This window comes from Podarcis erhardii (genome assembly GCF_964252035.2).
Source record: "Podarcis erhardii genome assembly, chromosome: 9".
NCBI lineage: Eukaryota > Metazoa > Chordata > Lepidosauria > Squamata > Lacertidae > Podarcis > Podarcis erhardii.
In genome coordinates this window covers 76,606,879-76,731,711 of record NC_138512.1, presented here as the reverse complement: position 1 = coordinate 76,731,711, position 124,833 = coordinate 76,606,879, and the positions used below count along the sequence as shown (strand labels likewise).

The 124,833-nt window shown below is 47.6% G+C and overlaps 1 protein-coding gene and 1 pseudogene across 3 annotated transcripts; one reads left to right on the top strand and one right to left on the bottom strand.

Moving 5' to 3' along the window:
• Positions 1 to 18,403: 18,403 nt before the first annotated feature.
• On the top strand, positions 18,404 to 115,748 carry ADAM33 (ADAM metallopeptidase domain 33). Of its 2 annotated transcripts, none has more exons than XM_081876728.1 (24): positions 18,404 to 18,781; positions 29,825 to 29,907; positions 45,629 to 45,705; positions 65,628 to 65,703; positions 68,762 to 68,838; positions 77,109 to 77,298; positions 78,507 to 78,572; positions 80,306 to 80,377; positions 83,139 to 83,305; positions 84,240 to 84,324; positions 86,402 to 86,544; positions 88,751 to 88,928; positions 89,499 to 89,588; positions 90,151 to 90,346; positions 93,272 to 93,380; positions 96,263 to 96,467; positions 96,920 to 96,997; positions 97,558 to 97,666; positions 101,487 to 101,634; positions 102,601 to 102,718; positions 104,061 to 104,312; positions 107,107 to 107,270; positions 108,281 to 108,298; positions 111,864 to 115,748. In XM_081876728.1, the coding sequence occupies exons 1-24, from the start codon at positions 18,649 to 18,651 to the stop codon at positions 111,913 to 111,915; spliced, it is 2,886 nt and encodes a 961-aa protein (XP_081732854.1). In that variant the 5' UTR covers positions 18,404 to 18,648; the 3' UTR covers positions 111,916 to 115,748. The 2 variants fall into 2 exon arrangements, with proteins under 2 accessions (XP_081732854.1, XP_081732853.1); XM_081876727.1 differs by having other exon boundaries at positions 18,405 to 18,781; positions 65,625 to 65,703.
• On the bottom strand, positions 33,618 to 34,105 carry LOC309350565 (small nuclear ribonucleoprotein E pseudogene; annotated as a pseudogene). Its single transcript has one exon. The product of its transcript is annotated as a small nuclear ribonucleoprotein E pseudogene (transcript).
• Positions 115,749 to 124,833: the final 9,085 nt, after the last annotated feature.

Below are 124,833 nucleotides of genomic sequence, written 5' to 3'. Positions count from 1 at the left end.
TATGTGTTTGTGTGTTTATTTATTTGATACTTGAATTTTGGGGTGTTTTGTACTTTTTATAGTTGAGTTGCTCCCCTGTATCTTTGTTTTTCTACTACTGAAAAAATTAAATATCTGAAGACTCTGACTTCCAGTACTTCTACTTCTCGTTTTCTTTTGGCGTTGCTCCATGTGAGGGTATACAGGGTGTTAGGAGAGGGGTAGTACTTCTGGCGGGGCACATGTCATGCTCCTTCTGGGGTAGTCTGTTGACCTTTGGTCCCCACTCCGCACTCAGCTGTTACCTGTGGCTCCTAGAAACTGCCAGCATGCTACAGCAGCCACACCTAGGGAACGGCTTCGACTGGCCGTCAAAAGCAGGTGATGGGAGCTGATGGCTCTCAAACTCTCTGTGAGTTAGGGGCTTCCCCTGTATGAAGACAGGCTTCTATAGTTTGAGCAGATGAGACCAATAGTGGGTCCCATGGCTAAGAAGGGAGTTTCTGCCCATGTTGTAGAGGGAAGCATGGGGCAGATGAGCCTTGTCAGCCTGGGAAGAGAGCCCATCTAGGAGAAGGAAAACTCTGAACCTAAACCTCCGCTGCCTTGCAGGATATCTTTGGAAGGAGAAAAGATTAAGCATTAAGCCCTACATGATGAGAGGCAGGACTGAAATTTGGATATGCTTCGAGGTTCAGACTGTGGGAAGCCGTAAAATCAAAATTACAATTCGGAAGACAATTTGATCTTTTTTTTATTTTCGTTTTTTTTATTGGATTATGATTTGATATGTTAATTGGATGTTTTTTATTGGAAAATTAATAAACGCTCTAACAACAACAAAAAAGAGCTAAGCCCTACATGAGTGGGGTCCCTGAGATGGTTGGATGGCGCCTGGTACACCTCCTTCTGGCAACTCCTACCGCCAGGCTGGTGCCAGGTGTCTTGCTCTGCTTTCCTGTGGACCCCATCAGCGAGGCCGAGAGAGAGGTCTTGTCAGCTGCGCAGCCCAGGATATCCAGGCTTGCCCCTCAGGGAGGTCACTTCGGTGCTGCTAACACAGCAGTTTGACTTCACCCCCGAAGGCGCACTCCATTGTCTCTTGATACAGGTGGATGCCAGCCAACCAGCTCCATGTGGGAGGCAGGGGAAAGAGATTTCTGGTTTCCAGGGTTTCTGCAGCTAGGCTTAGTGCTTCCTTAAAGTCATGCTCATTCATCTTTACCCTGTTTTTTGGTACTTGAGATGTTTATTTTCAGGAACCACCTTATTTCTATGATTGTGTTTTAAACTGTGATAAGGATAATAATGTTGAACATACCCACGCAAAAACCTTTCTGTTTCACTGCTCCTTACTAAGGATATGTTTGTGGTTCCTCACAGTCGCTTTCCTTTTCTTCTTGATTGCGTCTTACGCTTCCTTCCCTCTGAACTGCGTGGGCTCTCCTTTGGGCAAAGTATCCTTTTTTTATATAGGGTTGAATCCTGGCCAAAGGCAGCTGTGCATTGTTCCGTGAGTTGCCTGTGCGCACACCGAGGACATTGCGAAAAGTAGGGTGGGGTTCAGCTTGATGGGGATTGGAAGTAGCTGGAGCTCTGCAGGGCCAACAGAGAAATGGGCCCTTTTGGGATTGTTTTGAACATGGGAAAACAAATTTCCATGACAGATTGAAGAGAGGGCAACGACGGCAGGTCTGTGCTAGTACACATCAGATTCATCGTGCAAAACTAAGTACATAGAATCATAGAGTTGGAAGAGACCACAAGGGCCATCGAGTCCAACCCCCTGCCAAGCAGGAAACACCATCAGAGCACTCCTGACACATGGTTGTCAAGCCTCTGCTTAAAGACCTCCAAAGAAGGAGACTCCACCACACTCCTTGGCAGCAAATTCCACTGTCGAACAGCTTTTACTGTCAGGAAGTTCTTCCTAATGTTTAGGTGGAATCTTTTTTCTTGTAGTTTGGAACCATTGCTCCGTGTCCGCTTCTCTGGAGCAGCAGAAAACAACCTTTCTCCCTCCTCTATGTGACATTCTTTTATATATTTGAACATGGCTATCATATCACCCCTTAACCTCCTCTTCTCCAGGCTAAACATGCCCAGCTCCCTTAGCCGTTCCTCATAAGGCATCGTTTCCAGGCCTTTGACCATTTTGGTTGCCCTCCTCTGGACACGTTCCAGTTTGTCAATGTCCTTCTTGAACTGTGGTGCCCAGAACTGGACACAGTACTCCAGGTGAGGTCTGACCAGAGCAGAATACAGTGGCACTATTACTTCCCTTGATCTAGATGCTATACTCCTATTGATGCAGCCCAGAATTGCATTGGCTTTTTTAGCTGCCGCGTCACACTGTTGGCTCATGTCAAGTTTGTGGTCAACCAAGACTCCTAGATCCTGTTTAATCCACATAGGAACTTTCTATATTCCTGCAAACAATAGGCATAACAACATATAAATCTTAATTTAATTGCTGTTTAATTGTAAATGCTGACCTCTTATTAGGTTGGCTAAACCAGGTGAGGGTAGCCGATGGGTCTTAAATCCTCAGCGAGTTACGGACTTGTCTGTCCCCTGCATACAAAGACAGGCTCTGGCAGGTTGAGCGGACGAGACGAATCATGAGTCCAATGGTCAAGAAGGTGGTTTCTGCAACTGCTGTAGAGAGAAATGGAGGGGATAAACCCTGAGGAACAATCCATACCCCCCTAAGGCTAAGGAGTTAACCCTGTACAAATCTGGAGTCCCTAAGACGGTTGGATGACGTCTTCTGTTCCTCCTTCCGGCACCTTCTGCAGCCAAACTGGTTCCAAATATATTATTTTGCTTTCATTGGGACAACAACAGCAAGGCCCCAAAACGGGGGGGGGGGGGTCTTGCCGTCCGGACAGCCCAGGACCTCCAGACACACTGCCCAGGTTTGCGCCCTGCAGAAGTCACTTCGGTGCTGCATCCCAAGTCTGCATTTCCAGCATGGTCACACTCCCCTCTCAGCAATGTCTACACTGGCTTGGCCATGTCCACAGCATGGAAGATGGCAGGATCCCCAAGGTGCTCTCTTTGTGGGGAGCTGGCTTCAGGCACCAGGCCCGTTGGCAGACCAACTCTGCGTTACAAAGATGTCTGCAAATGTTACATGAAGGCCGGTAGCACCAACTCTGCCGTGCGAGAATCCCTTGCCGGCGACCGCCGTGCCTGGAGACAGACAGCAATGACCAGAGGAGCTTGGAGAGAAGAAAGGCCAAGGTGCATCTGCCGCAGCCCAACCAGGCACCTTAATCTGCCCCAGCTGCAACAAAATATGTCTCTCCTGTATCAGTCTCTACTCTTCAACAGTTTAGCTTCACCCCCAGAGGCACACTGCATTGTCTCTTGAGAGATGGGTGCCAACAGAACCATAAATCATCCAGACTGTGATATTTTCAGTTCATCCCCTTGTACAGCACAAGTGATCTAGTCTCCTTTTTAAAAAAATGCATTCTATGACTTTTCTTTAACATAAATCAAACAAACAAAACAAATACAGTAAAGTTCCATAGTCTTAAACCCACATTATTTCATCGCTCTGCCGAGCGCGGACTTCCCTCCCTCCCTCCAACAGGTTTTCATTTTCCACTTTTCTTTCTGCAGTTTCTTAACAACATCCTATCCACATCATAAGATTTATTTTAATCCTGCTACATACAGTCTTTAGACTTCTACAATTATTATATACTCCACAAATTTACTCCACTCTCTTCTGAACTTTGTTTCCTCTTGGTTACGAATCCTATAAGTCAATTTTGCTAATTCCACATATTCTACCATTTTTGTCTGCCATTCCTCTGATGTTGGTAATTCCTGTGTCTTCCATTTTTGAGCTACCAAGATTCTAGCGGCAGTCGTGGCATACATGAATAATCTCTGGCCTACTTTTCCTATTTCTTCACCTATCAAGCCTAGCAAAAAAGCTTCCAGTTTTTTTTTGGAATGTATATTTAAATAACTTTTTCAGCTCATTATAAATCATATCCCAAAATTGTTTCATTTTCTCACATGTCCACCACATGTGATCTAGTCTTCTAACTGCTTTGCTCTTTCACAGCAGGGGACTACTGACCTGATTAAACATGACAAAAGTGGAAAGCAAGATACTTGTAGAAAGGCAGGCATTTGCCTTTAACTGAGAAGTCTTTCTGTTTTCTGAACTCAGATATCTGACTCTTATCTAAAGACATCTTGAAAGAGAGAGGAGGAGGGAGAAACAGCAATAGGGCTCTCTTTACACCCATATGAAGTTGGAATGCTCGCTTACCCGCAGAGAACGCAGCCTGAATCTGTAAACAGGAAAAACATCTGAAGGCATGTCAGCTGAATTAGCACATGCAACCCGTGAGCTCTCCAGCCTGCCAGATACTTCTGGCCTAAACTCCCTTGAGTTTGCAAGTTGTACTTGCGAGTAATCTTTTATAGGGGATTTCATCTGTCACACTGAAACCCCTGTTCTCTTGCACCGGCGATAGGATTTTATGCTGCAGAAGCGGAATTGCATAAAAAGAGCGTTGGGAGTTCACCAGCGGTTCAGTAGCACAACCCATGAAGTTTGCTGAACCTCCTTTGGGGAAGGTTCTCAGGCAGGCTGGAAGGAGAAATAACTTGCTCATGTGAAGACCACCTGGTGGAAACCCTCACACAGATAGTTCTCAATTGTAAACTATATGCTGGTCTCCGTCAGCAATTTCTAGATCAGCTCTGTATCCCCAAATGGAAACCAGAGTCGGAGGTCATGCATTTTCTGTTACTGGGGAATGATCAGGAGTTCACCAAGCTAGTGGCTAAATATCTCTATTTGGTCTTTTGTCGTTGAATTACACTGCAGATGTCTGATCTCCCTGGAGACCAAGAGTTGTGACGATAGACTGCTCTGCCTCCTTTCTTTTAGCAAATGTTTTGTGCCACTGGGGAAGTGGTAATTCTGTATTGATTTTTTTTTGGATGTTTGTATGTAATGCCAATAAAAGGTTTGATGATGATGATGATGATGATGATGATGAAGTTTGCTACCTGCAAAGTCTTCGAAGACGGCAATGCGGTAGTACTAGTTTGAGACACCAGCTTTGAACAACGAAGGCCTTCCTCATCTGGTGCAACTGATGTGAGATCTTTCTGCGCTGTCGTTTGGTGGTTTAATTCTAAACCAGAAGTGATGTGAACTGTAAACTCTTAAGAGCCTTCCAGAGAGGAGGAAGGGGGAGAGTATGGAATTAGGATCATGGTGGTTTGAGACAGGACACACCCCAGAAGAAGAAAGAAACTGGGAAATAACAGAATCATGAAGAACCAGGAGCAAGATAGCAGTGAACAGAGACATGAGTCGGATATGTTAGAAACAGCAGCCAAGTGTCCTGGTGTCTCTGGAGAGCCCCCTCCTTCCTCTCACACCAGACGTGCCCCTCAAAGCCAAATAGAGACGAAAGATTCTCTTAGCAGCCACCGTAGGCCGCAGGAGGCATTTGAGCCCTAGGAAGTACCGTATTTTTCGCTCTATAAGACGCACCAGACCACAGGACGCACCTAGTTTTTGGAGGAGGAAAACAAGAAAAAAAATATTCTGAATCTCAGAAGCCAGAACAGCAAGAGGGATCGCTGCGCAGTGAAAGCAGCAATCCCTCTTGCTGTTCTGGCTTCTGGGATAGCTGCGCAGCCTGCATTCGCGCCATAAGACGCACACACATTTCCTCTTACTTTTTAGGAGGGAAAAAGTGAGTCTTATAGAGCAAAAAATACGGTAACTGCCAGGGGGGTGGAACGGCAATCTGAGCAACATCGACTCAAACGTGAGGCTGTAATTCCACATCTTCCTGTGTTTCTGTAATAATAATAATAATAAATAATAATAATAATAATTTATTTATTTATGCCCTGTCCAACTGGCTGGGTTTCTCCAGCCACTCTGGGTGGCTTCCAACAAAAGATTAAAATACAGTGGTCTGTTAAACATTAAATGCTTCCCTAAACAGGGCTGCCTTCAGATGTCTTCTAAAAGTCTGGTAGTTGTTCTTCTCTTTGACATCTGGTGGGAGGGTGTTCCACGGGGCGGGTGCCACCACCGAGAAGGCCCTCTGCCTGGTTCCCTGTAACTTGGCTTCTCACAGTGAGGGAACTGCCAGAAGGCCCTCTGAGCTGGACCTCAGTGTCCAGGCTGAATGATGGGGGTGGAGATGCTCCTTCAGGTCTACTGGGACGAGGCCATGTAGGGCTTTCAAGGTCAGCACCAACACTAGATGAAAAAGCTCTCCCTGAGTCTCCGATGTTCACTAGGCAGATAGCCAGTGAGCTCTTGACGGCACCTCCTGACAGCCTATCAAAGCCCACAATTCTGTTTAAGGGATTCTTCTAATGTAATGATGGGTAACTGGTGGCCCTCCAGGTATTGGATTACAATATTCATCATCCCTGAAACTTCCTGGCTGGGGCAGATGGGAGTTGTAATCCAACAGCGTCTTGAGGGCCACAGAGCCCAACCCTGTGCAAAGCACAGCGTACTCCCAGAATCTCAGGAGAGATTTGCACCTTCCTTCTAAGTGATGCAAGTCTTTCAGCTGGGCATGGAATAGATCAAGGGGACAGCAAGCCTGGACTTAATTTTTAGTGATGCCCAGGACTTGGTGCGAGGTGTTAAGTGTTGTCGAATCAGTTGGCAACTGTGACCATAGTGCTATTAAATTACCTTATTTTTTGCTCTATAAGACTCACTTTTTCCCTCCTAAAAAGTAAGGGGAAATGTGTGTGCGTCTTATGGCGCGAATGCAGGCTGCACAGCTATCCCAGAAGCCAGAACAGCAAGGGGGATTGCTGCTTTCACTGCGCAGCGATCCCTCTTGCTGTTCTGGCTTCTGAGATTCAGAATATTTTTTTCTTGTTTTCCTCCTCCAAAAACTAGGTGCGTCTTGTGGTCTGGTGCGTCTTATAGAGTGAAAAATACGGTAAATTAAATGGCCAACTGCCGAGAAAATCTAGCACGGTCACGTTTGATTTCAAAACAGGAAGCTTCCTCAAAATGGGGATTGGCAGAAAACGGAAGTTGCAAAAGCAAAACCAAGAGAGTCACTCACTCCAAAAATGCTTGAATATTGTTTGAAGATGCAATATGAGGAGCTCAGTTGCGGGTTTGTACCACAGATCATGGCAGGTACCACAAGGGCCAAGACGAGGCTGACATGGTTCAGAAGCGGAATCAAAGGAGCTATTAGATGCAACAAGGTTTCCTGGGGGGGGGGGGGAATGGAAGTCTTGTCCAAATGAGGAACGTAAACATTGGCCAAAGAAATGCAAGCAGACAAAAAGGGATGCTAAAAAAAGAATTTGAGGAGCATGTTGCTAAAAACATAAGCACCAACCAGTTGTTTATATGCGTTAGTAGCAGGAGACTGGCTAGGGAAGTGTTTGGACCCTTGGATGACAAGGGAATCAAAGCAGATATGGTGACTGCAGAGAAACTGAATGAATTATTTGCACCTGTCTCCACAGCAGAAGAAACAGGGCAGACCCCTGTGGCAGAAGTTAACTTTTGCCAGAATACTTGCGCACATTCAGAATGCCAGAATACTATGTACACACATATATACACACATATAATTGTTATTGAATTTTCTGTTTTACAATTTAGAATACTCATTTAAACATCCTTAAAATATCAATGACTTCCCTTCTTCTCTTTCCGTGGTAACATTTTGCATATCATAAATCCCTGCATATTTTACATAAACTAAACCATTCAGAGTTCCATTATTACATCCATCAAGACTCATTTACACTGTTGGAATTTATCTTAATGCTGCCCATGTTTTCAACGGCACACAATTCCCCCCCCCCCATATATTAAATTAAAAATAATTCCAGTCTTCTCTAAATGTACGTTCTTCTTGTTCTCTTATTCTATATGTTAAGCTGATGGAATATGTGCAGCCTGCAGACTTAAGTTCCCATTCTTCTTTAAGTTGGGACCTTGCTTGTTTTCCATTTGGGGGCTAACAAAACACATGGGCCCATGATACGATAATGGCTTTGTTTCTCATGGTTGTGAAGCGAGCCTCACAAACTTGGGGCATGTTCAACGGTGCTCCTGCAGATCATGTCGGTGACTCAGCTGGGCTCAGGTGTTCAGGGCTTTGTAAATAATAATAATAATAATAATAATAATAATAATAATAATAATAATAATTTATTTATTTATACTCCACCCCTCTGGCTGGGCTTCCCCAGCCACTCTGGGTGGCTTCCAACAAAATATCAAAATACCATAATATATCAAACATTAAAAGCTTCCCTAAACAGGGCTGCCTTCAGATATCTTCTAAAAGTCTGCTACAGTGGTACCTCGGGTTAAGAACTTAATTCGTTCCAGAGGTCCGTTCTTAACCTGAAACTGTTCTTAACCTGAAGCACCACTTTAGCTAATGGGGCCTCCTGCTGCCGCCGCGCCGCCGCTGCACGATTTCTGTTCTCATCCAGAAGCAAAGTTCTTAACTCGAGGTACTATTTCTGGGTTAGCGGAGTCTGTAACCTGAAGCGTATGTAACCCAAGGTACCACTGTAGTTGTTGTTCTCTTTGATATCTGGTGGGAGGGCATTCCACAGGGCAGGTGCCACTACCAAGAAGGCCCTCTGCCTGGTTCCCTGTAACTTGGCTTCTCATCGGGGGGGGGGGGGAGGACCGCCAGAAGGCCCCCAGCGCTGGACCTCAGTGTCTGGGCTGAACGATGGGGGTGGAGACGCTCCTTCAGATATACAGGACCGAGGCCATTTAGGGCTATAAAGGTCAGCACCAACACTTTGAATTGTGCTCGGAAACGTACAAGGGCCTTGAACCTGTCTCAGGAGCAAGTGGGCACACATTCTCAGCTAACCGCTGAATTCTGCACCAGCGGGAGCGTCCAAACCAGACTTCTCCTTGCATTAGCTCTGCTTGCAGGCATCTGCTACCAGGGGTCCTTCTGTGAATTGCCTGCACCCTAAATGAGTCAATAAGGGACAAGGGTGGCGCTGTGGGTTAAACCACAGAGCCTAGGACTTGCTGATCAGAAGGTTGGCGGTTCGAATCCCCACGATGGGGTGAGCTCCTGTTGCTCAGTCCCAGCTCCTGCCAACCTAGCAGTTCAAAAGCACCTCAAAGTGCAAGTAGATAAATAGGTACTGCTCCAGCGGGAAGGTAAACAGCATTTCCGTGCGCTGCTCTGGTTCACCAGAAGCGGCTTAGTCATGCTGGCTACATGACCCGGAAGCTGTACGCCGGCTCCCTCGGCCAGTAAAACGAGATGAGCGCCCCAACCCCAGAGTCATTCGCGACTGGACCTAATGGTCAGGGGTCCCCTTACCTTACTAAATGAGTCTATAGTTTGCAGTCCTTAATTTATTATAGCATTGCTGGGCCTGCCCAGCAGCATGGAGGAATCCCACCTGTATCATCAACAGCTTATGCAGCTATTTCAAAACCCGGCCTGCAGATGAAATTGACCTCTTTTCTGGAGGTAACCACTTCCTTTCCTGTGGTGATGAGCCACTGACTCACCAGTTTTCTGTAAATATGTCAGTGTTTCTTCTTTTCATCTGCATCATCCCTCTTTCTGTTCTCTAGCTGCTGCTGTTTTTCATCATACTTGCAGGATGTCCACTTCCGAGGGCGGGGTTGAGAGAAAGCGTGAAAGGGTAACTTCTGCCCTTAGAAGCAACAAAAAATAATTGAATTTTCCACCAGACCTTTCTGTGGCCCTTAAAGTGGTGATATGGGAGACTGCACACACCCATCTCTGCTGCTCTTCCCACCTCCCAAATTTCCCCAAATGGCTTATGTGCTACAAAACACATGCATGGGGTTTGGCTTCAGCAAAATTTAGCACCTTGCAGAATCTTTTTATTATTCCTTTTATTTTATTTTTTAAAATATCTAATTTCTAGCTCTTATGGGCAGGGGCCAATGGATATCTAAGTGCATCTTGAGTTTTCTTAAGTTACCTCCCGCTTGGACTGCTGCAATGTGCTCTATGTGGGGCTACCTTTAAAGGTGATTCGGAAACTGCAACTAATCCAGAATGCAGCAGCTAGACTGGTGACTGGGAGTGGCCGCCGGGACCACATAACACCAGTCCTGAAAGATCTATATTGGCTCCCAGTACGTTTCCAAGCACAATTCAAAGTGTTGGTGCTGACCTTTAAAGCCCTAAACGGCCTCGGTCCTGTATCCCTGAAGGAGCATCTCCACCCCCATCCTTCAACCTGGACCCCAAGTGCCTTCTGGCGGTTCCCTCACTGAGAGAAGTGAAGCTACAGGGAACCAGGCAGAGGGCCTTTTCCATGGGGGTGCCTTTCCTGTGGAATGCCCTCTCACAGATGTCAAGGAAATAAACAGCTACAGTGGAACCTTGGGTTAAGCACTTAATTCATTCCGGAGGTCCGTACTTAACCTGAAACTGTTCTTAACCTGAGCTACCACTTTAGCTAATGGAGCCTCCCGCGCCACCGAAGCATGATTTTTGTTCTCATCCTGAAGCAAAGTTCTTAACTCGAGGTACTATTTCTGGGTTAGTGGAGTCTGTAACCTGAAGTGTCTGTAACCCGAGGTACCACTGTATCTGACTTTTAGAAGACATCTGAAGGCAGCCCTGTCTAGGGAAGTTTTTAATGTTTAATGCTGTATCATGTTTTTATTATTTGGTTGGAAGTTGCCCAGAGTGGCTGGGGAAACCCAGCCAGATGGGTGGGGTGTAAATAATAAAGTATTATTTATTTATTTGTTTATTTATTTATTTATTTATTTATTTATTTTTTTGCAACTTCTTTTCCGTCAGAAAAATTGGGTGGATCACTTAATGATTTTTCTGTCTCTGGTGGCAATTGTAATGCACGACGCTAGATGCTGCGTGCTTTTTAATTGAACAAAGATTAAGCATCTTAATTCTTTAAACCGAAGCCCACAGAGGGGCTTTGGGCCAGTTTCTCACTCTCAACCTATCGTACCTCACAAAGTTGTTGTGGAAATGAAAGGAGGAGGGGGGAAACAATATATGCCATCTTGGAGAAAGATGGTGAGATATAAATGCTATTATTATTATTATTATTATTATTCCACCCATCTGACGGGGTTGCCCCAGCAAATTAAAACACAGTGAGACATCAAAAACTTCCCTGTACAGCGCTGCCTTCAGATGTCTTTTGAAAGTCAGATAGTTATTTCCTTGACATCTGATGGAAGGGCGTTCCACAGGGCAGGCGCCACTACCGAGAAGGCCCTCTGCCTGGTTCCCTGTAGCTTCACTTCTCACAGGGAAGGAACCGCCAGAAGGCCCTCTGTGAAAATCAAAACAAGGGAGCAACACCAAGAAATGTGCAGATCGGTGCAGATGTGAGGCTTGCATATGGGGCTCGTTCCCAGGTAAACGTGCCTAGGAAACCACTTGGGCTTTGAAGGAGAACCTTCCCCCCGGCACTTGGGCTTTGAAGGAGAACCTTCCCCCCGGCGGTGTGAAATATCACAGCGGAAACGCCAAACAGAAGAATGTGAGGTTTTGGCAGCTTTCGGGCCTTTGTGAATATTGGCTGGAACTGCACCTGAGAAAAATGAATTGAGCGGAAAACTGGGAGTGTGCGAATGCGCAAGCCCAGCAAATAAATAGATCTGGGAAGGCACACTGTGCAATTCCGTACATCTTGACATTTCTCGCTCTTGGCAAAGCTGCTGGACTTGCTGCCTGCTAATCTCCTTGCTCTCCTTGGCAAGGCAAACATGGCTGGATTCCCCCACCAGGAATCACAAGTCTCTCCATCGTTCGGTCCATCGGCTCAGTTAACGGGAAACAAAAATTAGTACAGTTGTACCTCGGAAGTCGAACGGAATCCGTTCCTGAAGTCCATTTGACTTCTGAAACGTTCGGAAACCAAAGCACGGCTTCTGATTGGCTGCAGGACGCTCCTGCAGCCAATTGGAAGCCCCGTCAGACATTTGGCTTCCAAAAGAACGTTCGAACGTCCGGTTTTCGATCGTTCAGGAGCTGGAACATTTAACTTCCAAGGTGTTCAGGAGCCAAGGTACAACTGTACATGATTTACCCAGTGCTTTTTTTCTGGGGGTACACATACCCCTAAACATTTTGTGAATCTTTGTTGTTGTTGTTTAGTCATTTAGTCGTGTCCGACTCTTGGTGACCCCCTGGACCAGAGCATGCCAGGCACTTCTGTCTTCCACTGCCTCCCGCAGTTTGGTCAGACTCATGTTTGTAGCTTCGAGAACACTGTCCCAGCATCTCGTCCTCTGTCGTCCCCTTCTCCTTGTGCCCTCCATCTTTCCCAACATTAGGGTCTTTTCCAGGGAGTTTTCTCTTCTCATGAGGTGGCCAAAGTCTTGGAGCCTCAGCTTCAGGATCTGTCCTTCCAGTGAGCACTCAGGGCTGATTTCCTTCAGAATGGAGAGGTTTGCTCTTCTTGCAGTCCATGGGACTCTTAAGAGTCTCCTCCAGCACCAGAATTCAAAAGCATCAATTCTTTGGCGTTCAGCCTTCTTTATGGTCCAGCTCTCACTTCCATATATCACTACTGGGAAAACCATAGCTTTAACAATACGGACCTTTGTTGGCAAGGTGATGTCTCTGCTTTTTAAGATGCTGTCTAGGTTTGTCATTGCTTTTCTCCCAAGAAAAGCAGTGACAAACCTAGACAGCATACTTTTGTCCATTTACTGTATTTATTTTTCCCAATATGAACTATAAAATGGTGATTTTTCTCGAGTCCAAATGAGAGTACCCTCAAACATTTTTTAAAGAAAAATAGCACTGGATTTACCCATGCATGCTGGGGGCAATTTTCCTGCCCTTTCACAATGGGTGGGTGCTTCTTAAGAGCTCTGAGCCAATGGTTGTGGCCTCTTCTCGACCAGTTAACCAGAGCAGTGTAGTGTTCTTGTTCCTTGTGGCTTTTTTTTAATGTGTGTGCAAAGGTCTGGTTCTTTGTGCTGATCCCAGATTTGGTGCCGAGAAAGCCGCACGTGTGATGAGCTTCCCAGAGGGATCTGATCCACTGGGTTGGAAACAGGATACTGGGTGGGCCGGGCAGACCAACTGTTCAGGTCTGATCCTGCTGAGTGCTCCATACTTTTTTTTTTTTTTTGTACAGTGAGATGAGATCATTGTAACAGCCGCTGAATCACTGTTCTGACCATCAGTGTATCAGCTCAGGAAATGGGTGGGGCTGCGTGGTACGAACTGCCTTTCCATTCTCCATCTCTCAGCAAAAAACGATAGATAATAACTCAGGCTGCTTGTTTCTACATTAGCTTTCCCCTTTTTTTGCATTTAAGGTTTTGTGGTGGCGTGTTCGTTTATTTCTGGTCCAGTGACTGCAATAAAGAGATGATGATAATGATGGTTTGCGAGGAAGGAAGAATTGCAACCCCGCCTGAGAGGTCGGCTTGCTTGTGGCAAGAAAGGAGCTGGCAAGGGTTATGTGTGTTTTTTGGACGGCACACTTGGAAAGGAAAATAGGGCACTGGTTTAAATGCTTCCTGAAACCTCTTCTAGACGTACACACCCCCTGGCACCAGCTGGGAGAGGCACGGAGGAGGACTTTGACCCAGGGTGCAGGAATCACATACAGTGGTACCTCGGGTAACAGACACTTCAGGTTACATACGCTTCAGGTTACAGACATTTCCAGAATATAAGATAAAAAACAAATAAAATAAAACCTACATACAGCAACAGTGTTTTGTGTTGTGTAGGCTCCTGTTATGCAAGTAATGGGCCTTGCCTGCTAGCCTGCTCCCTAAAATATCACTGGTTTGCTCATTTCTATATAAAGTGGTACCTCGGGTTACATACACTTCAGGTTACAGACACTTCAGGTTACAGACTCCGCTAACCCAGTAATAGTACCTCGGGTTAAGAACTTTGCTTCTGGATGAGAAGAGAAATTGTGCTCTGGCAGTGCGGCAGCAGCAGGAGGCCCCATTAGCTAAAGTGGTGCTTCAGGTTAAGAACAGTTTCAGGTTAAGAACGGACCTCCAGAATGAATTAAGTTCTTAACCCGGGGTACCACTTTTAGGGGGGGGGGGAGAGATGGGGGGAGTGGCCAGGATGTATTTTAAGCTTCCCTTCCCCTTCTGCAGAAGTACAGCAGCTTTGGCCGCCCCCAGAAATTTTTGCAACTGAAAGAACACGAAGAAGAGAAAATAATCGGCAGAGAAAGAGGCAGGCAGGAAGTGATGAAAAAAATAGAAAGAAGGAAATTCAGGAGATTTTAGGAAAGGAGAAAGACAGCGAAGGAGCAAGAAATAGAGGTGGCTTGAAAAGAATGGGAGAGTATTTGTGGGAATAAATTATGTTCTTTCTTTAAAAGAGGATTGGAGATATTGATGGAGGAGAGAGTTTTTGATAGCTACTAACACTTGGGAGTGGGGGTTAGTCCCAAGTGTGGGGAATCTTTGACCCCCCAGATGTTGCTGAACATAGCCAGGGATGAAGGGAGTTGGAGTTTAGCAACATCTGGAGGGTCAAATGTTCCCCACAGCTGATTTAGCCAGTCAAACTGCTGTTGCTGGCACCTATGAACATAACCATTTGTCCATAAAGTACTTCAGCTATTAGAAAGAAGTAGAAGGTTTAGACTGCAATCCTTTAAAAAAAGTCTGCTACCCGGCACTGTGGACTTAATTAAAATTACAGGCTTTGATACCAGCCTTTAGAACAAACTATAATACATTGTTGCTTTCCTCATTTACCCCCAATGTATCCCAGGAATTGCTTTTTCTGAGGGTGCTGAAACCTACTGAGGAACCAGAAGTATCATGTTCCCTTCAGAAAGCAAAACTCCTGGAATTTATGTTTTTGCCCCTTCATAAAGCCGTGATGGGGATGCGGGTGGCGTTGCGGTCTAAACCACTGAGCCTAGGGCTTGCCGATCAGAAGGTCAGCGGTTCGAATCCCTACAACGGGGTGAGCTCCCGTTGTTCAGTCCCTGCTCCTGCCAACCTAGCAGTTCGAAAGCAAGTCAAAGTGCAAGTAGATAAATAGGTACCACTCTGGCGGGAAGGTAAACAGTGTTTCCATGCGCTGCTCTGGTTCACCAGAAGCGGCATAGTCTTGCTGGCCACATGACCCAGAAGCTGTATGCCGGCTCCCTCGGCCAATAAAGCAAGATGAGCGCCACAACCCCAGAGTCGGCCACGACTGGACCTAATGGTTAGGGGTCCCTTTACCTTTTTAAACATGGTATTGGCATATGCAGACCCTTTCTAAAGGGAAATGTAATTTTGTGCATCTATGCCCTGGCCTGCTTTGGAGGGGGAAATGGAAGAATACATGTTAATAACTCCCCCCCAACCCCCCAGCCTGTTGCTACTTAAGAGCAGATGAGTCCCTTTTGCTGGTGAAACTGAGCTATTTCGTTACAGAATTAGAAATAAGAGTTTATGGGTAAAGATCATGTTAGTGATTTCTAACTTATTTCTAATTCTGTAACAAATTATTGTGTTATACATATTCTTATGAGTTTGAGTTTGTAATCTCTGTTAAGAGTTTGTAATTTCTATTTGAGTTTGTAATTCTTGTCAGAATACATACTTTTGAATGGATTAGTTTTTGTTACAACTGAGTATTGATTTGCGAGTAGGGGCCACTCCCACTACTGAAACTTACATTGGCCTGAGTTATTGGTGTGCTTTTTTCTTGATATATTTGATAACAAGAACGCAACTTATTTAATGTGTCTGTGTGCAGGCATGTTTGTAGTGCAGCCACATAGCACCATGGGATTTGTAGTCTTAATGACTGGCTGGTACCCATTGAGACTACTAGGGCAGAAGGCTTGGAGGCCAGCAATAAGTAGAGCAGGAGCCAGTGATGGGCAGAGCCCTACGCTGGCTGATTTTAGGGAGGAAGGCGGGCAGGTGGGACTGGCTGTGGGCAGATGGGGGTTGGTAAGGCAGTGCCCCCCTCGCCCCCATGGACCAGTCCCTATTACTGCTTCTTCGTCGGCCTGAACACTTGATGTCTTACGCTTTCCATTCAGGGCTGCAGCAGAGCAAGGGTTAAGATAGCATGAGAAGCAAAAAGGTCTTGCCTCCCGAAGGTTAAATGATCGTGGGAAAAGGAGGCGAATTGGCATGGGAAGGTCCAAACAGCATTGCAAGAATAAGGATATTGCAAGGATCCATGATGCTCGTTCGCGAAAGCTTCAGAGCTGAGGCACATTGTCAGAAAACCCAGTGGAATGAGAATGAGGAAGTGAGGGAACACCGAATTTCGGTTTAAATTCTGCTCTAAATCTTTTCTGGGCGGCCGGGGTTGGAAGGCCAGTGCTGAGTTCAAAGCTCACGCAGTCAAACCTTTCTCCACAACAGAGAAAGAGCAAAAAGTGAGGCATTGCAATGTTGTTATTAGGGTTATTACACTTAATAACAATATTATTGTCTTAGTAATAATAAGGCATCCTTAGTAATCATATTTTTACTTCACAATAATATTTACTTAGTGGTAATAATAATAAAGCATTATCTGTAATAATATTAGTAATATTAACCTTGTAAACCACCGTTTCAAGGTGATTTGTACATGATATAATTAAAAACTGTTAAGTACACACACATAAACAAACAAGCAATACACCAGAAGCAAAACTGAAACGCTAACAAGCGGATATTCGTCATGAAGACCCATTTACCCAGCTGGGAAAGCCTGAGAGAACAAAAATATCTTCAACTGTTTCTGGAAAGTTTAATGATTTTATTAGGCTGTGTTTTTTAATTTAAAAATCCTGTCATTTTACCAGTAACCCATCAGGGCCACACTCACACCAAGCATTTTGTTATGTACTGAGTTGAATAGGATCCAAACTGCAGCAGTCTGATTGGTCCTAGAACAATAGGATCCAAAATGCAGCAGTCTGATTGGTCCTAGAACAATAGGATTCAGAATGCAGCAGTCTGATTGGTCCTAGAACAATGCAGCAGTATGATTGGTCGGCAGGAGCCACCCAATCCAGCTCCAGATAGAAGTGAATCCACAACCTGATTGGCCTACAGGAGAATTCCGGAATTAGCCAATCACGTGCAGCCCATTGTGTAAATAATGTATATAAAGCAGATACTTTGAGGGGACTTTCATTCCCTCCTCACCACTATGAGCTGAATAAAGAGCATGAAATCCACTCTCGACTCTGAGTATATTTCACATTTAAAGTCACAGCTTTTTTAAGAGTCCTGGCTTCCCTCAAAGCATCATGGGAACTGTAGTTTGCTAAGGAGGCAGAGTGTCCTTGGGGGGCCCCTCACACAGCTACACCATAACAAACTACAGTCCCCACGATTCTTTGAGGGAACACACATGGATGTTAAAAGCGGTGTTTAAGACGGCTTGAAATTTATGGTGTGGATGTGGCCTCATGTTTATGAAAAGCAGGACAGAATCATAGAATTGTAGAGTTGGAAGGGAACCCAAGGGTCATCTAGTCCAACCCTCGGTAATGCAGGAATCTCAACTAAATCATACAGTCGAACCTTGGATCTCAAACCCCTCGGCTCCCAAACAATTTGGCTCCCGAACGATCGAAATTGGGAGAGAAAACCATGCAAGACACCTTGAGATTATTGGGGAAAAGGTGGGATATACATGCAACAAATAGAGCTAAGCTTGATTTTACTTCCCTTCGTTGTGGCTTAGGGTGGCAAGAAAACCAAACTCATTCAATTGTACCAAGTTATCTCAAGTGCAAACTTTAAATACAAAAGGCAGAATTAGGCATGCTTAAGCCCATTCAGTCCCAGAGACACTGAATGGAGTTTTGCTTTATATTGAACTGTGTCCAAAATGTAAACTTAGGAGTGTGTTTTTTTTGCAGGGGGAGGATGACAAATGCTGGCTTAGTTTATTCCTGAAGCCTTGTCCTTCTGCTAGCTAGGGACCAGACGAGAGAAAAGAACTCTGTGCAAGTTCAGAGGGTGGGTTTTTATTATGTTTCGGTTGGTGCTGGCGCTGGATCATGGGCTTTGTAGTGGCAGGGCTGCACAAACAGCCACCCTCAAAACGGAGCAGGAGAAACAAACAGCCTATTGATTTGTTAAATATGTCGGGCCTTGGGGCATGTGTGGGTTCGCGCCCTGAGACCCGGCGTTTCGCAGCTGCTTCTGGGGCTGAGCCAGAGCTGTCTACGCTTTGCAACAGCTGCCTGTCTATATCCCAGAGCTTTGGCCACCTTCGCTTTGAACTTTTGTCCTGCCAAGATCGCCGGGGCGCGTCGGGCTTCGCGGGGACCAGGGTGTTGCCTGCGTGCGCCTGGACATGCGCGCGTTCTTGGAAAGCGCACGCCTGCGTCTGCAAGGGAGAGAAAGGATCCCGGAGCTGAGATCTCCTTGCAGGGTGGGGTTGTTGGGGCAGGCGAGGAGGAGGAGGAGGAGGGCTCCTCCAAGCGAGGTGGGCTCTTCCCAGCCCATGTGGTTCTCATTAGAGTCGGCAGCCAAGGAACTCCGAGCTGGAGAGACCAAACCAGAGAGAGCGCGCGCGAGAGAGAGAGGATTCTGCAGGAGGGGAAGAGGGGAGCGAGAGGGCAGCAGAGAGAGGGATGTGATGACTGAGCGGAGGGAAGGAGAGGAAGAGAGTTGAGAGGGCAGGAGAGGCTCGAAGGAGACGGACCGGGGAGCCGTCTGGCATGGAGACGGGAGCGCAGAGACGGAGCTGGGCGCGCGGGGCGCTCCGGGGTCTTTTCAGCGGGGAGCGCTTTCTCTCCACGCTGCCTCTGCTGCTGCTTCTCTCCAGCAACGTTGACATCTCCAAAGTGCAAGGTAAAAAGAACAGCTGGTGGCTGGACTGGGGGGTTAGTATGGGGTTCCCCCTCTTCCTTCCCCACCCCGGTTAAAGAAAGGGGGGATTTCAGCCGGTTGTCTCCGCGGTAGGAGAAGGTTAGCAGGCGCTGGTGGCTTAAAAGGGCAACGTTTAGCCGAGGTTGGAGGAGAAACAAGAGAGCAGAGAGATTTCTGGTTGTGGGGGAGCGGGTGCCCCTCACCCTGGCATCTGGGAGGGGGCGAAAGAACGAGCTTCCACGCTGCCGTTGCGCGTTGGGATTATGGTTCCGTCATATTAAGGGATAATTTTGGGCATGTGGGTTTTTTCCGGGGTGTTGGCTGTGCAGGGTGAGTCTTCCTGGCTGGGCATGGAAACAGGTCTTCGCTCTTGTTTTGTTTCGTTTTGTGGCGGGGGTGGGGTGTGAGATTGAGGGATTTGGGATGAATAGGCACCCCTCACCCCGACATCTGCGTTTGGACGGATAGGAGCTCTTTGGGGTGAATGTGAGCACAGGAGGAAGGCTTAACAGGTCTGTATGTTTTTGGAGAGAGGGGGCAGAGAGACCCCTGGCTTCTGTAGGAAGAGTGTTCCTGGCTAATGGGGTGGGGGCCACTCACGTTGATACCTGGTGGGCGAGAGGAGAGAGAGCTCAAGGTGTGGCTCTTAGGAGATGCTGGGTGCAGATAATAATAATAAATAATAATAATAAATTTTATTTATACCCCACCCTCCCCAGCCAAGACCGGGCTCAGGGCGGCTAACAGCAGATATAAAACAATTGATTGAAATACAACTTTAAAAACAAGATTAAAATACAACGTTAAAATGCAGCCTCATTTCAGCAGAAACTCAAAAACTTTTTGGGGGATGAAAACGTCAAGTCTTCACCAAGGCTAACTATCCAGATGGATCTGGTGAGGGGCTATTTCTGGGTTTGGAGAGAAAACTTCACTTACTGGAGGCCCTCATCTGGAGAGGCCCCAACCTCTGTATCTGGGCACTACGAACAGTTAGCAGGAAGGAATGACACCCCAAATCACCAGTGTGCAGAATCTGTCCCATTCACCACCTGGCTTCAAGTTTGGGTGCCGTGTTTTAAGAGTTTAGACAAAACTTTGGCAATTCTTGCTGGGAGCCTTGAAATGTACCCACACTCCTATGTGCTCATGAATTAGGAGTAGCTCCATGGTTTGGTCTGGTAGGGAGGGTGCAATTTAAGTTTGTCTGAGGAGCCCCTCCACTTGGAGGTGCATTGGAGAATTGGTTGCCTCTCTGTGCCCGTTGGCAGATTGGGTGGCTTGAATGATGGCAGAAGGTGGTGCATAAGAACCAGAGAAAAGCTTGGCTGCTGGATGACTCCAAAGGGGGCCATTCTAGTCCAGCACTGTCTAACAACAACAACAACAACAACAATTTATTACTTATACCCTGTCCATCTGGCTGGGCCTCCCCAGCCACTCTGGGCGGCTCCCAACAGAATATGAAAAACATGATAAAACATTAAAAACTTCCCTGTACATGGCTGCCTTCAGATGTCTTCTAAAAGTCAGGTAGTTGTTTATTTCCTTGACATCTGATGGGAGGGTGTTCCACAGGGCGGGCGCCACCACTGAGAAGGCCCTCTGCCTGGTTCCCTGTAACCTCACTTCTCACAGGTAGGGAACCGCCAGAAGGCCCTTGGAGGGTGGACCTCAGTGTCCGGGCAGAACGATGAGGGTGGAGATACTCCTTCAGATATACTGGGCCGAGGCCATTTAGGGCTTTAAATATCAGCACTAACACTTTGAATTGTGCCTGGAAATGTACTGTGGGCCAATGTGGTGTAGTGGTTAAGAGCAGTAGTCTCGTAATCTGGGGAACCGGGTTAACATCTCCGCTCCTCCACATGCAGCTGCTGGGTGACCTTGGGCCAGTCACACTTCTCTGAAGTCTCTCAGCCCCACTCACCTCACAGAGTGTTTGTTGTGGGGGAGGAAGGGAAAGGAGAATGTTAGCCGCTTTGAGACTCCTTAAAGGGAGTGAAAGGTGGGATATCAAATCCAAACTCTTCTTCTTCTTCTTCTTCTTCTTCTTCAATGTAGGTCTTTTAAGACAGGTGTTATATGGTCTTGGCAGCTACACCCAGTCACCAGTCTAGCTGCCGCATTCTGGATTAGTTGCAGTTTCCGGGTCACCTTCAAAGGTAGTCCCATGTAGAGCGCATTGCAGTAGTCCAAGCGGGAGATAACCAGAGCATGCACCACTCTGGCCAGTCTGCGGGCAGGGAGGGTCTCAGCCTGCATACCAGATGGAGCTGGCAGACAGATGCCCTGGACACAGTGTTCTTACAGTGATCAAGGGGGTGCCACAATGGGAAGCCCACGAACAGAACCTGAGTCCAATTTTGGATAGCGGTTCTCCAGAGTTCCATTTTGTATAAGGATTTGTCAGTGGGAACAGCTCGGATGAAGGATTTGCCCAAAGAGGGAAAACACCAGGGGCACATTCAGCGTTCGAAATTCACCAGGTGCCGGCTGCATTTTGCACCTGGCTATTAACCTCTTGTGACCAAGTGAAGATGACCGGGTGTCAGGATGGCACCCGATGTCTCCACCATCTGGAGGCACATGCCTGGGGATCCTTGGATCTCGACTGTTTCCACACACTAGCAACACTTCCTGAAGAATTCTATCCGTTATATTTTATCTGCACAGTCACAATTCATTTTCGGGAAGCCAAAGGTTGTACTGAAAAATATGACTTTCGAGCCTACTGGCCCCAAACTTGCAACTGGGCATTCCATTTTTGCAGCTGTAATCCTCATTTAAAGAGCCGCTCAGTGCTTAGCTTATATATCTGAGTTTTCAAACACTTGGCACATTCACACGGTTCATCTAAAGTACAACATTATCACTTTAAGCAGAATCTGGAAGATAGCTATTAGCCATGAGGCAGCGATGCTTCTGAACACCAGTTCCTGGAAATCACCGATTTGCAGAGTGCTCTTATGGTCGAATCATGCTTGTGGGTTTCCTGCAGGCAGCAGTGGCGTAGCGTGGGGGGTGCAGGGGGGGGGGCCGGCCGCACCGGGCACAACATCTGGGGGGGGCGCTCGCTGCCTCTGGAGTCGCCGAAGAGCCTCGGGCGCAGGCTGTAGCAGAGCCCCATGTCTCGCAGAACCGACGAGCTGTGCGCGCGTCTGGGCTGAAGGCGTCCGGCAGGCAGCGGCTCTCAGTGCGTCAGGGCCGCGGAGGGCGCGCCAGGCACCCCCTCCTGACAGCCCCTCCGCCGCCACTTCTGCTGCTGCAGCTGCTGGGCCATGTTGCATTTTCCTCGCCTCTCTGCCCTCCTCCTCCTCCGGGCAAGCGGCGTCGTTTGGGCGGCAACGCCAGCGGCAACTTGCCTCAGATCACCTGACATGGACCCGCCGCCGTGGCTACCTCACCGTAAATACCCCAGTCCAGGCAGCAGCAAGAAGAAGCTGGCAGCGGCGGCAGGTTAGGGGTTAGGGGCACAAATTACTTGCCTTGCCCCGGGTGCTGACAACCCACGCTACGCCACTGGCAGGCAGGTAAGGTAAAAAGGTAATGGGACTCATCTGCCTGGCCACTTTGAGAACTGTATGCTGGACTAGATGGGCAAACTGGCCTCTTACGTCCCTTTGGGAGCTGTAGTTTGTTAAGGGTGCTGGTTCCCAGAGTGTTTAACAATCAACCCCCTTTCCCAGGAAGTTCTGGGAACTGTAGTTCTCCGGGGGTCTCTTATCAGCTCTTAGCACCCTTAGGAAACCACAGCTCCCAGTATGCTGAAGAGGGAACCACAACTGTTTAAAGTGGTATCACGCTGCTATAAACACATGGTGCAAGTGTGGTTTGGGCCAGTTCTTATGCGAAGAGCGTTGGGTGTTCTTGGGGGACGACGACAGGCGCCCATGCGCTGGTGTGCCTTGTTGGCTGTGATGCTGTGCAGCTGCTGAGGCTTCAGCTTCTGTAGATGTGTTTCTGGGGGAAATTCCTTTCTTCTGGCTTGGGATTGCCAGAGTTTAGTTACGCTCCATTATGACTCTATATGGTCTAGTCTGGGACAGATTCAGAAGTGTCTGTCCAGCCCAGAGTTTTCCTCTCTGTCTTTGTGATGTTGGACAGGGAAGTTGCTTAGATCCGTGGACATGCAAAACAGGGCAGGGAACTTTGCTAGAGTTTTATTATTGAGATATTTGTAGAATAAATTTGGAAGAAACTCTTCCAACTTCTCTTCTTCTTGTTCACGTTATTTTTTCTTTTTCTTTTTTCTTTTCTTCCTTTCTCCTTTATTGTTCTTTTCTATATATGTGTGCATATCTGAAATATATATGTATGTATGTATTTGCAATATTTTGCTTATATTTTGTAGTAATTATGTTAAATAAAATTAAAAAACAACTTTCCTACCTCTCTCCCAATGAGAGCTCCTGGACACTCAATGAAGCTAAATATTGAAAGATTCAGGACACGTAAAACACATAATAATAATAATAATAATAATAATAATAATAATAAATTATTATTTGTACCCCACCCATCTGGCTAGGTTTCCCCAGCCACTCTGGGTGGCTGCCAACAGATTAAAAACAGAATAAAACATCACAAATTAAAAACTTCCCTAAACAGGGCTGCCTTCAGATGTCTTCTAAAAGTCAGACAGTTGTTTATTTCAGATGTCTTCTAAAAGTCAGATAGTTGGTGGGAGGGTGTTCCACAGGGCAGGTGCCACCACTAAGAAGGCCCTCTGCCTGGTTCCCTGTAACTTTGCTTCTTGCAATGAGGGAACCGCCAGAAGGCCCTTGGAACTGAACCTCCATGTCCAGGCTGAACGATGGGGGTGGAGACGCCCCTTCAGGTATACTGGGCCGATTTATTCTTGCAGCGCACAGTTAAACGGTGGAACTCCCTGCCACAAGAGACAGTGTGGCCACCAACCTGGAAGGTTTTCAAAAGAGGATGAGACAAATTTGTGGAGGAGAGGGCTATGGATTGCCACAGTTAGAGGCAGCAATGTGTCTGAATCCCAGGACTCAGCTAGACTGGTAAAGAAAATGTGATTTACTGTCTATGCGTTGTATGTGCGATATAACATTGTGCCACCAGATGGCGAAATGGAGTCCTGGTTTTCCTCTACCTGTTTTCCCTGTTTAAATTTACAATGCTTTAAACGGAATTCCTACTCTGATGTTTCAGCCCCAGTTGCTGAAGACCACAGGAGGGCGGAGGGCTCTTGTGTTCGAATCCTGCTCCTACAGGTGTCTGGTTGGTCCCTGTGAGTCCAGCAGACTCTCCTTATGTTCTTATAATCTTACTATGAAGGGGTGTCAGCACAATGCAAGGAAATCAAGATGACAGCCAAACAGACGCTCATTGTCATATAAACCTCCCTTGCACAGAAATCGGAACAGATGCTCAGTAAGGGCTGGATATAATGGAACAACTGTATCAGCTTTGTGCCAGCAAAGCAGGATGGATTCTGAATGAACAGGTGTTTCAGAAGAGCCTCCTCTCCCTCTTCCCTTCCTTTTTGAACGAGATCTGCTTGTTGTCTTACCCGAGCCTTCAGTATGTGCTCCCTGAGGCTGATGGGAGTTGTAGTCCGGAACTTCTGGAAGAGACCAGACTGGCAAAGGCTGGACTGATCTCTTTTCTCTCCTCCTCTTCACTGCTTCCCCTTTCCTCTTCCAATCAGCCATTTTTGGGGAGCTGCAGGGTGAGCTTGGTGCCGATTATGAAGTGTGTCGCAATGGCATTTCTTTACCTGCAAATGAATCAGACTAAATGAGCCTGGATAGCTCGGTTGTTGAGAGCTTATCACGCCAAGGTTGCAGGTTCTATCCCCGTCCGGGACAACTGCATTGCAGGGGGTTGAACCAGATGATGATGATGATGATGATGATGATGATAATAATAATAATAATAATAATAATAATAATAATAATAATAATTTATTTGTACCCCACCCATCTGGCTGGGTCTCCCCAGATGATTCTCAGGGTCCCCTCCAACTCTACAATGCTATGATTCTATGATTCTAAATTCTTAATAAATACTAGATACAGTGGACGCTTGGGTTGCGAACGTGATCCATGAGGGACACATGTTCGCAACCCGCAGTGGCATGTCTGCACATGCAAGGGTTGCGATTCGGTGCTTCTGTGCATGAGCGAAGCGTGATTTAGCCCTTTTGCGCATGCGTGACTGCCGAAACCCGGAAGTAACCCATTCTGGTACTTCTGGATTTTAGCGGTCTGTAACCTGAAAAAACACAACCTGAAGCTTCTGTAACCCGAGGTATGACTGTATAGTCACCAGAACCTAAGACAAGCCATGTAACTGGATCAGGCCAATGGCCCCTCTAGTCCAACATCCTGTTCTCCCAGTGGCCAACCAGATACCTGTGTGAAGCCCACAAGCAGGATCCGAGCTCAAGAGCTCTCTCCCCTCTTGTGGTTTCCAGAAGGTAAGGTAAAAGGTCAAGGACCCCTGAACGGTTAAGTCCAGTCAAAGGCGACTATGGGGTGTGGTGCTCATCTCATTTTTCAAGCCGAGGGATCTGGTGTTTGTCCACAGAAAGCTTTCTCGGTCATGTGGCCAGCAGGACTAAACCGCTTCTGGTGCAAAGGAAATCCGTGATGGAAACCAGAGTGCACAGAAACGCCATTTTCCTTCCCATCACAATGGTACCTATTTATCTACTTGCACTGGTGTGCTTTCGAACTGCTAGGTTGCCAGGAGCTGGGACCGAACAACGGGAGCTCACTCCGTTGCGGGGATTCGAACTGCTGACCTTTTGATCAGCAAGCCCAAGAGGCTCAGTGGTTTAGACCACAGCGCCACCCGCATCCCTCAGCATTGCTTCTTTTGACTATAGAGGCAGAGCTTTATGGACAGTAGTCTTTTAGGTGCCAAGAGATGCTCTTATGCCCTGGTAACTTCCTTGGCAAAACACTCCTGAGAGTTACAAGAGGAGGACTTTTTCTTTTTGAAAACACCAATATGCATCAGGCCCAAATGGCCCATCTAGTCCAGGGTCCTATTCTGACTGTGGCCAATCAGATGCCCGTTATGGGAAAGCAGCAAACATGGTCCAAGCCCCAAAGCAACTCTCTGCTCCTGTAATTTCCAGTCCCTGGCATTCAGAAACACTGCTGTCTCTGCTCATGCAGGCAGAGCTTCATGGACAGCAGTCATTGTGGGGCGTGAAACACAAGAGCAGTCAAGTACAACATTCCTAGAGTGAACATGTTTACACATGGGGAGGAATGTTTGTCCAGCCAGCAGGTCAACTTCCTGTTTCCTTCCGGGCTGGGGCAGACTTCCTCTGCATGTGACTAGAGGTGGGTGTGGCCTCACCTGTGCAGGTAACGACAAAAACACAGGGATGGGCAGCCATCTCTCTCTCTTTGACTACATGCGTCGAAGAAGCAACATCTGCTTAGCCAAAGATGCTCTCTTGGCCAAGAGAGGACAAAGGGACTGTCTCCTTATGAGATAGTTTCCAGGTATATGTTACTTTTCTAAACTAAGTCTGCCTTCTGGGATCCTATTGTAAACAGAATGATGTGTGAGTAAACCTTTTTATACTTCTATAGAAGGCTGTGTCGTGTCTTATCTTTTATGAGGGAATAAGGGGAAAATACCAGAACAGTTATTATAGAGCCTTTAGCGAGCCTGAGCAAACGCATCCGCTGCAAGTTTAAAAGGGGGAATGTTACTCTGCCAAATTGTGAACTTGTTAGCACAAGTTGGAAAGGCTATTATCAGACAATATATCCTCTCCTGCATCCCCGAACATTCCCACAGTCATCAGCAGCTTTTTCTCCTCCATCAATATACCGATATAGATACAGATCTAGTCTAACCACTGCAAGAGCTTTGTGCAAGCAAATCAGGACAAATGCTCAGTAAATGAGTTGTCTGAAGGTAGCAAAAATGGGCCACTTTAAACTAACTTTTAGGAAGAGCGTTGTGGCCCTGTGGGCAAAAGCTGCCTTGGTTGTGTGGCAGGCCATTGCGTACAATATTTGTTATTTCACAGAATCATAGAATTGTAGAGGTGGAAGGGACCCTGAGGGTCATCTAGTCCAACCCCCTGCAATTTGCAGCTGTCCCATATGCAGGGATCGAACCTGCAACCTTGGCGTTATCGACACCATGCTCAAACCAACTGAGCTGTTAAGCATAAAATTTACACAAGGCTTGAATCTCAGGGGAAGCTCAGCTGGTAGAGCAGGAGTCTCTTAATCCCAGGGTTGTGGGTTCGAATCCCATATTGGGCAAAAGATCCCTGCATTGCAAGGGGTTGTAGGTGACCTTCCAACTCTACAAGTCTATGAGTGTAAAAACAAGCAAACCCTCAAAGCAGCTTACGAAGGATAGAGAGTAAAATCGAGAAATAACTACAAGCCTACCTTGCAGCATTCAAATGTTAAAATACTAGAACGGATTAAAATTATAAGATGATGCACTGTGGGGTGAGTCCCAGGCTTGTCTCTCCCCCCTAAACTTCCTTTCTCTGGTTAAATTAACCAGTGCATGACCTCTTGCAAATCTTACTCCTTTAAGTAGAGCTTGCAAAGGAAAATGTCTCCCGTGGGATCCTGAACAAGGTACAGCGTAGCTGTTTGAACCGATGTCTGGGCCCATGTGTTTTGGTGCTTAGGATCCTTTGAGATCTACTTATCCTTAATAGGCTTTTCAAGTCACCGAGAGAATGTTTAATTGAGCGGTGGCAGGAAACTGGGGAGGCGGTGGCGGTGGCAAGGGAGATAGATTTCTTAAGCCTATTTTAAAAAAGCCCTTTAGCAAGTTATCCCATTGAATTTCACAGAGTGGCTGTGTATTCACTTTCTGTCCTCCTGACCACAGATGTGAGGTTGATGGCCGGGCTGTTCTATTTCGGGGGACCAATCCCAGACTAATTTCCTTGGCACTTGGCTTCCTTTAGGATGCTGAGCCAGTCAAGGTTAATGGGGTCTCAAGATTTTGTCTGAACTGGGTTTCTTTGGAAACATGGGATGGCAGAGTTGGAAGGGATCCCGAGGATCATCTAGTCCAGTGTTTCCCAACCTTGGGCCTCCAGCTGTTTTTGGACTACAACTCCCATCATCCCTAGCTAGCAAGACCAGTGGTCAGGGATGATGGGAATTGTAGTTCAAAAACAGCTGGAGGCCCAAGGTTGGAATTTGCAGCTCTCCCTTGTGGGGAACAAACCTGTAGCCTTGGCACTATCAGCATACACTCTAATAATAATAATAATAATAATAATAATAATAATAATAATAATTTTATTTATACCCCGCCCTCCGCAGCCAGAGCCGGGCTCAGGGCGGCTAACACCAATAAAATAAAATCACAGTAAAACATAATAGGGGGGAAAGAGAGGGAGGGGAAAAAAAACCCAATTTAAAATACAGGTTAAGATGTAATTTAAAATGCAGCCTAATTTTAAAGTAGCTGATAAATCAAGACCTTAAGGGGAGGGAAACATAAGGGTCAGACCAAGTCCAAACCAAAAGCCAGGTGGAACAGCTCTGTCTTGCAGGCCCTGCAGAAAGATGTCAAGTCCCGCAGGGCCCTAGTCTCTTGTGACAGAGCGCTCCACCACGTCGGGGCCAGTACTGAAAAGGCCCAATCTAAACTCCTTGAAGCTCGGGACCTCCAAAGTGTTGTTATTTGTGGACCTTAAGGTCCTCCGTGGGGCATACCAGGAGAGGTGGTCCCGTAGGTACGTGGGTCCTAGGCCGCATAGGGCTTTAAAGGTTAAAACCAGCACCTTAAACCTGACCCTGTACTCCACCGGGAGCCAGTGCAGCTGGTATAGCACTGGGTGAATGTGATCCCGCGGCGAGGACCCTGTAAGGAGCCTCGCCACGGCATTCTGCACCCGCTGGAATTTCTGGGTCAGCTTCAAGGGCAGCCCCATGTAGAGCGAGTTAAAATAATCAAGCCTGGAGGTGACCGTCGTGATCTATATCTCTATCTATCTATCTATCTATCTATCTATCTATCTATCATCTATCTATCTCTATCTATCTATCTATATCTATCTATCTATCTATCTATCTATCTATCTCTATCATTTATCTATCTATCTCTATCATCTATCTATCTATCTATCTATCTATCTATCTATCTATCTATCTATCTATCATCTATCATCTATCTATCATCTATCTCTATCATCTATCTATCTATCTATCTATCTATCTATCTATCTATCTATATCATCTATCTATATCTATATATACACAGTCGTACCTTGGAAGTTGAACGGAATCCGTTCTGGAAGCTTGTTCAACTTCCAAAACATTTCGAAACCAAGGCGCCGCTTCCAGTTGGCTGCAGGAAACTCCTGCACCCAATCGGAAGCCGTGCTGGACGTCCGGGTTCCAAAGAACATTTGCAAACCGGAACACTCACTTCCGGGTTTGCGGCATTAAGGAGCCAAAACGTTCGATTCGCAAGGTGTTCGGGATCCAAGGTAAAACTAAGAGTTTTCATCATGTCTCGCAGCACCCTGCTCTCCCCTCCCCTCCCCTCCCCTCTGCCATTGAGTAATCCAAGTTGTTTTCCGGTTGTTTTGGAGACGTCTCAAGTCGGTGCTTCATAGCAGCTTTCCGAGTTCCCTTTAACTGTTTCAGCTTCTGCTATCTGAGTGACAGATCTAGATGCTATTGCTCTGCCGCAAGAACGGTTTTCTTTCCTGCTTTGGGTCCCCTTCCCCTGTTTTTCTTGTGGGTTTTTCCCCCCTGCAGGTATTTCGCAGAAAAAACAACCCCAAAGGGGAAGAGAGAGCTGAGTTTTGAGTTTGCCTTTGGTTCACAGATAAATCTCGGTTCCTGCTCTGCTCCCCAAACTACTTTTTTGGAGGGGCTCCTTCCTGCTGGTTTTCCTGTAGCTCAGTTTTGCCGTTCCTAAAATGGACCATTCTCTCTCTGGGCAGGTGCAGAGGTTTAAATGATTCTGGCAAGGGATCGGGGTGGAAGATTTTGTTTCACTTAACTGGGCATTTGAGTTTCTGTTTTCTACCCTTAGGACTGTCACCGCAGGGAGAGTTTGTCCGGCCGCGATGGATCTCAGGAGGACGGAATCGGCGGGATGTTGGCGAGGCGGAAAAGGTTGGATCTTGCCCTCCTCTGTTTTGATTCCTGCTGATTCCCTATTTCTTTTCTTCGTTGCCTTGATGGATGTTTCATTGTTTCATAATTGTTCCTGCTTTTGGTGTTATGGGGTGATTATTATGTTTTATTGCACTTTGTGACTGTTGAGTTTATTGTGTGCTGCCCTCAGATCTGTCCAGATGAAGGGAATTTTAGCATTTTTAATAGATAATAATAAATAGCATCTCGGACTTCGGAGGGAGAGCAAGGACGTGCTGTTCCAATGAAGAAGACTTAAGTTCTCTCGGGGTATTACGGGCAGGTCTTGATACAGTTGCTAGGGTCACTTCTGCAGCGTACATCACAATTTCTTTCTTTCTTTCTTTCTTTCTTTCTTTCTTTCTTTCTTTCTTTCTTTCTTAAATTTGTATACCGTGCTTCATCCGTAGAACTCAGGGCAGTTTGCAACATCAAAATACAGTGGTACCTCTAGTTCTGGAAGCCCATTCACAACATGAAAAGAGCGCAACCCACAGCAGCGCATCTGCGCACGCGCGGGTTGCGATTCGCTGCTTCTGCGCATGCGCGTGATGTTATTTTGCTCTTCTGCACATGCGCAAGCAGTGAAACCCGGAAGCGAAACTTCCGGGTCACGGTGGGACGTAACCTGAAAGAATGTAACACAAAGCAAACGTAACATGAAGTATGACTGTACAAGATGAAAACACAAAATTCATAATAAAGGCAAGTGGGGGAAAGCACAAACCAATATCCCCCTCCCACAAACACATTTAAAAGGCATTCTGTTTATTTATTAAATTAAGCACCCTTGCATCGCTTTAAGAATGGTGCCTTACCTCAAAGGATCATGGGAACTGTAGTTTGTTCAGGGCGCATGACCTTAGCAAACCACGGTTTCTAGGATTCTGCATGACTGTTAAAACGATGTAAGTCAGACTATGGAACTCCCTGCTACAGGAGGCAGCGATGACCAGCAACCTGGAGGGCTTTAAAAGAGGATGGGACAAATTCATGGAGCCATTTCCAGTGGCTTCTTGCAACTGGTAGAATCATTTCTCTCTCTCCACTCTCTGTATGCAAAGTTTAATTTTATAAACCTCTCTCTAGCTATCTCTTGCTCAAAACAAGAATCGATGTGCATTTGCGAGTGCAGATATATAGTCGAAGGGTGCAGTGCCTCTGAAACCAGCTGCTTTGTTCCTGCCAGACAGCAGTGATTTTCTCTAAAATGATGATATCTATGACAACTATGATGATTCGTCTGGCGCCGGAAAACATCAGGCACTTGCGTAAAACTCATAACAAGGCAAACACTGCCCAGTGGGGCTCGCAATCTTATTTAGAAGAGGAACCAGAATAAACGGAACCAATTTCTGTGTGTGTTTGGCAAAGGCCAAAAGCAATTAGGCATAAAAGAGCCTTTCCCCTTTTCTTTTTTTAAGAGCGAGGAAAGCAGGGATGAGTATTAATGAGTTCCATTAATAAGTCTAAAAGTGCCGTGCAAGAAAGAGGGGCAAGGTGGGAAATCAGAGGGCTTGAGAAAAGACACAGAGAAGCAGGCGAATGTGAAAACCGATTTGGAGAAATGTATTTACTTGTTGCACGATGACAGGCTTTTGGTATCTCGTTGGTGCAATGTGAACAACGGGTTAAATTGCACAGCGCTTGGGCTCAGGTCTCGAAGACCACATCCCCGCGCCTGGATGCTGAGAGATAAGGATGCCAGGTGCAGGGGGTTACCATAGCAACAGCAGCAACATCGTGCATCGCTTGCTGTGTCATTCACCCTGCCATGGGCTCAGGAAATGAATAAAGCCGTTTCTACACTTAGGCATATTGCTTTCATTATTGCCCTGATTCACGTCCTGTTTGCTGTCAGGGTCTGACTCTGAATCGGTAGTTTGCCATGTAGTGCCTGGAATTCTGAGGTAGAATTCCCCTGAACAAGGAAGCTCTACTTAGGGGTAATCGTCGGGGACGGATGCATGTTTCTTTTTAAAAGTTTTTTATTGACTGTTTTTACATAACAAATTATTCCAACAATTGTATTTTCCCCCATTTCCCCCCTCCCATTTCCCCCTCCCCCCCATGACTTCCCTCAGTTCCTCTTTCTGATTTATTAACACATATTATTCTCCGCATGTTATAAAAATGTAAAAATCTCTAAGTTATCCATCTATTATATTAACAAATAAATTTGTGTATGTTTATTCAAAACCTGCCAAGGAGTCCAATTCATCTTGTTGTTTCTTTAAATACTTTGTAAAAGGTTCCTAGTCTTCTTTCAAGTCACAGTTGTCCTTATCGCGCAGTTTGTGTGTCAGTTTTGCCAGTTCCGCATAGTCCATCAATTTTCCTTGCCACTGTTCTTTTGTCGGGGTTTCTTCATTCTTCCATCCTTGTGCTATTATGACTCTTGCTGCCGTTGTCGCATACATAAATATGTTCTTCATTTTCCTTGGCAGGTCTTTTCCTACAATCCCTAACAAAAATGCTTCTGGCTTTTTTACAAATGTTAATTTGAACATATTCTTCAACTCATTATATATCATTTCCCAGATTTTTATTTTTATTTTTCTACAATCCCACCACATACGATAAAATGTCCCTTCTTTTTCCTTACATTTCCAACAAATATTTGAGCCGGTTTAGCGGATGCATGTTTCTAACCCTCTTTTAATACTGCCCAGGTTGCTGACAGCCCTGGTGAAACCGTTTTGACCTGGGCAGTCTCTTAAAATGTGTGTCACAAGAACAGAAAGAGAGATTGCTGCCATTTCCAGCAACTGATAAACATCGCTGCTTCCAACTGTGGCCTAGTAGCCATCGATAGCCCTCCTCTCAAAATTTCCCTGGTCCTCTTTTGAAATATTTTTTATTTGATTTTACAAATATAAGTTTATATATTTATACAGTTCCAGTGACATATCTGTACAAAGAGATTTCTCTGAATCTCGCCACTTCCCCTTCCATCCCTTCAATGGGTTCTATTGTGAACATTTTCAACAACACATCATTACATAATCTATATTTTGTATTCATCCGTATTATCCACAATACCTGTTGCATTACAAGTGATATTAAAATCCTGCTGATTTTTTCATCTGCTTTCAGTGGCCTCCCAAGTAAATTATAAATTTCCCCCCATTTTTTTTTTTACTAACAAAAAGTTTTATTTATAAAGAACTACAATTCAACTCAGCATCTTAAAAAGCAGAAACATCACCTTGCCAACAAAGGTCCGTATAGTTAAAGCCATGGTTTTCCCAGTAGTGATGTATGGAAGTGAGAGCTGGACCATCAAGAAGGCTGATTGATGGCCGAAGAATTGATGCTTTTGAATTCTGGTGCTGGAGGAGACTCTTGAGAGTCCCATGGACTGCAAGAAGATCAAACCTCTCCATTCTGAAGGAAATCAGCCCTGAGTGCTCACTGGAAGGACAGATCATGAAGCTGAGGCTCCAAGACTTTGGCCACCTCATGAGAAGAGAAGACTCCCTGGAAAAGACCCTGATGTTGGGAAAGATGGAGGGCACAAGGAGAAGGGGACGACAGAGGACAAGATGGTTGGACAGTGTTCTCGAAGCTACCAGCATGAGTTTGACCAAATGGCAGGAGGCAGTGGAAGACAGGAGTGCCTGGCGTGCTCTGGTCCATGGGGTCACGAAGAGTCGGACACGACTAAACGACTAAACAACAACACAATTCAACACCAATGTAGAAAAGTTATTGGAAATTATGCAAGCACAAATTCAGTAACTGGCTTCATTCTTCACTCTTCAGACACCAATGGTAGAATTGGGAGCGATACCATTAAATCACTGCACATTTTCTTCTATAGGTTTAAAGATTAAAATAATAAGTAAAACAGACTCAATAGCTATTTCTAGCTAGAAACACTCTGTAGAAGAGTAATATTGTCTCCTTTTAACATAATTTGACCCAGCTGTTTCCTTGGTTCTGTCTTGGAGTGAATCTCCGCAGCATCATCCAGAACCAAGTTCATATATTCATCCAATCCCTGTTCATACAGCCACACCTGAATTCTGGACCTGTTCTGTAGGTATCTGAAAATGAGGTTGATGGGCTGCCCCATCACTTTCTCCACCTTCTGGCCTTGGCCGGCAGCTGGGCTGGGAATGACCCCCGACAGGACGAGCCGACTTAGGCGAGACGCGGCAGTCCTTTCCCCCATTCTTTTAAAAAGTTTTTGTCTTCTTGGTTCCTGAGCTTTTCGGTCAGCTTTGGTGTTTCGGCGTAGTCCATCAGCTTAGTTTGCCGTTTCTCTCTGGTTCCTCATCTTTCGCCTGGTCGTCTTTTGAAGCTGGCCAAGCTGGCATCCCTCGCTGCCTCACTGTGGCAGGGAGTTCCACAGACCCACAAACTTCTAACATGTCTGATGTGACTGAGACACACACACACAGAGCAGAAAAACCTCAAAACAACCCATTGGTGTGTCTTTTATTGCCCTGCTCTGTCCTCCGTCCATTCCAGTCATGACACAGAGAGAAGCTGTCGGTTTCCGCAGCTATATATAATCCCAAGTGCGGTTGCCAGAGAGGAATGTAGGCCAAGCATCTCCAGGTTTTTTTAAAAAATTATTTTCACCCTCTCCTCCTCCCCCGGGACTTGGCGTTCTTTGGGAAGGCCGCAGCGAGGGTATAATTTTGGGACGAATATTCTTGCGGCAGTGTTGTTCTTACTCGCAGCGCCCAAAGGCTGGTTGCAAATCCCTCGGCCACTCAGAGGAATTAAAACGAAGGAGGGTCAGGCCCCTGGTTCCTTTCTAGGAATCTGATCGGCCTCTAGCTGCGCAGGGCAGCCTTCGTCAACCTGGTGCCCTACAGAGACTTTGAACTACAACTCCCAACCATTGGACTACAATTCACGTCATCCAAAGCCTCTGGAGCTGCCGGGTTGGCAAAGGCTGTCCTAAGCTATTTTGTAACCCTAGTATCCTTGCAGCTGTTAAGTCCCTGTAGGTGAAATTGCATGTGCTGAACATTTAGGGGTGGTTTCAGCAAGCCACTCCAATGAAGGGAGAAGGAGGGCTGAGGCCAGCCCTACACCTGATTTCTTCTTCCAACTGCTAGAAAGAATTTGATTTCTGCAGATATTTGTTGGTGCTGCATTGTTTATTCATTTGCAAAAATAATTGCATGCCACTGTGCCATTAAAAATATATACCAAAGTGGCTTACGGCATAAAATATAAGGCAATAAATACCACAAGAAAGTTAAAAACAGGCCTCAGTTAATCGTTGCAGATGAATGTACAGGTGAAACTCGGTAAATTAGAATATCGTGGGAAAGTTCATTTGTTTCAGTAATTCAACTTAAAAGGTGAAACTACTGTATTTTTCGTCCCATAGGGCACACCGGCCCATAGGACGCACCTAGGTTTTTTGGGGGGAAATAAGGGGGGGGGGAATTATTTTCCCCGACCCCAGCCCCCAGAACAGGCAGCTCTCCACAAACTTCGCACAGCTCCCCCACTGCTTACGGAGAGCTGCGCGAAGTCCGAAGCCTGGAGGGCGCTGAGCTCAGCGCCACCCAGGCTTCTGGGTGCAGGCAGCTCTTTGCAAGCAACTTCGCACAGCTCTCCCACGGCTTGCGGAGAGCTTCCTGAAGTCTGGAGAGCAAGAGGGGTCGGTGCGCACCGACCGCTCTCCAGGCTTCAGCGAAAACCTGCATTCGCCCCATAGGACGCACACACATTTCCCCTTCATTTTTGGAGGGGAAAAAGTGCGTCCTATAGGGCGAAAAATATGGTAATATATGAGATAGACTCATGACATGCAAAGGGAGATATGTCAAGCCTTTATTTGTTATAGTTGTGATGATCATGGCATACAGCTGATGAAAACCCCAAATTAACAATCTCAGAAAATTAGAATATTAAATGAAATCAGCAAAACAAGGATTGCAAATAGAGCAATATTGGACCTCTGAGAAGTAGAAGCATGCATATGTACTCAGTACTTGGTTTGGGCCCCTTTTGCATCAATTACTGCCTTAATGTGGCATGGCATGGATGCTATCAGCACTGCTGAGGTGTTATGGAAGACCAGGATACTTCAATAGCAGCCTTCAGCTCTTCTGCATTGCTCGGTCTCATGTCTCTCATCTTTCTCTTGGCAATGCCCCATAGATTCTCTATGGGGTTCAGGTCAGGTGAGTTTGCTGGCCAATCAAGCACAGTAATCCCATGGGCATTGAACCAGGTTTTGGTACTTTTGGCAGTGTGGGCAGGTGCCAAGGTCCTGCTGGAAAATGAAATCAGCACCCCCATAAAGCTCGTCTGCGGAAGGAAGCATGAGGTGCTCCAAAATCTCCTGGTAGACGGCTGTGTTGACCCTGGACTTAATGAAGCACAGTGGACCAACACCAGCTGGTGACATGGCTCCCCAAATCAACACAGACTGCGGAAACTTCACACTGGACTTCCAGCATCTGGCATTGTGTGCCTCCCCATTCTTCCTCCAGACTCTGGGTCCTTGGTTTCCAAATGAGATGCAAAAGCTGCTCTCATCAGAAAAGAGATTTGGGGAGCCATGTCACTTGTTTTGTATACATTTTTATTTTTGCCTGGAAGATTGCATCACAGAATTCAGAGAAGGGCACATTTTGAGGGTTGGCTGAGTTCCACCCCAAGTGTGTGAATCTTGGAGGGCAAATGAGCTTCGCTTGAAAATGTGAACTGAACACATTTCTCCCTGCATCTCTAAGCGCAGCCGTGCGTTTCCATGGCACAATGGAGCATCCTAGGCAGGCCCAGAGAATGCATTGCCCTGAAGGGGGTGATATGTTTGCTGTACAGTTTAGCAAGGCCTTGGGGTTTCCGAGAATAAAGAGTCTTTCTTTCTTTCTTTCTTTCCTTCCTTCCTTCCTTCCTTCCTTCCTTCCTTCCTTCCTTCCTTCCTTCCTTCCTTCTTCCTCTCTTCTTCCTTCCTTCCTTCCTTCCTTCCTTCCTTCCTTCCTTTCTTTCTTTCTTTCTTTCTCTCTCTCTCTCTCTCTCTCTCTCTCTCTCTCTCTCTCTCTCTCACACACACACATCCTCCTCTTCCTTCCTTCCTTCCTTCCTTCCTTCCTTCCTTCCTTCCTTTCTTTCCCTCCCTCCCTCCCTCCCTCCCTCCCTCCCTCCTCCTCTTCTTCTTTTCTTTCTTTCTTTCTTTCTTTCTTTCTTTCTTTCTTTCTTTCTTTCTTTCTAGAATAGAGTCTTTCTTTCTTTCTCTCTCTCTCTCCTCCTCTTCTTTCTTTCTTTCTTTCTTTCTTTCTTTCTTTCTCTCTCTCTCTCTCTCTCTCTCTCTCTCTTCTCTTTCTCCCTCCCTCCCTCCCTCCCTCCCTCCTTCCCTTCTTTTCTTTCTTTCTCTCTCTCCCTCCTTTTCTTTCTTTCTTTCTTTCTTTCTTTCTTTCTTTCTTTCTTTCTTTCTTTCTTTCTTTCTTTCTCTCTCTCTCTCTCTCTCTCTCTCTCTCTCTCTCTCTCTCTCTCCCTCCCTCCCCCTCTCTCTCTTTTCTCTTTCTCCCTCCCTCCCTCCCTCCTTTCCTCCTCCATCTCCATCTCCATCATCTTCTTCTTTTCTCTCTGTCCCCCCCTTGCCCCCTTCTTCCCTTCTTCTTCTTCTTCTTCTTCTTCTCCTCCTTCTCCTCCTCCTCCTCCTCCTCCTCCTCCCTCTGCTCACAAAACCAGATGAGGAAGTGGTGAGATTGTGGCGGAAGCTGCCACCTCATTTTTCACAGCAGCTGCAGAGGCGGCTCAACCACCACACAGGTGTGACAGGAAGGGAAACTGAGTCAGTCCATGGGCAGGATCTGTTAGGCGGGTGAGTCTTTTAAAGCCCCCATTAGCATTTCCTTGCCATTTTTAGCCTTTTCAACAGAGGAGCCTGCGATTTACACTTGTTCGCATTTGGCACTACAGCTTTCAGTTCGAAAAGACGTACCAAGACATTAAATTATGCCATTTGCATCTCTCCTCAAAGGAGCTCGAGATGCCGTACAAACACTCCTCCACACACCATCCTCACAACAGCCCTGTGAGATAGGCTGGCTCAGACACTGGCCAGACCCAGGTCACTCAGTGAGTTTCATGGCTTAATGGGAAGATTTGAACCCTTGTCTCTCAAGCCCTAGCTAGACATTCTAAGCCAGGGGCCAGCAAACTTTTTCAGCAGGGGGCCAGTCCACTGTCCCCCAGAACTTGTGGGGTGCCGGACTATATTTTTTGGGGGGAAATGAATGAAATCCTATGCCCCACAAATAGCCCAGAGATGCATTTTAAATAAAAGAACACATTCTACTCATGTAAAAACACGCTGGGCCAGATCCGGCCCCCGGGCCTTAGTTTGCCTACCCCTGTTCTAAGCACTGCACCCCACTATCTCTAGATGCGTTAAAAATGAGTTAGTTGTCTTTGAAATGAGTATTTTAGGATAAAGTGCACTTAGAGAGTGGTGGTGCTGTGGGTTAAACCACAGAGCCTAGGGCTTGCCGATCAGAAGGTTGGCGGTTCGAATCCCTGCGACGGGGTGAGCTCCCGTTGCTCGGTCCCTGCTCCTGCCAACCTAGCAGTTCGAAAGCACAAAGTGCAAGTAGATAAATAGATACCGCTCTGGTGGGAAGGTAAACAGCGTTTCCGTGCACTGCTCTGGTTCGCCAGAAGCGGCTTAGTCATGCTGGCTACATGACCTGGAAGCTGTATGCTGGCTCCCTTGGCCAATAAAGCGAGATGAGCGCCACAACCCCAGAGTCGGCCACGACTGGACCTAATGGTCAGGGGTCCCTTTACCTTTACCTTTACAATGAAATACATATTTATCATGTGATAAATAAGACGTTTGGTGCATATTTTCATAGAATCTTAGAACTGTCGAGTGGCAAGGGACCCCGAGGGTCATGTAGTCCAACCCCCTGCAATGCAGGAATCCAGCATCTTGTTCTCACAGTGGCCACCCAGATGCCCCAGTGGGAAACCCGTGATCAGAATTCGAACACAGGAGCCTTCTCCCCTCCCACAACTGGTATTCAGAAACATCACTGTCTGTGGTCCTGTTAGCTAGGGATCATGGGAGTTGTAGGCCAAAACATCTGGAGGGCCGAAGGTTGCCTAGGCCTGGTTTAACTCACAGTTTAAGTCTTCTTTCCTGAATATTTCAACAATCAGCTTTACCAAGGGTGGATCTACATGCAGGAAAAACACACGTTATAAATAAGCCAGAAATTAAAGTTATAACAAAAGAAGAAGAAAACCGATATGGAAAAATTGCAGAACTTTTTTTTGCTCTCCAGCGCCATCTGCTGTTGCATGTTTACAATGCATTTAAAACACCTTTTTGACTAATGTAGCTGAGTCCCGAGGGTCCGCAAGCTGTAACGTTAAGAGAGAAGGAGGAAAATCTTTCTCTCTCTGCTTTTTTCATGCCGTGGAAAACTTTATAAACCTTGACCTTGTCATCTTTTCCTCGCCTTTCCCTCTAAACTAAAAAGTCTTTAACACTGTTTCCCTAGGCTCTCTGCAGTTCACATCTCAGAACGCGAGAGCCCAGAGGATTCTGGGAAATCAGTGTGCGCACACAAGTGAGACTGTGCGAGTGTGTGTGTGCAAATGCTTCCCTCTCCCTTGCAGTCTCAAGGTCAGCTTGGCTTGGCCTTGAGCTCAGGGCTTAGATAAGTGACCGATAATTGCTTCCATTTTTGCTTTTCTTTGGCTTGACCCTGCGGCAAAGGGGCCGCCTTCTGACTGGGACAGATTTAACTCTTGGAGGTGTGAAAAATCCCTAGCGTTGGTGGTGGAGCTCTAGGGCGGTTGCAGGACTCGCACTGCTGTAAGGGACAGGAGTGGAACGTCGCCAGCAGGGCTAAATGCCAAGGGTGACATGGAGGGCTGTGTTATGCCAGGAATGGGGTGGCGAGAGCGAATTCAGTGTCGTTTTCTGCGGCACATCTGATTCCAATGGGCAGGGCTCAGTGGCTTTCTCCCTGTCTCTCTGTGTGTGTTTGTGCAATGTGTGTTTGTGTGCACGCATTTTGAAACCTTGGCAAGCCCATCCTTACCGAGTGGCTGGCATTTTGAGAGGCAGCGCCGTGCAGTGGTTGGAGTTTCCGACTTGGACGTGGGAGCGACCAGGGTCTGGAACATGGGTAGGCAAACTAAGGCCCGGGGGCCGGATCCGGCCCAATTGCCTTCTAAATCTGGCCCGCGGACAGTCCGGGAATCAGTGTGTTTTTACATGAGTAGAATGTGTCCTTTTATTTAAAATGCATCTCTGGGTTATTTGTGGGGCCTGCCTGGTGTTTTTACATGAGTAGAATGTGTGCTTTTATTTAAAATGCATCTGGGTTATTTGTGGGGCATAGGAATTCACTTTTATTTTTATTTTCAAAATATAGTCCGTCCCCCCACAAGGTTTGAGGGACAGTGGACCGGCCTCCTGCTGAAAAAGTTTGCTGACCCCTGGTCTGGAACCTCACTCAGCCATGGGGTTGACCTTGAGCTCAGTCATTGCCTCTTAGCCCCTCCTCCTCCTGCTAAGATTTCCAGCAATTGGTAATCAGAATATTGCTGTCTTTGGCTAGGGAGGCAGAGCCGAGCCGTCATGACTGATAGCCATCAATAACCATTAATTGATTGAATCCCCTTGTAAAACCATCTAACTTGGAGGCTGTCATTGCCTCCGGAGGAAGTGAGTTCCGTAGTTTAACCATGCTGCATGAAGAAGGGCTTTCTTCGCAAGGGATGCACAGTATAATAATAATAATAATAATAATAATAATAATAATAATAATAATAATAATTAATAAATAAATAAATAAATAAATAAATAAATAAATATTTTATTTATACCACGCCCTCCCCAGACAAGACTGGGCTCAGGGCGGCTAACACCTGATATAAAAACAATTGATTAAAAACAAGATTAAAATACAACATTAAAATGCAGCCTCATTTCAGCAGAAACTCCAATCAAAAACTTTTGGGGGATGAAAACGTCAAATCTTCACCAAGGCCAACTATTCAGACTGGTCCTACACGGGCCAGAAAAAAGCCAGGGAAGTCTCCAAATAGGAGTTCCATCACAGAAGGAGAAAGGAAAAAGGAAAAGAGGGGAAGGGGATCAAGTTGATTCCAAGCCAAAGGCAACTCTGTCTTACAAGCCCTGCAGAAAGAAATCAGATCCTGCAGGGCCCTGGTCTCATGAGACAGAGCGTTCCACCAGGCCGGGGCCAGTGCTGAAAAGGCCCTGCCTCTGGTTGAGGCTAATCTGACTTCCTTAGGGCCCGGGACCTCTAGGATGTTGCTATTTATGGACCTTAAGGTCCTCTGCGGGGCATACCAGGAGAGGCGGTCCCGGAGCTTCGAGGGTCCTAGACCGTGATAAAACCACATTGGCTGTTTCTCCGCACTGCAAAAACCTTGGTCCTGAGCCTTCTCCCTCTCTCCCCCCTCTCTTTCCTGTGAAAACTCTTTCACAGGCTAGCCTGGGCTGCCAGACGCTTGGCGTGCCTTGCGAGGCTGACTCAGTCCTTTCTCCTCTCGCGGTTATTTTTTATTTTTAAACACCTGTTTGTCATCTGGTGCCTGGAAGCCGAAGGGCCTGTTTTCAGTCTCGGCTGGGGTGATGCATTTTGCAGTCACCCAAAGGTAGCGCAGGAAGCCGCAAAGGGTTGGGCACCCCTTTCATTAGAGAATTGTGCGAGAGCACAAGAGAGAGAGACTAGCTTGTTTCTTTCCAACACACTGACCTTGCGCGACCTTCGACAAGTAGCTCCTGTTGATCTTCAGTGAAAAACATAGGAATGCGTCATCTCTCCCCAAATTGCAGCATGCTGGATCTGCATGGCGACCTGCTAGGTGCATGGCAGCCCCTCTGTCCCTAATCAGGGTCTTTTGAAGCAACGTGCAATAAACATGCATGCCACTGAGTTGTCGCATACAGTCATAGCTCATGTTATGTTTGCTTCAGGTTGCGCGTTTTCAGGTTGCGTCCCGCGGCGACCTGGAAGTACCGGAAAGGGTTATTTCCGGGTTTTGCCGCATGCGCAGACGCGCAAAATGATGTCACACACATGTGCAGAAGCTGCGAATCGCGACCCCCGCATGCGCAGAAGCGTGCGTTCTTTTCAGTTTGCGAACGGGCCTCTGGAACGGATCCCGTTCGCAACCAGAGGTACCACTCTATTGAGAAAGGGAGAAAAAGGCACTCTGTCTACATGGTGCATAATTTTCTATACCTCACCCACCTGTTACTTGCCTTTTCTCTAAACCAGGGGTCGGCAAGGTTTACTGGCCATGGGCTGCATCACTCCCACGGAGATCGTCTGTGGGCCAGACTGGTGCAGCACAATGCTGTAAATCGCTTCCGCGCATGCCCAGATACCAGAAATTGCTCCTGCGCAGAAGTGATTTTTGGCGCCCGGACATGCACAGATGTGATTTCCGGTATCTGCGCATGTGCAGATGCAATTTCTGGCGCTGCACGGCGAGCCCCCCATGCCACGTTGTGCTGCTTTAGTGCAGCATGCAGGGGACTCGCAAGACGGGCAGCTCAGTTCAGGGGCAGCTCATGGGCCGGTAAAAGCGGTCTTTGTGGGCCACATCTGGCCCGTGGGCCGCACGTTGCTGACCCCTGCTCTAAACTGAAAAAAAGCCCGAGTGTTGTCACTTTGCAGGGGACTTCTTGCAACTGGTGTTTATACATTGTCTGCTTTATATGCAAATCTGTGCCCTTTCTTTTCTCGCAATGCATAGCTGTCTAACTTTTGCAGGTACCGTGGTACCTTGGGTTACGAACTTAATTCGTTCTGGAGGTCCATTCTTAAATTGAAACTGATCTTAACCTGGGGTACCACTTTAGCTAATGGGGCCTCCCGCTGCCGCCGCACAATTTCTGTTCTCATCCTGAAGCAAAGTTCTTAACCCAAGGTACTATTTCTGGGTTAGCGGAGTCTGTAACCTGAGGCGTATGTAACCTGAAGCGTATGTAACCCGAGGTACCACTGTATGAATATTCGCCTCCTTGCCTGCTCTGGGATCTTGGTGGAGCACAAGCTTAACATGAGTCAACAGTTTGTGATGAAGCAGCAAAAACAGCTCACATTATTCTAGGCTGCATCAACAGAAGTATAGTTCCAGATTGAGGGAAGTAATAGTCCCACTCTATTCTGCCATGGTCAGACCACACCCGGAATACTGTGTCCAGTTCTGGGCACCACAATTTAAGAAGGATGTTGACAAGCTGGAAGGTGTGCAGAGGAGGGTGACTGAGATGATCAAAGGTCTGGAAACCAGGCCTTATGATGAACGGTTGAAGGAGCTGGCTATGTTTAGCTTGGGAAAGAGGAGACTGAAAGGAGATATGATAGTGATCTTCTAATACAGTGGTGCCTCGCAAGACGAAAATAATCCGTTCTGCGAGTCTCTTCGTCTTGCGGTTTTTTCGTCTTGCGAAGCACGGATATTAGCGCCTTAGCGGCTATTAAAAGCATAGTGGCTTAGCGGCTATTAGTGGCTTAGCGGCTTAGAAAAAGGGGGGGGAGCGAAAAAACTCGCAAGACTTGCAAGACGTTTTTGTCTTGCGAAGCAAGCCCATAGGGAAATTCGTCTTGCGAAGCGCCTCGAAAAACGGAAAACCCTTTCGTCTAGCGGGTTTTTTGTCTTGCGAGGCATTCGTCTTGCGGGGCACCACTGTATCTCAAGGGCTGTCACATGGAAGATGGAGCAAGCTTGTTTTCTCCTGCTCTGGAGGGGAGGGCCCAGACCAATGGCTTCAAAATACAAGAAAATGGATTCTGACTAAGCATTTGGAAAAAACTTTCTGACAGTAAGAGCCAGTGTGGTGTAGTGGTTAAGAGCAGTGGACTCGTAATCTGGTGAACCGGGTTTGCTTCCCCGCTCCTCCACATGCAGCTGCTGGGTGACCTTAGGCCAGTCACACTTCTCTGAAGTCTCTCAGCCCCACTCACCTCACAGAGTGTTTGTTGTGGGGGAGGAAGGGAAAGGAGATGGTTAGCCACTTTGAGACTCCTTTGGGTAGTGATAAAGCGGGATATCAAATCCAAACTCTTCCTCTTCTTCAGCAGTGGAACAGTCTCTCACAAGAGGTGGTGGACTCTCCTTCCATGGAAGTTTTTCAGCAGAGCTTGGGTGGTCCTCTTTTATGGACGCAGGGCCGTCTTACCCATAGGCGCTAGGGGTGTGGGGCACCCGGGCGCCAGGCTCTCAGGGGCGCCAGGCTGAGTGTCTGGGGCCTGAGCGTTGAGTCCAGGGAATAGCCCACCCATCAGTCGGAGCGCCACACCGGCTTCTTCTGCAGTGGGCCCTGTGCCACCAGTTCGGGGGCGACTGAGCCAGCGAGACGCTGAGGTGGCCGACCAGCTCTGCCCTCCTGCACGCCTGGGACTGGGCAACCTGTGTGTGTGTGTACTGGGCGATCTTTGCACCCTGGCACCACATATGCTTAAGACAGCCCTGCATGGATGCTTTAGCTGAGATTCCTTCATTTATTTTTTAAAATTTATTTAATCGTTTTTTCAATACAGACATCAACCACGAAAAACACATACAACAAAAACCACAATAACACTAATAATACAGTTTAACAATTCAGATTTGAGTACTGATATACCTATGACTACACCTTTTTAACAATATTTTCCCACCTCTCCTCCCCCTACTTCCCACCACTTTCCGCCTTATCACTTAAGAATTCCTTCCAGATTTCTTCATATTTATCCATTCTTATTTTGCGTCGATATGCAATTTGTTCGTATGTGACTAGTCGGTCCATATTGTCAATCAATGTGCTCAATGGGGCCTTTTTGCGGCTCTTCCAATTAATCAAAACAAGTTTTTTGCTTCTAATATGGCACGGTACACCCATTATTATTTTTTACCCCTTGTAATTTTCCACGTTTCCGGTATATAATTTAGATTCAAATCCCCTAAATAACTGTTTCTTTTTATTACTCTTGCTATATGTTAAGTTGTGGGTGAACATATCAGACGACACAGCGATTCTTCAAAGCAGCTCTTTATTTGTAAGCTGGAACAGAACTGAACAGCAAACAGCTCAGCCGGCCTGCTTTTATAGGCAACCGGCTGTCAACATTGTAGCAACAACAACCCAGGGTGGACCTGAGTGAAAACTATATACATGATACTCCTGGTGGCCAGGGTGAGAACTTCAATACATAACACTATATATATCCTTACCTCGCACCAAAATGATCTTATCACCGGGCAGTTAATCATCATATGTACTAAGTTTGCATTTTTACTTCCACATCTCTAGCAGTTGTCTGCATTTGTTATTTTGAGATTCCTTCATTGCACGGGGTTCGACTAGATAACTCTTGGGGTCCCTCCCAACTCTACAGTTCTTTGATTCATTGCACCTGGGTGCCAATGGACTGATATTCGTTGCTGCAGGAATTATCCCTTTGGGTACAATGAAATTCTGCCTTACCTCCTGTGACATTTTCCCTTTTGTGTCATTGCTAGGGAAGGTCATCTAGAGATTTGGGGCACACTCTTTGTTCCGGGCAGCTGACACCCAAATCCCTTCCTTTCTTTCTGTGTCAGGTGTGCTGGCATCAGGGGGGCTACCCAACTGGCAGAGATTTCCCATCCTTTGCCCAGAATTGGGGAACTTGCTGGAATCTGGCATCAGAAAAGGTGTCCGGTGTGAGCTGTTATGTCTCCTCCTCTCTCTCTCCTGCAGACTCCATTTCCTGCCCGTGGAGAGATAGCGGTGACCGTGGAAGGCAAAGATCTTCTTTTGGTGCTGGAAAGAAACCAGTAAGTATTACGTGCCCATCAAAGAGCCCACTTAGTAGGAATTCCCAGAGGGTCCTGCACCCAGAAATGCCGGAGCTCTGAATACATTGTGCCAACGGGAGAGGAGTTGTGTATCTTGAGGAGTTTGTTCTGCTCCTTGCCGGGGATGAAAGGGGCGAAGGGTAGAGTGCTCCTGTGTTCAAATCCTACTTGCAGACACTGTGAGAACAGGATGCTGGACTAGGTGGGCCATTGGCCTGATCCAGCAAAGTTCCTTCTTGCAGTCTTAAAAATGTGCTGTCGAGGGTGTGTTTTTGGGGAATGCAAATATTCTTTAAAAGTTAGTATATTTTTTTTAAAGTGTTCCGTCCCAGGACGTGACACCAGAGCTTCCAGAAATGGCTGGCTCGCCCGACATACCTTGCTGTAACACCCTGCTGCAAAAACACCGGCTCCTTTTGATTTGAGCCATGGCTCAGAGCTCTCAGCAGGAGCGTGCATGTTCCTTGCAGAAAGCTGAGCCCTCAGCTGGAGCTGAGATGAATTCCTGCTGAGTCTGGGCTGGGACATTGGTGGGCTTTGCCAGGGCAGTTTCTCTGGCTTCCTGAAAGGATAAGATCAGACCAAGGGCCCACCTGGTCCTGAATCCTGTCCTCACAGTGGCCAAAAGGAAACCAATACACAGGATTCGAGCACAAGACCCCTTTCTCCTCCTGTGGCTTCCAGAAGCTGTTATTCAGAAGCATTCCTGCCTCCTCTCTTCCATAAATCTGTCAAATGCTTTTTCCAGCCCTCCAGTCTGGTGGCCATCACTGCATCCTGAGGCAGGCAGTTCCACAGTTTAACTCCTGACAAATTCACAGGTGGTAGACATGCCCATTTTCCATCAGCAGTGTCTAGGCAACACGATGACCATGTACATACACAACAGACAATCTTTACAGAATTCCTTCAAACCATAACAAGTACAAAATGAAATCTTTAGTCTCAAAGTCTCTGAAAATCTTTAAATGAAGCGAGGTACCAGACTTTGTACGATGAAAGACAAGCTGTGAAGCTTTGTGTATTCAGCAAATATGATGTCCAACACTGAACGGTGATTCCAGATGTTGACTACTGTTTTGTAGAATTCTTCCTAAGCGTGGTGGGAGGATATAGAATTGCTTCATAAACCCATCTTATTTCGAATGAATGTATGTAAATGAAAATATCAAATGCTGTGGAACAGTGCTCATGTAATAATGTAGTCAATGCCCATTTTTCAAACTGAGGATGGGAGTCCTTTTCACCACAATGGATCCAATTCCTCATGGACTAACTTCTCAGGGGCTTCCGCCATGGTTTTTAATTTTTTTTTAAAAAAATCTTTATTGAAAGTTCAAAAAGTACATGTGCCCTAAACATTTTGCGACGTAAACAAAAAGAGAGAGAAAGAAATAGGAGATACAGAACCCGTGTAGAAGGGAAAATAAAGGGGGGTGGGGAAAAAACCCCCAAACTGTATATTTTACAAGATTGTTATTGTACTTCACCAGATCTTAACCCATTACTGTATTTGTAAGAATGGATTCCAAATATCATTGAATTTGTCCGTGGCAAGTCTGCGTTTCTATGCAAGTTGTTTGTATGTTGTGAGTTTGCATGTCTTCAAAACAACTGCAGAGGGGGGAGGGCGCATTTTTATTTTTCCAGTTCATCAGTATCCGTCTTTTTGCTGTGGTAAGGGTACGGAGAGGCCACTCATATTGTCATATTGTCCTTTGCTCCGCCATGTTGGTTTTGGGCGGGGCTAGAGGGAAACGAGGGCGGAGCCATGGGTTGTGTTGCTGCAGCGGATGTAGCGAATCCCCTTTGAGGAAAGCACTGACGCATTGGGGCCCTTTTAAGTTTAGAGCAGGGGTCGGCAACCTAAGGCCCGTGGGTCACAAGTGGCCCATGGGGGCCGTTTAACCGGCCCACGAACCCATAGCTGTCAACTTACAGATTTGAAAATAAGGGACCAGCAGCCTCAAAAATAAGGGATCAGCAGCCAAAATAAGGGATTTTCTGAACACAGGTATGTTCAACTTCTGAGCCCCTCCGAGCCAAAGGCAGAAAGCCCAGCCAGCAGCCAAACGTAGCCTCAAGCGGTGGTTCCCACAGCGCAGCAACCCGGCAAAGGGGATGCAGCAAGGAAAACCACCGTCAGCTCTCCGCTGGGAAGCGCTGAGCAAAGGCGAGTCCCCAGGCAACGCGGCCAATTTGATTGGCACAAGGCATGCAAGCTCCACCCCCCAGTTGTTCTTAGACTCCTTATTGGGTGAGCAACGCAGCCAAGCAACACAGTTGGAGCCTCCCTCTTCCCTGGCCGGCAGGGAGGGAGGGAGGGAGAGGAGCTGCTTCCTTTGAAACCCGGGAAATTTAAGGGACATCATCAATAAGGGACAGCAGCAGGACACGGCGCTGGGATAAGGGACTTTCCCACCAAATAAGGGACGGTTGACAGCTATGCACGGACCCCCTCCTCCTGCTCGGTTGGCTCCCGCGCACCTAAACTCGCTAAACCGGAGCGGAGCAGAGTGGGGACCGCCTTCCGGGACGCTGGCCGGCTTCCCATTGGCTGCAGGAAGCTTTTGCAGCCAATGGGAAGCCGTGCACGCCTCCTCCGCACCAGAAATAGTGTTTGCGCATGCGTGTGTATGCAGAACTGTGAACCAGCCCAAGCCACAAAAACGTTGCCAACCCCTGGCTTAGAGAAACGGCAAGTTAAGAGGATCATCGTGGTGGAAGAGACCCTGAGGGTGATCTCAACTAAAGCGTGATAGAAGCTTGCAAAATTATGGATAAGGAGAAGTTTTTCTCCCTTCTGTCGTAACACGCTTGAATTTTGGAGCTTCTGGGGCAGACGACACAAACTTTGCCCCCATAATGCAGCGGTTTTTGTTTTTGTTTTTTGTTTAATTATTTTTATTAAAGATTTTCTTGATTTACAAAAGTGTTTGCAATGTCTCTCTCTCCTATTCCCCCCCCCATGTAACATTTTTACAAATCAGTTTCATTTGTTGAGACATTAGGAAGAAAAGGGGGAAAGGGGGGGGGAAGATGGGTGGGGATGGGGTCGGGTGGCGATGTTTCTATTTTGCTTAATATATGTGGGGTTTTGTGTCAGCGTTGCTTGTGCAGGTTCTCTGCTGTTCACTTGTGTTCCTTTGGTGGTGAGAGAGGTTGGGGTTGGCCTAGGGTGTGGTTGTTCACTTGTGGTTGGCTGTGGTGGTTTTTGTTTTCATGTGTGTGTGAGTGGGGTGGGTGGGTGTTTTGGATCAGGTTAGCCATATTGATTTGTATGCTGTTGGTGGATTTTTGTCGTTGTCTTGTTGGGCTGTGTATGTGATAAAGGGGAGCCATACCGGGGTGAAGGCCTCTTCTTGTGTTTGTCCCCGTGTCAGTTTCGGTTTATTGGTTAATTTTTCTAGTAGGGCTGTTTTTTGTACTATTTGGTACCATTGGTCCATGCTTCCTCCTGACAGGTCTCTCCAGTGTCTGGCTATGATGATTCTGGCTGTGGAAAGTACCATATTTTTTGCTCTATAGGACGCACTTTCCCCCTCCAAAAGGGGGAAATGTGTGTGCGTCCTATGGAGCGAATGCAGGCTCCTTGGCTTCAGCGATAGCAACGCAAAGCCTCCGAAGCGCAGAGGGAGAGCTCCCCCCGCGCTCCTGAGGCTTCTAGTTGCTTTCGCTGAAGCTGCCTGAAGGGAACTCCCACTGCGCTCCAGGGGCTTCAGGCAGCTATCTGCATTCCTTTGGAGCGCAGCAGGAGTTCCCGCTGCGCTCCGAAGGCTTGCTGATAGCCGTCTGAAGCCTGGAGAGTGAGAGGGGTCAGTGCACCCCGATCCCTCTTGCTCTCCAGGCTTCGCTTCGCTGCAGAGTCGTTGCACAGTTTTCCCTCTCTGCACAGCGCCCCTTCAGCGAAGCGGGAGGAGAAATGGAAGGGGCTCCGTTTCTCCTGCCGCTTCGCTGAAGGGGCACTGAGCAGAGAGGGGGAGAATTTTTTTGTTCCTGTTCTCCGCCTCCTATGGTCTGGTGCGTCCTATAGAGCAAAAAATACGGTAGGTGGGTTATGAGTTCTTTGTGGTGTAAGTGGGCAATTTGGCAGAGTAACATCCCCCTTTTTAAACTTGCAGCAGATGCATTTGCTCAGGCTCGCTAAAGTCTCTATAATAACTGTTCTGGTATTTTCCCCTTATTCCCTCATAAAAGATAAGACACGACACAGCCTTCTATAGAAGTATAAAAAGGTTTACTCACACATCATTCTGTTTACAATAGGATCCCAGAGGGCAGACTAAGTTTAGAAAAGTAACATATACCTGGAAACTATCTCATAAGGAGACAGTCCCTTTGTCCTCTCTTGGCCAAGAGAGCATCTTTGGCTAAGCAGATGTTGCTTCTTCGACGCATGTAGTCAAAGAGAGAGAGATGGCTGCCCATCCCTGTGTTTTTGTCGTTACCTGCACAGGTAAGGCCACACCCACCTCTAGTCACATGCAGAGGAAGTCTGTCCCAGCCCAGAAGGAAACAAACATTCCTCCCCATGTGTAAACATGTTCACTCTAGGATTGTTGTACTTGACTGCTCTTGTGTTTCACGTCCCACAATGACTGCTGTCCATGAAGCTCTGCCTGCATGAGCAGAGACAGCAGTGTTTCTGAATGCCAGGGACTGGAAATCACAGGAGCAGAGAGTTGCTTTGGGGCTTGGACCATGTTTGCTGCTTTCCCATAACGGGCATCTGATTGGCCACAGTCAGAATAGGACCCTGGACTAGATGGGCCATTTGGGCCTGATGCATATTGGTGTTTTCAAAAAGAAAAAGTCCTCCTCTTGTAACTCTCAGGAGTGTTTTGCCAAGGAAGTTACCAGGACATAAGAGCATCTCTTGGCACCTAAAAGACTACTGTTCTTGAAGCTCTGCCTCCATGGTCAGAAGCAGCAATGCTGAGAGATGCAGGTGGCGCTGTGGTCTAAACCACTGAGCCTCTTGGGCTTGCCGATCGGAAGGTCAGCAGTTCGAATCCCCACAACGGGGTGAGCTCCTGTTGCTCTGTCCTAGCTCCTGCCAACCTAATAATAATTAATAATAATAAATTTTATTTATACCTCACCCTCCCCAGCCAAGACCGGGCTCAGGGCAGCTAACACCAGGTATAAAAACAATTGATTGAAATACAACTTAAAAAACAATATTAAAATACAACATTAAAATACAGCCTCATTTCAGTAGAAACTTAAATCAAATCAAACCTAGCAGTTCGAAAGCACGTCAGTGCAAGTAGATAAATAGGTACCACTGTGGCGGGAAGGTAGACGGCGTTTCCGTGTGCTCTGGTTTCCGTCATGGTGTCCCTTTGCGCCAGAAGTGGTTTTGCCATGCTGGCCACCTGACCCAGAAAGCTGTCTGTGGACAAACACCAGATCCCTCGGCCTGAAAAATGAGATGAGTGCCGCACCCCATAGTTGCCTTTGACTGGACTTAACCGTCCAGGGGTCCTTGACCTTTTACCTTATCTGCTGGAAACTGCAGGAGCAGAGAGTTGCTTTTGTGCGTTAATCCTGCTTGCTGGTTTCCTATAGTGGGCATCTGGGCCGCAGAACAGGACCCTGGACTAGATGGGCCAGTTGGTCCTGATGCATATTGGTGTTTTCAAAAAGAAAAAGTCCTCCTCTTATAACTCTCAGTGTCTTGCCAAGAACATCAGAGCATCGCTCGGCACCCAAAAGACGCAACAGATTAATCACTAGGGTGTGAAATGAAGAGAGACATTATACTGGCCTCCCCCAAAATGCTGCCCTGCAGATCTGGAGGGCGCCGGGTTGGCAAAGCCTTGATTTGCAAGATTAACCGTCTGAACTGGAATCTGCCCGGAACCCTCCTTTCCACCACCGCCCCGGATCACCTTCCCTTTTGGCCGCCAACTGCAGCCCCGTCGAAATGCACGGTTGTGGAAACATACAAGAACGGAGCTGGTTTTGATTTGGGGGGAAGTTGAGCTCACAAGGAGAGAGAGAGTTTGACAGGCTCGCTTGAGTTTCTGCCGTCGGGGCACGGCCAAGTCCTGCAAACTGGGGGGAATTTGCAGCCGGGGAAAAGGGGGTTTTCTTGGATGGGAGGGAGACAACCAGGACCAGGTGGAACTTGAAGAAGTGGCAGTATGTGCCATTGGAAAAGAATGTGGTTTTCTCTTCTGAGGAAAGGAAGCAGCAATGAATCGACTTGTTGCTTTTCTGTGGTCAGTCTGCATCTGTGCTTCGACAATATCCATGCTAGCGGGAGCTGACAGGAGCTGTATTGCAAATCAAGGGGACCCCCAGGTTAGGGCTAGAGGTTTTTTTAAGAATGCTCCCTTTCAACACATTTTTGGATGCCGGCTTCTAAGATGAAGAACGGTGGGGCTTGCTATGGAAATTGTAACCACTGCGTGATCAAGCTCAGTTGGATATCATTCGGTTCAAGCATGAGGGTGATAATGCCAAGGTTGCAGGTTCGAACCCTGTAGGCAGTGCCGGATTTAGGTATAAGCTAAACAAGGGACGCGGGTGGCGCTGTGGGTTAAACCACAGAGCCTAGGGCTTGCCAATCAGAAGGTCGGCGGTTCGAATCCCCACGACGGGGTGAGCTCCCATTGCTCGGTCCCTGCTCCTGCCAACCTAGCAGTTCGAAAGCACGTCAAAGTGCAAGTAGAGAAATAGGTACCGCTCCAGTGAGAAGGTAAACGGCGTTTCTGTGCGCTGCTCTGGTTCGCCAGAAGCGACTTAGTCATGCTGGCCACATGACCCGGAAGCTGTATGCCGGCTCCCTCAGCCAATAAAGCAAGATGAGCGCCCCAAACCCAGAGTCGGTCACAACTGGGCCTAATGGTCAGGGGTGCCTTTACCTTTTTAAACAAGCTATAGCTTAAGGCTCCACTCTCTTGGGGGCCCCCAAAAAATTAAAAGTTAAAAACCTGGATGTACATTTCCAAAATATAAGATAAAAAAACGAACAAAACCTACATACAGCAACAGTGTTTTGTATTGTGTAGGCTCCTATGATGTAAGTCATGGGCTTCGCCTGCTCCCTAAAATATCACTGGTTTGCTCATTTCTATATATAGGGTGCCTATCTTCTACATGGACTGGTTGCATGGCAACGTGTGCAACTTGCTTGAGATACCTCTTAGGTCCATAAATTACCATATAGCATACAGTGGTGCCTCGCAAGACGAAAATAATCTGTTCCGCGAGTCTCTTCGTCTAGCGGTTTTTTAGTCTTGCGAAGCAACCCTATTAGCGGATTAGCGCTATTGGCAGCTTAGCGGCTTAGCGGCTATTAAAGGCTTAGCGGCTTAGCGGCTAAGAGGCTATTAGCGGCTTAGCAGCTTAGAAAAAGGGGGGAAAGCAAAAAAAATCGCAAGACTCGCAAGACGTTTTCATCTTGCGAAGCAAGCCCATAGGGAAATTCGTCTTGCGAAGCGCATCGAAAAACGGAAAACCCTTTCGTCTAGTGGGTTTTTCGTCTTGCGAGGCATTCGTCTTGTGGGGCACCACTGTATATTCAACACAGAAAACAGCGACAATTTGTTGTTGACAAAGGACAGCTGGACATAAAAAGGGCCCCATTACCTTCAGTAGCTGAGGGCCTCGTCAAACCTAAATCTGGCCCTGCTCATAGGCAACAGCTGCATTTTCCTGCATTGCGGAGGGTTGGTCTAGATGATCCTTAGGGTTCCTTCCAACCCCACAAATCTATGATTTTAAGATATGCAAACATCAGCAATCTTTGGAAATGTGCATAATTGATCTTCACAGGTGATAGCAAGTCATCTTCCGAGTCTGTTTGAGTAGCCAGAGGTCAGCAAACTTTTTCAGCAGGGAGCCGGTTCACTGTTCCTCAGACCTTGTGTGGGGCACAGACAATTTTTTTTGGGGTGTGTGTGTGTGAATGAATTCCTGTGCCCCACAAATAACCCAGAGATGCATTTGAAATAAAAGGACACATTCTACTCATGTAAAAACACGCTGATTCCCGGACTGTCCACGGGCCAAATTTAGAAGGCGATTGGGCCGGATCCAGCCTCTGGACCTTAGTTTGCCTACCCATGGAGTAGCCCTTCTGTGAAATGGGGATAATTAAGACACAGGGCTCTGGGTGACAAGAGTTAAATAGATAGAAAGGGAGGAACCAAGTTATAAAAGAGTTTTTTTAAAAGCATAGAGAGACAGAGAGAAGTGACTAATTACATTACAATGAGGTTTTGTTTCCATTCCTTGGCCCTCCCCAGACTTTTCTGCCTCCAGGGATGAAATTACACCCATCCCCAAATACAAATCCAGCTGTTTGGCTTGGGCCAGCCCTATGTAGCTGCCGTCGTAGCTATTCCTATTGGTATTGATTAATTTCTATGCTGCAAACTCAAATATATATCTGTACGGTGTACAGGATCCCGATTAAAACCAAAAACAGCGTAACAAATAAAACCAGACAGAAGACTTTTAATGAAACAGAAATACAAACTCACAAAAGGGGTCATCTGACAAGGTTGTAAAAATGATAAAATCGTAAGATCTAGGTCTCCCCCCCCTAAAAATACCCCTCCCTTCTATTCAGAAAACAACAGCAACAGAGCACTCCATTCGTGTCTTCTAGGAAGTAAGCATTACTGAGTTCAGTGGGACCTACTCCCAGCTCCAGATGTGTCTAGGATTTCAGCCCAAATCTGTTGCTGATGTCCCAGCCTGACCCCCCAACCCCCCATTAAATGCACGGGTTCTCTCTGACTATGTGATCAGTTTTTTGGCTTTGAAATGCACCATAAAATTGCTTTTGTGTTCCAAGAACTGCAATATAAGGGTTGCTGCATAAATGAAAACCCAGGAGACTTGATGGGTGGAATGAAACGAGGAACCTAAGAAAAGCCTTGCTGGATCAGGGCAACGGCCAATGTAGTCCAGGATCCGGTACTCACGGGGGGCCAATCGGATGCTCCAATTGGAAACCAGCAAACAGGATTCGAATATAAGAGCCCTCTCCCCCCTCTTCTGGTTTCCAGCAGCTATGCTGTCGCTCCAACAGTCAGAGGCAGTGATGCTTCTGAAGAGCAGTTTCTGGAAACCACAGGAGGGGTCTCGTGTTCGAATCCTGATTGCGGGTTTCTCATTGGGGCATCCGATTGGCCACTGCAAGAACAGGATCTTGGACCAGATGGGCCATGGGCCTGATCCGAAGTTTCTTCTTACGCCTCCGTGGAAGCAGAGCACAGTTATCCTGGCTACTAGCAATCAATAGCCCTCCCTTGCATGAATTTGTCCCGTCCTCTTTTAAAGGTGTCCAAACTTTGCTTTTGAAATAAAAAAGTTAAGGTTATATATATATATATATATATATGTATGTAATAATTTTTCATAAATGTACCAACCAAGTGCATACATACTTGTGTGGACCACATGTCTGGAGCAGCACAGGAGGACCGCCCTGAAAACATTTTCACTTCCAAACTGACCAAAGGTTTTCTCCGCAAGGAGGGAGGAGGTGGGGGACCCTCCCCATTGTCTTCTCCTTCACAAATCCTGTCTTAAGGGTATGTCTGTGTATGAATAGGGTGAGCTTGTGACCTGGCTCAGGAACTAAGTATTTATCATTACAAAAGACTGGCCAAGCTCCCCAGGGTATCCAATCAAGTAAGCATTAACAGGTAACCTGCCAGACAGGAGGTAAACAACGCACTCAGATTTCTGTTGTAGACCACCCCTTTCTGTGATTTAGGTATGATGTATCTGGGGGTAATCTTGGACTCCAGGGAGGGCAATATAATAATAATAATAATAATAATAATAATAATAATAATAATAATAATAATAATTATTTATTATTTATACCCCGCCCATGTGGCTGGGCATCCCCAGCCACTCTGGGCGGCTTCCGGGCAGAATGATGGGGGTGGAGATGCTCCTTCAGGTATACTGGACCGAGGCCATTTAGGGCTTTAAAGGTCAGCACCAACACTTTGAATTGTGCTCGGAAACGTACTGGGAGCCAATGTAGGTCTTTCAAGACCGGTGTTATATGGTCTCGGCAGCCGCCCCCAGTCACCAGTCTAGCTGCCGCGTTCTGGATTAGTTATAGTTTCCGAGTCACCTTCAAAGGTAGCCCCACGTAGAGCGCATTGCAGTAGTCCAAGCGGGAGATAACTAGAGCATGCACCACTCTGGCGAGACAGTCCGCGGGCAGGTAGGGTCTCAGCCTGCGTACCAGGTGGAGCTGGTAGACAGCCGCCCTGGACACAGATTTGACCTGTGCCTCCATGGACAGCTGTGAGTCCAAAATGACTCCCAGGCTGCGCACCTGGTCCTTCAGGGGCACAGTTACCCCATTCAGGACCAGGGAATCCTCCACACCTGCCCGCCTCCTGTCCCCCCAAAACAGTACTTCTGTCTTGTCAGGATTCAACCTCAATCTGTTAGCCGCCATCCATCCCCCAACCGCCTCCAGACACTCACACAGGACCTTCACTGCCTTCACTGGTTCTGATTTAAAAGAGAGGTAGAGCTGGGTATCATCCGCATAGTGATGAACACCCAGCCCAAACCTCCTGATGATCTCTCCCAGCAGCTGCATGTAAATGTTGAAAAGCATGGGGGAGAGGACAGAACCGTGAGGCATCCCACAAGTGAGAGTCCAGGGGTCTGAACACTCATCCCCAAACACCACTTTCTGAACACGGCCCAGGAGGAAGGAGCGGAACCACTGTATGACAGTGCCCCCAGCTCCCAGCCCCTCAAGACAATTTAAAATGTCTATATAAGGGTGGGCACACCTTTGTTCGGGGTCCTCCTCCTTTCCTGCGTGTGAGGGGGAGCACCCTGTTGCAACAGTGCAATAAAGATCAGGCTTGCTAGCTGCTTTGCTTCTCAATATTCTCTGGTTGGCCTCTGTTATTTTCTCTGACCAATGGAGAACCTGCAAAGGACTCTGTAAGGGCTCTTGTGTCCCCCATAAGGGAATAAGGGCAGATTTTTGTTTATTACACTTGGCATGGGGCATCTCTTATGAGAACTTTTTTCAAAATGGCTGCTGCTGACCGTGGGTGCCAGTTCGCTCCTGGTGTTCCCTCGAATGGCTTCTTTCCTTGCACCCGAGCATTTTGGTTCCTGCTTTCGTTACAGAGGGGCTGGCGGGAATTCTATGCTCAAATTTAAGGGCGGCTTGTGCAACCTCTGCTGTCTGGGTCCTACGGGGCTTAGATGGGACGAAACGTGCCAAGAGTTAAAGTAAACACATTTTCTTGAGCTGGAATCATAATCAGACTAAACACCAGCATTTGAGCTGGAAACACCAGCAACGCAGTTCTCGCTCGCAAACATTGTGGTCAGCCTGTCTGAGCTTTTCTTTGCAAACAGGACAATCACAGCAAACAGCTTTGGCGACACAGCAAATGGCAGGTCTTAAAATCTGCAGCTCGAACGACGCAACCCTGTAATCGCAGCACCATTGCAACAAAGATCAGATGAGCAAGAACAGATTCGTCATCCTTTTGCAGCATTATTATTATTTTATTATTATTATTAATATCCTGCCCATCTGGCTGGATTTTCCCAGCCGCTCTGGGCAGCTTCCAACAAAAGATTAAAAATACAACAAAACATCAAACATTAAAAGCTTCCTTAAACAGGGCTGCCTCCAGATATCATCTAAAAGTCAGATAGTTGTTTATTTCTTTATTTCATCTGATGGGAGGGCGTTCCACAGGGCGGGGGCCACCACCGAGAAGGCCCTCTGCCTGGTTCTCTGTAATTTCGCTTCTCGCAGGGAGGAAACCGCCAGAAGGCCCTCGGAGCTGGACCTCAGTGTCCGGGCAGAACAATGGGGGTGGAGACGATCCTTCAGGTATACTGGGCTATTATGCACAGCTTCGATCTATCTTATGCAAAGTGCTAACAGCCCAGGAATACTGTTCAGCTTCCCAATAGAACAATTGCACATCTCCTTCCTTTCCTTTCTCCCTGTTGGATGACTCTGCCCTGCTCGCTGCCCTTTGCAAGACCTTAGCTCCCAGCTATCTGAGAAGGAGCTGCCAAACTCACAGAGTGGTTCATCTCACTGTGTTTTAGTTTTAGGGCTCATCAACACTGATGTTTGCCCCGCCGTTTTCCCTTGGGGGAACCCGCAGTGGAGTGCTGAATCGGAACAAATGGCAGGGGTTTTCCTTGGATTGCTGTTTGTTCCGATTTAGTGCTAAAGAGCAGGTTTTCTAGGGGAAAGCGGCAGAGCAAAGGCGAAACCGCTTTGACCCCATGCTTTTCTAGGCACAGGGCAAGCAGGAATGTGGATGAAACCCTTGGTTTCTGGGCTCCATTCAAAGTCCTGGCTTTGACCTCTGAAGCCTTTGGCAGATCAGGACCCCAATATCTCAAGGACTGCCTTTCCCCCCAGGAATTGACCCTGCACTTGTCCCCCAAAGCCCTTCTCTTTGTGCCCAGAGGCTGGCAACACGAGAACAGGGCCTTTTCAGTGGTAGCTCCTTGCTTATGGAATGCATTCCCCATGGAGGATATCTTTCTCTCTCTTTTTGGTGCAAGGGAAGAGCTCTCCTTTTTACACAGGATTTTGGCTTTTCACTTGAAGGGTTTCAGGTATTTGTGGCCTCTTTTAGAGATCTGTCTTTTGTTTGTATGGGTGTGGGGTTTTCTCCAGCGGTTTTTATTGGATGGGTTTGTTGCAATGGCTTGTGGTGTTTCAGTGGTGTGTGTTTTTGATTGCTTTTTGAGAGGACTAATAATCATAATAATTTCTAGCTGAGCTTTCTAGGCCAGTTTCCGGTAACCATCAATAAGAATGTTTAGGAAAAACATTACCAGGGAGGTGAAATTAATAGCAACAAAATTCTAAACCGAAACTTCCATTTCCAAACCTAGCACCTTCTGATCCGAGTCAGGTCTTCGCGCGGTTTTCACGTTTGTGATCACTTCTGTCCCTCTGAAACAATTTCTGGAGGTGTTTTGGGTCTTGCCCTGCAGCCAAGAACGCTGCTCTCTCCTGGACCGCAGTGTCCTTTGGTTCCCGACAACCTCCACTCGCTGCACATTCTGGAATGTTATTTCATTTCTTTTATACATAAATGGATTTGTCGAGGGGCTGGGGGGGGCAGTTTGTCACGGAGGGAGAGGCGAGGAGGAAAGCAGAGAAAAACAAACAGAGTCGAGACTCTGCTAATGCTCACGGCGGCTGCCAGCACCCCTGCTGAAAAACCTCGCTTAGCTTGGAGCTCAGCCGCGGCAGGAAGTGTTTGGGAGATAGACTTGAGTTTGAAAAGCCCTGCCAAGGTTGGAGAGATTGTTGCGGCTCTATCTCTCGCTCTCTCCAAAGCAGGAGAAGACGAGAGAGGAAGGAGAACCAAAGAATCGCAGGACCACCAGATGACCCCTGTTTCTGAACTTACCACTCTGCAAGCCGGACGGGGACGGGTGTGGGGTGCAAGCTTGCCGAAGATGCCTCAGAGATTTGGTCCTCCCCAGAGCTCCCTCTTCCCACGCAAACAGCCCAGAATAGGAGGCTGGTCCATGAGGGCAGTGCCGCATTGACCTTGCCTTAAACCTCTCATTGGGAGGCTCTACCTGTCGTTGGCTCTGGCGCCCCCTACTGCTGGTCTCCACGCCTCTTGCCCAACCGGTATCAGTGAGCCCAAGACCCTGCCTATGCGCCAGGATCGCATTGCCCCAGTTCAACTCTAGATGGCGATGTTTAAGCTGCTGGGAAGGTGGGTTCTGGAGAGCCCACAACCCTGCGAAGTTGTCCGTTCCGCAGTCAAGCAGAGGCAACAAGCTAACTCTCTCCCTTCCATCCCACGGACCCAATCTAAATTGCCACAAAGACCCCTCTGGTTTTTGAGAAAGAAAAATAGATGGGGAGTGCTGCACCCGAAGCTCTCCTCCCACCAACACGGCACACCTGATGCCTGCAAATTGAGACCAGGCACCCTTTGGAAACCCCAATCCTACATCACTGTAGATAGACAGACAGACAGACAGACAGACAGACAGACCCCCGTTGGGGTGGGGAAACAGACAAAAATAACCCAGCTTGTGTTTTTGCTAGGAGATAAATCTAAAGCAATGTTGGCCAAACTTGGGTCTCCTGCTGTTTTGGGACTACAATTCCCATCATCCCTGACCACTGGGTCCTGTTAGCTAGGGACGATGGGAGTTGTAGTCCCAAAACAACTGGAGGGCCAAGTTTGGCCAAGACTGATCTAAAGAACCTCAGGCGTTTTCTAAACATTTAGAAACAAGAAGGGGCTTGGGGAAATCAGGGAGCTTTGCAACGATTTGCAATGCAGCTAGAGAACAAGCGCAGGAACTGGTTGCAGGTTCGATCCCGGAATGGGACAGCGGAATATTCCTGCAGGGGTTGGGACTAGTTGATTCTCAGGATCCCTTTCCAGGTCTACAATTCAATGATTTTGTGTAGCTAACCTTCTGAGGGAGCCTGTTCCACTGTCACATAGCTCTCAACGCCAGAAAATTCTTCCTCATGTTTAGTCAACAAAGTTCTTCCTTATGCCTAGTCGTTCTGATGTTCTGGGTTGGCATGGTGATGGCTGGGGGTACCTGTTTTTGATCTCTTTCCCTTATCCTTCATTGGTCTATTACAGACCCTCCAAGTGTCCCTATTTTCCAGGGAAAACCCTGGATTTACAGAAGCCCTCCTAGTTTCTAATCTGAGCCTGGAATGTTCCGCCTTTCCTTAGGATGTCCCTATTTTCACTGGATAAATGTTGGAGGGTACGGAGTTTTGTGACCCCCGAGCCAAGGAGATAAGTAACTATACAACCTTTAGAAGACATCTGATGGCAGCCTTGTATGGGGAAGTTTTTGGTTTTTTTAATGTCTAATGTTTTGTTATGTTTTTATGTATGTTGGCTGTGCAAACCAGACAGATGGGTGGAGTACAAGTAAATAATAATAATAATAATAATAATAATAATAATGGTGATTATGATTATGATGAGAACATGGTGCTGGATGAGATGTGCTTGATCCAGCAGGATCTTCTGACCTTCTTATGGTAAACAGGGCTTTCATTTGATGCCCAGTATCTCCACGTAGGGCCAGGAATGACCCGTACCTGAAACCCTCAGGGTAAGGCAGAAGAAGAAGAAGAGTAGTTTGGATTTGATATCCCGCCTTTCACTCCCCTTCAGGAGTCTCAAAGCGGCTAACATTCTCCTTTCCCTTCCCTCTCCCACAACAAACACTCTGTGAGGTGAGTGGGGCTGAGAGACTTCAGAGAAGTGTGACTGGCCCAAGGTCACCCAGCAGCTGCATGTGGAGGAGCGGGGAAGCGAACCCGGTTCACCAGATTACGAGTCTACCATTCTTAACCACTACACCACACTGGCTTCCTACATTACCGGGATTTCAAAGGCAGAATTGATCATCTTTGGCTGGTGGCCCAGCTACTTCTCTATCTGGACAGAGATAGTCTAACTACTGCTGTCTATGCTCTAGTAACCTCAAGGTTACTGCAATGTGTTATACGTAGAGCTGCCTCTGAAGATGGTTTGGAAACGTCAGCTAGTGCAGAATTCAGTGGCCAGGTTGCTCACCGGAGCAAGACGGTTTGAGCATCTTACACTGATTGTGGTCCGACTGCACTGGCTACCAATTGGTTTCCGGGCCCAATTCAAAGTGCTGGTTTTGACCTGTAAGGCCTCAGGTTTGCAATACCTCAAGGACCGCCTCTTTCCATATGAACCTAACCGGACCCTGAGATCATCTTTTGAGGCCCTTCTTCGTGTACCTCCTTCTCGAGAGATCTGGAGGGTGGCAACATGAGAACAGGGCCTTCTCTGCAGTGGCTCCACGTCTGTGGAATGCTCTCCCTAGGGAAGTTCACCTGGTGCTTTCATTATAGACCTCTAGGCACCAGGCAAACACGTTCCTTTTCAACCAGGCCTTTGGTTGATCTTATTGACACCCAACACTCTTTTAGAATGTGGCTTTCTGGGTGTGGGGGTTATTGGGTTATTGCTTTTGGTTTGATTTTGTATGTTGTGGTCTTCTTGTGAACTGCCCTGAGACCTCCGGGTATAGGGCGATGTATAAGTTGAAAGGTCTGTATAGTTAAAGCTATGGTTTTCCCAGTAGTGATGTATGGAAATGAGACCTGGACCATAAAGAAGGCTGATCACCAAAGAATCGATGCTTTTGAATTATGGTGCTGGAGGAGACTCTTGAGAGTCCCATGGACTGCAAGAAGATCCAACCTCTCCATTCTGAAGGAAATCAGCCCTGAGTGCTCACTGGAAGGACAGATCTTGAAGCTGAGGCTCCAAGACTTTGGCCACCTCATGAAAAGAGAAGGCTCCCTGGAAAAGACCCTGATGTTGGGCAAGATGGAGGGCACAAGGAGAAGGGGACGACAGAGGACGAGATGGTTGGACAGTGTTCTTGAAGCTACCAGCATGAGTTTGACCAAACTGCAGGAGGCAGTGGAAGACAGGAGGGCCTGGTGTGCTCTGGTCCATGAGGTCATGAAGAGTCGGACACGACTAAATGACTAAACAACAAAATAAGCTGAATGAATGAATAATAATAATACAGTGGACGCTTGGTTTGTGAACATGATCTGTGCAGGATGTACGTTCGCAACCTGCAGTGTCCGCAACCCACAGTGGCACATCTGTGCATGCTCAGGTTGCGATTCTGCACTTCTGCGCATGAGCAAAGCGCAATTTAGCGCTTCTGCGCATGCTCAACCGCTGAAACCCGGAAGTAACCCGTTCTGGTACTTCCGGGTTTCGCCGTGCCTGTAACCCGAATAAATGCAACCTAAAGGTATGACTGTAATAATAATAGGTGTCTGGGGGAATCCAGGCACTTTGTCCTTGACCTTAGGGAAGTCAATTGAAAAATCACATTTTTTGGCGTCTTTTGGGGAGTCTTCCTAAAAAAGAGCTCAGCAGCTTTTGGGGTGTCCTGTTTTTTTTTACTTCTTGAAATTTGGCAGCCCTATAAGGTACTGTATGAAGAAAGACTTTGTTTGGTTTGCCCTGCCGTTATCGGCCCTGGAAGAAAAGTAAATTTTCTCTGCTCAGATTTGTAAGTCTCCTTCATGTCTTTTCCCTTAGAAGTCTTTCCTCCAGCTAAGCTGAAAAGCCCCCCGAAAGCTTTACCCTTTCCTTGCGGAAAAGGCAGCGCCAATCCCACCCTGGTTGTCTAGGGAGCCTTCGTCGGAGAGCAAAGCCATCTTGACTTTTGCGTCTCGAAAGAGCCTGGGAAAAAAGAGCAGGCCTTGCTGTTATCTGCTGGGTCTCCCCCACCCACCCACCGCCCGCCCCATGGCAGCCCCCCACCCCCAAAGAAAAAGCTTGCAGTGAATCCCATTGCTGCCTTTTTCCCACAGCTGTCTGCCGTCTCTCAACAGCCGTGCTGGGAGGCTCAGGGAATGACATCTAGCTCGGCTTTGCCGCTGACAAATCACTTCCCGATGTTGGAGAGGATGATAAAAAGCCAGGAATGGAGACAAGAGCATTAATCAAAAGCAGAGGCCAGGATGAATTCTGAGTCTCTCCCTCCCTTGCCTGGCTCCCCACTTTCCCTTCAGATCATCAATGGTGGGAGAAAACAGGCCCTTTGGAGAGGCGCTCGTGGGATCAACTTTGCTACTTGATCTGATAAAGGGAGGTGCCGAGCCGCTGGGAATTGTCAAAGTGGCCGGAGAAAGGCTTTTTTATCCCTCTCTCATCATGCTTGAACTCATGGACATTCAGTGAAGCTGAATGTGGAGAGATTGAGGACAGAATAAAGGAAGTCCTTCACGCAGCATGTAATTAACCTGTGGAACTCCCTGCCACAGGCCAAGAGGCCAAGAGTCAGGGAGGAACCCCCAAGTTCACCCAGCGAGCTTCACGGCAATTCGAACCCTGGTCTCTCCCAGGTCCTGTTTGTTTTTTTTCCCTTTTCTATTTATTTATTACATTTTTATTGTTTATTTAACATAATTGTTGCAAAATATTGCAAATACATACATATATATTTCAAATAAGCACGTATACATGAAAAAAGGAACAAAAGAGAAAGAAAAAAGAAGGGAAAAGAAGAAGAAAAGTTGGAAGAATTTCTCCCAAGTTTATTCTACAAATACTGTATCTCAATATGAAAATAATAATAATAATTCATAGATTGACTTCCACCGCTTACACTGCACTTCCTATATACATTTAAAGCAAGACTGTATCTGTTATTCCGTATTTCACACAAATATTCTAATCAATAAGTTTTCTAAACCTATTTATTTATTACATTTGTAACCCACCATTTAGTTCGCAGCATATTCTGATGCTTTAACCACTAAACCCCACTTCCTGCACCCGATCCTCTGCAGACCGACTCTCGCAGTGAATCAGGCCAATGGTCCCATCCTGCCCGCTCTGAGCAACTCCCTGTCTCCAAGTTCTGGGACTGTGATGTCCGGAATTGCGCCACATCAGCTGACGTTACTCACATCTCCTTAATCTATGAAAACCACTTAAGTCAGCTTTCCTGGGTAAAGGAATCATGCTTTAGTTATTTAAAACAAAATTAGTACCCAGGATCTACATCAGTGACTGGTTTTGCTTCATGAAATCATCCTCCCTCTCCATTCTTGTGCCTACAGATGGATGGCCCTGAGTCAGGAACCCAGGGGGAAGGGCACGAGGAGTTAATCTCAGTGGTATTTTTTTGGGTGGGGGGGAATTGTGATTCATCAGAGAAAGATCCTCTCCCGGCTCCCCGGGTGCCTGGCTTAGCGAAAAAACTGCCACATCGCTCCATTTAAGGCAGTTCTTCAACTGACCCCTTTGGCTGCGTTTTGTGTTCTGAGTTTTGGGGGGTGGGAAGAATTTCTGGTCTCTCAAATCCAAGGAAACGGAGCACCTTCTCTGTTAGTGGTGGCCTCGGTTCAGAAACCTGCAAAAATCCTTTACTTAAGGCAGAGCCAAGTGGGATTTTGGGGGGGAATAAATGGCGTTCCAGTGCAACCGAGTGTTCCTGTGTGGACAGCCTGTTTGTTGAGCGGCACCTGAATTTGTTTTATACGTGTGAAATATACTCGGAGTCGAGAGTGGATTTCATGCTCTTTATTCAGCTCATAATGGTGAGGAGGAATGGAATTCCCCCAGAATGTCTGCTTTATATACATTATTTACACAATGGGCCCCAGGTGATTGGCTAATTCCGGGATTCTCCTGCAGGCCAATCAGGTTGCAGATTCACTTCCACCTGGAGCTGGATTGGGTGGCTCTGGTGGACCAATCAGACTGCTGCATTCTGAATCCTATTGTTCTAGGACCAATCAGACTGCTGCATTCTGAATCCTATTGTTCTAGGGCCAATCAGATTGCTGCAGTCTGGATCCTATTGTTCTAGGGCCAATCAGACTGCTGCGTTCTGGATCCTATTGTTCTAGGACCAATCAGACTGCTGCATTCTGAATCCTATTGTTCTAGGGCCAATCAGATTGCTGAGTCTGGATCCTATTGTTCTAGGGCCAATCAGACTGCTGCATTCTGAATCCTATTGTTCTAGGGCCAATCAGATTGCTGCAGTCTGGATCCTATTGTTCTAGGGCCAATCAGACTGCTGCATTCTGGATCCTATTCAACTCAGTACATAGCAATGTGCCATTGTTTTTGCATTTGCCACGGTTTTCTTTTTATATTTTATATTTCTTTTTATATTTTGTACACGGTTTCTGTTGCCTTCTGTTGAAAATGCTTTGAGATGCTTCCTTATTCCTGCGGGGGGGGGGGCACAGGGTTGGGCTAGATGTCTCTTAGGGTCCCAACTCTACAAATCTGAAACATGAGTAAGAATAAAAGGTTATGGGTAGGAACATCATGCGCATATTTCATCTGAGAACTCACTCTCCCTTTCTTTCCCAGCAGGCTGCTGTCACCAGATTATACGGAGACCCATTATGAAAAGGGGGGCCAGCTCACGACCATTTCACCCAACCTCACAGTAAGTAAGATGCGTCAGGCTGGGGAAATTGGCGATGTTGAGATGTGCAGCGCCAGGGCAGCGCTTAATTCCTTTTTCAAGTGCATCGATGTGCCATCCAATGGCAGCCTTCTCTGGATGGCTTACAAAGAATAACACATGAAACACAGTAACATGAGCTTTGAGGAGGAGGAAACCGCCAAACTGATAGAGAAAACAACAACAACAACAACAAAATTTTATATATATCCCGCCCTCCTCAGCCAAAGCCGGGCTCAGAGCGGCTAACAACAGTAAAAATAGCATAGTTTATGTAAAATCACAGTCACTTAATTGAAATACATTCTAAAATCAATTCAGAATCAAATTAACAGTAACCATTGGCAACCAGATAAAGCTGGGCAGCAAGGATCAGTTTAAAATGTGGGGTTTTTTTTGGGGGGGTGTGTTGGTTATTGGGTGGTTGTTTTTATTTTGATTGTGTATTTTGTGGCTTTGTGTTTTGAATTTATTTCGTGAACGACCCTGAGATCTCCAGGTATAGGGCGGTATGTAAATTTAACAACAACAACAACAACAACAACCACAATGAGTGACAAGTAAACGAATTCAAGCATAAAACAGATAGGCAAAAGAAGCTCATGCAGTGGGCACTGAATCCCAAGAGCAGGCGCCGGCAAAAATCACGATGCGGCGAGAACCGAGAAGCCAGCCATTGCCTGTACATTGCTCCATTCTTATTTCAGTTTAGCTGGTGGTATATCACCGTGTTGGAAACCAGATACCTCACAGTTCTATTTTCAAGCTGTTGATCGTCTCAAGTTTCTAGTCCTTTGGGTTGCAGAGAAAAATTCACAAACATGCTTTCAGCTGGGAAAAGCTCAGAAATTAGGATGGTCCCTCCATCTCAGTGCTTGGTGAAAAGGGTTTATTTGTGAAGATACAGAAACCCCAGGCTGGAGCAAATTAAGAGATTGCTTTGGAATGACTAATCCTGCAAACCAATCATAATTTTTTCACGACCACTTAACATGGCTTAGTTGGCCCTTAATCGGCTCATTGCGAGCATTTATTGATTTTTAAAGCTCCCTAAGAATACACAATGTCCTGAAGCGCGGCCTAATGGCATGATTTCGGGAACTGGGGTTGGTAACGGGCTGGACAAGGGCCAATAGAGCCTGATAAAGACAGCTCTTGATAAGTGGTGGGAAATATGGATGGGAACAAGTGTGTGTCCTGTTTTGCATGCTCTCTAGATGACAAGTTCACAGCCTAGAGGAGACATTTTTAACCTTGGGTCCTCAGATGTTGTTGGATTCCAGCTCCCATTGTTCCTGTCTGGTAGGACCAGTGCTCAGAGATGATGGGAGTTGTAGTCCAACAACATCTGGGGACCGGTTGGGGCTGATGGGAGTTGTAGTCCAAAACATCCGATGGGCACCAGGTTGGCAAAGGCTGCCCTTCAGAAACTAGTATTCATCATCTTCATCAAACCTTTATTGGCATCACTTACAAACATTCAGAATAAATAGGCCAGTGCAATCTCATCGCCATTTCAACGATACGGTGATTTGCCAAAGGGAAGAAAAGGAGGTGAGCACTCTATTTCACCTCTATGGGTCTCCAGCAAGGGCAGGATCCTGCGTATTTCGGCGGCAAAAAATCAAATAGAGGAACTTAGCTACTGTCTTGGTGAGCTCCTGAGCTCTCCCCTGTAATAGGAAGCGTATAACCTCTGTCTCTGGTTTCCATATTGGGATACAGAGCTGGTCTAAAAGTTGTTGGCGGAGATCATCATACATTATACATTTAAGAGCCATATGAGCTGGAGTTTCCACCAGGTGGCCATCACACGGGCAGATCCTATCTCCTTCTGCCATACCCGCAAACCTACCCCAAAGGAGGTTAGAAGGATTAGAACTGAACCTAGCCAGCGAAAAAGCCCTTCTTTCTTGCGGGTTAAACAAAAATTGTAGATAATTTGGGTTAAATCCCTTCACCCAAGAGAGTTGAAAAGAAAGAAGGGAACATATTTTTTCCACTACTGAGATTAGTTTGGAAAAGCCACAGCACCCAGGAGATCCTCTGAAAGCCCGAGTTGCCGTATCTTTGTGCAAAACAGTTGTAGCCCTGGGGAAGGGAAGGAGTCAGATGGAACTTCACGAAGTAAAGTATCTTTGTCAGCTGAAAAGCAAATGTTTAGCCAACATGAAAGAAAACTCGTCCAGGCAACTGTCTCTAGCTTATGTTGGCCTCTCTCTAAACACAGGGCTGCGTAGGATACGCAGTGTGGGACAGCAAAAATCTTAAATAGAAAGTCTGCCTGCACTTTCTTGATTGAAATTCCATAGTGCAGTTGAGCTCTAACTTTAGCATTAAAAACCTTGAGGGCAGGAGGGATGTGTTGGTTACCTTTTGTTGCAAAGAAGCACAAGATGGCCTGCATAGACAGCTTGCTGGCGTTTACCGCCGTTGCGCAGTGAACTAGTATTCAAAGGTATACTTTTCCTGAACCTGGAAGCTCTATACAGCAAAATCCACATAGCACATGCAGAATGGTGCTGCTGATATTCAGCCTGCAATTAAACGCCAGGAAGTGGAAACAATAACAACAATAAATGTCTTTTAACAATCACAATTTGCACTTTCCTAAACGATGCACGGACCAAACCACAGCTTCCCTTCAGCATTCTCTGAATTCTGCAATGTATATTCTAGTTAGGTTTGCACTAGAGTAAAGGGGGTTGGGTTGGGTTAAAATTTAGGCCAGGGGTCAGCAGACTTTTTCAGCAGGGGGCCTGATTCCTGGACCGTCCGTGGGCCGGATTGAGAAGGTGATTGGGCCGGATCCGGCCCCTGGGCCTTAGTTTGCCTCCCCATGATTTAGACTGATAATAATGATTTTTTTAAAAAATCCATGATGGAATTTTGCTGCTTTTCAAAATCCAAAATCTCGACACCCTGGCCGATTTCAGTTCATCTGACCACCTCTCAGATTTGCATATAAAACCCACACAATTTTCCCTGCAGAAAACAACCAGCCTAACCCACAGTTCCCATCTGTTCCCTCTGATTCCAGGAACACTGCTACTACCATGGCCACGTCCGAGGGTACGAGGGCTCCTGGGTGGTCCTTAGTACCTGCTCTGGAATCAGGTAAGAAAAGTGGTGCGAGGAGACTGGGTTTTAATAGCCACTGGCCCTCCCTGCGAGGACGGACGTCCTTTCGCTCCTTCTGATATACCTAAATCCTTCTGGGCGACGTAGACAGAGCTTCCGACCATATCAGTCTTGGAATTGACCAGCGATTGTGTCTAGCGTTTATCCGGAATCTTTGACCTGGTTGAAATTTGTTTGTCTGTTGGCGTGAAAATGGCCCCTGAAGATTGTATTCATTTTTTTTTGCAGGGGGCACGATTTAAAGACTTCTTAGTCGTGGTGGTTTTGCCTTAAAATATCATAGAACTGTGGAGTTGGGACCCTGAGGGTCATCCAGTCCAACCCCCTGCAGGAGGAATATGCAGCTGTTCCATGCGGGAATCGAACCTGCAACCTGGCCACTCTAATCAACAGTATCGCCATGTATTTATTAATTACATTTATAGCTCACTTTTTTCTCTGAGGAGCCCAAGGTGGCATGCATGGTTCTCCCTCTCCTCGCTTTAATCTCCACACAACAACCCTGTGAAGTAGGTTAGGCTGAGAGGCAGTGACCAGCCCTTGGGGTCACGCGCAGTGAGCTTCATGGATTTGCAGGAATTCAAACCCTCGTCTCTTCCAGGTCTTCGGCTGACACATAGAATTCTAGAACTATAAGAGTTGGAAGGGACACCAAGGGTCATCTAGTTCAATCCCTGCAGTGGACTCTAACCACTACACCATGCTGCCCACTTCCTGCTTCGCTGCTATGTATACCTGAAGCAGCATCTCCACCCCCATCGTTCTGCCCGGACACTGAGGTCCATCTCTGAGGGCCTTCTGGCGGTTCCCTCATTGCAAGAAGCCAAGTTATAGGGAACCAGGCAGAGGGCCTTCTTGGTGGTGGCGCCCGCCTTGTGGAACGCCCTCCCATCAGATGTCAAGGAAATAAACAACTATCTGACATTTAGTAGACATCTGAAGGCAGCCCTGTTCAGGGACATTTTTAATGTGTGACATTTTAATGTATTTTTAATCTTTGTTGGAAGCCCCCCAATGGCTGTGGAAACCCAGCCAGATGGGCGGGGTACAAATAATGAATTACTATTACTTACTACTATGTAAAAAATTCACCCCTCACACAGACTTTTTCAAGAGCTAAGTCGCAGCACCAAATAACAAAGGGTGTAAGAATCAGATCTTTTGTTTGGTCATCTGTTTACCTTTGGAATTCCCTTCTGCGACTATTAGGCAGACACCATCTCTTATCTTTCTAATGATTATTTCAGACCTTCCTTCTTTTCCCAGCAAGCAGACATTTTGAATCTAGTTTGTATCAGCACTGGACGAAACCGTGTTTCTGTATGTTTTCATTGTATCGTTAAATCACTTTCGGGTGTTTTATGGGAAGTGATTTGTGAAATAAGGGCGTAAACCATTTCCCTTCCAAACTGGCCCCACAGGGTGGAGGTATGTGTTTGGATCCTGGCTGGTTTGGGGGAAATCCCACTGTGACTTTCCCCCTTGCCCGAACCCCAAACCTTGGGGTGGAGGAATGAAATGACCTCGAGTGGCTTTTGATAAGGGTATTTGGAATGTTATCTCGAGAAGAATAGGATTAGCCCCAATGCCATCAGGCAATTCAACTTTATCTCATGAAAACCAGTTGAACAATCGCAGGTAGTCATTCTGTCCCAGAAATGGAGATGGGGGATTTTTTTTGTCCTCTTGCTATTTCCTCCACCCTCAGAAGCCCAAGGGAGGCCCCATAGGAGAGGGCCTTCTCTGTGGTGGCCCCTGACCTGTGGAACTCCTTTCCACAGGAGAAAGGAGGAACTACCTAGCACCTTCATTCAGCGGCGTAGCGTGGGTTGTCAGCACCCGGGGCAAGGCAAGTAATTTGTGCCCCTAACCCCTAACCTGCCGCCGCTGCCAGCTTCTTCTTGCTGCTACCTGGGCTGGGGTATTTACGGTAAGGTAGCCACGGCGGCGGGTCCGTGTCAGGTGATCTGAGGCGAGTTGCCGCTGGCGCTGCCACCCAAACCACGCCGCTTGCCCGGAGGAGGAGGGCAGAGAGGTGAGGAAAATGCAACATGGCCCAGCAGCTGCAGCAGCGGCGGCGGGGCTGTGAGGAGGGGCTGCCTGGCGCGCCCTCCGCGGCCCTGACGCACGGGGACTGCAGCGAGCACTGAGAGCCGCTGCCTGCCGGACGCCTTCAGCCCAGACGCGCGCACAGTTCGTCGGTTCTGCAAGACATGGGGCTCAGCTACAGCCTGCGCCCGAGGCTCTTCGGCGACTCCAGAGGTGGCGAGCGCGCCCCCCCAGATGTTGCGCCTGGTGTGGACGCCCCCCCTGCACCCCCCACTCTATGCCACTGCCTTCATTGCACAGCTTCCGGAGGATGCTGAAGACTCACCCCTTTGCCCTGGCTCTCCTTGTTTTTAGGACTGCAAGTTGTTTTAAATTGCTTCCAATATTGTGCGATAAATAAACAAGCAACCTTTTTCCACACTCCCCCCCCCCCCCCCGTGGGACACATTCCCATTCCAGGGTGGTGGAAATCTGGTGGTGGGTGTGGCCAGACACAAAAGTGGGCGGAGCAATCAGTGCGTCTCCTATCTCCCTCCATCCGGCAGGCTGTGATTCCATCTATGCAAAAGTACGGGGCCGTATAGAATCGCAGAGCTGGAAGGGACCCCCCTAGGATATCTAGTCTGGCCCCCTGCCTTTATTTATTTATTTATTGAATTCGTAAACTGCCCTTCCTCTGAAGATGCCGGGGCGGTTTGCAGCAGAAAATTACAAAAAGGGGAAAACAAAATGCACACTAAAACACAAAGCCACGAAACCACAAAGACCTCTCCGTCTTCCATCTGGGAAAAAGTAGTTCGCGGTCTCTGTGGCGCAGTGGGTCAGGGTGTCTGGCTGTTAACCAGAAGGTTGGTGGTTCGAGTCCACCCAGGGACGGTTTGGGCAGGACCCCTGCATTGCAGGGGGTGGGGCTAGATGACCTTTGGCGGTCCCCTCCGATGCTCCAGTTATGTGATTCTGCGTTCCAGCTGGGCCAAATTGCCTGGGAAGGATGCCGAGCAAAGCTGGTGAGGGGTGTAGCCCCGAGCACAGTGTTTCTTGGTGGGGAGCACCCTGAGGGCCTGAGAGAGGGGCTGCATTTGGCCCCCAGGTCTGAGGCACCCCAGGCCTGCTAGAGCACATCTTTTTTAATGGCAGCCCAAACCTCCCCACTGGGAGAGTTGCCATGCGCTAGGGCCTCAAGGAGTCATGTCTTCCCTCCCCACCCGGTCGACTTACTCCCCGGATGCTGTCAAAATCTGGCTGTGGAAAATTTGCCAGAGCTGAAGACCAAGGGGGAGGGTCTCCCCACCCCCCGCTGCTTGTCTAGGTGCACACCCTGGGAGTCATTTTGCACTCACAGCTGTCCAAGGAGGCGCAGGTCAATTCTGTGTCCAGGGCAGCTTTCTACCAGCTCCATCTGGTACGCAGGCTGAGACCCTCCCTGTCTGTGCTCTGTCTCGCCCGAGTGGTTCATGCTCTGGTTATCTCCCGCTTGGACTACTGTGATGTGCTCTACGTGGGGCTACCTTTGAAGGTGACCCGGAAACCACAACTAATCCAGAATGCGGCAGCTAGACTGGTGACTGGGAGCGGCCGCCGAGACCACATAACACCGGTCTTGAAAGACCTACATTGGCTCCCAGTGTGTTTCCGAGCACAATTCAAAGTGTTGGTGCTGACCTTTAAAGTCCTAAACGGCCTTGGTCCAGTATACCGGAAGGAGCATCTCCACCCCCATCATCCAGCCTGGACATTGAGGTCCAGCTCTGAGGGCCTTCTGGCGGTTCCCTCATTGCGAGAAGCCAAGTTACAGGGAACCAGGCAGAGGGACTTCTCAGTAGTGGCACCCACTCTGTGGAACACCCTCCCACCAGATGTCAAGGAAATAAACAACTACCTGACATATAGAAGACATCTGAAGGCAGCCCTGTTCAAGGAACAGATAGGTAGCCGTGTTGGTCTGCCATAGTCAAAACAAAAAATTCCTTCCAGTAGCACCTTAAAGACCAACTAAGACTTAGTTGGTCTTTAAGGTGCTACTGGAAGGAATTTTTTGTTCTGTTCAAGGAAGTTTTTAATGTGTGACATTTTAATGTACAGTGGTACCTCGGGTTAAGTACTTAATTCGTTCCAGAGGTCCGTTTTTAACCTGAAACACCACTTTAGCTAATGGGGCCTCCTGCTGCTGCCACGCCGCCGGAGCACGATTTCTGTTCTTATCCTGAAGCAAAGTTCTTAACCTGAGGTAATATTTCTGGGTTAGCGGAGTCTGTAACCTGAAGCGTATGTAACCTGATGTGTATGTAACCTGAGGTAACACTGTAGTTGTTTATTTCCTTGACATCTGATGGGAGAAGCCAAGTTACAGGGAACCAGGCAGAGGGCCTTCTCGGTGTTGACACCCACCCTGTGGAACACCCTCCCACCAGATGTCAAAGAGAAAAACAACTACCCAGCCAGATGGGCAGGGTACAAATTAATAATAATAATAATAATAATAATAATAATAATAATAATCACTCTCAACCCCACAGTTCTTTTCACAAGAAAGGAGATTCCAACTGAATACAGTGGTGCCTCGCAAGATGAAATTAATCCGTTCCGTGAGGCTCTTCGTATAGCGGTTTTTTCGTCTTGCGAAGCAAGCCCACTGACAGCTTAGCGGATTAGTGCTATTAGTGGTTTAGCGGCTTTTAGCGGATCAGCTGATAAGCGGCTTATCAGCGGATCAGCTGATAAGCGGCTTAGGGCTTAGGAAAAGGGGGAAAAGGGGGGGGAAACCCCGCAGGAACTCGCAAGACATTTTCGTCTTGCGAAGCAAGCCCATAGGGAAATTCATTTTGCGAAGCGCCTCCAAAATGGAAAACCCTTTCATCTAGCGGGTTTTCCGTCTTGCAAGGCGTTTGTCTTGCGGGGCACCACTGTATCAGGAAGAAAGGCGAGAGCTGTTTGACAGGGGAACAGTCCCTCTTTGGAGGCTCCTTCCTTAGAGGTTTCGAACCAGAGTTTGGATGGCCATCCATCATGGGTGCTCAAGCCGAGATCCCTGCATTTCAAGGGGGTTGGGCTGGATGATCCCTGGGGGTCCCTCACAACTCCACAACTCCAGGATTCTGTGACTCAAAATAACTCCTGGGCCTGAGCAGCATCTTGAGGAATGCTGGCGGGTGAGGTCATCTCTCAGCTATGCGCACACGCTCTCTCACACATACACAAAACTCGTTCTGGAGTCAGGATGTCAGCGGACACTCAGATGACTTGCACTAGCTGAAGAGTCCCCCTTTGTCCTTCTTGCTGGAGGCTGCGGCTGAACTGGGAGGGGGGTCCAATCTCTTGCAGATCTCATTTCTTGCATCCTGCAAGGGTCCCTCTGTTCCCCCTGGGGAAGGGCTGCAGCTCAGCAGCAGAGACCCTGCTTTTCCTGCAGAAGGCCTCGGATTCGATTCCTGCTGCTAGCAGCTCCAAACATGGCTGGGAGAGGAACAACAAGTCAGTGTAGATGATACTGAGCCAAATGGACCCAATGGTCTGACTCACTATAAGGCACCGTCTTGTGTCCTCTCTGTCTGTCTGTCCTTTCTTCAATCATAGAATTGTAGACCTGGAAAGGGATCCTGAGAATCAACTAGTCCCACCCCCTGCAGGAATATTGCGCTGTCCCATTCCGGGATCAAACCTGCAACCAGTTCCCATGCTGCTTCTCTCTAGCTGCATAGCAAATCGTTGCAAAGCTCCCTGATTTCCCCAAGCCCCTTCTTGTTTCTAAATGTTTAGAAAACGCCTGAGGTTCTTTAGCTCAGTCTTGGCCAAACTTGGCCCTCCAGCTGTTTTTGGACTACAGCTCCCATCGTCCCTAGCTAAAAGAACCAGTGGTCAGGGATGATGGGAATTGTAGTCCCAAAACAGCAGGAGACCCAAGTTTGGCTAACACTGCTTTAGATTTATCTCCTTGCGAAAACAGAAGCTGGGTTATTTTTGTCTGTTTCCCCACCCCAACGGGGGTCTGTCTGACTATCTATCTACAGTGTTGTAGGATTGGGGTTTCCAAAGGGTGCCTGGTCTCAATTTGCAGGCATCAGGTGTGCCGTGTTGGTGGGAGGAGAGCTTCGGGTGCAGCGCTCCCCATCTATTTTTCTTTCTCAAAAACCAGAGGGGTCTTTGTGGCAATTTAGATCGGGTCCGTGGGATGGAAGGGAGAGAGTTAGCTTGTTGCCTCTGTGACCCTGCTTGACTGCGGAACGGACAACTTCGCAGGGTTGTGGGCTCTCCAAAGCCCACCTTCCCAGCAGCTTAAACATCGCCATCAAGAGTTGAACTGGGGCAATGTGATCCTGGCGCATAGGCGGGGCCTTGGGCTCACTGATACCGGTTGGGCAAGGGGTGTGGAGACCAGCAGTAGGGGGCGCCAGAGCCAACAACAGGTAGAGCCTCCCAGTGAGAGGTTTAAGTCAAGGTCGATGTGGCACTGCCCTCATGGACCAGCCTCCTATTCTGGGCTGTTTGCGTGGGAAGAGGGAGCTCTGGGGAGGACCAAATCTCTGAGGCATCTTCGGCAAGCTTGCACCCCACATCCGTCCCGTCCGGCTTGCAGAGTGGTAAGCTCAGGCCAGCCACAACAGAAGCACAGACATTCCTTTCCCCTGGAGTAATTGTGGAAAGCCAGAACAACGTAATTCAGGGAAAAACAAAGTTTTAGGACTGGAATGTGCAGGCTGGGTGAATTTATTCGTTGTTTGCTTTGCCTTGACCGGTCTCCCTGCCCCCTGCCTCGCAGAAACACCAGCCCTGGCTCTGTGTGGCTCACAACAGCCCTGCAAAGCGGGCTGGGCTGAGATGTGGGGATTGGGCAGCATCTTTTAATAATAATAATAATAATAATAATAATAATAATAATAATAATAATAATAATTTATTATTTATACCCCGCCCATCTGGCTGGGCTTCCCCAGCCACTTTGGGCTGCTTCCAAAAGAATATTAAAATACTGTAATACATCAAACATTAAAAAGCTTCCCTAAATAGGGCTGCCTTCAGATGTCTTCTAAAAATCTGGTAGTTGTTGTTCTCTTTGACATCTGGTGGGAGGGCGTTCCACAGGGCGGGTGCCACTACCGAGGAGGCCCTCTGCCTGGTTCCCTGTAACTTGGCTTCTCGCAGAGAGGGAACCGCCAGAAGGCCCTCAGCGCTGGACCTCAGTGTCTGGGCTGAACGATGGGGGTGGAGACACTCCTTCAGGTCTACTGGACCAAGGCTGTTTAGGGCTTTAAAGGTCAGCAGCAACACTTTGAATTGTGCTCGGAAATGTACTGGGAGCCAATGTAGGTCTTTCAAGACTGGTGTTATGTGGTCTCGGTGGCCACTCCCAGTAACCATTCTGGCTGCCGCATTCTGGATTAGTTGTAGTTTCTGGGTCACCTTCAAAGGTAGCCCCATGTAGAGCGCATTGCAGTAGTCCAAGCGGGAGATAACCAGAGCATTCAGCTTCATGGCTGAGTGGAATGTTTGGTCCTGAGTCTCCCCGTGTTTGAGTCCCATTCTTTAGTCTTGTCTCCTGCCACCTCGCCCACCAAAATTTCGAGCCACGCAGGGGTTGCTTTGCAATGGTGAAAGTTCTAGGTTCACAGGCATCACCAGTTTAAAAAAACACAGGTGAGCTGGCAGGTGGCAGGGAAACGATTGCTTGAGAAGGCAGCTACTGGTGAAGTTGTTTTTCCACTATTATGAGCATCATTATCACCCCCCATCCGCTTATTACTGCCTTCCACACAACCATTTCATTCCCCCCCATTTTTTATTCATTTTATAACACTAATAAACAACACAGACAGAAAAACAAACAAATCCTTGAATAACAACAACAACAACAACAACAACAGCCACAGCTGCTGCTGCTGCTGATTTTGAATTGAAATAATTTTTATTTCGTTTTACAAGTCTAGACATCCATCTTTACAGATTCCTCCGAATCTCTGGACTTCCCACCTTCCCCTCCTTGGGTCCTACTGTCAGCCTTTTCAACTGCATATTATTCAGTAGTCCATCTTTCGTATTACTCCACCATCTCCATAGTATTTGCTATGTTACAAGTGTTATTGCAACCCTGCTGATGTTTTCATCTGCTTACAGTGGTCTCCAAGATGAATTATAAATCCCCCTGACTCTTTGTTAAAGATGGTGGCTGTTGTTCCAATCGTGCTCTTTTGTTCTTCCGCCAGTGGCCTGATCACCCTCAACCACAACGACAGCTACTACCTGAAACCTCCAGCCAGCCCGGACTCTGAGCCTCACATCGTCTATAGGGCAGAACACCTGCCAATCAAAGGCGGGACCTGTGGGCATGGTGACCAGATGCAAAGCAGCATAGCCGATATCGCCCGGTCCTTCAAACTGTCTGCACATCAGCGGGTAAGCCTTTGGGCACGATAAGTGGACAGGGTGGAATCCCAGATTTGGAAGCTAATAGGTTTTTGTTCATCTCACCTTTCCGGCAAGGATAGGGGTATTGAATTTAATTGTAAATTATATTCTGGAAACGTGGGAGATTACAAGTGGTCAAAAATAAATAAATGGATGTACCGTGCTATATTAGAAGCAAAAAAACTTGTTTTGGTGAATTGGAAGAGCCATAAAAAGATTCCATTGAGCACATGGATTGATAATACGGACAGATTAGCTACATGCAAATGAATTGCATGTCGACGCAAATTAAGAATGGATAAATATGAAGAAATCTGGAAGGAATATTTAAGCAATAAGAGGCGGATAGTGGTGGGAAGTAGGGGGAGGAGAGGTGGGGAAATATTGTTAAAAAGGCGTAGTCATAGGTATATCAGTGTATTCAAATCTGAATTGTCAAATTGTGTTATTAGTGTTGTTATGGTTTTTGTTGTATGAGTCTTTTGCGGTTGTTGTTTGTATTGAAAAAAATGATTAAATAAATAAATAAATAAACCTTTCCAGAGCTCAAGGTGGCGTTCCCTGGCTCTCACCCACCCCACAACAACGAGATCCAGTGTGGTGTAGTGGTTAAGAGCGGTAGACTAGTAATCTGGGGAACCGGGTTTGCATCTCTGCTCCTCCACATCCAGCTTCTGGGTGACCTTGGGCCAGTCACACTTCTCTGAAGTCTCTCAGCCCCACTCACCTCACAGAGTGTTTGTGTGGGGAGGAAGGGAAAGGAGAATGTTAGCCGCTTTGAGACTCCTAAGGGTAGTGATAAAGCGGAATATCAAATCCAAACTCTCGAGGTAGGTCAGACTGAGAGGCAGTGGCTGGCCAAGGTTGCCCACCGAGTTTTGTGGCTGAGTGGGGATTTGAACCTTGGTGTGGCTCCAGGCTCTGCCAGCAATTCATGGAAACGATTCAACCATATGCCAGAAATTTAGGTTAGCCCCACCAAAATCCACCTGTACCAAAATGAACATTGTAGGTTTTGAGAAATAAAATTTTATTTTATGGTTTCTTGTTTATATTTTGAATGAGACATATCTGAGGACAGCAAAATCTTTTCAGTGCTTAGGGCCTCTAAAGGTCTTAATCCGGCCCTGGCCAGGATCACCATAATAGTTGCTTTTCCTTCCTTCCTGGTGACACTGAGCAAATTTGTCTTTCAGAAAAGGAGAGATCTGTGGAGAACCCTGAAATACATGGAGCTCTTCATTGTTGCAGACTACACCCTGGTGAGAATTTTTGATGTCAGATTGTTGTTTAGTTGTTTAGCTGTGTCCGACTCTTGGTGACCGTTGGACCAGAGCACGCCAGGCACTCCTGTCTTCCGTTGCCTCCCACAGTTTGGTCAAACTCATGCTGGTCCAACCATCTCGTCCTCTGTCGTCCCCTTTTCCTTGTGCCCTCCATCTTTCCCAACATCAGGGTCTTTTCCAGGGAGTCTTCTCTTCTCATGAGATGGCCAAAGTCTTGGAGCCTCAGCTTCAGGATCTGTCCTTCCAGTGAGCTCTCAGGGCTGATTTCCTTCAGAATGGAGAGGTTTGATCTTCTTGCAGTCCATGGGACTCTCAAGAGTCTCCTCCAGCACCAGAATTCAAAAGCATCAATTCTTCGGTGATCAGCCTTCTTTATGGTCCAGCTCTCACTTCCATACATCACATTGCTGTCAGGTAGCATGGGTAGAAAGAGGGTTTTGTACAAATTCCCCTGTGAACTGAGTGGTCCAGCCATGCAGAGACTCCAAAGCCCACCTTCCCAGCAGCCCAGATCTTGCCAACCTGTGTACCCTTAGCCTGGCTTTGTGGCGCACAATGCTTCATGAGAAGAGGCAAGATACGAGAGTCCACAGATGCATTTTCCAGCTTTCTGCTGGGGAGTGTTTTTTTCCCCCGAGAGATGGCCCAGGATCGAGCAGGAGCCCTGCTCTCCTTCTGTGCTTGGAGAAACATCAGGACTTCCGGTGATCCTAGGTAGGAGAGAATGAGGAGAGGTGGTCCTCAACGCTGCACCGAATCTTGGAGATCATTGGAGAGCCAGGGGCTTCATGAAGCTTCCTGAATGCCCAAAGCTCAGGTCAGGTCCCCGACCAGATGTCCCTGGCAAGACCACAAGCAAGACAAGTCTTCTGCTGTTGTTGGTCTCCACCTGTTCCAACCTGGTCCCTGCCAGATGTTTTGGGCTACCAGCTCCCACCAGCGATGGCTGGGGATGATGGGAGTTGTAGTCCAGCACTACACCAGGAAAGCACCAGGCAGATGAAGGACAGTCTGGAACGGTCATTCCCAAAGTGGCCGGTACTTCCCCCCCAATGGGGCAGTGGGATTGGATCGAATTTGTTGAATGAGTTAAAGTGATTGGTGTCAATTAGATTCTGGATAAATGTGAATCAGTTGTGACTGCTTTGAATTTTAAGTGTGTTTTGAATTTTAAAAGTGTATTTTGAATTTTATTGTATCCAGGATTCTTGGGGGAATGCTTTGAATGTGTTGTTGTTGTTACTTTTATTATCTATATACTTCCCTTCATCCAAGGACTGGGGGGGGGGTATTGTATTGTGTTGTTCTTGTTTTCATTATGTATTTTGTGTTTTTACCTTGTATTTTTATGTTGTGAACCATCTTGAGGTCTACAGATGAAAGGTGGTATAGAAATATAATAATATTTCTTACCGGGACATGCAAACTGCTATTCTGAATAATGCTTCTTCTAGGGTAGGGGGAACTGGGGGTAAGTTTAAGGAACCAAAGGCTTGATAAAGTTTGGGACCCGCTGGTTTGAATGAAGACAGATCCTTCTGAATTTAAGCACAGTCGTTCTCACATATTCCGTGCATCATGGGGGAAGTAATTCTTCAAAGAGCATCCAGCAATGTGTGTTAGTTTCGGCTGAAGAAATGTCCCTAAATTTGTTCCTTTGCCTCTCCTTTTCTCCCTTTCCCCCTCCTCTTCCACCGTCTCCTTCCCAGTTTGCATCTCAAAAGCAAAATCTGGGGCACACCAAGCAACGGATCTTGGAGATTGCGAATTACGTAGACAAGGTAATTGCTCAGAGACTGTCAGCAAGACTTGGGTTATGCACAGCTACCTATTCTGAACATCAAGCCCACAAGCCCATAAAAAGAGCCCTGGAGCTGGATAGCTCGGTTGGTTAAAGAATGATGCTGACAACACCAAGGTTGGAGGTTCGATCCCCGGAAGGGACAGCTGCATATTCCCTCATTGCAGCATTCCTATGATTGGAACAGGATCAGGCCATAACCTTGGCGTTGTCAGCACCACACTCTTACCAGCCGAGCAAATTGAGGAAGACTCCGTTCTGAAACCCGAAGAGGTGCTATAAGTCAGCGCAGACCAAGCTGCCCCCAACCTGGTGCCCTCCGGGTGCTTTGCACTACAACTCCCATCAGCCCCCGCAATGATCAGGGAGCGGTGGTCAGGTCTGCTGGGAGTGGTTGTCCACAACAGTGGTGGCTGGTGCAAATCAGACCTGGTAGGGCAGGAGGCAGGGAGTCCGACACTAGGTGGCGCCAGAGGCAACTAGAGCCCAAGCCAAGTAATTCTGGTTTAGTCCTCTTCCTCCGGGATGAGTTCTACAAGGCCAGGGCAGAGACTAAGGAAGGGGAAGTTGGCCGTCTGGGCTGGATATAAATGAAAAGTTAAGCAGGTGGGGCTGGCGCACTGAGATTAGTGGGGCAGGGCCCCACCTGCCCTAATGGACCAGCCGCCAGTCCCAGGGGGGTGTGGAGGAGCATAGGCTTAGGGCCCTCATATTTACGGGACCGCCTCTACTGGTCTGCCCCACAGAGGACCTTCAGGTCCATGAATAACCATAGTTTAGAGCAGTGTTTCCCAACCTTGGGTCTCCAGCTGTTTTTGGACTACAGTTCCCATCATCCCTTACCACTGGTCTTGCTAGCTAGGGATGATGGGAGTTGTAGTCCAAAACCAGCTGGAGACCCAAGGTTGGGAAATGCTAGTTTAGAGGTCCCGGGCCCTAAGGAAGTCAGACTATCCTCCACCAGGGCTAGGGCCTTCTCAGTGGTGGCTCTGACCTGGTGGGATGCTCTGTCCCATGAGACCAGGGCCCTGCAGGATTTAACTTCCTTTCGCCGGGTCTGTAAGACAGAGCTATTCTGCCTGGCCTTTAATTTGAATTGAGCCTGATCTTTTATTTCCCTTCTCTTCCCTCCCCCTCCCCTTTTATGAAGATCACCCGCTCTGAGACCCCACAGCTAATTCTCCCCCGGCCTCCTCGCTGGCCCAAGTAGGACCAATTCAGCCATCTAGCCCTGGTGACTATCTGATGCTTATTAGATGGATTTCCCCCAAATTGATTTCTGAACTTTGAATTTTATTGTTATTCATGTTTTTATACTGTATTTTCTGCTGCTTCTATAATTGTTTAAATTTGTTGTTAGCCGCCCTGAGCCCAGTTTTCTGAACCGGGAGGGGCGGGGTATAAATAAAATTTTATTATTATTAATTATTATTATTATGCCTGACTTAACAGTGTTGGGGGGCTAACAGCACGCTTATTTATTTCGTATAGTAAAGTTATACACAGCTTGATTTCAAAAAGCAAAACCCTCCAAGCAGCTTACAAAGAGAACAAGCCAATAAAACTATCAGTAAAAACAACTGGAAGCCAGGATATCTGTCAGTTAGAGCATGAGGTTCTTAACCTCAAGGTTATGGGTTCGAGTTCCACACTGGACAAAAGACTCCTGCCTTGCAGGGGGTTGGACTAGATGACCCCAGTGGTCCCTTCAAACTCTTATGAACTCTTTAAAACTTGCAAAAGACAAAATCCGCAATAAACTAAGAGCAGATTAAAACATACGCCAACATTCTAAATGTGGGGTTTTTTTTGGGGGGGGGGAGGTTATTGGTTTTAAAATACATATTGCATTTTTATGTGGTGAACCGCCCTGCGATCTTCGGACGAAGGGTGGTATACAAATTTAATACAAAGCAATGCTAATAATGTCCAGGAAGGCTTCCCTGAGAAACAAAGAGGCCTTTAGCAGATGCCAGAAAGTGTACAGTGAAATTGCCTCAATAGGCGGTGAGTTCCAGAGGTGCTGCCACACTGAAAGATTGATTTCTTACAAATGCAGAGCGGGGTATTATCTGGCACCTGTAACAGGGCCAGCTCTACAGATTGAAGTACAGTGGACGCTTGGGTTGCGAACGTGATCTGTGTGGGATGCACGTTCGCAGCCTGCAGCGTTCGCAACCGACACCTGCGCATCTGCACACACGTGGGTTGTGATGCGGTGCTTCTGCGCATGCACAAAGCACGATTTAGCTCTTCTGTGCATGTGCGACCGCTGAAACCCGGAAGTAACCCGTTCCGGTACTTCCGGGTTTGGGTGGGACTGCAACCCCAAAAAACACAACCTGAAGCGTTTGTAATCCGAGGTATGACTGTAGTCAAGTGGGCAAGGTGATCTTGCAGGTGAACTATGGGTCCATTACAGTGGTACCTCTAGATACGAACAGGACCCGTTCCGGAGCCCCGTTCGCATCTAGAAGCAAACATAACTAGTGATGGCACGTCTGCGCACGCACGTGTCGCTTTCCGCCGCTTCTGCGCATGCGTATGACGTCAGTTTGAGCGTCTGCGCATGCGCAAGGGTTGCCGCGGAGCGCAACTCGAACGCGCTCAACCCGAAGCGCATTCAACCTGAGGTATGACTGTATTATTGTTGTTGTTGTTGTTGTTGTTGTTGTTGTTGTTGTTGTTGTTGTTGTTGTTGTTAATAACCCTCCTCCTCTCTTCCTGCTCCTCTTCCCCAGTTTTACAGGTCCCTGAATATCAAAGTGGCCCTGATCGGCCTGGAGGTCTGGACCGAGAGGGACCAGTGCAGCTTGAGCAGCGATGCTCACGCCTCGCTCATGTCCTTCCTGCAGTGGAAAAAGTCTCTGAAGGCCCGGAAGAAGCACGACAATGCCCAGCTGCTGACGTGAGTCATCGTTTCAGAAGCAGCCATCGATAAGCTGGCTCATGCTAGGGGGCGGGTTGTGTGTGTGTGTGTGTGTGTGTGTGTGTGTGTGTGTGTCTGTAGGGCACTTCCCCTGCATTTTAATGAAATGATCCACCCATTATTATTATTTTTTCCAAACCGGTACGTGAACCAAAACGCAGCTATCCTCCAGAATTTGCGCTTCTCTGAATTTTGCAATGCAGTTTTCCAGCCACAGTGTGTGTTGTTATTGATTGCGTTTTCCCATTTATCCTGGGAACTGTAGCTTAACCCTCGTGGATCTACAAATCTCTAGCACCCTTAGCAAACTACAGTTCGCAGTATTCACTGAGGTGGCAAATGGGCTCAGAGGCACACCCACACCACAGATTCAAAACATCTCTTCCCAGGGAATACTGACATTTAAAGTGGAAGAGGTAAAGTTAGGTAAAGGTAAAGGTAAAGGACCCCTGGATGGTTAAGTCCAGTCAAAGGCGACTATGGGCTTGCAGCGCTCATCTTGCTTTCAGGCCGAGGGAGCCAGCGTTTGTCCACAGACAGCTTTCCGGGTGATGTGGCCAGCAGGACTATACCACTTCCGTCACAACGGGACACCATGACGGAAGCCAGAGTGCATGGGAATGCCGTTTACCTTCCCACCGCAGTGGTGGGAGTCAGCAATGACTGGACCTAATGGTCAGGGTTCCCTTTACCTTTACCTTTCTACGCATGAACTATAATGCCAATTCAATATAAAATCAAAAGTGCATACTCCATCTATATGGTGAATGGAATTGTATAACAACAATAGCTATGGAGCAGTGGTCCGAAAGTTATGTAACCACTGCTACTGACTGCATGTTGCAAGAAACCTAAAAAATCGACCTCAGGTCTCTTCCCTCTGTTTCCACCCTTCCCTTTCCTGTCTCCACAGCGGGATGACCTTTGTTGGGACGACCATTGGGATGGCACCGCTGGAGGGAATGTGCAGCGCAGAAAACTCCGGCGGGGTGAGCATGGTAAGGACAAGATCGCTGCTCCTCGATCCTCCTCTTGCTATCTAGAGCCACTTTCCAGAACCTGGTTGCTGTTTTCGACTACAACTCCCATCAGCTGGCTGGGGCTGATGGGAGTTGTTATGTACTGAGTAAAATAGGATCCAAAATGCAGCAGTCTGATTGGCCCTAGAATAATAGGATTAAGAATGCAGCTGTCTGATTGGTCCTAGAACAATAGGATCCAGAATGCAGCAGTCTGATTGGTCCTAGAACAATAGGATCCAAAATGCAGCAGTCTGATTGGCCCTAGAACAATAGGATCCAGAATGCAGCAGTCTGATTGGTCCTAGAACAATAGGATCCAGAATGCAGCAGTCTGATTGGTCCTAGAACAATAGGATTCGGAATGCAGCAGTCTGATTGGTCCTAGAAGAATAGGATCCAAAATGCAGCAGTCTGATTGGTCCACCAGAGCCACCCAATCCAGCTCCAGGTGGAAGTGAATCCGCAATCTGATTGGCCTACAGGAGAATCCCGGAATTAGCCAATCACGTGGGGCCCATTGTGTAAATAATGTATATAAAGCAGACATTCTGGGGGAACTTCCATTCCTCCTCACCACTATGAGTTGAATAATAAAGAGCATGAAATCCACTCTCAACTCTGAGTATATTTCAGGAGTTGTAGTTTCAAGCGACAGGATGGCAATCTGGTTGGTGAAAGCTTCTCAACAGCATCTCCTTTGACTGCGCAAAATTATCCTCTTTGTTCATGGGAGCAAGAGGCACTTCGCCTTGGGGGAAGGAAGCGTCGGGTTCTGCCGGGTGCAACCTCAGTTAGCCGCCGGTCTCAGTGTCTTTGGGGTTCCCATCCCATATCTGCAGGGAAAAGGCCCCAGATATTGGAGAATCTTTGAATTGTAGGGTTGGAAGGGACCAGCAAAGGTCATCTAGTCCAACCCGCTTCGATGCGAGAATCAAAGCTAAAGAATCCATCCAGCATCTGCTTAAAAACCGCCAATGGAGGAGAGTCCACTGAACATATCGACAAGCATCGTTGGGTTTTAGGGGCAGGAACAGGGTAGATTTGGTTTGGTTTGTCTAAAAGGGGTTTTGCGGCCAAACCCGAGCCCCTGAAATGTGGCCCTGGTTTGCTTGCATTTCAAGGGGTTAGACTGGATGACCTTTGGGGGCCCCAATCTATGATTCTATGATGTTCTCCTCTCCTTTAGCCTGAAGAGGTTCCCCCTGCATGTGTGTCCCGCGCCCCGGCTCCTTCGCTGTACAGCTTCCGGCGAATGCTGAAGTCCAGTGCCGGATTTATGTATACGCTAAACAAGCTATAGCTTAGGGCCCTAGTTTCTTGGCCCCCCTAATTTTTTTTAAAGGAAATAAAACCTGGATGTACATCTCCAAAATATAAGATAAAAAACAAATAAACTAAAACCTACATACAGCAACAGTGTTTTGTGTTGTGTAGGCTCCTATTATGCAAGAACAGTGGATGCTTGGGTTGTGAACGCGATCTGTGTGGGAGGCACATTCGCAACCCGCAGCGCCGCGTCTGCGCACACGCGGGTTGCGATTCGGCATTTCTGTGCATGCGCAAAGCACGATTTAGTGCTTCTGCGCATGTGCGGCTGCAGAAACCCGGAGGTAACCCGTTCCGGTACTTCTGGGTTTCGGCACGTCCGTAATGCGAAAAAACGCAACTTGAAGCATCTGTAACCAAAGGTATGACTGTAATGGGCCCCGCCTGCTAGCCTGCTCCCTAAGATATCACTAGTTTGCTCACTTCTATATATAGGGTGCCTACATTCTGCATGGACTGGTTTCATGGCAAAGGACAGCTGGACGTATAAAGGGTCCCATTACCTTCAGTAGCTTAGGGCCTCATCAAACCTAAATCCGGCCCTGCTGAAGACCTACCTCTTTCCCCTCGCTGTGTGTTTTCAGGGACCCCACCAAAAAATTCCTGGGATTGTAACCTGTTTTAGTTTTGATTGAATTGTCACAGCCCTGGGACCTCCTGGCAGAGGGCAGGGGATGAATTAGGCGATGATGATAATGAAAATGATGACCACAATCCTCTCTCCCAGGACCATTCAGAGCTGCCCATTGGAGCGGCCGCCACCATGGCCCATGAAATCGGCCACAACTTCGGCATGAGCCACGACCCTGAGGGATGCTGCGTTGAGGCCACGGCGTCCCAGGGTGGCTGCGTCATGGCTGCTGCTACCGGGTAAGAAGGTTTGGGGCAGGGAAACCAAAGACGAGCTTCTCAAAGCCTCAGTGACACACTGGGCAGTGTTGTTGTTGCTTAGTCGTTTAGTCGTGTCCGACTCTTTGTGACCCAAGGACCAGAGCACACCAGGCACTCCTGTCTTCCACTGCCTCCCGCAGTTTGGTCAAACTCATGCTGGTAGCTTCGAGAACACTATCCAACCATCTCGTCCTCTGTCGTCCCCTTCTCCTTGTGCCCTCCATCTTTCCCAAAATCAGGGTCTTTTCCAGGGAGTCTTCTCTTCTCATGAGGTGGCCAAAGTCTTGGAGCCTCAGCTTCAGGATCCGTCCTTCCAGTGAGCACTGAGGGCTGATTTCCTTCAGAATGGATCAGTTTGTTCTTCTTGCAGTCCATGGGACTCTCAAGAGTCTCCTCCAGCATCAGAATTCAAAAGCATCAATTCTTTGGCGACCAGCCTTCTTTATGGTCCAGCTCTCACTTCCATACATCACTACTGGGAAAACCATAGCTTTAACTATACGGGCCTTTGTTGGCAAGGTGATGTCTCTGCTTTTTAAGATGCTGTCTAGGTTTGTCATTGCTTTTCTGCCAAGAAGCAGGCGTCTTTTAATTAGATGCCCACTTTAAACAGCCATTGCTTCCGCCCAACTGGGAACTATAATTTGTTAAGAGTGCTGAAAGTTGTTAGGAGAACCCCCTATTCCCCTCTCAGAGCTACAATTCCCAGAGTTCCCTGTGGAGAGGGATTGACTGTTAACCCACCCTGGGAATTGTGTTTCCCTTTCTTTATTTTCCCTGCTGCCATCCAGAACCCCAGGAGCCAGGGGCATGGCACTACCAGCCCCAGAAATTAAATCCGGTTTTCTTGCAGCCAGCAAGGATGGAAAAATGGAGACAGATGTACAATGGCGAGAGAAGGGGGGGCAATCGAGTGCAGTTGTCTTTCGGAAGCAAGCCACATGTTGGGAAACAAGGGTCTTGTTCCGTGTCTGTCGGACGTGTTGAGAGGAGCCGGCACAAAACAGTGAAGCCTTTCTCCTCTCCGGAAAGCACTCGGCACGAGACTGTTTATAGACTTAAAGACACGGAGGGTTTGGGGGCCCCAGTGCTTGTGTCTGTGCCGCCGACGTTGGCGGCGGGATCGGCTGCCGCACAAAAGAGCCGTTGTCGAGGGGGAAGGAGAAATGTCAAGGAGACCACGGGGCTCGGATTTCAAGGCAATTCAGGGCACCGAAATAAATCACACGGAGGAAGTCGGTTTTGGAGAGAGGGTTCTGGGCTGGAGGGGTGCAGTGGGACAAGGCTTCTCTAGGGACAAGCCACACATTTGGGCAGAAGCCCTGGCTCCGTGGTAGAGCGCCATCCCAGGAGACTGAGGGCGAGGCAGTGGGGTGTAGTGGTTAGAGCAGTGGGTTCCAAACTTTACGGTTCCAGAGACTCATCCCCTGTGCCCTTCCTACCTTATTTAAAGCATTATTCATTTTTTAAAATAAATTTTATTAAGGTTTTTAGAGACAAAAACTTAACATCGCCACCCTGTTTTTAAGAAAACCAAACCAAGACTTTTCTCTAGATACAATAAAAACACAAAAAGGGGTGAGGGAGATAAATAGAGTAGAAAGAGGTTAAAAGAGAAAGATCGAAAAATAAGATTCGGAAAATGAAGAACTTCCGATTCTTCACCTGTCTGCTTAAAAAAAACCTATTCACTTTGTCCAATCAAATCTAACACCCAACAAAGCCACTTTCTGTAAACAAACATTATCTTCAATCCTCAAATCCAGATATCATTATTTCTTTTTCTTTCTCATGCCAAAAAATCTATGAGGAATTTCCAATCTTTAACCAATTTAAAATAAAATAAACAATATATATAGTTTGCACGTCCCACCACGGAAATTAATAACACAGTAAAACAGTGACAATTTACGGCACAGTTAAAACTGCACAGTTTAACTAATTCAACAAAATGCATGAACTTGATCCAGTGATGCCAGCTTTTTGCAATCTGAAAGTCCGTTACGCCTCAAGCGCCCCTCTGCTTATTATTATTATTATTATTATTATTATTATTATTATTATTATTTGTTTTCATCTTGTGTTTTTAAGTTGTGAACCTTCCTGAGATCTATAGAAGAAAGGCGGTATGGAAATTCAGTTAATCAATATTGACAGTCGCTCCTCTTTGCCTGTGTCTCTGCAGCCACCCCTTTCCGAAAGTCTTCAGTTCCTGCAGTCGGAAGCAACTGGAGAGCTACTTCTACCGAGGGGGTGGCATGTGTCTTTTCAACATGCCCGACACCAAGGACCTTGTGGTGGGCAAGAAATGCGGCAACGGATTCCTGGAGGACGGCGAGGAATGCGATTGCGGGGAGGTGGAGGTATGTCTTCGCGGCATCAGAATTTCTGTACTGAGAGGTGCTGGGGCCAAATAATAATAATAATTTGTTATTTATACCCCACCCATCTGGCTGGGTTTCCCCAGCCACTCTGGGCAGCTTCCAACAGAATATTAAAATACAGTAGTCTATTAAACATAGTCCCTAAACAGGGCTGCCTTCAGATGTCTTCTAAAAGTCTGGTAGTTGTTCTTCTCTTTGACATCTGGTGGGAGGGTGTTCCACAGGGCGGGCGCCACCACCAAGAAGGCCCTCTGCCTGGTTCCCTGTAACTTGGCTTCTCGCAGCAAGGGAACCGCCAGAAGGCCCTCGGCGCTGGACCTCAGTGTCCAGGCAGAACGATGGGGGTGGAGACACTCCTTCAGATATACTGGACCGAGGCTGTTTAGGGCTTTAAATGTTCCTTTGATTGTCCTTGAATTTTCCCTTCAAGCTTGCCAACCTCTGCTGCCACAACTGTGTGGCATGCCACACCCTCGGAGAGCCTCAGCTTTAAGGGGGCTATTCCAGGTGATCATTGCGGTGATCATTCTTTTCTCTCTCTCTTTCCAGGAATGCACAAACCCTTGCTGCAACCCGCAAAACTGCACCCTGAAAGCCGGGAGCGAGTGTGCGCACGGCGACTGCTGTGAAGGCTGCAAGGTATTCCAAACCATCTCGCTGTGATTCCCCCATTTCCAGGACCAGATGGGGTCCCTTCCATCTCCCCAATTCTGTGATTTTTTATCAGGCTAACGAGGGGAGAGAGAGAGAAGAAAGAAAGAAACACACCTGTAGAAAAACCACAACACAACCCATTGCTTTTCAACTGGGTGGTGCTGTGGTCTAAACCACTGAGCCTCTTGTGCTTGCTGATCGGAAGGTTGGCGGTTCGAATCCCCACGACGGGGTGAGCTCCCATTGCTCTGTCCCAGCTCCTGCCAACCTAGCAGTTCAAAAGCACACCAGTGCAAGTAGATAAATAGGTACCGCTCCGCAGGATGGTAAACGGCATTTTTGTGCGCTCTGCTTTCTGTCACGGTGTCCCATTGCGCCAGAAGTGGTTTAGTCCTGCTGGCCACATGACCCGGAAAGCTGTCTGTGGACAAACGCCAGCTCCCTCGGCCTGAACGCAAGATGGACTTGGATGCTAAATACGTCAACTTAAAAGCCATCCAGCTTAACTGCTCAATAACTCTCCCTCTTGTCTTCATCTGTTCTGTAGCTCAAGACAGCTGGGACCATGTGCCGAGAGCCGGCCGGATCCTGCGACCTGCCTGAATACTGCACAGGGGCTTCCCCCTATTGCCCCAGCAACGTCTACCTCCTGGATGGCTCAATGTGCTCCTACGGGGAGGCTTACTGCAACAACGGCATGTGCTTGACCCACGAACAGCAATGCATCCAGCTGTGGGGTCCAGGTGAGTGCCTCCCCTGCCCCACCTTTTCTACACAGGGGTGGAATTTTCTGAGAATCGTGATGCCAAGCTCACCTGCACAGATTCCTTTTCTAACGCCCTCCTTGATCTTGAGAAGCAAGTTTATTATTATTTATAAAATAAGCCCCAGTTCTGCTACAAATACAATGATCTCTTTTTTATATGTATGGGTAATAATAATAATAATAATAATAATAATTTATACCCTGCCCATCTGGCTGGGTTTCCCCAGCCACTCTGGGAGGCTCCCAACAAAATAGAAAAAACACTATAAAACATCAAGCATCATCATCATCATCATCATCATTATTATTGTTATTAAATTTTATTTATACCCTGCTCCTCCAGCCAAGACTGGGCTCAGGGCAGCTAATACCAGGTATAAAAACAATTGATTAAAATACAACTTAAAAACAAGATTAAAATACAACATTGAAATGCAGCCTCAATTCAGTAGAAACTCAAATCATGTTCACTTCCCTAAACTTCCCTAAACAGGGCTGCCTTCAGATGTCTTCCAAAAGTCAGATAGCTGTTTATTTCCTTGACATCTGGTGGGAGGGCATTCCACAGTGCGGGAGCCACTACTGAGAAGGCCCTCTGCCTGGTTCTCTGAAACTTTCTTCTCACAGGGAGGGAACTGCTACAAGGCTCTCGGAGCTGGACCTTAGGGTCCTGGCTGAACGATGGGGGTAGAGACGCTCCTTCAGGGATGTTAAGGGAGGGGTAGTACCTCTGGTCGGGGGCATGTCACGCTACCTCTGGGGTAGTTTGTCCACCTTTGGTCCCCACTCTGAACTCAGCTCTCACCTGTGGCTTTTAGAAGCTGTCAGCATGCAATAGGGGCCACACCCTGGGAATGGCTTCGACTGGCCGGTTAAACCAGGTGAGGGGAGCCAGTGGGTTGCAAACCCTTTTGAGTTAGGAACCCTGCATGCAAAGACAGGCTCTGGCCTGTTGAGTGGATGAGACCAAGAGTGGGGCCAATGGTCAAGAAGGCGGTGTCTGCACGTGATGTAGGGGGAAGTGATTCCCAGGTGGGGCTCGTATACCTGGGAAGGAAGCCTATCTAGGAGAAGGAAAGCTCTGGCCCTAAATTTGCGGGATATCTTCAGAAGAAGAAAAAGTAAGGAGCAAACTCTAAACAAATCCACTCTGTCCCTAAGACAGTTGGATGGCGCCTTGTATATCTCTTTCTGGCAGCTCCTGCGCCAATTGCCTTCTCTGCTTTCCTTTGGGCCATACTTCCCAGGCTTGCTCTTGGGACGCAGGTGGCACTGTGGTCTAACCACTGAGCCTCTTGGGCTTGCCGATCAGAAGGTCGGCGGTTCGAAGCCCCATGACGGGGTGAGCTCCCGTTGCTCGGTCCCAGCTCCTGCCAACCTAGCAGTTCGAAAGCACATCAAAGTGCAAGTAGATAAATAGGTACCATTGCGGCGGGAAGGTAAACGGCGTTTCTGTGCGCTCTGGTTTCCATCACGGTGTTCCGTTGCACCAGAAGTGGTTTAGTCCTGCTGTCCACATGACCCAGAAAGCTGTCTGTGGACAAATGCCGGCTCCCTTGCCCTGAAAGCGAGATGAGTGCCGCAACCCCATAGTTGCCTTTGACTGGACTTAATTGTCCAGGGGTCCTTTACCTTTACCTTTTTACTACCCAGGCTTGTTCCCCAGAGAGGTCACTTTGGCACTGCTAACACAGCAGTTTGACGTCACCCTCAGAGGCGCACTCCATTGCTTCTTGAGACATATGGGTGCCAACAACATATATTATTATGTGTACAGTCATACCTCATGTTACATTTGCTTCATGTTACGTTTTTTCAGGTTGCATCCTGGGAGTACTGTAAAGGGTTACTTCTGGGTTTTGCCACTCGCAAATGCGCAGAAGTGCTAAATCTTGCTTCGCGCATGCGCACAAGCACCAAATCGTGCCGCGCACCTGCACAGATACGGCACTTCAGGTTGCGTGCTTTTCATGTTGCGAACAGGCCTCCGGAACAGATCCCGTTCACAACCAGAGGTACCACTGTATAACATATGCACGTTATACAGATAGACACCTATTCCACAGCTTGAGGTACAAGGAGCAGAATCTCCCCCGATAGTAATCTTAAGTGATTTTGCAGATTATACTGCAGTGGTTAGTCTTTCAGCTAAGCACCTTCCGAGTAGTTCAACACTTCAACAACACCTTGAACACGCCACAGTATTTATGGGCACCAGATTGTTGGAACTGACTGTCCACATATTTTATTTTAGCTAAGGAACAAGCACCATCCTCTGGAGAGTTTGGGAGTTGCAGTTTGGGTGTTGTCATGCTGGCTTTGTGAGAAAAAATAATGTATGTGATTACAGGGTTTGATAATTTGTTATGTGGAAATTGAGCAATAAAAATATTTTTTAAAAAACAAAACAAGTAAGTTAAGCGAATCTGGATATGCAGAAGATATTCAATAAATTTAAGAAACTGCAGAAAGGGGGAAGGAAGTCAAGATTTGAAATGTCAAAATGATTGCAGAATCGGTGAAATGCATATATTTGAAAAGTATAATAAATAAATAAATTAGAAAGCATTCCAGGCACACACACCCTCTCCCAGAACCCGGCGGGCTTTGAAAGTAGGAGAGCAAAGAGCTGAAAGGCATGTAGTGTCACTCGTAGATGAGATGATGTTGATGATGAATGGGGAAATGGGAGAGACCGGAGAGTTGAGAGTCACTTGAGACAACGCCATTATTCAAGAGGCTGGGTTCCAAAGTTTCTCTCTAAATACCGGATGGTCAGAAATTTTCCTTGTCTTTGTACGTTCCTGGGCAACTGGCTGTGGGAGTTGCTTGCGAATGGAGAGATGTGCCTTTTGGTGGCCCCATCTCCTTGAGCTCACTTCAACTCTGCTTCCACCTACAGGTGCCTGGCCGGCTCCTGACGCTTGCTTCCGGGATGTCAACCGGGCGGGCGACATGTACGGCAACTGCGGCAAGGACCGCCACGGCAACTACGTCAAGTGTGCGTGGAGGTGGGTGCTGGTCTGGAGGCACCACGATATGCAGACTCTGGGCTTGTCTAGTTGACCAAAGGTGAACTCTGGCGACCTCCAGATCTTGTTGGTCTCCCTTAAAAGCACCCAACATGGCCCGCAATCAGGGATGATGGGATTGTGGTCTGGCAACGTCAAGATTGGCCACCCCGGGTGTTGAGATGCTACCCTAAATCCCCGTGGAAAGGGCAGTTCTCAGAATCCCACACCCTGTCCATCTAATCCCAGAAGAAGCCAGATGTTGTTGAACAGCAACTTCTATCATCATCCCTGAGCACTGGCCATTTTGGATGGAGCTGATGGGAACTGGAGTCCAAGTTCGTCTGGAAAGAGCTAACTTGGCTATCCCTGATCTACCGTATTTTTCGCTCTATAAGACACACTTTTCCCCCTTCAAAAATTAAGGGGAAATGTGTGTGTGTCTTATGGAACGAATGCAGGCTTCTTGGCTTCAGCGATAGCAACGTGAAGCCTCCGAAGTGCAGAGGGAGAGCTCCCCCCGCGCCCCGGAGGCTTCACATTGCTTTCGCTGAAGCTGCCTGAAGCCCCCGGAGTGCAGCGGGAAGTCCGCTGTGCTCCGAAGGCTTGCGGATAGCCACCTGAAGCCTGGAGAGCGAGAGCGGTCGGTGCACACTTGCTCTCCAGGCTTCGCTTCGCTGGAGAGGCGCTGCACAGTTTTCCCTCTCTGCACAGCGCCCCTTCAGCGAAGCGGGAGGAGAAATGGAAGGGGCTCCGTTTCTCCTGCCGCTTCGCTGAAGGGGCGCTGAGCAGAGAGGGGGAGAATTGTTTCCCCCTGTTCTCCCCCTCCTATGGTCTGGTGCATCCTATGGTCCGCTGCGTCCTATAGAGTGAAAAATACGGTAATCTAAGCCAAAATAGCTGTATCCCACACTTCAGATGAAGTTACCAGGGCAGTTCCATCAAGGGGATGGTGTGACCAGGATTTACGTTAAGGGGGCTACAGGACCCCAACCTGTCCTCCTCATCTGTCTGGCACTGTCTATCGCTCAGCCGTCTTGTCATTTGTGTCACGAGAATGTGCCCCAACATCATCCAAGTGACTTCAGCAAGCATTTCCGTTTCAAATATTCTGATTATTTCTACTTTTAGTTAAGTATTTATATTTATTTGCTTGATTTTTTGGGGGGGGGGACAGCTGTCCCCCCCACCCCTGGCTGCACCCATGGGAGTGATTCCCCCCATGAAGAAAGGTTGTAGCATTTGGGACTTCTGAGTTTAGAGAAAAGGCGAGGAAGAGGTGAGGAAGTTCATAAAATTTTACACAGGGTGAAGAAAGTGGGCAGGGAAACGTTTTCTCTCTTTCTATCTCATAGCACCAGAAGTCAAGGGCATTCAGTGAAGCTGAATGGTGGATTCAGAACAGATAAAAGGATTCAGAACAGATAAAAGGAAAACAGATAAAAATTCAGAACAGATAAAAGGATGCAGCACAATAGTTAAACTATGGAACTCCCTGCTACAGGAGACAGGGATGGCCTCCAGTTAGGCAAATTCATGGAGGGGAGGGCTGTGGGTGGCTACTAGCCAGGGTAGTTCTACATCTGCCTTCAGAGTTGGAGGCAGCAATGCTTCTGAATACCCAGTGGTAGAAACCACAAGATGGGAGAGGTGGTCTTGTGTTCGAATCCTGATTGCGGGTTTCCCAAGGGCATCTGGTTGGGCACTGTGAGAGGAGGATGCTGGACCTAATGGTCCCTTGGTCTGATCCAGCAACTCTGCTCTTACCTTCTTACTTCCAGAATGGGGCAACTGTGCCCCTGAAGGACCAGGTGTGCAGCCTGGGAGTCATTCTTGACTCACAGCTGTCCATGGAGGCGCAGGTCAATTCTGTGTCCAGGGCAGCTGTCTACCAGCTCCATCTGGTATGCAGGCTGAGACCCTCCCTGTCTGTGCTCTGTCTCGCCAGAGTGGTGCATGCTCTGGTTATCTCCCGCTTGGACTACTGCAATGCGCTCTACGTGGGGCTACCTTTGAAGGTGACCCGGAAACTGCAATTAATCCAGAAGTCACGGCAGCTAGATTCGTGACTAGGAGCGGCCGGCGAGACCATATAACACCGGTCTTGAAAGACCTACACTGGCTCCCAATACTTTTCTGAGCACAATTCAAAGTGTTGGTGCTGAGCTTTAAAGCCCTAAACGGCCTCGGTCCAGTATATCTGAAGGAGCACTCCCATTGATCTGCCTGGACACTGAGGTCCAGCACCGAGGGTCTTCTGGCGGTTCCCTCACTGCGAGAAGCCAAGTTACAGGGAACTGGGCAGAGGGCCTTCTCGGTGGTGGCACCCGCCCTGTGGAACGCCCTCCCGTCAGATTTCAAAGAAATTAACAACTATCCGTCTTTTAGAAGACATCTGAAGGCAGCCCAGTTTAGGGAAGCTTTTACTATCTGATGAATTATTGTACAGTGGTACCTCGGGTTACATACCCTTCAGGTTACAGATGCTTCAGGTTACAGACGCTTCAGGTTACAGATGCTTCAGGTTACATACGCTTCAGGTTACAGACTCCGCTAACCCAGAAATAGTATCTCGTGTAAAGAACTTTGCTTCAGGATGAAAACAGAAATCGTGCGGTGGCGGCGGCAGCAGCAGGAGGCCCCATTAGCTAAAAAAGTGCTTCAGGTTAAGAACAGTTTCAGGTTAAGAACGGACCTCCAGAACGAATTAAGTTCTTAACCCAAGGTACCACTGTATTTTAATGTTTTGTTGGAATCCGCCCAGAGTGGCTGGGGAAGCCCAGCCAGATTAGCTGGGTATAAATAATAAATTATTGTTATTATTATTTGGAGCGGCTAGGCTTCAGATCCTCTCCGAGCTCCGAAGTTCTCGTTTCTTCTAGAGATGCCAAGTGCGGGAAGATCCAGTGCCAGAGCTCGGCTGCCAAGCCCAAAGGGACCAACACCGTTTCCATGGACACCACCATTCGCTTTAACGGGCAGGAGATCAAGTGTCGGGGGGCACTGGTTTACGCCACCAAGGATGACGAGGGAGACATGTCCGACCCGGGGCTGGTGATGACGGGGACCAAGTGCGGAGATGGAATGGTGAGGGTTTCCCGGGAGAAACGACAGAGGCACCCAAACCCAGAGGGTGTGCTTTATAACGCAATATCAAAAGGCTGCTGCATAAAGTTTGATGTTTTATTATGGTTTTTTTAATGTGTTAGGAGCCGCCAGAGTGGCTGGGGCAACCCAGCCAGATGGGAGGGGTCTAAATAATTAAATTAAATTAAATTGATCAGGAAGACCGAGACTTTAATAAGGAATGGGGATTTTTTAAAAATATAATTTATCTTAAAAACCATTGTAAACAGTTAAAATCGTTAGTGGAATTGGAATAACACTTGTAATGTAACGAAGAACTGTGGACATAATGGAGATTTGGATTAATATAAAAGATATAAATATATTTAAAATAAAATAAAATAATAAAATGGCGGTGTTGAACCATTGGGGCATTGCAAGCCTGTCTGACTCGGAGGCCGTTCTGATTGCAGGTGTGCAAGGACCAGCGCTGCCTCAACGCCTCTTTTTATGACCTGGACAAGTGCACCTCGAAATGCCACGGCCACGGGGTGAGTCACCAGCTGCCGTCTTAGCTCCTGTTCTGGGAAAGGGCTCTAGCTAAGGGGTGTTGAAGAAAAACAACAAAAATACACCAGTGGGAACTAGGCATCCCCTCCAAGGCATCATTTATTCATTTTTGGCTGGGTCAGGAGATCATTCTGCCTGAACATTAAGGGCTCGCAATTGCACCTTGAGCAGAATTCGAATACTGTACTTGTTTATGGAAACCGCACGGGCGCGGAGGGGCGATTTCCCAGAGGAATCTGCTTGACCGCTGTGAGGACATGATGCTAGTCCAGTGATGGCCAAACTTGTCCCTCCAGCTGTTTTGGGACTACAACTCCCATCATCCCTAGCTAACAGGACCGGTGGTCAGGAATGATGGGAATTGTAGTCCCAAAACAGCTGGAAAGCCAAGTCTGACCCAGCATAGACTTGTCCTACCTGATAGGCTCTCTTCATTTTAAGTTGAGTGCATCTTGGTGTGGGGTTGTTTTTTTTTGGGGGGGGGGGTGCCTGCAAACAGTGCTTTGGCAAGCTTGAGCCTCACTCCGCAAATCTCTTCCAGGTCTGCAACAGCAACCGGAACTGCCACTGTGACGCAGGGTGGGCTCCTCCATTCTGCGAGAAGGCGGGTCTGGGAGGCAGCGTTGATAGTGGCCCCGTGCAACACGATAGTGAGTCCCGGGATGCGCTGTGTGTGTGTTTTGTCCCCGTCCCTGCTACTGCTAATCCAAAGGGTGCAATGCTCTGGAAGCCAGAGACATTGAGAGCCCCAGGAGTGGAGAACCACAGGCATCGGGGACTGCATGTGGACCTCCAGTCCTCTTTACGTGGCCCTCGGGTCTCTTCCAGGCCACACACACCCTCCCCAGTCGCACCCTTCTGGAGTGTGCTTTCCTGGCTGGGATGGGTCCTTGATATCTGACAATGCCTCTCCGAAGACGAGAATGAATGGATTCAAATGGCAAGGAAGGAGAATCTGACTAAACATCAGGAAAAACTCTCTTCTTTGGCGATCCCTCGTAGCCGAGTAAGATTGTCTTCCATAAACACGGTTTTAACAATGAGTCTGTAAGTGACTGGGGAGGCCAATTCTGGATCCACGCGTCCTTCCACAGTGGGGACATTGGTTCCCGGGTGGGAGTCGATCATGGTGTGGATTTGCCAAGCGTGCCTTCCTCTTAGCATGTTTCTCCCTTGTGTCCTGAGTTCGAGTGTCTTCAAAGCCCATGACACCTTTGGTAAAGGTTGTTCTCCAAATGGAGCTCTCGCAGGCCAGTGTTTCCCAATTGTTGGTTTTTATACTACATTTTTAAAGATTTGCCTTGAGAGTCTTTAAACCTCTTTTGTTGACAACCAGCATTACGCTTTCCATTTTTAAGTTTGGAATAGAGTAGTTTTCTGACCGTAAGAGCTGTTCAACTGTGGAACGGTCTCCCTCAGAAGATGGTGGACTCTCCTTCCTTGGAGGTATTTTTTGAGCAGAGGTTGGCTGGCCATCTGTCATGGATGCTTGAGCTGAGATTCCTGCATTGCAGGGGGTTGGACTGGATGACCCTCGGGGTCCCTTTTAACTCTACAGATCAAGGGTCTGGAAGCTAAGCTTAATGAGGAAGGGTTGAGGAAGTTGGGTATGTTTAGCCTGGAAAAGAGGACATTGAGAGGAGATATGAGAGCCATCTTCAAATATCTCAAAGGCTGTCACAAAGGAGAGGGAACAAGTTTGTTTTCCCCTACTCCAAATGCTAGGAATAAACCAATGGCTTCAAGTGACCTTTATTATTATTACAGTCATACCTCGGGTTACAGATGCTTTGGGTTGTGTGATTTCGGGTTGCGCACTGCGCGGAACCCGGAAGTACCGGAACAGGTTACTTCCAGGTTTCAGCGCTTGCGCATATGTAGAAGCACCAAATTGCAACCTGCGCAGATGCACCGCTGCGGGTTGCGAACGCTGCGGTTTGTGAACGTGCTTCCCGCACGGATCACGTTCGCAACCCGAGCATCCACTGTATTATTATTATTATTATTATTATTATTATTATTATTATTATTATTAGGTTTATATACCATCCTATACCCAGAGGTCTCAGGACAGTTCAAAGAAAAGATCACAACATATATAATCAGAATAAAAACAACAAGCCAATAACACACACAGCCCAGCAAATAGCCACATAATACTTTGGCCACCTCATGAGAAGAGAAGACTCCCTAGAAAAGACCCTGATGTTGGGCAAGATGGAGGGCACAAGGAGAAGGGGACGACAGAGGACGAGATGGTTGGATAGTGTTCTCAAAGCTACCAGCATGAGTTTGACCAAACTGCGGGAGGCAGTGGAAGACAGGAGTGCCTGGCGTGCTCTGGTCCAGGGGGTCACCAAGAGTCGGACACGACTAAATGACTAAACAACAACAACAAGAAGGATGTCAATTAGGTCAAGCAAAGCCCTGGTTATAAAGGGATGTTTTTGCCTGGCACCTAAAGGTGTGTAATGAAGGCGCCAGGCAAACTTCCCTGGGGAGAGCATTCCACAGACAGGGGGCCACTGCAGAGAAGGCCAAGTTCCAATTAAACATCAGGAAAAACTTTCTGCTGTTTGACCGTGCCGGAGGTTGTGGACTCTCCTTCCTTGAAGGTTTTTAAGCAGAGGTGCGATGGCCATCTCTCTCGGATGCTTTAGTTGAGATTCTTGCATGATGACTCTCAGGGTTCCTTCCAACTCTGCAATTCTATGATTTGCTTGCCTGAATGGAGAACAGGGAGGGCTCTGTTCGTGAAAGTGAAAACCAGCCTCCTTGGCAAAGCCCAAATGTAAATGAGTTGCTCCTTCTACCTTTGCTTCTGGCCCCTGGAAAGCTCCCCAGAAGGCAATCTGGCCCTCTGGCTGCAAAAGTCTCCTCCTCTTCATGCCACACCACAGTCATTGGGAAGAACCGCCCCGTGTTCTGGTTTCTTGGAGATTTTCCTCGAGAAAGAAATAGTGAAATATTGACATATAGTACAACGATAGCTTGTGATGCCTGGTTATAGAGAGGGAAGGAATTGGTAAATTAATTTTGGCCGGTGCAATGTGGCTATAAATTGTAATTTGCCTGTTAGAGTGATGGAGCACAGATTTTTTTAAAAATACTTCTGCTGTGTTTTATGGCCTATTTATAAAAATGAACATCAGCCTCTTCAATATATCCCATGCTGTTGCAAAATGATGGGCTTCTGTACTTCCAACCCCCTTGTTTCCTGTAAGGGCAAAAAGCCCCAAGGTGGGGGTTTTCCTCCACATGCCTCTCCTTTAAGCATGAATCTGAGAATCCAGGGTGTCCTTGTTTAATTTTATTAGGCTGTGCTGGTTCTGATGTTTTTATGGGAAAAGGAAAACCCTTCTAACCATGAGAGGTTATTAAATGGTTATTTTGCATTCTTTCCAGTAATGAAACACACCCCCACACCCCTGGATCAATATTTTTTTGGGGGGGAAAGCCAGATTATTAAAATTTGGTGCAAATGAGCTATATCAGTTTGTGAATCAGTTGACAAGTGAAACCAACAAATTTAATTTTGAGCTGGTGGAGGCCACTAGTTTTAGATGTCGTGTTATGCTGCTAAACCAGCCTTTACCAACTGGGGGGCTCTCCAGATGTTTTGAACAACAACTCCCACCAGCTCAGTCCAAAACACCTGGAGGGCACCTGGAGGGCAAAGGGTGAAATCTTCTTCTTCTTCTTCAAATTAGAATTAGTATTAGAATTAGAATTTATATACCGCCCTATACCCGGGGGTCTCAGGGCGGTTCGCAGAATAAAATCAAGATATAAAACCATGAAATACTTAACAAAAATAAAAACAACCCAATAAGTGAAGTTCCTCTGATGATAGCAGAATAGAGCCTCCATAAATAGGAGCAGTAGTTTACTGAGTACCCAGTGATATACTGTGTGGGCAGCCGCAACAAGATTCCCCTGCTCCTGAGCCTGCAGTTGTTTTACATAAAGGTAAAGGGACCCCTGGCCGTTAGGTCCAGTCATGGCCGACTCTGGGGTTGGGGCGTTCATCTCGCTTTACTGGCTGAGGGAGCCGGTGTACAGCTTCCGGGTCATGTGGCCAGCAGGACTAAGCCGCTTCTGGCAAACCAGAGCAGCGCACGGAAATGCCGTTTACCTTCCTGCCAGAGTGGTACCTATTTATCTACTTGCACTTTGATGTGCTTTCGAACTGCTAGGTTGGCAGGAGCTGGGACCGAGCAATGGGAGCTCACCCCGTCGCGGGGATTCGAACCGCCGACCTTCTGATTGGCAAGCCCAAGAGGCTCAGTGGTTTAGACCACAGCGCGACATAGAATCCTATAATTGTAGCCTTGGAAGGGACCCGAGCATCATTAGCCCAGCCCCCTGCAATGCATGGCTTAGATTGACAACCTGGGTCATAAACCAAGCCCATCCCTTTATGCGCCTTGGTTTCATGACCGTTTCCTATCCCTGTGCCTCTTCCTACAGATCATGAAGCCGTCCTGATCGTCCTGCTGCTTTTTTTCTTCCTGTTCCTGCCGGCTTTGTCCCTCGGACTCTATTGGTACTACCGGAGGGAAAGCTCATTGCTCAACAAGTGGTTCAAAGGCTTAAGAAAGAGCCACGAGACCTACAGGTGAGCAGAGACCCAGAAGGCTGCCTCCCCTTTTTCTCAGGATTTCCTAGGCCTTGCGCTAGATCAGAGTTTCCCAAACTTAGGTCTCCAGCTGTTTTTCTGAACTACAACTCCCATCGCCACTAGCTAGCAGGAGCAGTGGTCAGGGATGATGGGAACGATAGCCCCCAAACAGTTTGGGAAACCCTGTTCTAGAGTGGACGTCCACTTTCGTCCTCTCGGCTGCCCCTTCCTTTGAAGGAAAACTATTCTGTAATAGAAATAAGCCTCTTGTTGCACAGAGACCAAGACATCTGGGAAAGGGCCATACAGTCATACCTTGGGTTACAGACTTGGGTTGTGTTTTTTCGGGTTACGGATGTGCCGAAACCCGGAAGTACTGGAATGGGTTACTTCCTGGTTTCGGCTGTCGCACATGTGCAGAAGCGCTAAATCGCACTTTGCGCATGCGCAGAAGTCCCGAATCACAACCCGCGTGTGCGCAGAAGCGGCGCTGCAGGTTGCGAACGCTGCGGGTTGCGAACGTGCCTCCTGCACGGACCACGTTCGCAACACGAGCATCCACTGTACTCTGCTTTACCTTCAGAAGGTCTTGGGTTCGATTTCTGCATCTCCAGGCAGGGCTGGGCATGTCCCCTGCTTGAAAACACGGAGGGCTGCTGGGAGTCAGTGTATAGACCGGGGGTCGTCAACCCAGTGCCCACGAAAGCTTTCACTGGTGCCTCTGGGGAGGTCCTGCACAGCTCCCGGGTGCAAATTCCTCCAGTGCGAATCGGCCATAGGTGGGCACTCTAGAGCTCAGAGTTTGCATTTGTCCCAGTTTCAGGTGGGCCTTGTTAGAAGGTTCCCTTGTCCTTCTCCCACCTCTCTCTTTTTCTCCCTTCCTCCTCCGTACAGATCTGGAGGGAGCCCCCCCCCCCCATTTGCCAGAAGTTAACTTCCATTCCCTTTGGTATTTCCTGGCAGGAATGGGGCTGTCAATCGGAAGGCAAATCAGGGACACTCAAACTCAGCCTTCACTTTGCAAGACATTTCCTCCTCTTCTTCCTTCTCCAATAAAACTGCGGCCAGCAGTTCCAGCCAAGTGAGTATGCTCCTGAAATGTTTTATATATACAGTCATTACCTCTTGTTAGGTTTGCTTCAGGTTGAGCGTTTTCAGGTTGCGTCCTTCGGCGACCTGGAAGTACCGGAAAGGGTTACTTCTGGGTTTTGCCACTCACGCATGTGCAGAAGCGCAAAATGACATCACGCGCATGCGCAGAAGCGGCGAATCGCAACCCGCGTGTGCGCAGACGCATCGCTGTGGGTTGTATTCTTTTCATGTTGCGAACGGGACTCCGGAATGGATCCTGTTTGCAACCAGAGGTACTACTCTCTCTCTCTCTCTCTCTCTCTCTCTCTCTCTCTCTCTCTCTCTCTCTGTACTTTTCAGATTAATACATTTCATCAAATTTACAATCACCTTAACATTTCGAAACTTGACTTCCTCCCCCCTCTTTCCTCTGTTCCTTAAATTTATTTTTAATATCTTCTGCATATCCAAATCAACTTGATTTGCTTGTTTATTCATCCACTTTAAATACATACTCTTGTGAGACTGAAGGTTATTATAATAATCCTGCCAATGTTCTTATCTGTTTACAATTTATCTGCATATATTCAATAAACCATTTCCATTCTTTTATTTTGTTACCTTGATTTATTATTCTTCCGGTGAGTTTTGCCATTTCCGCATATTCCATAAGTTTTTGTATCCCATTCTTCCTTTACTGGGACTTCTTCTTCTTTCCATTTTGGGGCAAGTAACATTCTTGCCACTGTAGTAGCGTACGTAAATAGAATTCTATACAGTTTAGGTAGTTCCGTCCCTATACAGTCATACCTCAGGTTACAGAGTTGCGTGTTTTCAGGTTATGGATGCACCAAAACCCAGAAGTGCCAGAACGGGTTACTTCTGGGTTTCGGCACTTGCGCATGCGCATAGGTATTAAATCGCACTTTGCGCAGAAGTGCCGAATCGCAACCCGCAGCGCTGCGAGTTGCAGACGCTGCGGGTTCGGACGTGCCTCCTGCACGGATCACGTTCACAACCCGAGCGTCCACTGTAATTCCCAAAAGAAAAGCTTCTGGGTTGTTTTCTCAACAAACGTTTGTATGCTCCTCAAATCTTGATGCAAGCAACCTTGAAACCGTGCCGCAAATCGGGGATTGGTTATCAGACTCTCGACTCAGGCGGTCTTCCTCCACAATGCCCAACCCTAATTTAGAAACCGCTAGAAATGTGCAGATTTTAAAATAAATGCTCGTAAGGGGAGGGGACAGGATCGTGTCCGCTCATTTGCACCTTCGCTCTGCGGAAACTGCCTCCGCCTTAAACGAGGGGGAAATTCACCTTTAACTTCTCTCTCTCTCTTTTCTCTACAGGCAACAAGAGGTGTTTTCCCACCCAAACCAAATCCTCTCCAAGGCGCTTCCCACCCGGTCAACGTGGTCCGCCCTCTCCGCCCTGCCCCTGCCCCGGTTGCTGCTCTCCCAAAAGACCTCAAGCCTTCCAGGCCGCCTCCGCTGCCTTTCAACAAATCTCCCGCCGCGGCCGCTGGTGCGAAATTCGGCACGCAAAACAAACTCCCTCCGCCGAAGAAGCCTCTTCCCACCAGCCCCGTCAGGACCGCGTTGGTGAGTCCAGAACAGGCCTCAGGGGAGTCCACCCTTTCAAGATCCAGCTGTATTTGAACTACAGTTTCCTTCGTCCCTGACCACTGGTCCTGCTAGCTAGGGTGGGAATGTTGTGGATACTAGGAGAGAATATATTGATTAAATATTATCCTTCCTCACTCACGCTAGTGAATCAGTAGCAGAGTACATTCACCTATATAAAGCAGGAAGCGAGTTTGTAAATTCATTTGAATCTCTTTACTTAAGCAATCAAGTCTGGCTTGTCCAGAATAGATTTGTTCCTGGTAAATCCCCTTTGTCCCCTCTTAAAAAGAATAAAGACACAACAGTCTTTTCTTAAAAATACAGGCATACCTTGAGTTACAGACACTTCATGTTGTGCGTTTTTGGGTTGCGCACCACGATGAACCCGGAAGTACCAGAACGGGTTACTTCCAGGTTTCGGCGCTTGCGAATGCGCAAAACACTAAATTGTGCTTTCTGCATGCGCAGAAGCACCGAATCGCGACCCGCACGTGCACAGATGTGGCGCTGCGGGTTGTGAATGCTGCGGGTTGCGAACATGCCTCCCGCTCGGATCATGTTCGCAACCTGAGCGTCCACTGTAATAAGATGTTTACTTACATTCAGTTCACAGTAGGTTCCCTGAAGGCAGGCTTTAGCTTCTGGCTACAGAAGAGAAAAGCTCTGGTTTTCCCAGTAGTGATGCATGGAAGTGAAAGCTGGACCATAAAGAAGGCTGATCGCCGAAGAATTGATGCTTTTGAATTAGGGTGCTGGAGGAGACTCTTGAGAGTCCCATGGACTGCAAGAAGATCAAACCCATCCATTCTGAAGGAAATCAGCCCTGAGTGCTCACTGGAAGGACAGATGCTGAAGCTGAGGCTCCAAGACTTTGGCCAACTCAAGAGAAGACTCGACTCCCTGGAAAAGACCCTGATGTTGGGAAAGATGGAGGGCACAAGGAGAAGGGGATGACAGAGGACGAGATGGTGGGACAGTGTTCTTGAAGCTACGAACATGAGTTTGTACTGCGGGAGGCAGTGGAAGACAGGACTGCCTGGCGTGCTCTGGTCCAGGGGGTCACGAAGAGTCGGACATGACTAAACGACTAAACAACAAACAACAACAGAAGAGAGTTTGAGTTCATCCCATATGGGGATGAGCCCATGTGCTGCTGGCCGAGAGCCAGCAGATAGCAAAATACATCAAGAAAGAAATGGGGAAGAAGAAGAGCAACAAGAGGAAGATGGCTGCATGACTGGCCCTTTTATGGGGTCTCCTGGGGTCACGCCCATCCACCTGTCACATGCAGGGGGAAGATGCTCCAGACAGGTGTGACAGGTAGTCCTCCTGGCTGGAATTAACATCCCCCTGTGTGTTCACTCTGGGCAAACAGGAAGTGTCGTACTTGACTGCTACAGTGATGTTATACCCCACACTAGGGATGATGGGCATTGTAACAGCTGGGGACCCAATTTTGGGAAACCGTGACCTAAAGGAAAAGTGGTTTCTTCTCACCAGAAGCTGGGGCAGTTTCCTGCTCAGACTGAAGAGCAACCTCTCAGTTCAGTGCTTTTATAGGACCTGGTGGGCAGGGATTGGTCCTCAAAGTCAGCTGATGGGATGTTTGGTTCACTGCTTGGATTACTTTTCATGTTAAATAAGTTGGAGTTCTTGTTATTAAATATACCAAGAAAAAAGCACACCAAGAACTCAGGCCAATGTAAGTTTCAGTGGTTTCAAATGTTATATAATACTGTTTTATAAATTATAATTTATGATAATTTAGAATTTAAATGTATTTTCATGTAATATTTCATACTTCCAGATGATGAAGGTGAATACATCAAAACAGGGCCCTGTCCTGGTTTCTAATCCATAATTGACTTCTGACTTCTGCTCAATGATTGAAACTAAGGCTTCCATGACGAATCTGGACTAACATGAACTTATCTCTACTCATAAACTCTTATCGCTAATTCTGTAGTGAATTACTGTGTTATACATATTTTTATGAGTTTGAGTTTGTGATCTCTGTTGGAGTCTGTAATCTCTATTTGAGTTTGTAATCCTTGTCAGAATACATACTTTTGAACGGATTAGATTTTGTTACTATTGATTTGTGAGTAGGGACCACTCCCACTATTGAAACTTACATTGGCCTGAGTTATTGGTGTGCTTTTTTCTTGGATTACTTTTCACGACACGATGGAAGTTTATAAAATTTGCACCGCCCGGAGAAGGCGGATAGAGATTCTCCGTATTGCACTACACGAGACAGGTAATGAAGCTGACAGTTGGAAGACTCAGGACAGATAAAACGCACAGCGTCATAGTAATAGAAGGGACCACGAAGCTCATCTAGTCCAACCCCTTGAAATGCAGAAATCTTTTTGTCCAACGTGGGATTCGAACCCACGAACCTGAGGTTAAGAGTCTCATGCTCTACCGACTAAGCTATTCCAGCAGTGCAAGGTCACTGCAGGAGGCAGTGATGGTCACCAACTTGTATGGCTTTAAAAGAGGGTTAGATATATTCATGGATGAGGAGAGGGCTACTAATAGCTATTGGCCAGGCTGGCTATTCCTTGACTTCCTAATCAGAAGCAACAACGCTTTTGAATACTCATTGCTGGGAACCACAGGAAGGGAGAGTTGCTCTTGTGGTCGAACCCTGCTTGCTGGTTTCCCAAAGGCCACTGTGAGAACAGGATTCTGAACTAGGTGGGGCATTGGCCTGATCCTGTCCTCTTCATTTGGCAGTCTCTGACCATGTTTCCTTCCCTGCTAGGTCGATCCAAAGCAGAGGCCGCCACGCCGGCCGCTCCCGGGGAACCCCCTCCTGGCTAAAGAACTGCCGCCAGCTCAGGGTCAGGCCTTGCTGGTCATGGTGCCTCCAGCCAATGCCAAGCCCGCAGGTCTCAATGCCACGAGCCCCCTCTCCAGACCGCTGAAGTAAGTTTGTTTATCTATTAATTTGCTCAACACATTTATCTACCACTTGATCATTAGCACCTCTAAGTTACCAAGGAAGCCAGACAGCAAGGATTGGAGTTACCACAGAAGTGGGGTGGTGGGAGCAAGGAGGGGGCTGCTGTTGGAAGAATATAAGGTAAAGGTAAAGGGACCCCTGACCATTAGGTCCAGTCGTGGCAGACTCTGGGGTTGCGGCGCTCATCTTGCTTTACTGGCCGAGGGGGCCGGCGTACAGCTTCCGGGTCTGGTGAACCAGAGCAGCGCACGGAAACGCCGTATACCTTCCCGTCGGAGCGGTACCTATTTATCTACTTGCACTTTTTGTGCTTTTGAACTGCTAGGTTGGCAGGAGCTGGGACCGAGCAACGGGAGCTCACCCCGTCGCGTGGATTTGAACCGCCGACCTTCTGATCGGCAAGTCCTAGGCTCTGTGGTTTAACCCACAGCACCACCCGTGTCCCGTTGGAAGAATATAGATGGGCAGAGACTGCAGTATCAAGCAATCATCTGGGGGTTCTGGCCAACTGTTTCCCCTGGAACCATGTCTAGGCTTAAGAGTTCTTGTATCATTTTTAGGAATTCTGAAAGAAAGCGTCTTGTGGGCTTTTCGCCTTGGCAGTTTGTGTTTATGTGGTCTGTTGGAGACTCTGTTGGGGTTAAGCTCTGCACAGAAGACAGCTGTTTAGCAGAGTTGCCTTTACTAGGCAAATACCAACATGGACCACTTTCCATGCACACACTATTTGCAGGTGTTACAAGTCATCTCCTCTCTCTGAGCCCAGAGAGGGTCTTTTGCTTCCAAGACCTTGGTTCACTTGCTTGCAAAGTCCTATAACTGAGAGAGTGTTCTTGAGTTATGAAGTCTGGCAATTTTCCAACTCGAGACCAGGAAAGTTGGTGTAGTGCCTACCCCTGATATGGGTATAGGAGCAACAGAATCTGTTTCCAAACCATTAACGAAGACTCTTTGTTTTTCCCCCTCCACACAGGCCGGTGCCACCTCAGAGGTGAGTAGGACCTTGCCCCTGCTGCTGTTGGGGGAAAACCCCATTTCCTGCTCTCCTGATGTTTGCTTCTGCTGCTTTTATTGTGCATTATGGAACTCTTTTCTGTATGAGGGTCGAATTCCCTCATGTGAAGCCTTCCAGGGGTCGCTTGCCCTGTGGTGGGTGAGGACCCAGGGAAAAGCAGATGAGGCCTTCAGCACCATTGAACTACAACCCTGATAATTTATTCTATTCATTTATTTATTAAGTTTCAATACCACCCTTCCTTTGAGGACCCTAAGGCAGTTTACAGGATAAAAACACAAAAAGACATAATAATAATAATATTATAATAATACCTTTATTAACATAATAACAGACAAAACAATACTTCCCCAACAGTTTAAAAACCTCTAGCTCAGGGGTCAGCAAACTTTTTGAGCAGGGGGCTGGTCCACTGTCCCTCAGACCTTGTGGGGGGCTGGACTATATATTTTTTTGGGGGGGGGTGAACGAATTCCTATGCCCCACAAATAACCCAGAGATGCATTTTAAAGAAAAGGACACATTCTACTCATGTAAAAACATGCTGATTCCTGGACCGTCCACAGGCCGGATCCAGCCCCCGTGCCTTAGTTTGCCTACCCATGCTCTAGCTTATTCAGTTAGCCAAAGGCCTGGGAGAAGAAGAATGTTTTCACCTGACATCTTAATATATATACAGTGGTGCCCTGCAAGACAAATGCCTCGCAAGACGAAAAACTCGCTAGACGAAAGAGTTTTCCGTTTTTTGAGTCGTTCCGCAAGACGAATTTCCCTATGGGCTTGCTTTGCAAGACGAAATGTCTTGCGAGTTCTTGCGAGTTTGTTTACTTTTTCTTAAAGCCGCTAAGCTGTTAATAGCCGCTAAGCCGCTAAGCCGCTAATAGCTGCTAAGCCGCTAAGCCGCTAATAGCCGCTAAGCCGCTAATAGCCATGCTTCGCAAGACGAAAAAACCACAAGACGAAGAGACTCGCGAAATGGATTAATTTCGTCTTGCGAGGTACCACTGTATAAAAGACGCCAGGGAAGCCTCCCACATACAGCGACTGCAGAAAAGCCCTTGTTCTTGTGTTGCCACCCTCTGGACCTCTCATGGAGGAGGCACACAAAAAAGGGCCTCAAATAATAATAATAATAATAATAATAATAATAATAATAAAAACTACAACTACAACTAATACAGAATGCGGCAGCTAGACTGGTGACTGGGAGCGGCCGCCGAGACCATATAATACTGGTCTTGAAAGACCTACATTGGCTCCCAGTACGTTTCCGAGCACAATTCAAAGTGTTGGTGCTGACCTTTAAAGCCCTAAATGGCCTCGGTCCAGTATATCTGAAGGAGCGTCTCCTCCCCCATCGTTCTGCCCGGACACTGAGGTCCAGCGCCGAGGGCCTTCTGGCGGTTCCCTCACTGAGAGAGGCCAAGTTGCAGGGAACCAGGCAGAGGGCCTTCTCGGTGGTGGCGCCCGCCCTGTGGAATGCCCTCCCATCGGATGTCAAGGCGATGGACAACTACCTGACATTCAGAAGACATCTGAAGGCAGCCCTGTTCAGGGAAGTTTTTAATATGTGACATTTTAGTGTATTTTTTATCTCTGTTGGAAGCCGCCCAGAGTGGCTGGGGAAACCCAGCCAGATGGGCGGGGTACAAATAATAAATTATTATTATTATTATTATTATTATTATTATTATTATTATTATTATTATTATTATAATTTATACCCTGCCCTCCCCAGCCAAGACCAGGCTCAGGACGGCTAACACCTGGTATAAAAACAAATTGATCGAAATACAACTTAAATACAAGATTAAAGCACAACATTAAAATACAGCCTCATTTCAATGAGGATTGCAGGGTCCGGGACAGTTCATATGGGGAGAGGCTGTCCTTGAGGCATTGAGTTCCTGAGCCATTTAAGGATTTATAGGTCAAAACCAGCACTTGGGGCCCAGAAATTAACTGGCAGCCACTTAAGTCAGGTGTGGTATACTCAAACCCTGGTGAGGAACCTGGCTGCTGAATTCTGTATGAATTTCTGAACCACCTTCAGAGGCAGCCCCATTGCAGTAATCTAACCTAGAGATTACCAGGGCATAGATGACAGAAGTTAGGCTAACCGTGTCCCGATAAGGGTGCAGCAGGGTCACCAGCCAAAGCTGATGGAAGGCACTCCGGGCCACCGAGGCCACCTGAGCCTCGAGCGACAGCAGTGGACCCAGAAGTACCCTCTGTGGTGTGCAGTGAAATTTTTCGTAGGGGAACAGCTAGGGCCAGAGGCATCACCTTCCGAGGGGGTTGATGACATGCACATGAGAGTCCTAAGTGGGGCAGAAACTTCTTGGGCTTTGGGAAGGAGGTGCCGGGCCTCTGGCAGGATGAAAATAAAATAAAATAAAATAAAATAAAATAAAATAAAATAAAATAAAATAAAATAAAATAAAATAAAATAAAATAAAATAAAATAAAATAATAAAATAAAATAATAAAATAAAATAAAATAAAATAAAATAAAATAAAATAAAATAAAATAAAATAAAATAAAATAAAATAAACACAACACAACACAACACAACACAACACAACACAACACAACACAACACAACACAACACAACACAACACCCCCGCCCATCCGGCTGAGTCTCCCCAGCCACTCTGGGCGACTCCCAATCGAGTGTTAAAAACAACACAGCATTAAATATTAAAAACTTCCCTAGACAGGGCTGCCTTCAGATGTTTTTTAAAAATAGGATAGCTTCTTATTTCCTTGGCATCTGCTGGGAGGGCGTTCCACAGGGCGGGTGCCACCACCAAGAAGGCCCTCTGCCTGGTTCCCTGTAACCTCATTTCTCGCAGCGAGGGAACCGCCAGAAGGACGCTGGACCTCAGTGTCCGGTCTGAATGATGAGGGTGGAGATGCTCCTTCAGGTATACAGGACCGAGGCCATTTGGTAGTAAGTAGTAAGTGAATAACAATGTAGGACAGTGATCCTGGATAATCTGATTGTTTCGCTGGAATCTTCTTCAGCACAACCCATAGATTAGAAAAATGCACAAGGAGCAGTGGTCATAAGGATATGTAATATTTAATATGTTATTCACTTACTACTTCGGCACCATGAACGCCTAAAATGTTTTACCGCTTAGCCCACAGGATAGCATCTATTACTTTGTTTCAACTATAGACTTATTATACTTCTACGGACTTTCAAAGATTGACAGACGTGTGTTCATTTGATTTCAAATATATTAGAGAATTTACAAGTGTACACATTTTGTTTTTGTTGCACTAAATCGTGTATATTATGCCATAAGAACTGCAGTGCTATCTAGTATGCTGGTCTTCGTGTTGCTTGTATTGTTTGTTGTGTTAAGTTTGCAACACAGTGGTTTGTTGTTCTCTATTAGCCTAGGTGCTGGGCTGCTTTCCCTCCCCCTGTAACCTATCAGCTAGCATGGCTTACTTGGGACTCTGCAGTTCATCTCTGTTCTCCTGATGTCCTCCTGACTTGTGCTGACCATCTTCTTCTTCTTCTTCAGACCCGTTCCAGGCCTGAAAGTCCAGACAGCATCTTTCCCTTTTAAGAAATGACAACTGTGGAAACGAGAGTCCCGGCTGACCCTCGTCAGGGTCCTCCTTCCTCATTTGCACTACTCCGGCTAACACGGGGAATTTTTGCTACCAAAGACTGTTTGTTTTTGTGTTTTTTTAAAGAGAGAAAATAGGAACTGTTTTCATCGATAACGAAGAAGGGAGGGGGTGGAGACTGGGCCAAGGGGAAAAAAATGGTACTTTTGTGTGATGGGGATTTGGGACAAAATAAGTGACTGGGGGAGAAGTTTCATTTTGACGTGCTCGCAGACCGCTGCCCATCAAGGACTTAACGTCTGCCTACCTCCAGAAGCAGGTTTTTGCACTGAGCCTAGTTCTGATCCACACCAACTGCCCGCAAGCTGTGGACTGCTGGTTGCTACCTCTGTGTTTTGCACAACCTCACGGGATGCACAACCTCTCTCTCTCTCACCTCTGGGATCTGAGTGCTGGACATCGTCCCCCTTATAGCTGGCGTTACAAAACTTTGTTGGGACTGTTTTCTAAAAAAATGTATGCTGCCCTTGGGGCAAAGCAGCTGGGGCTATGGGAGTTGTAGTCCGAAACATCTGGGTGGGGGCACCAGGTTGGGAAAGGCTGGTGAAATGCTCTCGCATTAAAAATAATAATAATCCAGCTTCATGAGCTGGGTTTGAGTTTCGGCTGGCGCACGGTGCCAGCGCCTGCCATTTTGTTCCACAGCTGGCTGCCAGGGTGTCCGGTTTCCAAGCAGAAAGTCCCAAATTCAGTCCTGGACATCTCTGGGTTTTAAAAGGGAACAGGGCAAAATGTGACTCTCCTCTACCTGAGCCCCAGGAGAATTGTCAGAAGTGGTAATACTGAGCAAGGCAGATTTATCATCTGACCTGGTATAGAGCAATTCTCAATGTTCCAGGCAGTGGTGAGACTTGTGACGCTTATGGCAACGGTGAGTGGTGTGTCTCCCGTCGCAGAAGAGACAACTCATGCAATCTCACAACCCACTAAGTGCAAATGTTAAGACCCAGAGCAGACCATGTGTTTGCCGCATGCTTGCCCATCCTGAAATAGCTGCTAAAGGGCTGACAAGCGTCACCTGGGGTAGTGGCATTTAAGGATGTTCTTGGCTCACATCCCAGCTCCAAGCTCAGGAGAAGGCAGGCGGTCTTCCTTCTGGCTGTCCTGCACCTCCAAAGCCTGCCCACGCTGTCAAGGGTGACCCCCAGTTTGGAGGGAGTTGTGTGCGCACCATGCTCAGAGAGATGGCCCTCTGCCCTCTTGCCTTCTCAGGAAGTGTTGGGGGGGGGTCATCGTGCTCCCCAGAGCAAGGAGAGGTTCATTTCCCCCACCTCTGGTTGTTTCTCACCTTGGTTTCCTGAGCTGGAGACAACCTCTGTTTAGGTGCCTTTCAGTTAACAACAAAAAAGGAAAAGATGGAAAAGAAAAGAGAAGCGCAAGATGGGTGATATGTTTTTTTGGTGCTCAAGTAGTTGATCCCAGGTCATCTTCATCCATGAAGCATCCTCTCTGGGGTCTCCTCCGTCCCTGGAAGAGATGAACTGATCCCTGAGTCTCAGGGCTTCACTGAGCCTGTCTCCAGCCCTAGGACTCCTCTCGTAACAAAAATAGGAAAGACGACTCACTGAGACCGTGACGAGTGCCTTTCCCCTTCCAGTCAACAACCAATGTCCAACATCCTAGGGTCGGGGCCTGAGAATGTGACTTTTGGACAAATATGAAACCCATCTCTTTGTTCAGAAGCATCAATAAGTTCTTGGTGGGAGCTGCAATGCCTTCTCCAGGGACTGACATTTTTTCCCTGTGAAACCGTAGTGGGTGGGTGGTTTTCCTTTTCTTTTTGGGAATGACTCCACGGCATTGCGAAGAGGTTATTCCCCCTTGGAGTTTGCGTCTGGACCACTCATTTGGTTGAAGCTTGACATTGCCCTCTTCTTTGCTAAGCCAAGGCCTGCATTTCTGCTTTCAGTGCACGAGGGGGGAACTCGGACAACTTAACCCTCTAAGAGCTTTGTTTTTTTTTTAATTAAATAAAATGAAAGTTTCTGGAACTCAGGATGCCGTAAGGAGGAGATTGCAATTCAAGGCCGATTCCACTCATGACTCTTGGATTTTCTTTTGTTGTTGTTGTTGTTTAGTCGTTTAGTCGTGTCCGACTCTTCATGACCCCCTGGACCAGAGCACGCCAGGCACTCCTGTCTTCCACTGCCTCCCGCAGTTTGGTCAAACTCATGCTGGTAGCTTCAAGAACACTGTCCCACCATCTCGTCCTCTGTCGCCCCCTTCTCCTTGCGCCCTCCATCTTTCCCAACATCAGGGTTTTTTCCAGGGAGTCTTCTCTTCTCATGAGATGGCCAAAGTATTGGAGCCTCAGCTTCAGGATATGTCCTTCCAGTGAGCACTCAGGGCTGATTTCCTTCAGAATGGACAGGGTTGATCTTCTTGCAGTCCATGGGACTCTCCAGAGTCTGCTCCAGCACCAGAATTCAAAAGCATCCATTCTTCGGCAATCAGCTTTCTTTATGGCCCAGCTCTTACTTCCATACATCGCCACTGGGAAAACCAGAGCTTTAACTATAGGGACCTTTGTTGGCAAGGTGATGTCTCTGCTTTTTAAGATGCTGTCTAGGTTTGTCATTGCTTTTCTCCCAAGAAGCACCAATAATCAAGGTCTGCATGTGTACTGGTGACACTCTGCACTCAGCACATCCCAGTCCAAAGGCTGCACCTCAGCATCTTCTGCAGTATTTTTAGGGAAACCCAAGGCAAGCATCTCAGATTGTGCAGTGAACTTGCTTCAAGTGCAGAAGACAATGAATAGGGTTAGGGAGCATAGCTGTCAACTTTTCCCTTTTCTTGTGAGGAATCCTATTCGGAATAAGGGAATTTCCCTTAAAAAAAAAGGGAAATGTTGACAGCTATGTCAGGGAGGGTGTTGCAAATGGTTGCGAGGGTGAGATTTCAGTGCCTCGCACAGTTCCTGATTCCTCTCCCTGACCTTACAGTCCTTCCCTCGTCCCTCCCACTGCCTTGCATATTGCTGGAAATCTCCAAAGGCTTTCTTCTTCCTTAATAATGGCCTTGCAGGTGTGCATCGTCAGCATCAATGCTCCTCCCCGGGTGTGGGTTTCCCTCGTGTTCCTGTTGCGTTGCCTTCGCCACAAGAGTTCTCCTCCATGGGCATAAAGGGGGCTGCAGGAGGCCCTGCCAATTTTGCACCCAGCTGGTGCACATTGGGAGCGGGAGGGCTGAGAGCAAGGAAAACAAAAGCTCTTGGAGGATAAAATAAGCTGGACGCAAATGCCACCAAAACTCCTTTTGACGTTCAGTGAGCTAGCCAAAGAATGAAAGCATTGGGACAGTTCTGAGACTTGAAAGATTGGAATGCTCACAAGCACTGTGATTGGAGAAGGTTGGGTGAGATTCTACCCCTGGATTCGAGGTGTCACAGCAAATGACAGGCAGAGTGAATGTTGGTTTGCATTAAGGCAGGAAGGTAGGTGGGGGCTGGCTGAGGGCGGACTGAGCGTGGTGGGGCAGGGCCCCCATTCACCCCCCAACGGACCACCAGCCTTCTGTTGCAACTTCTGGTGGTCTCTAGCCACAGTTAGTGTTTCAGATGAGCAAGCAGGATCTTGCCTTTGACGTGTGGTCCAAAGATGGCAATTGGTCCTTCTCCTCTGTGTGTACGGAGCTCTTGTAGGTCCGAAGCCGCAGTGTTTCTGCTATGCACCTTTCTGCAAAATGTTTGTGCCTTCGACATGAGGACTTTAGAACCCCCATTTCCCTTCTGAAGGGTAACAAGGAAATAAAGGGCTTTTTCTTATTTAAATCTAGATGGGTGCGTGTGTGCCTCTTTTTTTATTTAAAGTTTTAAAATCACAGTTATTACCCCACCTTCAAATGTTAAGTGCCATAAGTCATAACGACAGGTTCCAATACATTAAATCCTAACGCTATGTATTAGAAAGATTAATTGAAAGCAAAATGCATTTTCTGGTGCTTGGTTTTTTTGGATATGGAGCAATAAGTCAAGCTTTCTGTAATCTTCTGCGAAGATATTTAGGATGGCTTGGAAGTCATCATCTACAACAGGGGTGAGCAAACTACGGGCCGTGGGCCAGTGGCGTAGCGTGGGTTATCAGCACCCGGGGCAAGGCAAGTAATTTGCGCCCCCTAACCCATGGATTTGCGCCCCCTAACCCGTGGATTTGCGCCCCCTAACCCGTGGATTTCCCTAACCCCCAGATGTTGCGCCCGGTGCGGCCGGCCCCCCCTGCACCCCCCACGCTACGCCACTGCCGTGGGCCAGATCCGGTCCAATTGCCCTGGATCGTGTGGATGCCTTCATTATTATTTTTTTGTTTTTGTTTTTCTGCACCACCATTTTTTTGGGGGGGGCACCATTTCCCCCCTCCCTCTTACACACCACAGCGTCTCCCCCCTCCCTCCTCCTGGCTTCTCCCCGCCCTGCGTAGAGGAGGAAGGGGGCTGGGCTGAGCTGAGCTGGCTGAGTGCCATTTTGAGCAGCGCCTCTCCGGAGCCAGCCAGCCCTTGCGCCGGCAGCACCATAGGGAGGCACGGGGAGGCAAGGGGCTGGGGGAATGAGGGGGAGAGAAAGAAACCCCATCCAGTGTGTGTGTGTGTGTGTGTGTGTCTGTGTGTATGTATGTATGCACGCACGCACGCACGCACGCACACGCGCGGTCCGATCCGCCACAAGGTCTGGGGGATGGTGAACCGGCCCCCTCCCAAAAAAGTTAGCTGACCCCTGATTTAAATGGTAAAGGGACCCCTGACCATTAGGTCCAGTTGCGGACGACTCTGGGGTTGCAGCGCTCATCTTGCTTTATTGGCCGAGGGAGCCGGTGTACAGCTTCCGGGTCATGTGGCCAGCATGATTAAGCCGCTTCTGGCGAACCAGAGCAGCGCACGGAAACGCAATTTACCTTCCCACCGGAGTGGTACCTATTTATCTACTTGCACTTTGACGTGCTTTCAAACTGCTAGGTTGGCAGGAGCAGGGACCAAGCAATGGGAGCTCACCCCGCCGGGGGGATTCGAACCGCCGACCTTCTGATTGGCAAGCCCTAGGGTCTGTGGTTTAACCCACAGCGACACCCACTTCCCATACCCCTATGGGTAGTCTACAATTCTATGATTCTATGCTGGCCGGCCAGTTCGCTGTCCACTTGCTTATCTTAATGTGCAGCTGGCACCAGATGGCAGCAGAGTGCCATTGTCCCAGCTGAGCGCTTAAACCTGTGGCTGGGTCTCAAAGCGTTTGCCAGCCTTCCTGAGGGACTCGGTTCCCTTTGTGTGCAGATTTCCACCCGTCTCATCTCCAAATCCTATTTAGACGGTCTTTGTCATGAAACAAATCAAACATCTCTGGCGAGTTGTGGAGACCGTCTCCGTCTCCGGAGTCAATTTTCTTCAAAGCCTGCAGGGAGACAAAGAGGCCGTGGTTGGAGCTGCAGCTGAAAGACTCCCTGTGGGTCGTCCGCTTCCTTGTCTGCCCCAAAGTGGACAAAGGAGGAGACCACAGCCCAACCAGAGTCACCCTATACAGGGGGCAAAAGGCCCTAATGCCAATACATGAAAAGTAATAATAATAATAATAATAATAAATATTTATACCCCGCCCTCCCCAGCCAAGACCGAGCTCAGAGCGGCTAACACCAGGTAAAAACAATTGATTAAAATACAACTTAAAACAAGATTTAGTACATTAAAATGCGGCCTCATTTCAGTAGGAACTCAAATCAAAAACATCAAATCTTCACCAAGGCCAACTATCCAGACTGGTCCTACATGGGCCAGAAAAAAGCCAGGGAAGTCCCCAAATAGGAGTTCTATCACAGAAGGAGAAAGGAAAGAGGAAAGAGGGGAAGGGGATCAAGTTGATTCCAAGTCAAAGGCCAGGCAAAACAACTCTGTCTTACAGGCCCTGTGGAAAGAAATCAGATCCCGCAGGGCCCTGGTCTCTTGAGACAGAGCGTTCCACCAGGCCGGGGCCAGTGCTGAAAAGGCCCTGCCTCTGTTTGAGGCTAATCTGACTTCCTTAGGGCCTGGGACCTCTAGGGTGTCGCTATTTATGGACCTTAAGGTCCTCTGTGGGGCATACCGGGAGAGGCGGTCCCGTAAGTACGAGGGTCCTAGGCCGTGATGTAGGTGCTGATCTTGAACTGTCTAGCACTAGGGGACAGCACAATGCGCCAGATCAGAGGTTTCCAACCTTTTTGGGTCCCCGGCTCCTTTTCCCAACTACATTCTGCAGCACCCCTGTGGGGCTTAGGAGCCTGGTTAGGTCATTCCTTGCCTGCAGAGCTGGCAGCATCTCACACTTCTTTGAATACCCTCCCTTGTGGGGCGTTCCCTCCCCTCTCCTTGGGATTCCTCTGGGCAGCCATTGCTGCTGTCCCTGGTCTCCGAGCTGCCCCACCTACCCCAAAGAGAGGTGCCTCTTCACAGTGTCCCACAGGGGCCTGGGAAGCACCCCCTGGCCAGCACCAGGGGCGCCATTCACTTGGGGAGCTTATGGCCAGGGCTGCTGCAACAAACAGCTGTGCAAGCCTTGGGGAGGCAGAGATGCGAGAGAAAATCAGAGGAGGCAGGGAAGGATAGAGCAACAGAGGACAGTGTCGCCCGCAGCACGACTGACCAGCATTCAAGGCTTACTTGCCATTAGAACGTTCTATTAATGCCAACGCTTATACGATTGGTTAAAACGTGCCTTGTAACATAAAAGGTGTTAAACCCAACACTCCTCCCCCCCCAACTTCCTAACGAAAGGAACAAACATAGTCATCAAGGTGTGCCAGCCTTTTCTGCCCCCGCTGGCCCCGTCGTGGTTCCTGTGCCCGAGTGAGTGACCCAAGAGGTTCCTCCGGTATGAGTGGGGCCGTTAGCGAGGCCGGCTCCGAAGGGGTCACTGCCGATGGAGCCACTGAGGATTCTGACCTGAAGTCACCCTGGTGGGGTAACTCAGTCACCCGCAACCCATCTGGTTCCCACCCTGGCCTGAGCACAGTATCTCCTTAAATACCCTTTTTTTAAAAAAAATAAATAAATAAATAAATAAATAAATAAATAAATAAATAATATTTATTAAGAGTTTAAAGATTACAAAAAGAAAGAAAAAGAATTAAACAAATCAATATAATACAATACAAAAACAAAAACAAGAACACTACATAAAACATTGAATTAACAAAACAAAACAAGAACAATTAGAAACACTTCCAATATTTTCAATCTTAGCTTTCATTCACTTGTTTCATTGACTTCCTCACGCCTCACTTTTTGTATTCCACTTCAATTAACTGTTTCAGCAATTCCTTTCCATCTTCCTCTGTTTTCTGTCCTGTAATTAATCTTAACATATTCTAACCTTGTTTTTTCCCTTTAATACATTAACAATCTATCTGTACCTAGTTCCTTTTAACATTTCTGCCAAAGCCCTATAACTTCATTCCACAATTTTTCTAAAGCTCATTAATTTTACAATATTTCTGTAAATAATCTTTAATTTTTTTCCAATCTTCTTCCACCGGCTCCTCTCCCTGGTCTCGGATTCTGCCAGTCATTTCCGCCAATAAATACCCATTTCTCTGTCCTCTGGTTCTGCTTGAAATTCTGTGTTCGGAGGTGCCCTGGCTCTGATCTGGTCGAAGTGTCTCTTCCAAACCAGTTCCCCCTCCAATTCTACCTCATAGAAAACTACGGCACACTGGTTGAAAACCGCTGCACTATTATTTCCACAATATGAGATGGCATTTTGATGAGGGCAATGCCCCTGGATGCTGCATTATTTGTTTGCTTGTTTAATTTCTATTCCGCCCTATATCTGCAGCTCACAGGGAGGTCCACAACATAAAATCGCAATATAAAAACACAATGAAAACAAAAACAAGAAGAGCCCGATAATCCCCCCCCCCAACACAGTTTAAAAGGGTATTAAGCCCAAGGCCTGCTTTCTCTTGCTCAGGAGGGTAAGACTCGAACCCAAGGCTTCAAGTTACAACAAAGGAGATTCTGACTAAACAGCAGGAAGATGTTCCCTGTATCATCGCTTCTTGCAATGAGGGAACTGCCAGAAGGCCCTCAGAGCTGGACTCAGTGTCCGGGCAGAACAAAGGGGGTGGAGACGCTCCTTCAGATATACTGGACAGGGGCCATTTAGGGCTTTAAAGGTCAGCACCAACACTTTGAATTGTGCTCGGAAACGTACTGGGAGCCAATGCAGATCTCTCAGGACTGGTGTTATATGGATCTCGGTGGCCACTTCCAGTCACCAGTCTAGCTGCCGCATTCTGGATTAACTGCAGTTTCCGAGTCACCTTCAAAGGTAGCCCCACATAGAGCGCATTGCAGTAGTCCAAGCGAGAGATAACCAGAGCATGCATCACTCTGGCAAGACAGTCTGCGGGCAGGTAGGGTCTCATCCTGTGTACCAGATGGATCTGATAAGCAGCTGCCCTGGACACAGAATGGACCTGTGCCTCCATGGACAGCTGTGAGTCCAGAATGACTCCCAGGCTGCGCACCTGGTCCTTCAGGGGCACAGTTACCCCATTCAGGACCAGGAAGTCCCACACACCCCCTTTCCCCCAAAAACAGTACTTCTGTCTTATCAGGATTCAACCTCAATCTACCCCTAATAATAATAATAATAATAATAATAATAATAATAATAATAATAATTTATTTAAATACTGCCCATCTGGCCAGGTTTCCCCAACCACTGGGCAGCTCCCAACAGAATTAACAACAACAACAACAACAACTCATGTGTAGAGTAGACTGGAATGGGTCAGGATGAGACAGTGTAGCCCCATTCCCCTTGTCTCCTTTGACTTGTCTCCCAGTGTCCTGCAGCGGGTTAAACTAGATGACTCCTGGATGTCCCTTCCCATTCTACAATTCTATGCCTTTCACTCTTTTGCTTCCTCCTCCTCTATCTTTCCTGTCTGGATCCTTGATAAACAATTCCCCCTTTTTAAAAAAAGAAAAGAAAAGAAAGGGGAGCCCTCCTGCTGAGTCTTTTCCTGGATTTTCCATTAGAGGCGATTTGCATGTTGCTGGAAAGACAAGTTTTGCTTATTAATCAGTGCTTAAGCAATTAAGTAATTACCACCAGCGCTGTTGCCACCCCCCCCCCAAACCCTTCAATTGTTCGCTTTCTGGCCTCCACCCAGCGGTCGGCTGTAGCTGCAGCAGCACAAAACCCCAAGAAGCTGGCAGGCCGATGTCGCAGCATTTGTGTCTTGCGCTGCAAACGCCCGGCCCTCTTCCCTGGATCAGGCCCCAAGTGCTGAAAAGAAGATGGTGCTTCTTCTTCTTTCTTCTTTGGCCATAACTCGTAGCCGAGTAAGATTGTCTTCCATGAACACGGTTTTAACAGTGAGTCCGTAAGTGACTGTGGAGGCCAATTCTGGATCCACACATCCTTCCACAGTGGGGACATAGATTTCCGGGCGGGAGTTGATCATGGTGTGGATTTGCCAAGCGTGTCTTCCTCTTAGCACGTTTCTCCCTTGTGTCCTGAGTTCGAGTGTCTTCAAAGCCCATGACACCTTTGGTCAAGGCTGTTCTCCAACTGGAGCACTTGCAGGCCAGTGTTTCACAGTTGTCAAGTGTTTATACTACATTTTTTTAGATTTGCCTTGAGAGAGTCTTTAAACCTCTTTTGCTGACCACCAGCATTATGCTTTCCATTTTTAAGTTCAGAACAGAGTACAGTGGTACCTCGGGTTACATACGCTTCAGGTTACAGATGCTTCAGGTTACAGACTCCGCTAACCCAGAAATAGTACCTCGGGTTAAGAACTTTGCTTCAGGATGAGAACAGAAATCATGAGGCAGCGGGAGGCCCCTTTAGCTAAAGTGGTGCTTCAGGTTAAGAACAGTTTCAGGTTAAGAACGGACCTCCGGAACGAATTAAGTACTTAACCCGAGGTACCACTGTAGTTGCTTTGGAAGACGATCATCAGGCATCCACACAACATGATTACCAGTGTCAAAGCTGTCTGTATATTCCTTATCTAGCAGCGCAACTGCATCTCACCCCAGAAAAGAACTTTGCTTTCCCCCAATTTCCAGAAAGGTAGCTCTGCTGGTCTACAGCTGCCAAACCAGACAAGAGTCTTGAGGCATCTTAAAAGGCACAAGAAATTTATTATGGCAAACGTTTCTGCTGACCAGAGTCCACTTTCTCAGAAGCGCACCCTCGTTCACAAATGTCCATTTTCGTTTCCCATTTTTCAAACATAGGTTCCGTTTGCCTCATTTCTGCACCACATTCTGTGAGTCTTTGAACCTCTTTTGTTGACCACCAGAATTACACTGATGGGCAAATTATGGTGTGCCCCTAGCCATAGGTAACCCGAAATAAGAATAATGCTAACCCCGAACCCCCAGAATGTTGTTTTGTTTTTCCAGAATGACACAAAATAGATATATTCAAGGCCAAGCATTGTGTCCAGTTCTGGGCATTCTAGTTTAAGGAAGATATCAATAAACTGGAAGGTGTGCAGAGGAGGGAGACCAAGATGAAGGGTCTGGAAACCAAGACTTATTATGAGGAACAATTGAAGGAGTTGGGTATGCTTAGTCTGGAAAAGAGGAGACTGAGAGGAGATACGAGAGCCATCTTCAAATATCTGAAGGGCTGTCACTTGGAAGAGTGAACCAGCTGGTTACCAAATTGTAGAGTTTGAAGGGACCCCCAGAGTTATCTGTTGTTTAGTCGTTTAGTCGTGTCCGACTCTTCATGACCCCATGGACCAGAGCACGCCAGGCACTCCTGTCTTCCACTGCCTCCCGCAGTTTGGTCAAACTCATGCTGGTAGCTTCAAGAACACTGTCCAACCATCTCGTCCTCTGTTGTCCCCTTCTCCTTGTGCCCTCCATCTTTCCCAACATCAGGGTATTTTCCAGGGAGTCTTCTCTTCTCATGAGGTGGCCAAAGTATTGGAGCCTCAGCTTCAGGATCTGTCCTTCCAGTGAGCACTCAGGGCTGATTTATTTCAGAGTGGAGAGGTTTGATCTTCTTGCAGTTCATGGGACTCTCAAGAGTCTCCTCCAACATCATAATTCAAAAGCATAAATTCTTTGGCAATCAGCCTTCTTTATGGTCCATCTCTTACTTCCATACATCACTACTGGGAAAACCCCTTCATGGACCACTGCCTTGCCGTGGCGAAGGGGCTTGAATAACTCAGAGAAGCTATGAGCCATGCCGTGCAGGGCCACCCAAGATGGACTGGTCATAGTGGAGAGTTTTGACCAAATGTGATCCACCTGGAGCAGGAACCGGCAAGCCACTCCAGTATCCCTGCCAAGAAAACTCCATGGACAAAGACAACAGAGTTATCTAGGACTCAGCTATACAGCTGTAAATAAAATGTTTTAAGTGCATTATAGAAATGTGACACTAGATGGCGGTGGTGAGCTTATGTCAAATTCAATATATTTTTCAAAACTTTTTTTGAAAAAAAAAAAGCATTTTCACAGCGTTTTTTTATTTGTGTGTAGATTCCACCCTAGCCCAACCCAATGCAATGCATTGTATTGTTTTTACTGGTGGTTTGTGTTTTAAAGGACTTGTGGGGAGCAATATCCCTTGCAGCATGATGGGACATGGCTGGTTTCCACATTGGCATTATGTTCATCCTGGGAGACGGGGGGAGGGGGGGGAAGGAAAGCGCTCTCTCTTCACACCCCTCTAGCTGGGTCGTTTCATCCAAAAGGCTTGAGGAGCCAGGCCAGAGTAGGCAGTAGGCCAGAGGAGCCCCATTCGCAACATTAGCAGAACGCAACCCGCGCCTGCACATCTGTGCATGCGCAGGTCACGATTCGCTGCTTCTGTGCATGCATGTGACGTCATTTTGAGCACCTGCGTGAGCGGCGAAACCCAGAAGTAACCCTTTCCGGTTACTTCCGGGTCGCCGCGGGATGCAACCTGAAAACGCTCAAGTTGAAGCAAACGCAACAAGAGGTATGACTGTATCTGGTTCAATTAAGATAATAAGACTATTATCCCCATGGGATAGCTCAGTCTGGAGAGCATGGGATTCTTAACCTCAGGTTTGTGGGTTTGAGCCCCACTGTGCTGGTCCAGGGGGAGGAGGTTACCGTGGGGCGAGGTCCAGGACTGAGTTGAGGGTCGGCAGACAGTCCTCCTCGGGTGAAGCGGGGTCCACAGCGAGGAGCCGGGCAGGGACAGGAACTCTGGGGGAAACAGGACTGAATGCTGGCCGAAACAGCTCATCAACGACGTTGCTCCCGCAACCTGGGACCGGGCTGACTGGCCTTTATCTTCTCTGAGGCCAGGGGAGGTCCCGGCCCCCAGGAGACCTGCCTCTCTTGGCCTTAAGGCGAGCACTCCTCCTGGGAGAAACCAGTTCCCTTCGCCTCTCTGCCCTGAGCCTCTGCAGTTCAGGAGAGGCTGAAGGGTTACTGGGCCCAGGGGGAGACTCACCTGCAGGCACTGAGTCCTCAACCAGCTCTGGAGCCAGAGTGGGATCACCTGGTGCCTGCTCCTGAGGATCCGGCACAGGTGCAGGCGCTTCAGAATCAAGGCCCTGCCCCAGTTCAGCCGGCCCTGGAGGCGGGGACTCCTGTGCAGGCTGGGATTCCTCCGGTTCAGCCTCTGAATCGGATTCCCAGGGCATCACACCCACGTTGGGCAAAAGACTCCTGCATTGCAGCGGGTTGGACTGGATGACACTTGGGTCCCTTCCAACTCTACAATTCTATGCTTCTGGGAAGAGCAGTGTGCTGGATCAGGCCAATGGCCCATCTGATCCAGCGTCACAGATGGACACAGCCAGATGCTCCCAAAGGAAAACCTGCAAGCACGATTTGAGGACAAGAGCCCTCTCTGCCGCTGCCCTTTCCGGCATTTCTTTCCTTTCG

What these genes read in the sequence shown, in the direction of transcription:
- ADAM33 (XM_081876727.1), top strand. Translation starts at nt 18,649, where the DNA reads ATGGAGACGGGAGCGCAGAGACGGAGCTGGGCGCGCGGGGCGCTCCGG. An exon ending in ATGTTGGCGAGGCGGAAAAG is followed by an intron (nt 29,908 to 45,628) that starts GTTGGATCTTGC and finishes TCTCTCCTGCAG; the next exon opens with ACTCCATTTCCTGCCCGTGG. An exon ending in ACTCCGGCGGGGTGAGCATG is followed by an intron (nt 84,325 to 86,401) that starts GTAAGGACAAGA and finishes CCTCTCTCCCAG; the next exon opens with GACCATTCAGAGCTGCCCAT.